This window comes from Dipodomys merriami, unplaced genomic scaffold, assembly GCF_024711535.1.
Source record: "Dipodomys merriami isolate MVZ:Mamm:240054 unplaced genomic scaffold, mDipMer1.0.p SCAF_158, whole genome shotgun sequence".
In the NCBI taxonomy this organism is placed as follows: domain Eukaryota; kingdom Metazoa; phylum Chordata; class Mammalia; order Rodentia; family Heteromyidae; genus Dipodomys; species Dipodomys merriami.
The window spans coordinates 2858839-3003017 of record NW_027202915.1 but is presented as its reverse complement, the minus strand read 5'-3'; the positions used below and the strand labels follow the sequence as shown (position 1 = coordinate 3003017).

At 44.7% G+C, this 144179-nt stretch overlaps 3 protein-coding genes and 1 pseudogene across 8 annotated transcripts; 2 read left to right on the top strand and 2 right to left on the bottom strand.

Annotated features, from left to right (window-relative positions):
- Positions 1-17501: 17501 nt before the first annotated feature.
- On the bottom strand, positions 17502-64145 carry Nvl (nuclear VCP like). 3 transcript variants are annotated; one of them, XM_070023268.1, is made up of 23 exons: positions 63676-64145; positions 60845-60918; positions 58066-58118; positions 57885-57984; positions 56322-56379; positions 55346-55615; positions 48427-48556; positions 46157-46233; positions 44775-44909; positions 43532-43633; positions 41407-41524; positions 38302-38446; positions 37149-37401; positions 34390-34608; positions 33424-33528; positions 31467-31529; positions 30705-30824; positions 29810-29909; positions 28158-28264; positions 26369-26445; positions 23274-23362; positions 20234-20304; positions 17502-17777 (listed from the first exon to the last, which is right to left on the bottom strand). In XM_070023268.1, exons 2-23 carry the CDS (start codon positions 60850-60852, stop codon positions 17733-17735), a joined length of 2445 nt encoding a protein of 814 aa, XP_069879369.1. In that variant the 5' UTR covers positions 60853-60918; positions 63676-64145; the 3' UTR covers positions 17502-17732. The 3 variants fall into 3 exon arrangements, with proteins under 3 accessions (XP_069879369.1, XP_069879368.1, XP_069879370.1); XM_070023267.1 differs by having other exon boundaries at positions 63650-63842; XM_070023269.1 differs by lacking the exon at positions 34390-34608 and having other exon boundaries at positions 63650-63843.
- On the top strand, positions 59407-59715 carry LOC138827613 (10 kDa heat shock protein, mitochondrial pseudogene; annotated as a pseudogene).
- Positions 64146-65359: 1214 nt separating the features above from the next.
- Positions 65360-81634, top strand: Cnih4 (cornichon family member 4). The gene is made up of 5 exons (XM_070023266.1): positions 65360-65523; positions 69548-69616; positions 71830-71942; positions 78387-78527; positions 79285-81634. Exons 1-5 carry the CDS (start codon positions 65455-65457, stop codon positions 79310-79312), a joined length of 420 nt encoding a protein of 139 aa, XP_069879367.1. The 5' UTR covers positions 65360-65454; the 3' UTR covers positions 79313-81634.
- A 1787-nt stretch (positions 81635-83421) lies between these two features.
- Positions 83422-129851, bottom strand: Wdr26 (WD repeat domain 26). 4 transcript variants are annotated; one of them, XM_070023262.1, is made up of 14 exons: positions 129514-129851; positions 128557-128656; positions 128284-128388; positions 122510-122646; positions 113558-113655; positions 112306-112462; positions 109627-109765; positions 103019-103159; positions 99271-99390; positions 96453-96598; positions 96109-96187; positions 95611-95740; positions 92363-92548; positions 83422-84755 (listed from the first exon to the last, which is right to left on the bottom strand). In XM_070023262.1, the coding sequence occupies exons 1-14, from the start codon at positions 129834-129836 to the stop codon at positions 84679-84681; spliced, it is 1938 nt and encodes a 645-aa protein (XP_069879363.1). In that variant the 5' UTR covers positions 129837-129851; the 3' UTR covers positions 83422-84678. The 4 variants fall into 4 exon arrangements, with proteins under 4 accessions (XP_069879363.1, XP_069879364.1, XP_069879365.1 ...); XM_070023263.1 differs by having other exon boundaries at positions 128332-128388; XM_070023264.1 differs by lacking the exon at positions 83422-84755 and adding an exon at positions 87208-87942.
- Between the last annotated feature and the right edge of the window lie 14328 nt (positions 129852-144179).

Below are 144179 nucleotides of genomic sequence, written 5' to 3'. Positions count from 1 at the left end.
ATGCACTCTAAACCTTACAAGCACTCTAACATGTCCCTTAACATACTCCAACGCACATCCTAACACATGCCCTAACATTAACTCAAATCCTAAACCTAACATATTCTATACACATACTCTAACATGTACTCTAAATCCTAACACGTTAGGTAAAAAGTATGCTAACACATACTCCAAACCATATGGGTACCCTTACATGCATCTTAACCTAAATCCCAACCCCACCCACACCCTGATACTTACCAGACTTACCTGCATCCTTGGACGTAGATGGCCATCTTTCATCAAACCTGCTTAAGCTGGGTCCAATTTCCACAGAGATACATAGCACACAATACCCACCCATATCCTCACATGTGCATACATGACAGGTGTGTAAACAGAGTGAAAGCAACTCTGAGTAAAACCCCATGACTGCTGAAGACCAATGGACTGACTGGACACACACTGTAAATCTACAGGTCTGGAATCATGAACATCAACAAGTACTTCAAACATGCCTAACTCTAAACCAAATCATAACCCTAAGAGATACCCTAACACGTGTGCTAATCTAACACATACCTTACCAGTAACATATGCCCTACTATGTACTCAAACCCTAACAACTACCTGAACAAGTACTGTAAACCACACAAGTATCCTTACATGCACACTAACATGTACCCCTAAATGTACTCCAACACATACTCTAATATGTACTCTAACAGACAGCTTAAACCTAAAACATACCTAATGTGTACTTTAACACAGAACCCTAACATCTATACTAGCAAACATCCTAATCATTAAGACATATAGTAACAATTACCCGACCACATGCTCTAAACCATACAGGTACCTTTACATGCACCTTAATATATACCACGGATGTACCTTAATACATACCCTAACACACACTCTCATCCAAAGCCTAACATACATACCCTACCACAAACCTTACCACATACTCTAACATGTAACCTAACAAGTAACATAACCCTAACACGTACCCTAAACATGTACTCTAATCATTAACAATTATCCCAACTGGTACCCCAACATGAACTGTAACTCTGCAAGGATCCTTACATGTTTCCTAACTTGTGCCCTAATAGAAGTCCCTAACATGTACTCTTATCATACATATACCTTCATATACCCTAACAGGTATGCTAACCTTAACCAAAACAATAACTCTAACCCACACCCTACCATACAGTCTAATCTGAACCCAAACACATACTCAAAGTATTAACAGCCTAACAAGAACACTAACAGGTACTTTTAAACATACATGTACCCTAATATGAACCCTAGCATGTACTCTAACACTAATGCACCCTAGCAAGTACCCAAACAAGTACTCTAAACCATGCAAGTACTCTTACATGTACCCCAAATCCTCATGCCCTAATACATGCCTACCCTAATGCATATCCTAACATGTTCCAAACACTCAATATACCATAGCAAGTACCCTCATATATACTCTGAACAGGCACATTACCCTAACATATACCCTAAGCCAAAGCCTAACCATATACCCAAACCATAATGTGTGTCCTAATCTGTACCCTAACACTACCATGTGCTCCAAACTTTACATGCACCCTAACAAGTACCCAAACATATACATTAACATATACTCTAACCCTAAGGCAAACTCTAACAAATATCCCAAGACATATCCTAACCACAACACATATCTTGACCACTACCACGTACTGTACCTCACATGCGCCCTATCAAGTACCTCATATTTACAGAACCATACCAAACACACAGCTTAATCCTAAACTGTACCCTCATACATGCCCTAACCCCAACACGTAACTTAACCCTAACACATAGCCTCACTCTTCACATATTGAACAAGTACTCTAAACCTAACATGCACTCTAACATGCCCCCTAATGTACCCCAATGCATATCCGAACACGTGCCTTAACCTTAACTCAAATCCTATCATATTCTCTAACACATACCCTAACCCTAACACGTATTCTAACACATATCCTAACATGTACTCTAAATCCTAACATATAAGGTAAAAAGTATGCTAACACATCCTCTAAACCATACAGTACTCTAACATGTACCCTAACACATACCATAACACATTCATGTCCTAACCCTAACATGTACTCTAACCACTAACATGTATGATAACAAGTACTCTAACATAGTCAGTACCCTAACATGAACCCTAAATATACACATAACATCAAAAACCCTACAATTGAAATCTAACCTCAATCATACCAACCGTAAAAACAGTAGCCCTAACAAACCTAAACATTAACATCACCCCTGACTACTGACAATCCTATTCCTATACCCTATTTCTCAACAACCCAAGTGCTTAACCCTATTCCTCCTCTAGCTCTGGGGGATGTGGTTAGGGCTGCTGAATGTATTAGGTACACCATTATTGTATGCATTTGAGTTGGCAAATGGCTTCGGGTTAGGCCTAAGATTGGTGAGAGGCTTAGTGTATATGTTAAGGGTACAGGTACCCTAAGCAAAACTTGAACCGACCATTAACATAAACAAACAACTCTATACTTGAACCCAAACCCAAACCAGACCAATCCTAACAACAGGAACCCTAGTAACACTAGCCCCTATTGCAACCACCCCAGACTCCTGGCAACCCAAGTTTCTTAACCTAATCCCAACCCCACCCACACCCTGATACTTAACAGACTTACCTGCATCCTTGGAGAAAGATGGCCTTCTTTCATCAAACCTGCTTAAGCTGGGTCCAATTTTCACACAGAGATACATAGCACTCAATCCCCACCCATACCCTCACATGTGTACACATGACAGGTGTGTGAACAGAGTGAAAGCACAGCTGACTGCTCATTCCAGTCTCCAGTCTCCCCCAAAGTTGGGCATAGCAGAGCCCAAACCATTGAATAGGGTAGGGCAAGGACTCTGAGCAAACCAACCCCACAAGGGCTGAAGCCATGGGAGTGGCCTAACATACACTCTAAGCCATACAGGTTTGGAATTCTGAACACTAACATGTGCCTCAAACATGCCCTAACTCCAATCATAGCCCTAAGAAATACCCTAACATGTGCACTAACCCTTACATGTACCTGAACCCTAACATGTACCCAAACCCTAACACACACCTGAACACGTGCAGTAAACCACACATGTACCCTAAGATGTACCCCCCAATATACTCTAACATGGTCCCTAACACATAACTTAACCCTAACATGTATCCTAACACATACTCTAACCCTAACATGTACCCTAATTACTAACGTACAGTAACAATTACCCTAACGCAGTCTAAACCATACACGCACCCTTACATACATCCGAACAACAATGTGTCTTAACAATACCCTAACATGTGGTCTTAATATATACCATAATCCTACCAAACATACCTAAAACCTAAACCATGACATACCTAAACCCTAACACATACCCGACCTCTAACACAAACCTGCTACATACTAAAATTTTACCCTAACCCTAACACATACTATATCATATACTCAAGATACTAACATGTATGGTAACAATTATTCTTACATGAACTTTGAACAAAACAGTTACTCTTACATGTACCCTAGAATGTACCCCAAACACTCTAATGTATACCCTAAGATAGAAATTAAAAGATACTCAAACATGTAACCTAAACATAACATGTACCTTAACCACTGTCATGTACTGTAAACCTTACATATACCCTAAGAAGTACCCTAAATTTATGCCAACACACATCCTAACATGTTGCCTAACCCAAACCATAACTGTAACCCCAACATACTCAAACATGTAATCAAACACACACTCTAAACATGTGCACATATCTTACAACGTAATCTCATGTGTACTTCAAGTCATAAGTGTACTCTAACAGGTGCACAACACATACCGTTTCCTAACATATACTCCAAATGATAACTCATATCCTAACAAGCACCCTTCAAAACCATGCAAGTACTCAAACTCACTCAAACGTGTACCCCAAAGTAACATAATATACACCCTAATATGTGCCCTAACTTTACCAAGTATTTTAACCCTAACAGATTTCCCAATAGTACTCTAACACATTCAACATACTCTAGACACTAACATAAATGGTAACAAGTACCCTAACATGCACTCTATAAAGCATACAGGTAACCTTACATGTACACTGAAATCACCTAATATACTCTAACCCTGACTCTAACTTGTATTCTATCAAGTACCTTGACATGTACTGTAAAATATACAAGTATCCATACATGTACCCTAACATGACTCAAACATAAGCTAGCATGTACCCTAACATGTACCCTCACATACCCTAATAAGTACTGTAAACCACACAAGTATCATTTTATGCACCCTAACATGTATCCCCAATGGTCCATAACACAGCCTAACATGTGCCCTAACCCTAAAAGATCCCCTAACACATACCATAGTATCTGCCCTAAGACACACTCTAACAAGTGCCCTAACATGTACCGTAATCCTAAAAAATCCCCTATCAAGTACCCTAATTCTAAAACATACCCAACATGGACCCAAACACATAGCCTAATGTGTGCCATTACTTTACCATGTATATTAAACCTAACAGATTTCCCAATAGCATTGTGATGCACTAAACATGCTCTGGACCCTAACCCATATGGTAACAAGTACTGAAACATGTACTCTATAAACCACAAGTATACCCTGAATGTACCCCAACAAAATATAATCCATACTCTACTAATAAATATGGTAACAAGGACCCTAACATGTACTCTAACCCATAGTTACCCTTACATATACCCTAACTCACACCTTCACACAGAAACTAACCCAAACCTTAATATCCTTACACATACTCTAATCCTAACATGTGTATTAACATGTGCCCCAACCACTAACACACACAGTAACAAGTACCCTGACACATACAAGTACACTTACAAACACCTTAACATGTACCCCAAATGTACCCTAACACTAACCTTAAGCAATACCCTAACACACGTCGTAAACCTAACACAATATTGACATGTGCCCTGAAACATCATAGCCTGCATAGTTCCCTAACATGTGCTCTTAAGCCTAGGTACCCTTACAAGCACCCTAACATGTACTCAAAATGTAACCCAACACATACCCTAACACATGCCCGAAAAATAACCAAAACCATAACCTTAACCAATACCCTAACATATGTCCTAACCCATGTCCTAACCCAAACACATACTCTAACACATATCCTAATAAATACCCTAACCACTAATACATGGTCTAAACCATACAGGTAACCTTCATGTACCACAAATGTATAACCTGACACACGACCTAGTGCTGGCTCTAGTCCTAACATGTACCTTAACCCTAACATGTACCCAAAATGTTCCCTAACATATACTCCATCATACACCCTAACTCTGGCCCATACTCATAACCTAACATATACCCTAACCTAAATCCATATACAAATATGTACCCTAACACCTTATGTACCTTAAAGTGTGGCTCAATCATAAAATGTATGGTAAACATTAACATGTATCCTAACAAGTACCCTAACACGTACTCCAAGTGATTCTTACATGCACTATAACATGTACCCAACATGCATCCTAACATGTACCCTTACACATACCTAACACGTACCTAACAAGTACCCTAACACATACTCCAAGTAATCCTTACATGTACCCTAACATGTATCCTTACATACACCCTAACATGTACCCTTACACATACCTAACACTAACACATAGCTTAACCCTAACAATCCCAAACACTTACCATAACTGTATCATGTACCCTAACCACTAATGTGTACAGAATCAAGCACCCTAACATGTACCACAAACCTACCCTAAATGCATGCCCTAACATGTACCTTAAACCCAAACACTATCTTAACATGTTCCCTAACATGTACCCCACGATACACCATAACTCTGAACCCATACTCACATCTTAACATGTGCCTTAGCACACACTCATACTCATACCCTAAGACATACCCTAAGCCACTCAGCAATCTTATGCTTCACCCTAAACCAGCTAATCCAAATCCATAACTGTATGACTAACACTTTCTACAACTCCCCAAACCTACATTAACCCTTTACTAATTACCTAATCCTCAATTGTTCCATAACCACTCTGAAGACCACTCCATAACATATCCATCATCCTAACCCATCCCACAAAGTTCTTCCTCGCACGTTCCCAAACTAACTCTGAACCTAACTTTAACATGTATTTTAACACTAACAGATTTCACAATAACACTCTAATACATTACACATACTCTAGACACTAACACATATGGTTATAAATAGCCTAAAACATACTCTATAAACCATACACGTAACCTTACATGTACCCGGAATGTACCCTAGCATACTCTTACCCTGAACTTAACATATACCCTAACGTGTACTCTAACAAGCACCCTGACACATACTCTAAAAAATTGTAACCCTAAAACACATCTAAGCATATACTCTAATACAAGCTCTAAACACTTACATGTATCCTACAAGTACTCTAACATGTACTTCGAGTATTACATGTACCCTAAAGTGTGCACAACACAGGTAACCTTACATATGCCCCAAATGTAAAAGTACCCAAAAATGTTCTCTAAAAACCTAACCTTAGCCTGACCCATTCCATAATCCAAATGCTAATCCCTTCCATAACTCCTAACTTCACCAGATCCCTAACCCATTCTCTAACCAATCCATTATCATACGGTAACATTGACCCTAACACTAACTTAGCTCTTCATACAAACCTGCTCTGTTTGGCTAATCAAAAACCCAGCACCTGATCTAACCTATTTCTGATCCATAACAAAAAATTTAATTCTAACTTCCACCCTGAGTAGCCCTAAAACACCCAAACTTAACCCTGCCCTTAGCATCAACAACACTATACCTACAACCAATTCCTCAACAATTCTTCCATAACCTTATGCCTCTCATAGCTTTGGGAAGTTGGTCAAAGCTCCTGAATGTGTTAGGTACACACCTAGTGAATGGATTTGAGTTAGCTCACAGCTCAGGATAGAGGGCAGGGTTGGGGCCTAGAGTCATCAAAGTTGTTCTGACAAGTAACAACTTACCAAGCAGAAAGGAAGAGGCCTCCCTTCCTCACAAATGCCTTCACCCAAAAAATAAAAATAACAAAAAACAAAAAACAAATGCCTTCACCCCTTCTCCAGGTACCATAAGCACAGATGAAAGCATGGTAGAGATGAGGATGGAAGCCTAAGTTGGGACTCAGTCTGCCAAAGCATACACTGAGTTGTAGAGCAAGATTCTACATGCATAATTCAAAGTGTGCGAACTCTCCCCAGTTTCTCCTGACACTCAGTACATTTTCTCCTCAAAGTGCCTACAGGCAGAGGCAGGCAACCGGCAACAAAGGCTAGGCATCCAGGAGCCCTGTCACAGACAAGTGGGACCTGGTATGTCTGACAGGGAAAAGAAAAGGCTAGGTTATGCCTTCTGCTTCCCTCAAAAGATCCTTATCAAAATATTGACATGATTTCAGTCTACAGGAATTGATTGGCTTCAAAGGCATAAAATGGAGAGCTTAGTGTTGAGGTGTTGCCCTAGCCTGTGAAGAGCCCTGAACATAGTATCACCAGAATTCAACAAAGAAAATTGAAATACCTTGAAATGCCTGACAAAATGTCTGTAAGGTGTATGTAATGAAAACAAACGTGTCACACATCCTCTCACCCCCTAACCACCATACCTTATGCAGGACATAGCTGAAAGCTCAGTAAAGACTTGGTGACATGGATACAGGCCTGGGATGAGCCCAATGTGGTCAAATTTGTTCTGACAGGTATCAACTTACCAAGCAGGAAGGGAGAGGCTTCACCTCGTTCTCCAGGCCCAAGTGAAAACATGGAAGTATAGATGAAAACTTGATGCAGACTCGGAGAAACGCCAGTGGCAAGAGCAAGTTCTGATGGGATCCGATCCGTCCAGACCATCCCACATTGGTCTATACACCATGAACCTATATTCACGATTCCAAGCTTCCAGGCTCTCCCCATTTTATCCTGACACTCTGCATGTTTTCTTCTCAAAATGCCTATAGTCAGAGGAAGACAACATGTATCAAAAGCTGGAAATCATGGAAAACAAAGGCTAGAGAGAAAGAACCAGGGCCAAGAGCTGAGGCACTTGCCTAGCTTGTGGGAGGCCTTCGAACACAATACCACTGGAATTCAGCGACAGTAAAGTGAAACACCTTTGTGTACCTAGTAACGTGTAAAAGAGGGCTAGGAACATGGCTTAATGGCAGAGTGCTTGCCTAGCATGCATGAAGCCCTGGGTTAAAATCCTAAATACCATATACACAGAAAAATCTGTAGGTGGTGCTGTGGCTCAAGTGGTAGAGTGCTAGCCATGAGTGAAAGAGCTCAGGGACATTGCCCAGGCCCTGAATTCAAGCCCCATGACAGGCCAAAAAAATGTATTAAATATTTATGTTATGAAAAGAAAAATCTCTTTGTGCTGGTCCTGGGGCTTGAAGTAGGGGCCTCGGTGCTCTCCCTGAGTTGTTTTTGTTCAGTGCCACTTGAGCCACAGTTCCACTTCTAGATGAGCCAGAATAGGAATTGGACATCCTTTAGAACAGGCCTAGTCAGAGCTGGCCGAAACTGGAGCTGTTGCCGACAAGGGAAAGGCCCGGACATGGAGAAAGCCCAAACCAGGAGCTCAGGGAAGGCCCAGACCCAGGGAAGGCCGAGACCCAAGGAAGGCTGAGACCCAAGGAAAGCCTGCATGCTGTTGGGCCTGCCTAGTGGTGTGGGGCCTGCTGTAGGGCCTGGTGTGGGACCTGCCTGGTGTGGGGCCTGGTATGGGGCCTGACTGTGGGGCCTGGCGTGGGGCCTGGCGTGGAGCCTGGTAAGGGTCTGGCGTGAGGCCTGGTGTGGGGCCTGCCTGGTGTGGGGCTGCCTGGTGTGGGGCTGCCTGATGTGTGGCCTGGTATAGGGCCTGCTTGCTGTGGGGCCTGCTTGGTATGGGGCCTGGTGTGGGGCCTGGTGTGGGACCTGCCAGGTGTGGAGCCTGGTAAGGGGTCTGGTGTGCGGCCTGCCTGGTGTGGAGCCAAGTATGGTGTCTGGCCTGGGGCCTGGTGTGGGGCCTGCCTGGTATGGGGCCTGGCATGGGGCCTGGTTTGGGGCATGGTGTGGGACCTGCCTGGTGTGGGGCCTTGTGTGGGGCCTGCTTGGTGTGGGGCCTGGTGTGAGGCATGGTGTGGGACCTGCCAGGTGTGGAGCCTGGTATGGGGTGTGGCGTGGGGCCTGGCGTGGGGCCTTGTGTGGGACCTGCTTGGTGTGGGGCCTGGTGTGAGACATGGTGTGGGCCCTGCCTGGTGTGGGGACTGCCTGGTGTGAGGACTGCCTGGTGTGTGGCCTGGTATGGGGCCTGGTATAGGGCCTGGCGTGAGGCCTGGTGTGAGACCTGCCTGGTGTGGGGCCTGCCTGGTTTAGGGACCTGCCTGGTGTGGGGCCTGGTATGAGGCCTGCCTGGTGTGGGGCCTACCTGGTGTGGGGCCTGCCCGGTGTGGGGCCTGTTGTGGAGCCTGGTGTGGGTCCTGCCTGCTGTGGGGCCTGGTGTGGGGCCTGACTTCATCGAAGCCACCTCAGGAAGGGCACAAATGACACACAGGGAGAGGCAGGCCGCACTGCTCCACACCCTTCCACAGACACCCGCACCCTGGCCTGGGCCTAGACAGCTCCGGACGCCTGGCTCAGGGCCTAAACGCACCGAAGTCACCTCAGGAAGGACACAAATGACACACCGGGAGAGGCAGGCCGCACTTCACACCCTTCCACAGACACCCGCACCCAGGCCTGGGCCTAGACAGCTCCGGACGCCTGGCTCAGGGCCTAAACGCACCGAAGTCACCTCAGGAAGGACACAAATGACACACCGGGAGAGGCAGGCCGCACTGGCCTGGGCCTACACAGCTCCGGACGCCTGGCTCAGGGCCTGGGCCTACCATAGTCACCTCAGGAAGGACACAAATGACACCCCGGGAGAGGCAGGCCGCACTGCTCCACCCTGTGCCCCACCAGCACCACCCCAGGCCCCGTCCGCACCTGGCCGGAGGCCGCTCCTCGTCTTCCACGGTCGCCTCAGGGTCTGCTCAGGGCGCCGCGTCCCGCCTCCTCCACAAACAAGCTGAATGTGCCGAGCGCTTCCCCCCGAGAAAAGCCGCTGGCGCCGGGCAGGACCCGCTCGGCGCGCTCTCAGAGGACGGAGCTGCTGGTTGGCTCGCCTCAGACAGCACCACAGAACCGACCAGAACCAGTCCAGCCCGCCGCCCCACCCCCGCACCCTCACGTCCTCTCTCCTGCCCCGCCCCTCCCGTGCTCTGCCCCACAAGCCCCGCCCCTAGACCCCTCACGTCCTCTCTCCTGCCCCGCCCCTCCCGTGCTCTGCCCCGCAAGCCCCGCCCCTAGACCCCTCACTTCCTCTCTCCTGCCCCGCCCCTCCCGTGCTCTGCCCCACAAGCCCCGCCCCTAGACCCCTCACGTCCTCTCTCCTGCCCCGCCCCTCCCGTGCTCTGCCCCACAAGCCCCGCCCCTAGACCCCTCACGTCCTCTCTCCTGCCCCGCCCTTCCCGTGCTCTTCCCCGCAAGCCCCGCCCCTAGACCCCTCACTTCCTCTCTCCTGCCCCGCCCCTCCCGTGCTCTGCCCCACAAGCCCCGCCCATACACTGCTCACTCCCTCTCTAGCTCCACCCTTCCATGTTCTGCCGCCAGAAGCCCCACCCTTGGACCACTCACTTCCCCTCTCTAGCCCCGCCCCTCTCCCGCGTTCCCGCACAAACCCCGCCCAGGGCTGGGGTCACCTTGGGCGGCTCCCTTCCCGGCTGGGCTGACAGTGGGCACTGAAGGCGAGGCTCAGTGGCCTCGGGGCGTGCGGGCTCCACCCAGTAGGCCTGGAAGCAGGGAATCGCCTGCAGGCTTCAGCACAGAGGCCGAGGCGCCTGTCCCCTCTGTGGCTGGCCGGGACCCGCCTCTGTGTCAGCACAGCCCGGCTGGGGGACAGGGAGGAGGGGGCGGGGAGGGGGGGGATGGTGGGGAAGGAGAGGTGGGGGCGGGGTCACCAGCGTGGGGCCCGGCCCGACTCTGCGTGTCCGTGTCTGGAACCCCTCAGTAACCGGATGGAAAGCCAGTTCCGCCGAGCCCCGCAGGCCTGGCCCTGCTTCCTGGCCCCGCCCTGCTCCCCGCCAGCCTGCCCTGGGCGTGCACAGCCAAAAGGCCCCGCCCCACCCCGCAGGCCCCGCCCTGGTCCCGCGGAGGCCCCGCCCAGCAGCAGACAGCCGACCATCTATGGCTGTGTGGCTGGCGGGCTAGCGCCGCTGGTGATGGTCAGGAGAGACCGCAGCCGCGAGGCCCAGGGCCGATCTCTGGCGAGGAGTGGCAGGGGGGGAGGAGGGGGATTAAGGCGAGCCCCCTTGGGCTGCGGAGCGGGGCCAGGATTTCCCGCCAAGTGGTGGTGCTGCGTGAGGCTCAGAGGCGCAGGGTGTGGCACGCTGGGCGGGGCCTGGATTTCCTGTGGGGCGGGGCCCTGGAGAGAGGAGGGGCCTTGAGCGGGGCGGAGCTTCTGGGAGGGGAGGGGCGGGGCTAGGATATCCCGCAGGACGCACCTCCTGGGTTCGAGAAAAGAGAAAAGGACAAAAAAGTCCCGAACCCGTGTAACCGAGGCCTGCACCGGAACTCAGCATACCTTGGGGGGGGCGGGGGAAAGAGGGGGGGTAGAGTCCGAGTCTGTGCAGGGGTGAGGGGAGGGGTACTGGGATCAGGAGGAGAGGTCAGGTGGAGGAGAGGTCAGGTAGAGGACTGGTCAGGTGGAGAAAGTATCAGGAGGACGGGTCGGTGGAGAGGTTCAGGAAGAGGGGTTGGGTGGGGGGATCAGTAGGAGGGGTCAGGAAGTGGGATCAGGAGGAAGGGTCAGGTAGAGGAGGGATCAAGTGGAGGAGAAGCTCAGGTGGAGGAGAGATCAGGTAGAAGAGGGTTCTGGTGGAGGGGGTCAGGAGCAAGGGTCAGGAGATGGGGTTCAGATGGACAGGGGAAGGTAGATGGGGGCAGGGTACCCTCCTGTGAGCCCAGGGGTGTTTGGGGACAGGGACGAGTTGGCCATGGCGTGGTCAGAACTTGAGGACAAGGGACCGGACAGGGACCGAGATCAAAGGTGGCGAGAGAGATGCCTCCTAGACCTAGGGACAGGGTCTCCTGAGTGTCAGGATCTCCTGGGGGTCAGGGACTCCTGGGGGTCAGGGTCTCAAACCTGGGGACAGGGTCTCCTGGGGGCCAGAGTCTCCTAGACCTGGGTTCAGGGTCTCCTAGGGGATGTGGTCTCCTAGACCTGGAGTCAGGGTCTCTTGGGGTCAAGGTCACCTAAACTTGCGGTAAAGGATCTCATGGGAGTCAGGGTCTCCTAGACCTGGGGACAGGGTCTTGGGAGTCATGGTCTCCTGGGGGGTCAGGATCTCCTAGACCTGGGGGTCAGGGTCTCCTAGACCTGGGGACAGGGTCTCCTGGGGGACAGGGTCTTCTAGACCTGGGGGACAGTGTCTACTAGCCCTGAGGACAGGGTCTCCTAGATGTAGGGTCAGGGTCTCCTGGGGGTTAGAGTCTGTCTGGGATTTCATTAATGTCCCCAGGTCCTCTTCAGGGGCTTGTGCCTGAGGTCTGGAGTTGGTGTCCACACAAAGGCCAACAGAGAGTGAGGGTGGGGACGGTGGGGGGCTGGCAAGTGGCACATTCTGGGGCCCAGCCCTGTGCATCAGGTCGCCTGGGATTCCTCCTGGGTGACGGGAGCAGAAGCAGCCAATGGGTGTAGCATGGGGGTGCTGAGTGTCCCCGCAGTGGCTGAGTGCTTGCTGAGTGTCCCCAAGGTGACTAAGTGCTGAATGTCCCCACGCAGGCCTGAGTGCTGAGTGTCCCCACGGTGACTGAGTGCTGAGTGTCCCCACAGTGGCTGAGTGCTGAGTGTCCCCACGTTGACTGAGTGCTGAGTATCCCCACGGTGGCTGAGTGCTGAGTGTCCCCACGGTGGCTGAGTGCTGAGTGTCCCCATGGTGACTGAGTGCTGAATGTCCCCACACAGGCCTGAGTGCTGACTGTCCCCACGGTGGCTGAGTGCTGAGTGTCCCCACGGTGGCTGAGTGCTGAGTGTCCCCACGTTGACTGAGGCTGAGTGTCCCCACAGTGGCTGAGTGCTGAGTGTCCCCACGTTGACTGAGTGCTGAATGTCCCCACAGTGGCTGAGTGCTGAGTGTCCCCACGGTGACTGAGTGCTGAGTGTCCCCACAGTGGCTGAGTGCTGAGTGTCCCCATGGTGACTGAGTGTTGAATGTCCCCATGGTGGCTGAGTGCTTAGTGTCCCCATGGTGGCTGAGTGCTAAATGTCCCCACGGTGGCTGAGTGCTGAGTGTCCAAACGCAGGCCTGAGTGCTGAGTGTCCCCATGGTGACTGAGTGTTGAGTGTCCCCACGGTGGCTGAGTGCTAAGTGTCCCCACACAGGCATGAATGCTGAGTGTCCCCACGGTGGCTGAGTGCTGAATGTCCCCACGGTGGCTGAGTGCTGAGTGTCCCCATGGTGACTGAGTGTTGAGTGTCCCCACGGTGGCTGAGTGCTGAGTGTCCCCATGGTGACTGAGTGCTGAGTGTCCCCACACAGGCCTGAATGCTGAGTGTCCCCACACAGGCCTGAATGCTGAGTGTCCCCACGGTGACTGAGTGCTGAGTGTCCCCATGGTGACTGAGTGCTGAATGTCCTCACGGTGACTGAGCATTGAGTGTCCCCACGGTGACTGAGTGCTGAGTGTCCCCATGGTGGCTGAGTGCTGAGTGTCCCCACACAGGCCTGAGTGCTGAGTGTCCCCACAGTGACTGAGTGCTGAGTGTCCCCACGGTGACTGAGTGCTGAGTGTCCCCACGGTGACTGAGTGCTGAGTGTCCCCATGCCGGGCCTGACTGCAGAATGTGCCCATGATGACTGAGTGCTGAGTGTCCCCACGGTGACTGAGTGCTGAGTGTCCCCACGGTGACTGAGTGCTGAGTGTCCTCATGGTGGCCTGAGTGCTGAGTGTCCCCACGGTGGCTGAGTGCTGAGTGTCCCCATGCTGGGCCTGACTGCTGAGTGTGCCCAAGGTGGCTGAGTGCTGAGTGTCCCCACGGTGACTGAATGCTGAGTGTCCCCACACCGGGCCTGACTGCAGAGTGTGCCCATGGTGACTGAGTGCTGAGTGTCCCCATGGTGGCTGAGTGCTGAGTGTCCCCACGGCGAGCCTGAGTGCTGAGTTTGCCACAGTGGCTGAGTGAGTTTTTCTTCCTACCAAAGGGTGCTCTTGGCTTGCATACTGTCCTCATCAGGCCCAAGGATCTAGTAAGGGTTGCTTCCCACCAGAGGGTGCACTGGGCATGAGCACCATCCTCATCAGGACAAGGGGTGCCATGAAGGCTTCTACCCACCAGAGGGTGCTCTAGGCACATGAGCACCATGCTTCTCTCCTCAGGAACCGGGGTGCAGTGAGGGCTTTGGGGTGTAGTCAGGGCTTCTTACTACCACAGGGTGCTCTAAGCCAGCACATCAACCTCATCAGAACCAAGGGTGCAGTGAGGGCTTCTTCCCACCAGAGGATGCTCTAGAGGTTCACACCGTCCTCATCAGGACCAGGGGTGCAGTGAGGGCTGCTTCCCACCAGAGGGTGCTCTAGAGATGCACACCGTCCTCATCAGGACCAGGGGTGCAGTGAGAGCTGCTTCCCACCAGAGGGCATGCTAGGCATACATACAGTCCTCATCAGGACCAGGATGCCATGAAGGCTTTTACCCACCAGAGGGAGCTCTAGGCATGTGAACATCATGCTCCTCTCCTTAGGAGCCATGGTGCCATGAAGGCCTCTATCCACCAGAGGGCGCTGTAGGAACACACACCGTCCTCAGTACCAAGGGTGCAATGAGGGCTTCTTCCCACCACAGGGTGCTCAAAGCTGGTGCACCAACCTCATCAGAACCAGGGGTGCAGTAAGGGCTACTTTACATCACAGGTCCTCTAGGAGATCACCCCGTACTCATCAGGACTAGGGGTGTAGTGAGGGTTGCTTCCCACCAGAGGGCGTGCTAGGCACATGAGCACCATGTTACTCTCCTCAGGACCCTGGGTGCAGTGAGGGCTGATGCCCACCAGAGGGCGCTGTAGGCATGCACACTGTCCTTGTCAGGACCAGGGGTACAGTGGGAGCTGCTTCCCACCAGGGGGCGCACCCCTCCCCTGCTCAATCCTTCAACTTTGCCCCGCCTCTCGTGCCTGGCCCCGCCCTCCAGCTTCCGCCACATGGGCTCCAGTTGCCTTTCTCCGCAGCTGTGCTCCCGGCCGCTGCCCTTTTAGCCCCGGTGTCGGACTCTGCCCTTTCCCACCTGGAGGGAGTCCTCCGGCCCAGTGTCCGCTGACTTCTGCCCCGGGAAGCGTGGGGTCCCGAGCGGTGAGCGCCCGGCAGGGAGAACTGGCCGGGCCACAGCTGCCCGTCAAATGTCCGGCACCCGGCAGCCCTCCGGACGCCTGGAGGCCCGGGCGCGGGGCTGAGGACGAGCAGCGCCGCCGAGGACTGCCCTCCCCGCCGAGGCCGAGGCCTGCCCGCCGCTGGGGCCGAGGCCTTCCCTCCCCGCCGGGGTCTGCCCTGCCCGAGGAGGCCTGCCCTCCCCGACGCCGAGGCCTGCTCTTCCCCGACTCCGGGGCCTGCCCTCCCCGCCGAGGCCGGGGCCTGCCCGCCGCCGGAGCCGAGGCCTTCCCTCCCTGCCGGGGCCTGCCCTCCCCGCCGAGGCCGAGGCCTGCCATCCCCGCCACCGGGGCCTGCCCTCCCCGACGCCCCGGCCGGCCAGAACTCCACACCGCTCCACACACCAGCTTGCCCAGATCCGAGAGAATGGAATTCGTGCTGGAAAACACACACACACACACACACACACACACACACACACACACTTTGGACCAAATGGAGCCACGGGAAGGGCTGTGGCTCCGTGGTGCAGCACAAACCCCAGTGAAAAGGCCAAGGAGCAGCGCCCAAGCCCAATGCAACGGCCACGAGCGGACCACACAGAAGCCAGGAACCCATCACCGAGCAAGCACAGTGGGAGGGCAAGTCCGGCTCTGAGGTCAGAGGGGCGCTGGTTCTTAGAGAATCTAGAAATGATCATCGGGAAGGTAATCCACCACTTGGGGCTGTCCTAGGTACTCTGGAGGCTGAGATCTGAGGATCTCGGTTCACAGCCAGCCTGAGCAGGAAAAATCCCATGAGACTGTATCTCCAATTAGCCACCAGAAAAGCAGAAGTGCTAGCCTTGAGCAATCGCTCAAGGACAGAGATTGGGACCTGAGATCAAGCACAACAAAAAACCCAAGTATGATCCTGTGCTTGGATGCGCCTCTGATATGATCAAAAAGTTCATATGAATCATATATGAATCTTGTACAACTCATTCTAAAAATCGAAGAAAAAACAAAAGGTCATCCTATCTTGTCCCATTGTTATTAAAATAATAGGAACTGTTGGGCAGCTGGCAGCTCAAGCCTGTAATCCTACTCAGGAGGCTGAGATCTGACAATTCCAGTTGAAAGCCAGCCTGGGCTGGAAACTGTGAGACTCATCTCCAATAAAGTACCAGAAGACCGGAAGTGGTGCTGTGGTTCACAGTGGTAGAGGGCCAGCCCTTGAGCAAAAGAGCTCAAGAAGCAAACAAGCACAGGGACAGCACCCAGGCCCTGAGTTCAAGTCCCATGCTGCACCTAAATGTTCATAGCTCATGCCTAAAATCCTAGGAACTCAGTATATAGAGATGTGAGAATCAAGGTTCAAAGCCAGGGCTGGGAAGATGGCTCAGTGGTAGAGCGCTTGCCTTGCATGCATGAGGCCCTGGGTTTGATTCCTCAGCACCACATAAGCAGAAAGAAAAAGGCCGGAAGTGGCACTGTGGCTCAAGTGGTAGAGCTAGCCTTGAGCTGAAGAGATGAGGGACAGCGCTGAGGCCCAGAGTTCAGGCCCCATGACCGGACCCAAAAAAAACCAAAAAAGGTTCAAAGCCAGCCCAGAGAGGCAAATATGTAACACTCTTACCTCTAACTGACTATCAGAAAGCTAAAGAGGAGGAATGGGTAGAGTGAGGGTAAAGCTGAACAAGAACAAAAGGCTCTGATGTGAGTTCAAGACCCAGGATGGGAGTTAAGAGTTGATCCTAATGACAATACCAGAGAAATACACCTAATTAGCCTGAGGCCTTTGAAAGACTCAGAAGTCATCAGAGAAACTCTTCCAGACTAAAGGGAGACTAAAATTCAAGGGAATGACTAATTCTGACCTGGATCTTTTGGTTGTCAAGGATATTATGAGATAGTTCCAGAAACTTGGTCAGGGCCTGATAACATCATGTGACAACTTCAGAAGATTAGGCACAAAGTTCTTTCTAACTTTTTTTTATGCATGGTACGACTGTTCAAATAACAACTTTATTTGAAAATAGCTAAATTTAAGCAGTTCCTTTTATCCCCTTTAATGAGGACTTGGGACAGTGTTGACCCAATGCTGGTCAGTAAGGAAGAAATCTTCAGCTCCGGCTTGGCTCTGTTAAGATAAAATGAACAGACCCCATCTGTGTGGGGCTGCAGAGAGTGTGCCATTGCTGCCTCCTCCGTGCTCTGGACTTCTGCTTCTGGAAATGTCACCGGCTTAGGGACTGCTGCAGAGTCTTGTACATCATTTGATCCTAAGGAAGGGAAAAGACACATGTAGAGGTGTTAACAATTGATTACAGGCTGAATGGTATACCCAAGTATATATATTATAACCCCTTACCAGCTCAGAATCTGGTTGTAAGATAGAGTCTTTAAGGAAAATATTAAGTTAAAACAAAGTCATATAAATTGTGTCCTTATAAAGCATAAAATTTAAAAAAAAAAAAAAAAAAAACTGCTGGGTGCTGGTGGTCCATGCCTGTAATCTTAGCTACTCAAGAGGGTGAAATGTCAGGATGGTAGTTTGAAGCTACCCTTGGCAGAAAAGTCCACAAAACTACCTCAAATTGACTAGTAAAAAAGCTGGACTAGAGTCGGGGCTGCTCAAGTAGTAGAATGCCAACCAAGAGAGGAAAAGCCAAAGAAAAGAATAGGAACATGGAAAAAATAAACTAAAACCCCTTACACCTCATACCATATACCAAAGTACACTAGGCTCCTTTTTCAAGGGTTTCTTATCAGATCCAACCAGGTGTCTATAAAACCATTCTTGAGGGGCTGGGAAGGTGGCTCAGTGGTAGAGTGTTTGTCTTGCATGCCTGAGGCCCTGGGTTTGATTCCTCAGCACCACATAAGCAAAAAGAAAAAAGCCGGAAGTGGCGCTATGGCTCAAGTGGTAGAGTGCTAGCCTTGATCTGAAGAGCTGAGGGACAGCGCCCAGGCCTAGAGTTCAGGCCCCACGACCAGACCCAAAAAAAAAAAAAAAAAGAAAGAAAGAAAACAGAGATCATACACAAACACAATGGAATTTAACATGGCCATTAGAAAGAATAGTATGTCATTTGCAGGGAAATGGATGGACCTATGACAAATCATGTTGTCAGAGACAAAGAGAACATGTTTTCTCTTATACACGGAAACAAGAGTTGATCCACTGGGACATGATAAATTATACAGGTCTCTAGGCATTCACACACAGTGAGATCAAAGGAGGGTACTCATAGGACTGGAACAAAGGCACAATGCATAGATATGTGCCTCTGATCATCTAAAATAATATTTATCAAAATGAACTATATAGGAAAGGAAAAGGAGGTTTTTCTTGTCACTATTTTTCTTTTCCCTTCTTCTTGTTTGTTCAATTACCTGTCTTTGGGAGGATGAGAGAGGGCACAGAAACAGGGGGGACAGGTGAACAAATGCAGCTGTGGTACCCAATACACTATGTAGAAAATGAACTACAGAAGTTACGGGTGGAGACGGGAAGGAAAAACTCAGAGAGAGGAAGGGAAAGATAAATACTATCCAAAAAGAAATGTTCTCTTTACTTATGTAATTGTAATCTCTCTGTGTATATTACTTTTATAATGGCAATAAAAATTTAAAATTAAAACATAGATTTGAAGCTGGGAAGGTGGCTCAGTGGTAGAGCGCTTGCATTGCATACATGAGGCTCTGAGTTCGATTCCTCAGCACCACATAAGCAGATATGCTGAGGGGCAGCAGCTAGGCCAAGGGTTCAGGCCCCACGACCGACAAAAAGAATGAGAAAAAAATAGATCATCTGTAAGAAAGGGTTATATCAAATAATATTTGAATGACAAGAATTCCAAGATTGGGAGGGTTTAAGGTGACTCAGTGGTAGAGTGCTTGCCTTGCATGCATGAGGCCCTGGGTTTGATTCCTCAGTACCACATAAGCAGAAAAAGCCAGAAGTGGTGCTATGATTCAAAAAGTAGAACGCTAGCCTTGCATTTAAGAGCTGAGGGACAGTACCCAGGCCCAGGCCCAGAGTTCAGCCCCCACGACTGACAAAAAAAAAAAAAGGAATTCCGAGATCGGGCATAGTATAGTAGGCTGCATGACTGTAATACCAGCAGAGGCTAGAGGATCAAGTGTTATAAGCTAGCACTAGCAAAGTTAGCAAAGTCACGTCTCAAAAATAAAGAAAGTGCAGTGGCTGATGCATTTCATCATCATGGTCATCCCAGTTATGTATGAAGTGTACACAGAAGACCACAGTCCAGGTCAGCCCTGTTATACATGTGAAAAAATATTTGAAAAATAACAGGTTTTTTTCCCAAGAGGCACAGCACCAACCTTAGCAAACCCAAGGCCCTAAGTTCAACCTCCAGTACTGTGTAAATAAAGAAATAACACACATGTAAATACATACAAAATAAAGAGCTGGAGGGCCAGGCATTGGATTTAAAACTCCAGTACTAGAGATAAAAAAACATCAGAAACTAAAGCAATAGACACAAATGGCCATTGTTCTCTCTACACAAATAGAAGTTGAAAAATCTAGTGAGAACTGTAATCTAAACATTTGAAAACATTGAGTATTTATTTCAAGAATACAAAGTAGCATAATTGTTATTCATGAAGGAGAATTGGGACAAATCACAAAACAGTGTTAGGATTTATGATTTCCGGTCCACTGATAATACTTCTAGCCTCTTTCTACACACTGAAGAAAATTTCTTACCTTTGCTGAGATAGATGGTTTCACTTTCTTGAAAGCTTCTTCAAAGTGCATATGGCTAATCTTGAGCTCACCTGGGAAGCAAATGTGTGCATAAATATACACATCTCATGGGCTGGGAAGGTGGCTCAATGGTAGAGCGCTTGCCTTGCATGCATGAGGCCCTGGGTTCGATTCCTCAGCACCACATAAGCAGAAAAAAAAAGCCAGAAGTGGTGCTGTGGCTCAAGTGGTAGAGCGCTAGCCTTGAGCTGAAGAGCTGAGGGACAGCGCCCAGGCCCAGAGTTCAGGCACCACGACCGGACCCCAAAAAAAAAAAAAAAAAAAATACACATCTCAGTACAGTCCTGTGCGTTGCAATGTAGTTTCTCTCAAGACCCAAGCCAGGCTCTAATGGTTCACAGCCTGTCATCCTAGCAACTCAGCAGGCTGAGATCTGAGGATCGAGATTCAATGCCAGCCCAGGCCAGAAAGTCCACGAGACTCTTACCTCCAATTAACTATCAGAAAACCAGAAGTGGAGCTGTGGCTCAAAGTGGTAAAGTGCTAGACTTGAGCCAAAAATGCTCAGGGATAGTGTCCAGGCCCTGAGTTCAAATACCATGAATGACTAAAAAAAGAAACAATAAATAAAAAGATCTAGGCCTTCAAGGGAAAATGAGTGACCAGTGATCGCAGTCAAGGGCATTTTTACATGTGCCTCACCACCCTGTCCCAGATACTACTCCCACTTACTCAGCGAGACAGGAGTGCTGGCCAGCACATGGCATGTCTCTCAGAAACACTGAAGACATGAACAGAGAATCACTGCCCAGATGTGAAAGCATGCATCAAACCCTGTGTTGCATCTTGACTATGCACCTCAAAATCATCGGCGTAGAAATGTGAGAATCCTCATTCAGACTAGAAGTACCTACATTACTGCTAAAGGATATGTATGCTCTTGGATACAAGTTTACATTCTAAGTAACAGATCCTGAAACCCTCAAATAAAAAGACTGAAGGACATGTATCAGAGCACTGCGTTACATGGGGCTCAATTGGCTAGTTATTGTATATGTGAGTGAAATGGCTACTGTCAGGGTCCAGCCTTGTGCAGTGTTAATAGGATAACTTAGGATGACACTCTATACTTAAAATAAATAATAAGCTTTCTACACAGATGCTGGGATAGTGTATTCTACTAAAAATAAAGTACACTGCTGAACATATATCACATGAAGCTGTATGGCATTACTGATTCTGGTTCTGGTAAGAGTTGTCTAAACACCAGAGAGCTAGACATGAAAGCTGTACCAAAGGAGGAATGTCAGAAGTCTTATTTTTGTATTATACAAAAAACCTCAAAATAAATAGCAGCTCCAGTAAATATACAGGGAACTGTTAATTTTTAGAAACATAATATACCCTGACTGTTACCAAATTTAGCACAGGCAGCGTTCTGATTTTGCCTTGTTTTTCTTTTGATACCAAATTTTAACAAGCAACCATGCCAGCTCATTTGTTATACAGCCCAGACTGGCCTTGAACTTGCAAGCCTGCTTCCTCCATGGACCTACAAGCACGAACCAGCACACACTTTTTATAAGATACACTAATTTTTGTCTATTTATATGGCACTTCCTTCCAAAAGAAACTGAATACAGCTTATAATAAAAGAATTTCAGATAACTGAATCATAAGGTTACCAACAAGAAGCATGGAGATGTTCTAAATGTAGGTATGTATGCTGACAAATCTAAAGTTAAGCATAAGCTGCTGAAATTGTAATCCTTATTTAGCTGAGATTCATGGAACCCAAAAGAAAAAGGGAACACTAATAAAAGTTTAAAAAGGGCTGGGAAGGTGGCTCAGTGGTAGAGCGCTTGCCTTGCATGCATGAGGCCCTGGGTTCGATTCCTCAGCACCACATAAGCAGAAAAAGCCGGAAGTGGTGCTGTGGCTCAAGTGGTAGAGCACTAGCCTTGAGGTGAAGAGCTGAGGGACAGCGCCCAGGCCAGAGTTCAGGCCCCAGGACCGACAAAAAAATAAATAAATGAATAAAAGTTTAAAATCTAACACAAACGTCCATAGGTGCACATCCAAAGCTCCCATGAGGGCATAGAGAGCAGAGCACAGCTTGTCAGGAGGGGCTTCTGCTATTCCACACAGATGCCCATAAGCCAGGAGGCAAGCAAGTAAAGAGTACTTCTGTGAGGGGCTGCACACATCCAAACAGGAAGGAAAAAGGCACTGTTAAAATGGCACTGGTGGCTCACACCTGTAATCCTAGTCATTCAGGAGGCTGAGATCTGAGGATTGCTGTTCAAAGCCTGTCCAGACTCTTATTGTGAGACTTTCCAAATAATCACCAAAAAGCCAGAAGGGGAGCTGTGGTTCAAGAGGTAGAGCACTGGCTTAGAGCAAAAGAGGTCAGGAACAGCATCTAGGCCCTGAGTTGAAGCCCCATGACTGACAAAAAGAAAAGTACTCATAACCTGACTATGAAACTGTAACACCTTTACAACAACAATTTAAAAAAAAGAATGGGGGCTTCCAAAACTACTGCTAAGTTGATCTTGTTACTGGTTGGAGGGCTTACACCCAGGACCTGGGTGCTGTTCCTGACCTCTTTTACTCAAGGCCAGTGCTCCACCACTATGAGCCACAGCTCTACTTTCAGTTTTTAAGTGGTTAGTTGGAGACAAGAGTCTCACAGGAACTTTTCTGACTGACTTCAAACCACAATACTCAGATCTCAGCTTCCCAGGTAGCTAGAATTACAGGCATGAGCCACCAGTATCTGGCTTAGATCAAACTCTCTTGATGAAGACACCAAATCATCTTTACCTAAACATTTGTGTGCAATACAATTTAATGCTGTTTATTAAAAAAGCAGGAACTCTACCATCATAATTATCAGCAACAGAGATTACATAATTCAAAAAAGCTCCAAAATGTTTCATCAAAAAAAAACTATTACAAAACAAGAAAAAAAAAGATGTTAGAAAAGATTCATTTTAGAGGGAAACAGTGCTTTTGAGTTCCCAGAATGAAACATTACCTGTTCCATTTCCACTCTTCTGTCTTGCCATTTCCTGTCTCAAGGCACACAGAGCAGCTTCTCGTACCAAGGCAGAGAGGTCTGCACCCCTACAATAAAAAAAGGTGTTCTTTTGTTCTTAAGATACTGTAAACGCTCAGAGAGAAGGCAGATAGCATTTTTTAATTACAATATTAAACGATAAAAAAGGACAGTAATCAGTAAAGGTGAGACAAACTGATTAAAGTAGAAGAAAAGTTTTGACCTTTTACTTGAAATAGTTTTAACATAATATGAAATACCCAATCATCAAAAAGAAATTTGAAAATATTTTTACTAATATGGCTAATTTAAGTGCAGACTAGTACATTTCTTTATTATATGTTGTCTAAATCAGGATTATAAAGAAAGATCATTTGTGACTCCAAGTTCAGAAACAGAAAAAAAACAAAGCCCAGAAAGTCTTGGATGCACTAGACACATTCAAACTGAGTACAGACATCACAACAAGCCTTCATGTACCAAAACTATTCAACCAGTAACGAGCCGAGTCAGAGGCCAGTCCTATGCTGTCAGGCTAGCTAACTAAAACAATGGTCCTGATTAGGGTTTTACTAAATTACAGTTTTACCCGAATTCTAATTTTTTAAGTTTGATTTTCAGAACTAAAAACCTAATTTCCAGAAACTAAAATTATTTTAGGGAGAAAACAATGTTCAACAAGAATTGTACTTATCCCATTATTTATGTAACTATAACAAATCTGTACATCACCTTTATAATACATATAAATTAATTTTAAAATTACATGGAAATATGATCCCAATATCACATAAAACTAAACAAGGACAGAGCTTAAATTAACCTAGACCAATGTTTATATAAGCTAAGTATGGGAGTTTCCACATTATTTAATCTAACATTTGTTATGGGCACTATTATAACTGATACAGGTAGCTGAAGATTCAGTACTGTTTGTCTCTCAGTGGTATTATAATCCCAAACATTTATCCACTGTGACCCTTGTTGTGTAAGTACACACTACTTGGTAGTCCACAAGCCTTGGCGCAGAATGGTTTCTGCCATCATAACTGCCTCTTTCAGAAGCGGCGCTGTGGCTCCAGTGGCAGAACGCTAGCGTTGTGCACCAGGAGGTTCAAGGACAGTGCCCAGGACCTGAGTTCAAGCCCACAACCGCCAAAAAAAAAAAGGTACAAAACTGCCTCTATCATTCCTAGGAAATCTTTAAAGTTCCTAAAATAAATGCTATTAAGTAACTCACTCATGATCCATACCTGTAATCCTAGCTACTCAGGAGACAGAGATCGGGGTTGCAATTCAAAACCAGCCATGGAAGGAAAGCCATGAGACTTTTTTTGGGCCAGACCTGAGTCTTGAACTCAGGGCCTAGGCACTGTCCCTGAGCTTCTTTTGCACAAGGCTAGCATTCTATCACTCGAGCCACAGCACCACTTCCTGATTTTTCTTTGGTACTGAGGAATCAAACCCAGGGCTTCATGCTTGCTAGGTAAGCACTATACCACTAAGCAACATCCCCAGCCCCATGAGGCTCTTATCTCCAATTCTCCAGAAGAAAACAGGAAGTAGTGCTGTGGCTCAAAGTGGTAGAGTGCTAGCCTAGAGCAAGAGTTTAGGGACCAGACTGGGAAGGTGGCTCAGTGGTAAGAGTACCTGCCTTGGGGCTGGGAAGGTGGCTCAGTGATAGAGCGCTTGCCTTGCATGCCTGAGGCCCTGGGTTCGATTCCTCAGCACCACATAAGCAAATAGAAAAAAGCCGGAAGTGGCGCTGTGCTCAAATAGTAGAGCACTAGCCTTGAGCTGAAGAGCTGAAGGACAGCGCCCAGATCCAGAGTTCAGGCCCCACGACCGGACTCAAAAAAAAAGAGTACCTGCCTTACATGCATGAGGCCCTGGGTTCAATTCCTTAGCACCACATAAGCAGAAAAAACCGGAAGTGGTGCTGTGGCTCAAGTGGTAGAGTGTTAGCGAGCTGAAGAGCTGAGGGACAGTACACAGGCCCAGAGTTCAAGCCCCATGACTGGCAAAAAGAAAAGAAAAAAGAGTTTAGGAACCAGTGACCAGGCCCCAAGTTCAAGCTCCATGATCGACCAAAAAAATTAATTAATTAATTAAAATAAATACCTAAAAGCTCATTTAATCAAAGAGTGGTAGGGATCAGTTCCCTTCCTTCCAAGGGAGACATCTACATAGGCCCTGCCTCAGAGGCTAACCATTGCCTCTCATTCAAGAGTGTCACTGCTCTACTGCTCTATTGGCGCAAGCATGCACCATATCCACGGAACAAGGGGTAGAACACCACAGACTCAATGAGCTGGATGTCTGCATGTGAAAGCAATGGAGACCAAAGCCAACATACTAGGCATGCTCCCATATTATCAGTGTGAAGATGGTTATACTAAATTTATCTATCAGAACCAAGAGTAATTGAGTACCTTGTATTACTGCCTAAGAATATGTTCTTACATGTAAATTTACACTGTCTTGAAAACACTGACTTATTTGAGTTATATGGCTGTGAAATACATGGCTGTGGAAAGACCCGCATTATTTGGGTTTGCTTTAGAGGTACTGTGAGCACCGAGGATAAACAATAACATGTATGAGTTAAACCTGAGTTTCTTTCCCTCCTTGTGTCCCAAAATTGGTAATGTTAACCAATAAATTTACATAAAACAGATGAAACAAAAAACCCAGAAAACAATCAAAAAACCCTACAACCACAAACATGAAAGCATAAAGACAGATCAATCTCTGTCACAGAGATGAATCAGGACAATGTGGCAGCCAGCCATGACACATCTGTTCAGATATTGTGAAAGAAGCAATCTGTGAAGAGCAGCAATAGGTCAGGGCAGGTTGAGCTGGCAACACACGACTGGACAACCTACTCCTAGAACTCCTTCAGAGCGTCCATGGCAGACCCTTCTCTGAAAAGGAACAAGTACAAGACAAGACAGATGCCATGTAAGACATTTTATTTAACCTTTCTAGCTTTCGGGAAAATGGGTATCATTCCCGTTCCTTCTAGACATTATGCCCCAGAAGGTTAACAGATCTGAGACATGAATACTCACGAATAGCAACCACAGCGAGGATCACCAGCAATAGCTTGCAAGTTTACGTTTTGACCCAGTGGAGGTTTGGTGCCATCCTAAATGAGAGATGAAAAATACTTTCACTGGGGCTTTAAAAACATGAGCATGAGCTGCAGGTGTGATCCAAGTGGTAGAGAACTTGTATACCAAGTGCAAGGCTTGAATTCAAAACCCAGTACCAGTAAAAAAAAAAAAAAAAAAAAAAAGACCTAAGCTTACCTACATTTTTCCCCACAGAACTGGGGCTTGAACAGCCTGGGCACTATCTCTTAGCTTTTTGCATAAGGATTTTTTTGGTTGTTAAGTGGAGATAAAAAAATCTCAGACTTTCTTGCCCAGCTGGCTCTGAATTTTGATCCAAGATCTTAGCCAATTGCAGGAATGAGTCATCAGCACTTGGCTTGTTATTTAAGTAGTTGAAATCTGATTTCTCCTCCATAAGAATAAACGAATGTTTGTTGTTTAGTAACATTCATATTTTCTTTTCATCTAAACCAAGCCCCTTCACAGTTAGGGGCTATGATATTATCATTGTCTTCTCTCCTCTCCCCTTCCTCCTCCTGTTTGTGTAGTACTGAAGACTGAATTCTTTTTTCTAAGGACCATGTTTCTTTTTGTTTTTCCTTGTGTCAGTCCTAGGGCTTGAACTCAGGGTTTGGGTGCTGTCTCTGGACAGCTGCTCACGGCTAGCATCTGAGCCACTGTTCCAGTTTGATAATTTATTGGATATACGCCGAACTTAGAAGCTAGGTTACAGGTGTGAGCCACCAGTGCCTGGCTGGGGCCATGTTTCGTGTCTCTTAGTGTCTTCACGGCATTTATCAGGGATAAATTTTGTTACCATAAATATTTGTATACTACACTTCACTTTTGGTTAATCTTCTATTACCCTTTCTTTTTTCTTCTAGTTTTATCTTTCAAAGAGGGTTACCAAGTATTCACCCATTGGTCTAAACTCTAACATTTTGTCTAGTACCACTGAAATTTCAAATGAAGGAAATATGTTATGACAAAGGTCAGAAGACATAAAAAATATAATTACAGTGCTATTTCAAATATATTAGCTGACTAACTTCAGCTATCCCTCACGTAGTTTACCTTTATTCTAAGCAGATGAAGATGAAAATGGACAGTCTGTTCAGTGATCAAAAACAGATTACTTTCTTCCATCTTTGGGAGACATATACCTGACAAAAAACTTAAAGCTACAGAAAGGAAGTAATTAACATTCTAAATTATGACCTGCTGAACTATCTATTTAAAAACAAGAACATAGCCAGGCACTGGTAACTCACAGTTGTGAGACATGCAGTTCAAACCAAGCCTGGACAAAAAAAGTCCGGTAAGACTCTTTTGTTTTTTGTTTTGTTGGTCATGGGCCCTAAACTCTGGGTCTGGGCGCTGTCCCTCAGCTCTTCAGCTCAAGTCTAGCGCTCTACGACTTCAGCCACATCACTACTCCTGGCCTTTTCTGCTTATGTGGTGCTGAGGAATTGAACCTAGGCAAGGCAAACACTCTACCACTGAGCCACCTTCCCAGCCCCCCCCCCCCCAAAGAACCCCAGACTCTTATCTCCAATAAACTACTCAGAAAAAAACAGAAGTGGCACTGTGGCTCAAGTAGTGGAGTCCTAGCCTTGGGCACAAAGAGGCTCAGGGATAGCACCAAGATCCTGAGTTCATGCTTTAGGCTGGCAAAAAAATAAATAAATAAAAAATAAAAACAAGAAATGTATATACATAGAAAACTGTCATTTCATTTACTCACTTTTGTAATAGTTTTTAAAATGGCAAGCCGATCTGCTGGGGATGGCAAACCCACAAAGAGTGTTTTATCCAAGCGGCCTGGGCGCAGAATTGCAGGATCAATGATATCTAAAGAAAAGAACTGAGTCTTAAGTGAACTACAACAGCTTTACAGTCTATGGAGTAAATAAAACCAATCATACTATTCAGTATACACTATGTGGAAAAATGACCTGTACAACTTGTGGGCAAGGATGGGAGGGTAGAACTGGGTAACAAGAAGGAAGGGGTACTACTGCCCAAAAAAAGAACTGTACTCATTACTTAACTGATGAATACAGCCCCCTCAGCACAACATGTTCATAATAACAATAACATTATATTTTAAATAAATAAAATGTACTTAACAAAAAAAAAATAAAAGGAGGAGTGTTTTAGGAAAAATAAAAGCTGGTAATTCAACTACTGATGTTTCACACCTAAGAGGCTGAGATCTGAGGATCCTGATTCAAGCCAGACTGAGCAAGAAAGTCTAAGCACACAAAAAAAATCTGGAAATGGAGTGGTGGCTCAAATGGTAGAGCACTAACCTTGAGCAAAAAGCTCAGTAACAGCACCCAGGCCCTGAGTTCAAGCTTTAGGACCTGTACACATAAACAAAAAAGAAGGCAAATTGGAAACTACTGGAATGAAAAGCCTTCTGCTCACTAAAATACATCCATATAAAAATGAAATTTACAGCCAAGCACTTGTGGCTCACTCTTGTAATCCTAGCTACTCAAGAGGCTGAGATCTGAGGATTGTGGTTCAAAGCCAGCCTGGGCAGGAAAGTCCGTGAAACACTTTTTTTGGGGGGGTCTGGTTGTGGGTCCTGAACTCTGGGCTGAGCACTGTCCCTCAGCTCTTCAGCTAAGGCTAGCATGCTACCACATGAGCCATAGCACCACTTCCGGCTTTTTCTTTTTTTTCTGCTTATGTGGTGCTGAGGAATGGAACTCAGGGCCTCATGCACACAAGGCAAGCACTGTACCACTGAGCCACCTTCCCAGCCCCTAGAAACTGGAAGTGGTGCTGTGCCTCAAGTGGTAGAGCTAAAGAGCTGAGGGATAGTGCCCCGGGTGAAGAGTCCAAGTCCCACGACCAACCAAAAAAAAAAAAAAAAAAGAGAGAGAGAGAGAAAAAGAAAATCGAATCAATGATGTGCCCAAATCAGCACAGAGAAGCACTTACACACTAAAAGACTTTTACTGTGTAAAAGACTCATAACAATTTAACAATGATGAGTGACTAAACACAAATTCTAATAAAACTATAGCTCATGCTTGTTATCCTAGCTACTCAGGAGGCTGAGATCTGAAGATCGTGGTTCGAAGCCAGCCCAGGCAGGAAAGTTCAAGAGACTCTTATCTCTAATTAACCACCAGAAAACTGGATGTGGCACTGTGGCTCAAGTGGTAGAAAGCTCACTTTGAGCTGAAAGGCTCAGGGACAGCATTCGGGACCAACCAAAAGAAAACAAAAAACAAAAAAATAAACAACTTTACCGATCTATAAGCAAATAGGTTATCAAATGAGCCTAAATTTAGCTTTCTTTTACTAGGATAAAAGGTAAATTATACCATAACAAGGTTCTAACTTTTTTGGGGGCTTATTTATAACATTTTTCTTTCTTACCTGGTCTATTAGTAGCTGCCATAATAAAAACTTGTTGGCGAGATTCTAAACCATCCATCTCTGTAAGCAGCTGATTTACCACTCGGACACTTGCACCTGTCTATAAAAGAAATAAATGTAATTCCCTCAGCTCACAACACAAACTCCAAGAAAAGAACTAAATAGGATAAAAAAATTATTTTCTCTCTATACTTAAGCTTTTTGACAAGCATGTACATACATTTACCTCCAAAATATAGTTATTGCCGGGTACTTGTGGCTCACGCCTGTGATCCTAGCTATTCAAGAGGCTGAGATCTAAGGATCATATCAAAGCCAGTCCAGGAAGGAAAGTCCGTGAGACTCGGTTTATTGGAGATAAAGAGTTTAATGGACTTTCCTGCCCGGGCTGGCTTAGAACCACGATCCTCAGATCTCAGACTGAGTAACTGGGATTACAGATGTGAGCCACCGGCCCGGCTCCAGCTTCATGTGACTCTTATCTCCAATTAAGCAACAGAAAACCAGAAGGACCCATGTGGCTCAAAGTGGTAGAGCACTTAGCTGTGAGCTGAAGAGCTCAGGGACAGCACCAAGGCCCAGAGCTCAAGCCCTACAACCAATCACAAAACACACACGCACGCACGCACGTATATATAATACATAACAAAGTAATTGACATTTCTATTAGTTACCTGTTCATTTATGTGCGGGGATTGAAGTAAGCTCAGAACCTAGCCTTTGTCCCTGAGCTTTTCCATTTGATGCTAGCACTCTACCATTTGCCACAGCTCCAATAGTCTTCAGTACTCTCAAGGAACACGCAAATACGAAGTACCTGAATTGTAACTTATAAGTCTTATAGTATGTAAAAATAAAATCTGAAAATTCCAAGCTATCAGTCTATACTACTTACCTCTCGGTCTGATCTACGGGGACATAAAGCATCCACTTCATCAAAGAATATCACACAGGGTGCTGAGTTCTTGGCCCGTTGAAAAACCTGTCGGACGGCACGTTCACTCTCACCAACATACTGAACATATAGAAAGAAAAGAAAATACAAACAGTTCAATCTGAGGTTAGGGTCAAATGATAGTAAATCTACTTTTCAATAATATGTAGGCCATGTCTAAGGCTCATGTATGTAATTACTCAGGTAGAAAAGTCTGTTGAGTTGGCTGGGATGTAGCTCAGTGGCAAAGCGCTTGCCTAGCAAGTGCTACGTCCTGGGTTCAATCCCCAGTACCAAAAAAGAAAAGACAAAAAAAAAAAAAATACAGTTAGAAAAGTCTGTGAGTAAGCCACACACCTGTGGCTCATGCCTATCATCCTAGCTACTCAGAAGGCTGAGATCTGAGGATTACGATTCAAAGCCAGACCAGGTAGGAAAGTCCATGAGACTATCTCCAATAAACCACTAGAAAACCGGAAGTGGTACTGTGGCTCAAATGGTACAGTGCTTGCCTTGAGCTGAAGAGCACAGGAACAAAGCCCAAGCCCAGAGCTCAGGCCCCATGACCAACCAAAAAAAAAAAGAAAAAGAAAAAGAAAAAAAAGTCTGTGAATAGATGCCAAGGAAACAGCAAAATGCCAGATCAGAGACATGCTTCAAGTGGTACACATTAGCAAGTAGCTAACTGTAACCCCTCCGTATATCTTCATTATAATAACTTACCATATTTAGCAATTCAGGACCCTTGACAGATATAAAATTTAGTCCAGACTCATTTGCCACAGCCTATCAATAGCAAAAAAAGATGAAAATAAGACAAATTATACTAAAGTACTAATAACGCAGTTCTGATAGTATTTTGTATTAAATAGTTATATAAAGAGGTTTCAATTCCAGAAGAAAGGTGATAAGCAAAATGCATCTTGACCAATGTCATTCCTTCTACTGTTCTCCCCATCTCTCCTTATACCATCTATGAAGACTATTAGTTCCAATTAGTCACCCAAAATTCCAGAAGTGGAGTTGTGGCTCAAAGCAGCCTTGAGCAAAAGAGCTCAGGAACAGTACCAAGGCTCTGAGTTCAAACCCCACAAACAACAAAACAAAAACAACAAAAACCTTGAAGCTGTAAATAGATGTACATATTGTTGCTATTGTTTGGCTATGAAATATCCCCGAAAAGGCTGTGTTATGGCTTAGTGGGAAGGTGATGGGCTTTTGGTGGACCTTGCCGAATGCAACCCAATCAGATTAATCTGCTCATGAGTTCAGAAGTGGATAGCATTTATGGAGAGGTGGTGGAAAGTAGAAGGTGAAGTCTAGTTGGAGAAAGCATGCCCTGGGAAAATCAATCTTGTCTCAGCTCCTTCCTCTCTTTCTTCTCTCTTCCTTCCTCTCTCCTTCCTCTTCCTATCTCTCTCCAACTCCTCCCTGGCTACCATGAAATAAGAGGCTTTTCTCCACTTCCTGCCTCACCCCAGCCCCAGAAACATTAAACACTCGAAATCATCTGGAAGGACTAAAAAATTAAACAAAGGCAGTAGTAGGGGGACTGGGAAGGTGGCTCAGTGGTAGAGCGTTTGCCTTGCATGCATGAGGCCCCGGGTTCAATTCCTTAGCACAACATAAGCAAAAAGAAAAAAGCTGAAGTGGCGCTGTGGCTCAAGTGGTAGAGTGCTAGCCTTGAGCTGAAGAGCTGAGGGACAGCACCCAGGCACAGAGTTCAGGCCCCACGACCGGACCCAAAAAAAAAAAAAAAAAGCAGTAGTAAGTAGTAGAAAGAAGATTATAAATAATACTTTATCCTTTTGTTTATATTTTCCACTATGGAAAAAAGTTTTTAAAGTAATTGTAAAGCTTTTTAAGGGAAGGAACCAAAGGCATAAATCCTCTGAAAATTTAAAATAGTTGCTATATATCAAATTAATACCAGGAAATATTTTTGGTGGTGTTATTATGTTTTTGCTTTTGAATTTTTTTTTTGTTTCTGGTATGTGTCTGTTTAGGAGGGGCAAAGAGGGGATGCAAAAATGTAGGGAGAAAAGGTGAACAAATGCAGTTCTAGTATTTAGTATACACAACGTAGGAAATGAACTATGCAACTTGTGGGCAAAGGACAGGAAAGCCAAGGAAGGGATGACCTTATCCAAAAAGAATTGTAGTCATTACCTGACTTATAAAATGGTAACCACTCTGTGAAACAACTTAATAATAACAGTAAAATTATATTTTATATTAAAAAATTAAATAAAATTATATTTTAAAAAAGTAATAATCAAGAAGGACATAAGGGAGAAAATGTAAAAGTAACTATACCAAAAAAGGGAAATAAGATTAGCCACAAATGGTTTAATTATTTAATACTTATTTAAAAAACAGAATACACAGCCGGGTGCCAGTAGCTCATGCCTGTAATCCTAGCTACTCAGGAGGCTGAGATCTGAGGACCGTGGTTCAAAGCCAGCCCAGGCAGGAAAGTCTGTGAGACTCTTATCTGCAATAAACCACTAGAAAACTGGAAGTGGTGTTGTGGCTCAAGTGGTAGAGCACTCGCCTTGAGATGAAGAGAGCAGGGACAGCACCCAGGCCAAGAGTTCAAGTCCCACAACCGACAAGATGTGTTAGAATTGATAAGCCTATAATTGATCTGAACATGAGCATGGCTAAACTTGTATTATACCTTAGCCAGCAAAGTTTTCCCACAGCCAGGAGGACCTGCCAGGAGGACTCCAGCTGGAGTCACCAATCCAAGAGCTCTGAACTGATCTGGGTTCCGTACTGGTGCCTGGAAAAAAAAATACCATCAGTGACCCATTAGAGGTGTCCACTTGACACTGCATACTAAAATTTATCTCACAGTATACGAGCATTCTTATTTTCACTGTTGACAGTAAGGCCTGATGAGGTGAACAATATCTCATTTACTTGTATTCCAGATGAGATACAGAGTGATAAACAGACGTTTCCACTCTTGAGGAACTTAAGCTTTTTTGTTTGGTAGTGGGGCTTGAAGTCAGGGCTTAGGCACTGTTCCCTGAGCTTTTGTGCTCTACCCTAGAGCTCCATTTCTGGTTTTCTTGTGGTTAGCTGGAGAGTCTCATAGACTTTCCTGGCCAGGCTGGCTTTGAGCCCCAGATCTCAGCCTTATCAGTAGCTAGGATTACAGGTGTGAACCAACAGAGCCCAACAGGAACTTACACTTGAATGTAAGTTCTAAGGACATTGTAGAAATAAAGATGAAGGGGGCTGGGAAGATGGCTCAGTGGTAGAGTGCTTGCCTTGTATGCATAAGGCCCTGGGTTCGATTCCTCAGCACCACATAGCAAAAAGAAAAACGCCGGGAGTGGTGCTATGGCTCAAGTGGTAGAGCGTTAGCTTTGAGCTGAAGAGCTGAGGGACAGTGCCCAGGCCCAGAGTTCAGGCCCCATGACTGGACCCAAAAAAAAAATAAAAAAAAAAAAAGGAAGAAAGATGAAGTATTTCAATACTGTACCTCCACCACTTGAGCCACTTCCAGCCTTTTCTGCTTATGTGGTGCTGAGGAATCAAACCCAGGCCTCATGATGCAAGGCAAAGCCACCTTCCCAGCCCACTTCTAGCCCTTAAACCACATTTCCCAATGACATTTTGCAGCTGACACACCTACCAATATTGCCATGCTGAGCTCTTCTCTAATATCTTCCAGGGCACCAATATCAGCCCATGTCACGTTAGGGACGGTAACAAAACCTTCTCTTTTAGCAGAGGGCTGGACCATGGCTAGAGCAACAATGAAGTCATTCAGTTCAACGCACAGTCCTTGCATCTGCTCCTCTGAGAGGAAATCTTGCTCTTTTAGCAACACCAGCAGCCTGTGCAACTCATCCTTATAAGGAATAATTGAGGGAAAATTTTTAAGTCAATTTGTTGAAATAAGTACTTTTAAATTTTAATACCTGAGTTCAATTCCCAGTACCGATATATATTACACACACACACACAAATGAATGTGCACATATACACGTGCATTTGTGTGTGTATATATGTATATATAAAATATATATATAGGAAATTTTTACTTTATTTTAGATCTATAGTTTCTGTTTCATGGTCTAATTCCAGCCATTATTGACTCTTCTTTTTATTTTATCCTATGGTTGAATGTTTACTATTAAACATTATAAACCAATCTTCCCCAGCTTTTTTTTTTTTTTTTTTTTTTGCCGGTTGTAGGGCCTGAACTCTGGGCCTAGGCGCTGTCCCTCAGCTCTTCAGCTCAAGGCTGGCACTCTACCACTTGAGCCACAGTGCCACTTCCAGCTTTTTCTGCTTATGTGGTACTGAGGAATCGAACCCATGGGCCTCATGTATGTTCCCCAGCTTTTTATTTTCAAAATTTTCTGACCTTTTCTTACAAAGTCACTCTTCTTAATGAATGAGTTTCATGCTTACGTGTACTCATAACAAAATCATTGATATTGTGATAAAAATTAAATGAAGCTTCTAAGTTAATTTGGGATGAATAAGGGTATTTGTGGTTAACAAATTAACGGGTTTTTTTCTGGTCCAGAATCATGAAATACCCATCTATTCATAGCTTACCATTCATTTTAATAATATTAAAGGGACATTATCAGTTAAAAGAATTATTACTCTAATAACTTATGTTATAAGTAAATTCTACATTTTTTTACAGTCAGTCATGGGGCTTGGGTAGCTATCCCTGAGCTTTGAAATGTGTCCTCAAATCTCAGCCTCCTGACTAGGATTTTCTTTCTCTCTGAAACAGGACTCATCTGTGTGTGTGTGTGTGTGTGTGTGCGCACGCGCACGTGTGCACACGCAAACACACACACATGCATGTTTCACTGGAGACTTTCCTGCCCAGGTGGGCTTCAAATTGTGATCCTCAGAATCTCAGCCTCCTGAGTAGCCATGATTACAGGCATGAGCCACTGGCACCTGGCAAGTTTATTATTTTTAACAGAAATGTTATTCTCAAATATGTAAGGAAAATTCAAATGATGTATAAATAAAGGACCTAGTAAGTACCTGCACTGTAAACTTAAGGTTATATATAGCCCTTGGCAAGTTACAATCTTTTCAACTTACTTATCTTTGATAATAAAGATGAAAACACATGCTAGGCACTGGAGGCTCACAGCTGTAATGCTAGCTACTTAGGAGGCTGAGATATAAGGATGGTGGTTCAAAGCCAGCCCAAATAAAAACATTTCTGTGAGACTCTTATCTCCAATTAACCAATGGAAAACTGGAAGTAGAGCTGTGGCTCAAACTACCCTGAAGCAAAAGAGCCCAGGGAAGCAAGGCAGTGGTGGTTCCTGCTAATAATCCTAGTTACTCAGGAGGCTGAGATATGAGGATTGCGGTTCAAAACCAGTTGGGCAAGAAAGTCTGTGAGACGCTTATCTCCAATAAACCACCAGGAAACTGGAAGTGGCACAGTGGTTCAAGTGGGAGAGCGCTAGCTTTGAGCTGAAGAGCTCAAGGACAGTGCCCAGGCTCAGAGTTCAAGCCCCATGACCGCCCCATGAACATCCAAAAAAAAAAAAAAAAGGGGGGGGGGGTAGGGTGGCTAAGAAAGTCTAATATAGATAAAATTAATGATCAATGTTTACTATATGCATGTTGTAAAAGTCACATGGAAACCCTTTACACAATTAAGTTATGCTAATGAAACATTTTAACTAAATGTTTTTAAAAGACAACCAAAAGAAGCTGGGCACTGGTGGCTCATGCCTATAATCCTAGGTCTCAGGAGGCTGAAATCCGAGGATGGCAGATGGAAGCCAGCCTGAGCAAAAAAGTCCCTATGAGACTCTTATCACCAATAAACTACTCAAAAAAGCAGAAATAGCACTATGGCTCAAGTGGTAGAGTGCAAACCTGGAGCATAAAGAGGCTACAGAACAGCACCCAGGCCCTGAGTTCAAGCCCCAAGACGGGCACAAATAAAATAAAAGACAATCAAAACAAATGGTACAATCATAACTAAAAAATAAGGTGGGCATACCTGTAATGTAAGTTACACAGAAAGAGGAGGATCACAGTCTGAAGCTGGAATGAAAAACCAATGCAAAAAGAGCCAGGAGAGCGCGTGCCTCAAGTGGTAAACTTGTGGCAAGCGCAAGACCTTGAGTTCAAACCCCTGCACTTTAAAAAGAAAAAAAAATCTCCAACAAGGATCTTAAAATGAAAAATGTCCCTCTTCATTCTCACATGACCAGAACTGACTTTAGCTAGAGGCAAGACGGTTGTATCTGCAAACTTGCAGTTTACTTAACCAAGAAGTATAGCTAGTTGTCAATACCATAATAGAAGTGAAAGTTTTTCAGAAAAGGATAGATCTCAACTATAGTGACCGTTTCTTAAATTTCAAAGAACACAAAGAACATTTAAAAGCACCTGTGCGTCAGAATTAGACTCTGTTCTGACTCGTCTTTCCTCCTGGCCTCCTTCAGATGACAAACCTTCAATCTCAAGATCTTTCTTCTGCTGCTCTTGTAGCTTCAGCAAGACCCTACTGACTGCACACATGGCTGCTTCTCGGCACAGTGCCATCAAATCTGCTCCAACAAAGCCCGGTGTTAAGTGGGCTAAGTGACTGAAACTGAACGTTTCTGGAAGTCTCATTTTTCGGCATAAAGTTTGAAGTATTCTGAAAAAAGTGAAAATAAAAATCTGATTTCTAGTTTGATGGTAAAAACAAACCCCTCAATATGTTTACTTGGAATCCCTCTCAATGGATCAAATAAAGGGTTGGAAGTACAATTCAATGGCATAATGGTTCCCTAGCATGTTCAAGGCCCTGGGTTTTATCCCCAGCATTTCAAGAAAACCCAAAACAAAACTTTCAACAGGTGCCATAGCATATAACTCACTTGTAATCCCAGCAATTGGGATACAAAGACAGGAAGACTGTGAATTTGAGGCCAGCCTAGATTACATTAAGTTCAAGGCCAGCCAGGGCTAGTAAAACCCTCTCTCAAACAAACCAACAAATAGAAATAAAATAATTCATCTACTAAATGCTAAATGGCTATAACATATCCAACCTTTTTCCTCAAAGAATTATGGTAAATACCTGCTTAATAAGATCTATGCTAGGCTGGGCTGGGCACTGGTGGCTCATGCCTGTAATCCTAGCTACTCAGGAGGCTGAGATCTGAGGGTCACAGTTCCAAGCCAGCCAAGGCAGGAAAGTCTGTGAGACTCTTATCTCCAATATACCACTCAGAAAACTGGAAGTGGCACTTCGGCTCAAGTGGTAGAGAGAGAGCCTTGAGCTAAAGAACTGAGGGAGACCGTCCAGGCCCAGAGTTCAATCCCCACAACCGACGGGAGAAAAAAAAAGCCCCCAAGAAAGAAAAATGAAAATAAAACTTAACTAAGTAACTTAAGGGTAGAGATGGGAGTGAAAGAAAATAGGGAAGAATGATGGCAGGGGTGAAATTAATTAAGATGGACTGATCTTATAACCAAACCTAACTTAGGAAATTGTAACCTCTGTGTACAACTACTTAATAATGAGAGATAGATAGATACAGATAGAATATACCTTTCTCTGGACGTTTCATCTGGGATACCCAAGCATATTTCTCGGTCAAACCTTCCTGCACGTCTCAAAGCAGGGTCTAATGAGTCTGGCCGGTTAGTAGCTCCAATGACTAGAACACGAACTGTAGGTGCCATATTATTCAGATCTAGTAAGATTTAATTGTTACAGAGAAAATATTATGCATTTTAAAAGATTGATATATAATGTATGTTGAATTTTTTATATAATGCAAACATTTAGGGCTGGGAAGGTGGCTCAGTGGTAGAGTGCTTGCCTTGCATGCCTGAGGCCCTGGGTTCGATTCCTCCGCACCACATAAGCAAAAATAAAAAAGCCGGAAGTGGCGCTGTGGCTCAAGTGGTAGAGCGCTAGCCTTGAGCTGAAGAGCTGAGGGACAGTGCCCAGGCCCAGTGCCCAGGCCCCACGACCGGACCCCAAAAAAAAAAAAAAAATTTATTAAATGTCTAATATGTAAAAACTGTGAAGATAAAGGATTAACCTTTGTTTCACTAATTCAAAATTTGTTGGATTTAAGGAATTAAGAAAAAAGTGTGTAATACAAGTTTTATAAAGCTTAATTATAGATAGGATAAACAAAAAGCACTACGATAAGGCAAAGGAAAGTGATAGGCAAGAAAAGCTAACATGGCACATGAACAAGGATAAAAACCAAAGTGTAACTATTCTCACCTAAGCTGTTCTGACTCACACTACAGCTGAGGCAATTACCAGCTTGAAAGCATGAAGAACAAGACTGAACTTTAGACGCTTCACACTTGTGCTTCCATTATATTTTAAGGGAAATTGAGAATATCCCGTAAATTACAGTGGGCACATAAGATTCCTGCCAATAATAACCTTTGTTTCATTCTCATAGTGAAACATACAACCCTGTGTGAAGATTTAAAATGCTTATGAGCTAGGGGCATAGTTCAAAAAGTAGCATGCTTGCCTAGCAAGAGTAAGGACAGATTCAAACCACAGTACCACTACAATAGAAAGAAAAATTGCTAGTAAGAATGTAATATATGAGCCGGGCGCTGGTGGCTCACGCCTGGAATCCTAGCTACTCAGGAGGCTGAGATCTGAGGATTGCTGTTCAAAGCCAGCCCGGGCAGGAAAGACCGTGAGACTCCTATCTCCCAATAAACCACCAGAAAACCGGAAGTGGCGCTGTAGCTCAAGTGGTAGAGCGCTCGCGTAGAGCGCTCGCCTTGAGCTGAAGAGCTGAGGGACAGCACTCAGGCCCAGAGTTCAAGCCCCAGGACCGACAAAAAAAAAAAAAAAAAGAATGTAATATATGAAGAAGCATAGTAAGCAACTGTACATATCTGGCCTCTAGAGGGCAAACCTGGAAGGGGATATAAGCCCCAGAACACCTGCTCCAGGGACTATTTTACCTTTAGGGTAACCTGTTACTATTGTCTTCTGGTATTTAACAGACTGCTCTGTGGTCAGGAACTACTTGTCCAATAACAATATTATGGGTTTCAAATGAGGAATAAGGGAAAGTTCAATAATATTTCAGCAAAGTATAAAGGTTAAATATAATTTTAATACAGCGGCAGAAATTAGAGAGGTTTTTACACAGAGATAGCACATCTAGAGAAGGTGAGCAGTCCAAGAACAATGTCTGGGAACAAGAGCAATGTTGTTTCAGAAAGATAGTGAAAAAGTCTGAGATGAGGTACAAAAGTGTCAAAGCTGCTCTAGCTTAATCTAGAGGTAAGACTTAGGAATGGACAGAAGACAGGGCTTAAAGTTATTTTTCCTAAGTATTATTTCTCTCAACTGAATCAGAACTGAACAGTAGGAGTCTGAGATTATGCAACTCACAGAAATTAAGAATGTACTAAGATGCTGAATAAATCATAAAGACTTTATATAGAATATTCTTTAGCTAGCAAGCAGTCATAAAAGGATTTCACGTTTTAGTTAAAAAACAGCATCATGAAGTGGCACTGTGGCTCAGTGGTAGTCTTCAGTGAAAAAGCTCAGGGACAGCAACCAGGCCCTGAGTAAAATGCCCACACCTGAGGGGAGGAGGGGAGAGGAGGAGGAGGGAAGGGGAGATGGGGAGGGGGGAGACAGCAGAGTACCAGTGGCTCACATCTGTCATCCTAGCTACTCAGGAGGCTAAGTTCTGAAGATAGCAGTTTGAAGCCAGCCAAGACAGGAAAGCCCATCAGACTCTTATCTCCAATTAAATCACAGATAAAGCCAAGTGGCAGCTCAAGTGGTAAGACTGCTAGCCTTGAGCAAAAGGTCAGAGATAGCTCACATATAGCATTTCATGCCTGTAATTCCAAGAATATGGAAAACAGAAATAGTAGCATCACAGTTAAGAGGCCAACACATAAAGAAATAAGTCAATAGTACTATGATCAGAAAACAAACCAGATGTGGTGGCTAGCACCTATAAATAATCTCAGGTGCTCAGGATGTAGATGTAGTTGAGAACTGACAAGGGCAGGAAACGTTACCTACAAAACAAAAACAGCAAAAGAGGATCTCCTGGGGGGAAGGTTGAACTGGTGGAGGACTAGCCTAGTGAGCTCAAGACCCTGAGCTTATACATACATAGATACATAATTTGGAAAACGGGGGAGAATGATGGGAGGGGTGAAATTAATTAAGATGCATAACCAAACCTAACTTATGAAATTGTAACCTCTGTGTACAACTACTTTATAATGGAAGATAGATAGATATGAGATCAAGAAGCATTATACTCACAACCAGACTTAGAGATTTTTTTTTTTTTTGCCAGTGCTAGGGCTTGAACTAAGAGTCGAAACACTGTCCCTGAGCTTCTTTTTTTTTTTTTTTTGGGTCGGCTAGTGCTCTACCACTTGAGCCACAGCTCCACTTCCGGCTTTTTTTTTCTGCTTATGTGGTGCTGAGGAATCGAACTCAGGGCCTCATGCATGCAAGGCAAGCGCTCTGAGCCACCTTCCCAGCCCCAAGATACATTCTTAATACTAAGTTAATGGTGAAATTCTATTAAAAAAAATGAGATTCACTTTTTGAAGATTATATATTTATAATAACTTACACTATTTTAAGAAATACACCCTTAAAATGAATTCATCATCTTAAACTAACCATCCATGCAGGTTAGAAGCTGGGCTACAATTCTGCGTTCCATATCTTTTGAAGCAACTTCTCTTTTGGGGGTAATAGCATCAATTTCATCAAAGAAAACAATACAGGGTGCGTTTGACTAGGGAAAAAAAAACAGTAACAACTATAAACACATTCTCTGAATCAATGCATAGCTAAGTGTCTGTGTGTGTGTGTATATGTATGGACACACACACACACACACACACACACACACACACACACACACACACACACACACACACACACACACACACACACACACACACACACACACACACACACACACACACACACACACACACACAAAATTTTAAACTTCAAGGACCATTTACCAAAATATAACCATGAGGAAGGCAGTTCACATTATGTTACTTCTGACTGTTATGTCTTAAGAGAACCTAGAGATAGGAGCTGGGTGCCAATAGATGGCACCTGTTATCCAAACTACTCTAGAGGATTGCAGCTCAAAGTCTATGAGAATAAAAATTCTATGAGAATTTTTATCTCCAATTAAACACCAAAAAAAGCTGAAGTGGAGCTGTGGCTCAAGTGATAGCCTTGAGCAAAAAAGGTGAGGGACAGCACCTAGGCCTTGAGTTCAAGACCCAGGATCAGCATACACATACACAAAAAGCAATAGGGGATGGGAAGGTGGCTCAGTGGTAGAGTGCCTGCCTTGCAGGCATGAGGCCCTGGGTTTGATTCCTTAGCACTGCATAAACAGAAAAAAACAGAAGTGGCGCTGTGGCTTGAGTGGTAGAGTGCTTGCCTTGAGCTGAAGGGCTGGGGAACAGCACCCAGGCCCAAAGTTCAGGCCCAAAGTTCAGGCCCCATGACCTACAAAAAAAAAAGGTATAGTTGGGATAGCACATTTGCACTGATGTTTTCACATGCTTTTAAAATTAAATTGTACATTAAACATATTCCATATGTTAGGAATATAAGTAATAAGTTTAAAATCTTAAATTTGAACATTTAAGTTTACACAAATGTTGAATGTTTCTAACCAACATAAAAATACTCAAGCTTTTTTTTTTTCGGTTGGTCATGGGGCTTGAACTCTGGGCTTGGGCGCTGTCCCTCAACCTCTTCAAGCAAGTGCTCTACCACTTTGAGCCACAGTGCCACTTCCAGTTTTCTGGTGGTTAACTGGAGATTAGTCTCACAGACTTTGCTGCCTGGGCTGGTTTTGAACTGTGATCCTCAGAGCTCAGCCTCCTCAGTAGCTAGGAATCACTGTCCTAATTAGGCATGAGTCACTGGCCAGCTTATTTGTGGATTTCTTTTGGTAGTACTAGGCTTTGCACTTGGTAGACAGGAGCTCAACCACTGAGCCACAGTTCCATTTCTCCACAGCTCCACTTTTTAGTGGTTATTTGGGGATAAGAGTCTTACATGGACTTTCTTGCCTGTGCTGGCTTTGAAATGTGATCCTCAGATCTCAGCCTTGGAATAGCTAGGATTAGAGGATGGGGCACCCATGCCAACTAGAATCTTAACTTGAATCATCTTCCAGATTTTAATAACACAAACTATAATTTGCATAAAATTAAATCTATAACTGATCTGAAAATTTTTTCTCAGGTTCAATTATACAAACAGAATTTATCCTGGTATTTTCTTGGTTGCATTCATAAACAAATAATAATAAATGCATCATTTTTCATATTGCTAAATTGTTTAAACAAACCTAAGTTAAAGAACGTAAAAATGAATAAAGCATCATGAGGTACTATATTTTTAAACATATAACCATTGGGTATGACAGCCTGAACTTCTCATTATCTTTCCTTTTTTTTTTTTTTGGCTGGGGCTTGAACTCAAAGCCTGGGTACTGTCCCTGAGCCTCTCTGTGTTCAAGGCTAGAATTGTACCACTTGAGCCACAGCACAACTTCCTCATTATCTTGTATGTTTGATTTCTTATATATTACATCCAATATGCATCACTAAATGTGTTTTAATATCTATTACAATACATAGAAAATTGCCAAGTTTACAAGACTAGACAATGAATGAGGTAATAAACACTTGCATGAAAAAATAACATCTTAAATACAGGGCTTTAAAATGTGAAAACTGACATTAGCCATTAGTTGACTCACCACAGCTTGTTCAAATAAGTCTCTGAGCTTTTGTTCAGATTCTCCAGAAACTCCTGACACAATCTCTGGAGCAGCCACTTTTAAAATTGGGAGGTCAAGTTCCTGGGCAAATACATAAAAGAATGATCAAATTTTCAATTTTAAACCTCTCACTCATCTTCTTATCCAAACTTCCCCAAATAATTACACTTTTAAATGATTGATCTCACTGGGCACCACTGACTCACACCTCTAGTCCTGACTATTCCAGAGGCTGAGATCTGAGGGTGAGGGACTGGAAGAGAGTCCAGGCAGGAAAGCTCATGAGACTCTCATCTCTAAATTAACCATCAAAAGCAAGAAGCAGAGCTGCATCTCAAAAGATAGAGCACTAGCCTTGAGCAAAAGCAGCTCAGGAACAGTACCCAGGCCCTGAGTTCAAGCCCTAGGACTGGGGGGGAGGGGAAACTATTGCTCCCACCAATACAAAGGTCAAAAAAGAGTATAGGGACAGTGCCCAGGCCCAGAGTTCAAGTCCCAGGCCCAGCAAAAATTTTAAAAAATAGTAATAAAAGAACATGGGTAGAGGGGAGGAGACTAAAATACAATCTCTATGTTTAAAAAGGGTGGTTTATTTTCCTTCCCACCCAACCTTGTCGTATGTGTAATAACTGTATTCTCTGGGGGGGAAAAAATCACACAAATAACATGTGAAAGAGGAAAAGAAGAATGGGCCAGGGGCCTGGTGGAAAATACCTGCAATCCTAGTTTAGGAGGCTGAGATTCGAGCATCATGGTTCAAAGCCAGACTGGGCCAGGAATGTGTGTAAGACTTTGTCTCTAATTAACCACCAGAAAACCAGAAGAGGTGCTGTGGCTCCAAATGGTAGAGCACTGGTCTTGGGTGGAAAAGCTCAGACACGTCACCCAGGCCCTGAGTTCAAGCTCCACAACTGACCAAAAAAAGAAAGAAAAAAAAAAAAGAAAAGAAACCTGAGTGTAGTGGTACAAACCTCTAATCCTGAACTTGGAAGGCTAAGGATTAGAAGCAAGTTAAAGGCCATTCTGGGCTACATAGTGAGTCTGGGCCATCAGAGCTACAAAGACCCTGTGTAAATAATAATAAGAGAGAGTCTCATTTCCCACTGACTATATTCTCTTCCTAAAAGATTCTAGGTTTGGTTTAAATTGACTTAAGAGAAAAAACAAAAACAAAAACAAAACCAAAAGCAATCGCAACAGAAAAAGTGTCAGAAAGCCTCACCCCAGCAATGGCATGTGCAAGTAATGTCTTCCCACAGCCGGGTGGCCCATGAAGGAGAACTCCACGAGGAGGCACAACACCCAGGTAGTGGTACACTTCCGGGTGACACATATGGGTAAGTATCTTGCAGATTTCCTAGCAGGATATAAGCATAAGAGATGTTTCCTCACCCTGAGAGAACCAAGAATGGAACACCAAACCAAGAGTAGATAATAGGCTTTAGGCTAGACTTGAGTTTGAATCCTGGCTCTGGTTCTTTTTTTTGTCAGTCATGGGACTTGAACTCTGTCCCTCAACTCTTCAGCTCAAGGCCAGCTCTCTACCACTTGGGCCACAGCCCCATTTCCAGTTTTCTGAGTGGTTTATTAGAGATAAGAGTCTCACAGTGGGGCTGGGAAGGTGGCTCAGTGGTAGAGCGCTTGCCTTGCGTGCATGAGGCCCTGGGTTTGATTCCTCAGCACCACATAAGCAAAAAGAAAAAAATCCGGAAGTGGCACTGTGACTCAAGTGGTAGAGCATTGAGCTGAAGAGCTGAGGGACAGCGCCCAGGCCTAGAGTTCAGGCCCCACGACCGGACCCCTCAAAAAAAAAAAAAAAAAAGTTTCACAGACTTTCTTGCCTGGGCTGGCTTTGAACTGTGACCCTCAGATCTCAGCCTCCTGAGTAACTAGGATTACAGGCATGAGGCACCAGCCCAGCCTGGCTCTGGTTCTTTACTGTAGAGCTTTATGAATAACAATTGTACTTCTCACTGGGTGTCAGTGGCAGGAAAGTCCCTGAGACTCTTATCTCCAATAAACCACTCAGAAAACTGGAAGTGGCTTGTGGCTCAAGTGGTAGAGCACTCGCCTTGAGCTGAAGAGCTGAGGGATAGCGCCCAAGCCCAGAGTTCAAGCCCCACAACCAACAAAAAAACGAAACAAAACAATTGTACTTCTCCTTACCAAACTATAAATATCTACTTTATAATAATGAAAAATACCTACTTTATCATGATGAAAAGCAACTAAAATAGAGTAGACACTAAAAATAAAGTGAACATTATTAGTAGTATTACTATAATGTAACATAAAGCATGTTCCTATGGACCCTGTAATTCTTAAGACAAAAACAGTAAGAAAAATACTACTTTATCTCTCAATACCATGAATAGGTCAGATTTTCTCAGTCTCTTTCTATATCCAATTCATATAAGAAACAAACAGATAAGCTTTGTCTATATAGGTGATTAGCAATATGTCCATTAAAGCATGAACATGAACTTTTTTTTTTTCCCCTTCGTTCATGGGCTTGAACTCTGGGCCTGGGCGCTGTCCTTCAGCTCTTCAGCTCAAGGCGAGCGCTCTACCACTTGAGCCACAGTGCCACTTCAATGAACTAACTTTTAATGTTGAATCATTGCCTCCAACATCTTCAAACTTCACATTGGAGCTCTGTAATTCCAGTCCCCTGACTTTAGCTGGTAGAAAGAGAGAGAGATAAAAACATTAGCAATACAGTATAAGCTCACAATTAAAAGTCCCTTAGATATTAAAGTATTTCCAGTACATATTTTTGCACACTGAAGACCTGAGCAGAACCACTATAAATAGAACCCTCTAAAGGAAGCACAATCTCTGCTACCCATGAGTATCTCAAATGGGCAAAGGAACTGAAAAAAAGACTTCTCAAAAGAAGAGGTATGCCACTCCTAGGCATCTACCCTGAGCAACAGGAACCAAGATACAATGACACATGCACCTCCATGTTCATTAACGCACTGTTATAGCCAAGATATGGAAACAACCCAGATGCCCCACTACATATGAATGGATCCAAAAATTGTGGTACCTATATACAATGGAATAGTTTGCAGCCATTAGAAAGGACAAAATAATGGCATTTACAGGGAAATGGATGGAACTAGAAAAAAATCATGTTAAGTGAAGTAAGCCAAGAGCAAAGAGACAAATGGCACATGGTCTCACTGATATGTGGATATTAAATCCAAAACATAAGGAGATATGATAAAATAAACAAGACTCAAGAAATAAAGGACCTCCACTCATCTGGTGGTATCATTACTAAATGACCCCACAATGCTGATCACATATATGGTATGTATGTGCTCATCTGAGGGAAACTAGGAGGAGGACACAGAAACAGAGGGAAACAGGGGAAAACATACAACAGCAGGACCCATCAGCTGCACTGGTCATTGATCAAAATGAACTAAGCAACTCAATGGCAGCAATGGGAGGGAGGGAATGAGCGGGAAAGAGAGAACAGCTGACACTAAGCAAAAGGAAAGAAATGTACAGATCACCCGATGTGGAAGAAATAACTGTACTGTCAAAGCTCATAGAATTCATAAATTTCATAGACCCCAATAAAGACAATTTGCCCCATGAAGGTTAGAAAGTGTTTGTAACTTTAAGTATTACTATCTCACAATACTGTGAAATTTATGTAATCACTTAATCACAATAAAAAAAAAATTGCTATATAAAAAAGAGGTAAGAATGGCAAAGAACGGCTGGGAAGGTGGCTTAGTGGCTTACCTTGCATACAAGCCCTGGGTTTAATTCCTCAGTTCCACACACACAGAAAAAGCTGGAAATGGCACTGTGGCTCAAATGGTAGAGTGCTAGCCTTGAGCAAAAGAAGCCCAGGACTGCCCCCCCACCCCAAAAAAGGCAAAGAAACCTGAGGAAATGGCCAGTACTTCTAGCTATTAAGGAAATGCAAATAAAAACTCTGAGATTCCATCTCATCCAAGTTAGATTGGCTAACATTGTGATTTTGTATAGCAACCAATGTTGGTAGGACTGTGGGGAAAAAGGAACCTTGTTGCACTGTTGGTGGAATGTAACTAATACAACTACTTTGGACACAGATCTTCTAGATGACCCAACCATCCACTCCTAGGCACACATCCAGAACATCACGAGCCAGGATACTGTAAAGACACTTTGCACATCCACATTCACTGGCGTACTGACTATTCACAATAGCGAAGTTATGGAAACAGCCTAAATGCCTTACAATAAATGAGTGGATCCAAAAAAATGTGGTACTTATACATAATGGAATTTTACACAGCCATTAGAAAGAATAATATTATGTCATTACCAGGGAAATGGATGGACCTAGAACAAATCATATTAAGTGAGGTAAGCCAAAATCAGAGACAAAAGGCACATGTTTTCTCTCATATGCAGAAGCTAGATATAAAATACAAAATAAATTATACAAGACTCTAGGCATTCATTCACACACAGTGAGTCTAGAGGAGGGTACTCCTTTGAGGAACACAAACATGCAATGCCTATGCACCTCTGATCATATAAAATAGTACTTATTGAAATGAAACAAGAGGTTGTTTTTTTCCTTCTTTTTGTCGTTTGTTCTTTTATCTGTATTTGGGAGGGTGAGGAGTGCACAGAAATAGAGACAAAGGGTGAATAAATGCAGCAGTGATACTCAGTAGACACTACGTGGAAAATGAACTATACAACTTGTGGGAGGAGACAAGAGGGAAAAACTCAGAGACAGCGACAGAAAGGGAGACATTGTCCAAAAAGAGATGTACTTATTACCTGACTTATGAGCTAGTAACACCTCTGAACATCACCTTTACAGTGAAAATTTAAAAAAAAGAACAGTATCTCACCTTTCTTTTGTAAGACAGCTATTATTTCTTCATCTACTTCTTGAAGATCCTCTTTCTTTCTTTTGATTCCTTTGACCTTTAGCCTACTTTTTTTTTTATCAGCCTCCAAGATAGAAGAATATTTTGAAGCCTGAAAATAAAATAAATTTAAACATATCATACATAAAATTACAATATCAACAGGTATTTTATAAAGACAGACATTATCTAAAAAAGAAAAAAACAAAAACAAAAACAAAAACACTCTAGCCGGGCGCTGGTGGCTCACGCCTGTAATCCTAGCTACTCAGGAGGCTGAGATCTGAGGATCGCGGTTCAAAGCCAGCCCGGGAAGGAGAAACCGTGAGACTCCTATCTCCAATAAACCACCAGAAAACCAGAAGTGGCGCTGTAGCTCAAGTGGTAGAGCACTCGCCTTGAGCTTGAGGAGCTGAGGGACAGCGCCCAGGCCCAGAGTTCAAGCCCCACGACCGACCAAAAAAAAAAAAAAAAAAAAAAAAAAAAACACTCCTCTGTAGCACTTTCACGTGTTAACTTTTCCCAACCTCTTTGTTCAAAAAGCTATCTGCTAGAGATAATTCTTCTTTCATAAATCCTTAAAGCTAGGTTTAAAATCTAACATTTGATGGGGACTGGGAAGGTGGCTCAGTGGTAGAGTGCTTGCCTTGCATGCATGAGGCCTGGGTTCGATTCCTCAGCACCACATAAGCAGAAAAAGCCAGAAGTGGGGCTGAGGCTCAAGTGAAGAGCAGAGGGACAGTGCCGAGGCCCAGAGTTCAGGCCCCAACACACACACACACACACACACACACACACACACACACACACACACACACACACACTCACACACACACTCACTCACACACACACACACACACACACACACACACACTCACACACACACACTCTCTAACATTTGAAAACTTTCTTTGCAGGCTTTTCCAGTTAAGTTTTACTACCTTCCTCACATTCCAAAAATCAGTATCTTCAACGATGATACATATTACTAAAACCAGTTCTGCTTCTGAGTGTTTCATTTGTCTATGTCTCTTTCCAGAACTTATAGTTCCTCAATTTAAGACACCAATACCACCTTCTATTTCTAACTGTCTTCTCATAAATGGTGCTTCACACAGTGCTTATTTGGTATGTGATGATTAATAAAATATGACTACATACATGTTTGGCTTTTTTTTTGTTTTGCTGGTACTGAAGCTTGAACTCAGGCCTGGGCACTGTCCTTGAGTCTCTCTGTGCTCTACCACTTGAGCCACAGCGCCGCTTCCAGTTTTTCTGTTTATGACGTACTGAGGAACTATTTGTTTGTTTTTTTTTTTTTGGTCTGGTTGTGGGGCCTGAACACTGTCCCTCAGCTCTTCAGCTCAAGGCTAGTGCTCTACCATTTGAGCCACAGCGCCACTTCTAGCTTTTTTTTTTTCTTTTTGCTTATGTGGTGCTGAGGAATCGAACCCAGGGCCTCAGGCATGCAAGGCAAGCGCGTTCTACCACTGAGCCACCTTCCCAGCCCCCCCCCTTTTTTTTTTTGTATCTCTGATCACTACTAGCTTGTGTGTGTGTATGTGGGCGTACTGAGGAACTAAACCCAGGGCTTTATGCATGGTAGACAAGCACTGTACCACTATTCCCAGCCCTCCATGAGATCTTAACTACAACAAATAAAATTAGGCTGGGCACTGGTTGACACCTGTAATCCTAGCTACTCAGGAGGCTGGGATCTGAGGATCGCAGTTCAAATCCAGCCCAGGCAGGAAAGTCCATGGGACACTTATCTCTAATTAACGACCAGAAAAACACAAGTAGTGCAGTAGCTCAAAGTAGTATAGCATTAGCCTTGAGCAAAAAAGAGTTCAGTGAGAGCATCCAGGCCCCCAGGTTCAAGCCTCATGACCCCCCCCCCAAAAAAAAAGTTAGTAAGAGCTGTGGCTCATGTGAATAAAGCACTGCTAGCTTTCAGGCAAAAAAGCTAAAGGATCCGAGTGCAAACTCCAACACCAGCACAAAAAAACAGGACTGGAGGTGTGGCTCAAGTAATAGAATGCCATCTGAGCAAGCAAACAAGCCATATGTACTCAAGACCCTGATTTTAACCCCAGTATCACAAAAGGAAAAAACAAATAGATTCACATGCTTAACTTGTTTCAAACATATGTAGTGGTATTTTAAATACTTTAAAGTAACATTTACAATCAACATTAAAAACACAGTTCTTCCTATTGCACCATTGGTAGGAAAGTAAATTAGTATAGTCACTCTGGATGACAGGTTGTGGAGACTCCTCAAAAAACTAAACATAGAACAGCCAGGCACCAGGCTTGCACCTGTAGTTCTAGCTACTCAGGAAGCTGAGATCTGAAGATTGCAGCAGCTCAAAGCCAGCCCAAGCAGGAAAGTCCATGAGACTCCCATCTCCAATAAACCACCAGAAAACCAGAAATGGTGCTGTGGCTCACAAGTGGAAGAATGCTAACCTGGAGCAAAAAAGCTCAGGCACAGTACCGAGACTGAGTTCAAGCCCCATTACCAAACAAAAAACAACACAGAAACATAGAACCACCCTAACACCCAGCCATACCACTTTTAGACATCTAACCAATACATTACAAGTCAAGATATCTATGTTCATTAGTGCACTAATTACTATTTACAATAGTCAGATGCTCAGATGCCCTACAGTAGATGAGTAGATAAAGAAATGTAGTACACACCAGGCACTGGTGGCTCAAGCCTGTAATCCTAGCTACTCAGAAGGCTGAGATCTGAGGATTGCGTTCAAAAGGAGCCAGGCAAGAAACCCCCAAAGACTCTTATCTCCAATAAACTATTCAAAACAGCTGGAATGTGGCTCAAGTGGAGAGCACTCATCTTGAGCAAAGGCTCAAGGACAACTCCCAGACCCAAAGTTCAAGCCCCAGACCAGCAAAGAAAAAGAAAAAAGAAATGTGGCACATAACACATAACATCCATTAGAAATAATATGTCAGGGCTGTGAAGGTGGCTCAGTAGTAGAGTGCTTGCATTGTAAGCATGAGGCCCTGGGTTGAATTCCTCAGTACCACATAAGAGCAGAAAAAGGCAGAAGTGGCACTGTGGCTCAAGTGGTAGAGCACTAGCCTTGAGCTGAAGAGCTAAGGAACAGCACCCAAGCCCAGAGTTTGATTATTTCTTTGTTGCTTTGTATGTCCCTCCCCCACAGTATAACCCCTGCTTTCACTGTATTTGATGTCGGTATAATTTGTGGAGGGGAAGGGGAAAAACAAATCGTTTAAATAGGGATACAGGTGGACCCAGTGCAACAACGAGATGTACAAGTTGTCATGTCGAAAATGAACTTTACAACTTTGGTGCTGGAGGGAAGTGGGGAGGATTGGGTAGGGGTGGGGGGGAGGATGGGAAGGGATGAGAAGGGGAAACAAAGGAGGAGGCTACGATGCTTGATAAGAAATGTACTCATTATCTTGCCTATGTAATTGTAACCCCTCTGTATAGTATTTTCACAATAAAAAAATTTTAAAAAAAACTATTTAACTGAAAAAAGTCATTTGCAGAGAAATGGACCCAGAACAAATCATGTTAACTGAGGTAAGCCAAACTCACAAAGAAAAGTGGCAAATGTTTTCTCTCGTAAGTGAAAGCTAGAGCTAATACAATTGGATATAACATATATAACGTACATTCACAAATTGACTAAAAGAGGATATATGTAGGGGAAGAATTCAAAGGGATAACTCTTTTTCATCAAAAAGAATTACAGAATTTTTTTTTTTCCCTAGCAAGGGCAAAAGGAGCACAGAAGGGGCTGGGAAGGTGGCTCAGTGGTAGAGCGCTTGCCTTGCATGCCTGAGGCCCTGGGTTTGATTCCTCAGCACCACATAAGCAAAAAGAAAAAAGCCGGAAGTGGAGCTGTGGTTTAAGTGGTAGAGTGCTAGCCTTGAGCTGAAGAGCTGAGGGACAGCGCCCAGGCCCAGAGTTCAGGCCCCATGACCCCCCCACCACCAAAAAAAAAAAGAGCACAGAAATAGATGGAGGGATGAACATGAACAAATGCAGCCATGGTATTCAATATACACTACGTAAAAACTTGTGGATAGGAACAGGAAGGGAGAAAATGGGAAAAAGTGAAGGAAGGGGTATACTAAATAACCGACTCATGGAATTGTAATCCCTTTGTACAACTCCTTAACATTAACAATAAAAATAAAATAAACTGCCAGGCATTGGTGGCTCACGCCACCTAGCTACTCAGAGGCTGAGATCTGAGGATTGTAGTTCAAAGCCAGCCTGGGCAGGAAAGTCCGTGAGACTCTTATTTCCAATAAACCACCAGAAAACCGGAAGTGGCTCTGTGGCTCAAGCAGTAGAGCGCTCACCTTGAACTGAAGAGCTGAGGGACAGAGCCCAAGCCCAGAGTTCAAGCCCCATGATCAACAAGATAGATAAATAAATAAATAAAATAAAATAAACTGGGAGAGACTGAAGGACAGCATGACAGTACCCAAGAAATGTAATTATCTGACTTGAAATGGTAACCCCTCTGTACATCATTTTAATTTTTAAAAAAATTAAAATAGATAAATATTACTAGCACAAAAAAAAATTCAGTTCCTTAGTTACAATAGCCACATTTCAAGTGCCCAAAAGTCACAAGCTGCTAGCACTAATCATGCTGGGCAGTAGGCCCTAGAAGATATCTTTACCATAACACAATGAGATAAGATGACTTCAAACCTCTCTCACTCTACCATGTATTACACCTCAACAGTTAAGGCTAAACATAGGTGGTTCACACCAACAATCTGAGCTACTCAGGAGGCTGAGATCTGAGAATTGTGGACAAGACTCCTATCTCCAATTAACCAGTTAAAAAGCTGGATGTGAGGCATGGCTCAAGTGATAAAGCACCACCCGAGATAAAAAAGTTGAATGAGAATATCTATAAATTCAAGATCCAATACTACCCCAACCCCGCAAAAAAAAAAAAAAAAAATCAGTTAAGGAAGCCACTCAATGTGTGGTCACTTTGTGACTTTTCATCAAGTTATAATTTCTTAAGTGTATGGCACATCTCAAATTTAAAGGTTTTCTTTTAAAAAGGTTTATCTTTCTAAGCCAGGTATTGGTGGGTCACATCTGTAATTCTACCTATTCAGGAGGCTGAGATCTGAGGATTATTATTCAAAGCCAGAACAAGAAGGAAAGTCTGTCATACTCTTATCTCCAACTAACCACCAGAAAACAGGAATGGAGATATGACTCAAAGTGGTAGAGCATTAACCTTGAGCAAAAGAGTTCAAAGACAGTGCCTAGGCCCCAAGTTCAAGTGTTACAACTGACCAAAAAGAAAAAGGTATCTCTGGCTGGGAGCTGATGGTTCTTACGTGTAATCCTAACTACTTAAGAGGCTGAGAACTGAGGATCACAGTTCAAAGCCAGACTGAGCAGGAAAGACTGTAAGATTCCTATCTCCAATTAATTGCCAAAAAAGCCAGAAGCTGAGCTGTGACTCACGCCAGGACTGGCACAAAGAAAAAAAATCTGTCTGTTCCACATTTTCATAGCATACTGATTTATGTAGTTTTTCAACCCTGAACTGAACAGCAACCACAATGTTGTTTCAACAACAATCTCTACTCCTTCCTAAAACTATGAACTTATACACATACCCAAGGCAGTTAATTTTCTGCTAGTAAACTTATTTCAGGAAGTTCATTTGGCACTAATTCAACAAACTGACTTCCTATGTAATAGACATAATTTAAGTCATGTAAACATTATTAAACTAAGTTGCTGCTCTCCTGGAATGAAACAAAAGAAACCAGGCTGAGGGGGCTGGGAAGGTGGCTCAGTGGTAGAGCACTTGCCTTGCATGCATGAGGCCCTGGATTCGATTCCTCAGCACCACATAAGCAAAAAGAAAAAAGCCAGAAGTGGCGCTGTGGCTCAAGTGGTAGAGCACTAGCCTTGAGCTGAAGAGCTGAGGGACAGCGCACAGGCCCAGAGTTCAGGCCCCATGACTGGACCCAAAAACAAAACAAAACAAAACAAAAGAAACCAGGCTCGGGAATGTGGTTTAGTGGTAGAGTGCTTGCCAAAAATGCATGAAGCCCTGGGATTCCTCAATACCACATAAACAGAAAAAGCCCGAAGTGGCACTGTGGCTCAAGTGGTAACCTTGAACAAAAAAGTAGCTCGGGGACAGTGCCTGAGTTCAAGCCCCTGGACTGGCAAAAAGTAATAAAAATACAATAAAATAAGGAACCAGTCACAGTGACATGTCTTGGTCCCCAGCTCATAGTACAATTAAGAGGTGATGGGTGCTAACTTCATCAATGGATTAATTGACTGATGAGTTCCTGGCTGAACGGGCTATTAGCAGAAGGAGCAAATTTATAGGAAGTGCATCACTGGTAAGAAGGGGCATACTCTCAAAGAGGATTTGGGGAGTCTGGTCCTTTCCTGGCACTCTGCTCCTTAACTCCATAACTCTGCTTTATTATGCCATTCTGCCAAGATGCTCAGCCTCAGTACAGGCCAAGACTCAGTGGAACCAATCGGCTACGAAACCCTTTCTGCTTTACAATATTGTTTCTCAAAGGAATGTGCCACAGCAATGAAAAGTCTAAACAAATGCCAATGACTTAACTGATAAAAAAAAAAAAAAAAAACTTCTATATAATTAGCTAAAGGTAACAAAAATGAACAGACTCTAATTGGAAGGGCATTTCAATGGTTAAAGCAAGAAAGGACAGAGGTTTGAATGAGGATTATGGTAACAGCAGTAATAGAAAGTGATCAAATTCTCCATCTATTTCAAACCTCCAATAGTTTTTATAAAATCCAAGTATTTGGTTAATATATACTTAAAAAGGCTGTAATGTCTTCTGATTGGGGATAAAAATACCTGTATATCAGACACTGGCTTCTTATGAATATTTTTCTCATCTGATGCATGCAAGAAAAACTCTTTCTTTCCATCTGGAACTTTGTCAATAAACCATCCTTTCTCAGATTCTCTGGCAGGAGTCTTCAAAGAAACGGAATCAGTTTTAGAGGCTATTCGTGGTGTTGAAGTGGTGGTCTCCTTGTGCTCCAACTCCAGAGTATTTGAAACAGAATTGAGATTTCCTTTCCGATATAAAGACAGCAAGGAACTGTTCATGTGATTGGCTGACTGAGAGAAAAACAATTTTAGTATGAATTAAAACTGAACCAATAGTCTGAGTCATTAGTAAACCATCAATTCAAAGCCAGATCAAATGTAAGTATCATTGCTTTGTTAAATTCAAAACCTGTTTTTCTGAAGGGGTAAAATGGACTATAAGTTATATATGCAACTTGGAATATATTTTTATATACACACACATGAACACATATGTATATGTATATATATTATTGCCACAGCTCATTAATCAAGCCTACTCATCAACAATGACAATTCCATGGCAGAAAATACATCCTTTTCTCCATTTTTAGTAGTAGTTCCTTTCTATTCCTCTCTGCCTTTTTGACTGTTTTTTCCTTTTCTTTTCCCTGTAGAACTAAACACAAAACAATAAAGTTATCTACAGTGTACATAGAAGCATTCAATTATTTATTGATAAACAGGGCCAATGTTTCTCACTCTATTCATTACTTTTTCCTAAGTTAAGGTCATAATGATTTTTTTTTTTTTTGGCCAGTCCTGTGGCTTGAACTCGGAGTCTGGGGATTGTCCCTGAGCTTCTTTTACTCAAGGCTAGCACTCTCCAACTTGTGCCACAGCTCCACATATGGCTTTTTCTGTTTATGTGGCACTGAGGAATGGAACCCAGGACAATGTGGCTAGGCAAGCGCGCCACATTCACAGCTCACAATGACTTTATTAAATATTACCTTACCTGTGGATCCAGGTGATCTTCCACATTTGAACTATCATCAGAATAGCTTTCAGAATACCTCAGTAAAAAGAAGAAAAACATTTTAAATACTTTTTGTCCTATGTCTAAAAAATTACGACCACAAACAAATAAATACACTAAAGTAAAAGTCCACAGTGGTTAACCAGTTGGAAGGGTGTACTTAGAGTCTTTTGCCTGTTGTATGCTTGCCAGATATTTGGCTTCTCCAGAAGTAAACTTTGCCTTGCTTGGGGAAGGGGGGGGGGGGGGGGGGGGAGGAGAGAAGAGGGAAGAACAGATTGCAGTTATGTAACTGAACTGAGCAACAGGGAGAAGTACAAATTCCCATTAGATCAAGGGTTAAGGTAAAAATAATTCTCATATAATATGGCATTAAAGCCTAACAAAAAACTATTCAAACTAAGACTTTTTTTTTTTTTTTGGTCTGGTCGTGGGGCCTGAACTCTGGGCCTGAGTGCTATCCCTCAGCTCTTCAGCTCAAGGCTAGCACTCTACCACTTGAGCCACAGCGCCACTTCCAGCTTTTTTTCTTATGTGGTGCTGAGGAATCGAACCCAGGGCCTAAGGCATGCAAGGCAAGTGCTCTACCACTGAGCCACCTTCCCAGCCCCACTAAGACTTTTTTTTGAGTGTGTGCTGGTACTGGAACTTGAACTAAGGCCAGGGCACTCTTCTTTAGGCTTTCTGACTCAAAGCTGGTACTCTACCACCACTTGGGCCAGGACTCCACTTCTAGATTTTTGCTGATCAACTATAGACAAGAGTCTCATAAACTTTCCTTCCCAGGCTGGCTCCAAATTGCAACCCTCAGATCTCAGACTTCTGAGTACCCAGAATTATAGGCATAAGAAATTGGCACCCAGATTCACATTGAAACTACTTTCTGAATTCATTATACCTCAAACTTGATACCTAATAGTTTACATAGTTTACTATGTAAAGATGTCTTTAAAAGTTGTTTAAATGAGCCGGGTGCAGGTGGCTCATGCCTGAAATCCTATCTATTCAGCAGGCTGAGATTTGAGGATTGTGGTTCAAAGCCAGCCTGGGCAGGAAAGTCCATGAAACTCTTTTTTTTTTTTTTTTGTCAGTCATGGGGCTTGAATTCTGGGCCTGAACACTGTCCCTCAGCTCTTCAGCACAAGGGGAGCGAGCCACAGTGCCACTTTTCTGCTTATGTGGTGCTGAGGAATCAAACCCAGGGCCTCATGCATGCGAGGCAAGCACTCTACCACTGAGCTACCTTCCCAGCCTCCCATGAAACTCTTAACTCTAAATAGCCACCAGAAAACTGGACGTGAAGCTTTAGCTCAAAGTGTTAGAGTGTTAACCTAGAGCAGAAAAGCTCAGGGACAGTGCCCAGGCCCTGAGTTTAAGTCCCATGACCAAAAAACAAACAAAAAGGCCACTATGACAGGAAGAAAAGGTGTGGACACAGGGTAGGTAATACTCAGGTTCTTGCTAATGATGAACAGCCACTGAAAGTATTACAAGTATGAATATAACATCTTAGGGAAAAAACAACACTCTTGTATTACTTACTCATTATCCTCTTCACCTTGTCTTGATCTTTTTGCCAAGTGTTCATCTTCTAATTCTGTTAGATTCTTAAGTTCTTTCTCACTATTAATTATACTGAACACTGAAACAAAAAACATGTAATCTACTAAATTCGTTCTTTCTATAATTACTAATCATTCAACTCTAACATTAAAAGACTCACCTTTTTCTACCTGAATCCTAAAAGCATTTCTTTTTCTACGGCCATAGTCTATACTGAAAAAAATAACAAGAATTTTAGAATACTGGCATCCACCAGTGGTTTTCCATTAAGTTCTATTTAAAGACTACATCAATTAGCATAAATACACAATTATGTTACTGTTCACATTGGCCTATCTTGGGGCTGGGAAAGTGGCTCAGTGGTAGAGCGCTTGTCTTGCATGCCTGAGGCCCTGGGTTCAATTCCTCAGCACCACATAAGCAAAAAGAAAAAAGCTCGAAGTGGCGCTATGGCTCAAGTGGTAGAGCACTAGCCTTGAGCTGAAGAGCTGAGGACAGCGCCCAGACCGAGTTCAGGCCCTACGACCAGACCCAAAAAAACAAAACAAAACAAAAAAAAAAAACACATTGGCCTATCTTTAAGCAACTCCTGAATTTATTTATTTCTTTTGCCAGTCCTGGGGCCTATGCACTGTTCCTGAGCTTCGTTTTTTGCTCTAGGTTAGCACTCTAACACTGGAGCTTCAGTACCATTTCTGGCTTTTTCTGTTTATGTGTTACTGAGTAATCAAACCCACGGCTTTATGCATGCTAGGCAAGCAATCTACCACGAAGCCATATTCCCAACTCTGAATTTACATTCTGTGACTTTTTTCAATTTTATTTTTCAAATTATTTTTCTTTTTTATCTAACGCTTATTTTCTTATTTTTTGTTAGTTGCAGGGTTTGAATTTAGGGCTTGGGCAGTATCTCTGAGCAATTTTACTCAAGGCAAGGGCTCTACCACTTGAGTCACAGCACCACTTCCAGTTTTTTGATGGTTACTTGGAGATAAGAATCTCATGGACTTTTCTGCCCAGTCTGGCTTGGAACTCCAGGCTAGCTGTGAAACAGATCCTCCTGAGTAGCTAGGATTACAGGCCTCATTTTCTTTTTTTGTCTGTCCTGGGACTTGAACTCTGGGCCTGGGCTCTGTCCCTGAGCTCTACAGCTCAATGCAAGAGCTCTACCACTTGAGCCACAGAGCCACTTCTGTTTTTTCTGGTAGTTAAATGGAGATAAGAGTCTCCTGAGCAGGGGCTGGGAAGGTGGCTCAGTGGTAGAGTGCTTGCCTTGCATGCCTGAGGCCCTGGGTTCGATTCTTCAGCACCACATAAGCAAAAAGAAAAAAGCCGGAAGTGGCGCTGTGGCTCAAGTGGTAGAGCCTTGAGCTGAAGAGCTGAGGGACAGCGCCCAGGCCCAGAGTTCAGGCCCCACGACCGGACCCAAAAAAAAAAAAAAAAAAAAAAAAAAAAGTCTCATAAGCAGAGTCTGAGTAGCAACAGGGAAGAGTCAAGAGTCATGGCTAGACAAGCATTTAGGAAGTTCCTTCCTGTTTGACCAAGTGTTGGTTGAAAGGAGTGCAGCGGAAACTGTAACCAAAGGAGGCATTATGCTTCCAGAAGAGTTTCAAGGAAAAGTATTGCAAGCTACAGTCGTGGCCGTGGGATCGGGCTCTAAAGGAAAGGGTGGAGAGATTCAGCCAGTTAGTGTGAAAGTGGGTGATAAAGTTCTTCTCCCAGAATATCTGGAGGTACCAAAGTAGTTCTAGATGACAAGGCTTATTTCTTACTTAGGGATGGTGACATTCTTGGGAAGTATGTAGAGTGAACACATCACTAAAATGGCATCCTGTGAAGCTGCCCATTCCATGGAAGTTCTGAGATCTTTCATCAGGCAAATAACTTCCATATCACCCTTTTATAATAAACTAATGGTAACTAAACTAAACTAAAAAAAAAAAGAAAAAGTCTCATGGACTTTCTTGTTTGGGGCTGGCTTTGAACCATGATCTTCAGATCTCAGCCTCCTGGTTAGCTAAGATTACAGGCGTGAGCCACCAGTATCCAGCAAATGTGGCTTTTTTCTTTTTTTTTTTTTTTTTTTTTTGGGGGGGGGGGAGGGAGGCAGTTGTGGTTCTTGAACTCAGGGCTGAATGCTGTCCCTAAGCCTCTCTGTACTCAAGGTTAGCACTCAACTTTTTTGAGCCACAGCACCACTTCTCCGGCCTAATTGTTTTTCTTTGAATGTGTTTCTCTTGAAATTTACCAAAATGCTTTAACAAATGCAATAAATACACATAAGAAAACTATACAATAAATACATTGTTTACCTATGTTCTCAAATTGTTAACATTGTGCCATATTAACTTTACTTTTCTTTGGAGATCAATTTTCAGCAAAATCACTTGAAAATTAATAGTGAAGATTTCAACAAAAAAAGTCATCATGGCCAGGCACGAGTATCTCAGGCCCATAATCTTAGCTACTCAGGAATCTAAGATTTGAGAATTGTAGTTTGAAACCAGCCTGGACAGAAAAGAGACTCTTATCTCAAATAAACTACTCAGAAAAAGCCAGAAGTGGTGCTGGCTTCTAACCATAATCCTCAAATCTCAGCTTCCTAAGTAGCTAAGATTACTACTGCCCAGCTTCATATTTCTTTCCTTCCTTTTCTTTTTGTCAATTGTAGGGTTTCAACTCAGAACCTGAGCTTTGTCCTTGAGCCTCTCAAGTGGTAGGCTACCACTCTACCACTTAAGCCACAGCCACTCCTAGTTTTTGATTAGTTAACTGGGGATAAGATTCTCACAAAGAGTCAGGGAATGTGGTTCATGGCAGCAGCCATTAGTCACCACTACTTTAAACAAGAATGGCAGTTTTAAATAGTAGGGAACTGAAAGGAAAATAAAAAATAAAAAATAAAAAAAAGCAAAGATCCACAAGCTACATTTCTTTACCTGTACATTCTCTGCAAATCGGATGCTAAGATTCCGGTGTCCACATATTTGCCACATCTATTACTGGTGAGGTACTAAAAAAGAAAATATGACAAATATAAAACACTCAATATTTCAAACTCAGTGACTTTAGTTAACAAACAAGATAGAGAGTTATTCTAATACACAGTACTTTTTCATAGCAATACAAGGTTTGCACTCAGACACTTGATCTTGTAGGCAGGCACATGATCCACAATCTTTCCATCTCTAGCTCAGGGGTAGCTGCAATTACAGCCATGAGCTACCATACCTGGCTTTTCTTTGTTTTTGAGATAAAAATCTCACTGTACAGTGCAGACTAGCCTTAATCTGATCTTCTTGCTTTGAGCCACAGAGCCACTTCTGTTTTTCTGCTGGTTATTTGGAGATAGGAGTCTCACAAGTCAGGCAACAATAACTCACACCTATAATCCTAGCTATCTAGGCTGAGATCTGAGGATCATAGTTCCAAGCCAGCCCAGGCAGAAAAGTCTCCGTGAGAGTCTTTTCATTAGCCACTCAAAAACCAGAAGTGGAGCTGTAGCTCAAAATAGTAGATAGTGCCCCAGACCCTGAGCTGAAGCCTCATGACTGACCAAAAAAATAAAGTCTCACAAACTTTCCTGCCTGAGCTGGCTTTGAACCACAATCCTCAGACCTCAGCTTCCTGAGTAGCTAGGATATGAGCCACTGGTACCCGGCTCATGGAAAGTCTTAACTAATGAAATATATCCAAAGCAAAAAGGTCACCAAATAATTATCAAATCTGGAATCAGAGAATGAAGATTATCATGTCATGACAACACAGTAAAAATAAAAATAACTATACTAACTTTCAGGTAATCAGTGAAGGATTAGTCTATGTTCTCAAACACACCAGAATATAGCAGTAAACTAGCCAGACAGCTTAAGACGCTATTTTTTTTTTTTTTTTTGGATCAGTTGTGGGGCCTGAACTCTGGGCCTGGGCGCTGTCCCTCAGCTCTTCAGCTCAAGGCTAGCGCTCCACCACTTGGGCCTCAGGACCACTTCCGGCTTTCTGGTGGTTAACTGGAGATAAGAGTCTCCTGGACTTTCCTGCCTGGGTTGGCTTTGGGGCTGGCTTTGAACCATGATCCTCAGATCTTAGCCTCCTGAGTACCTAGGATTACAGGCGTGAGCCACCAGCACCCAGCTAACACAAGACATTTTAAGTGTGGGAACACAGTGATGTTAGGGCTTGAGGCAACTCAGTTTCAACATTAAATAACCTTTTTTTTTTTTTTTTTGAGACAGGGTCTTGTTGACCCAGACTGATCTTGAACTCCTAAACTCTCCCCTCAATTTCCTGAATACTAGTACTACAAGAGCTGGCCACCATGCATGCCCACCCTTACATCATCTTTTATACCTTACTTTCTAAAGACAGTGAATACAAAGACTCTAAATATTAATGTGGAATGGAAATGAGTGGCAGGGTCAATCTTATTTTAAAGTATGAGATTCTGTGCAATGTCCAATGGGTGCATAAAACTCTGACTAATAATTACTGTTATTGAAAACTCAAGTACAAATACTTTCCTAGCCAGGCATCGGTGGTGGCTCATCTGTAATCCTAGCTACACAGAAGGCTGAGATTTGAAGATTACCGTGCAAGCCCAGGCAGGAAGTCTGAGCCTCTTACTTTCAATTACTTTCACAGAAAAAGCTTACTTTCACAGAAAAAGCTAGAATTGGACCGATGGCTCAAATGGTTGAGTAAAAGGAGCTCAGAGACAGGGCCCAGGCCTTGAATTTAAGCCCCAGGACCTGCTCCTTCCTCCGCCTCTTATTTTTACATGTAATTTTTCAAACATATAGGTTATACTGGACCTAATAGTACTATGAGAAAAATAAACAAAAGATCCTGTGAACTTTAAGAAACTCTTACGTAGGAACCTTTAACATAGTCTCTTAGTATGTTTTTTTGTTTGTTTGTTTGGGTTGGTTGTGGGTCTTGAACTCAGCTTGGGCGCTGTCCCTCAGCTCTTCAGCTCAAGGCAGTGCTCTACCACCTGAGCCACAGCACCACTTCTGGTTTTCTGGTGGTTTATTGGAGATAGAGATCTCATGGACTTTCCTGCCTAAGCTGGCTTTCTATGGTGATCCTCAGATCTCATTCTCCTGATCACAGGCGTGAGCCACCGGTTCCAATAGTTGCTATTCTGTCCAGCTCCAACACAATTTCTTCTCAAGAAACCCTAGCACATGACAACAGCAGGGTATTCAAAGCCCGACCAATCGAGTCCGACACTTCTTGTATCCGTGCTCCTCCTACAACATGGTAGTTATTTTAAGTTCCTCTTAGTGGTGTATATCTCAATTTGTTGAGGTACTTTTCCTTTTATTGAATCTGCCAAGCCTGTCCCTGGTGCTCACGCCGGTCACCCTAGCTGCTCAGGCGGCTGAGGTCTGAGGAACGCGGTTCAAAGCCAGCGCGGGCAGGAAAGTCCGTGAGACTCTCATCCCCAGCCAACCACCCGAAAACCGGAAGTGGCGCTGCGGCTCAGCGGGAGCGCGGGCCCGGGCTGAGGAGCGGAGGGCAGCGCCCCGGCCAGCGTTCCGGCCACTGCGGGCAGAAAAGAGAGGAGGGAGGAAATGGGCCCGGGCTCGAGGGTCAGAGTAAGAAGAGGCGGGCGGCCGCGAGCAGGCCCCGCCCGAGGCCGGCCTCAGCTCCCGGGACGGCATCGCCCTGCGGGACCCAGCTGGGCGCGGAGACCTGACAGCTGCCCCGGAAGCCGCGGAGCCGACGGGGGACCCACGTACCTGGACCACACGCTGCTTGAGCTTACCGTCCACGAACGCCGCAGAGCGGGGCCGCATCGTGTCAAGCCGCGGCCGCGGGCCCGCGGCGGCTCTGCGGCGGCTCTGCGGCGGGCCTTCGCGGGGCTGTCTGCGGCGACGCCGGACAAGCTGCGGCGGGCCTTCGCGGGGCTGTCTGCGGCGACGCCGGACAAACTGCGGCGGGCCTTCGCGGGGCTGTCTGCGGCGACGCCGGACAAGCTGCGGCGGGCCTTCGCGGGGCTGTCTGCGGCGACGCCGGACAACTGCGGCGGGTCTTCGCGGGGCTGTCTGCGGCGACGCCGGACAACTGCGGCGGGTCTTCGCGGGGCTGTCTGCGGCGACGCCGGACAACTGCGGCGGGTCTTCGCGGGGCTGTCTATGGTGATGCCGGACAAGCTGCGGCGGGCCTTCGCGGGGCTGTCTGCGGCGATGCCGGACAAGCGGCTGCGCAGAGGCGCCCGGCGGTGCAGCCCGTGCTCTTCTCCCCTCACAGAAGCACTGCGAGCGAGAAAAACACGCCGCCTGAAGAAGGGGAAGCCCTAGAAATACCCGGAGGCTCTGGCAGTTTTGTTTTCAGGCTGGCCCAGGAGGCCCCGGATGGCTAGGCCCCTTTGAACACGCTCCACTTCCGGGTCACCAGCTGGGGGACACGGCCCGGCTGGCTTGCGCCCGGCCTGGCGCCTCAGCAGACCAGCGAAGAGCACACGCGTTTCTTTTCTTTCTTTCTTTTTTCCTTTTAATTTGATTTATTTTTCTTCCGGTCCTGGGACTTGAACTCAGGGCTTGGGCTCTGTATCTGAGCTTTTGTGTTAGGAAGTGTAAGGCCCTGAGTTGTCTTTAGCACAGAGAGAGAAAAAAGAAACTGGGAAAGGACAGAGAAAGAACGAAAGAAAGCCAGTTGCCTGTGGCTCATGCCTCATCCTAGCTGCACAGGAGGCTGAGATCTGAGGATCGAGGTTCAAAGCCAGCCCGGGCAGGAACATCCGTGAGACTCATGTCCAATAAACCACTAGAACACCGGAAGTGGCGCTGTGGCTCAGCGGTAGAGCGCTAGCCCTGAGCTGAAGAGCTGAGGGACAGCGCCCAAGCCCAGAGTTCAGGTCCCACAACTGACCAAAAACACAAAAAGCAAAAACCTTTTTTTTTTTGGGGGGGGGGGGGAGTCCGTTCGCGGGGCCTGGGCGCTGCCCCGGTGCTCTTCAGCTCAAGGCCAGCGCTCTACGGCTGAGCCATCTTCCCAGCCCCAGAAGAAAACTTTTTACCAGTCCCAAGTTTGGTAGATTAAACACTAGAGCAATTATTTATTTGCCAGTCCTGGGTTCTGTCCCTGAGCTTCTGTGTCGAGGCGAGCGCTCTACCACTTGAGCCACAGCGCCACTTCTGGCTTTTACTGTGGATGTGGTGCTGAGGAATCGAACCCAAGGCTTCACGCATGCAAGGCAGGCGCTCTACCACTGAGCCACCTTCCCAGCCAAGGAACTGTTTATAAAAGGCAGCAAGCAACAGCAACAAAACACCCTGACAGTAAGGACAAACAACAAACGTCTCGTAGGACGGAAGCAGAACTGCCCACAGAGAGTAGGTCGGAGGCCCCGCCCCGTGGGTGGGCAGAGCCGCAGCACTTCCCAGCGAGGACCCGGGGCGGCTGCCTTCCCGACGGACTACAACTCCCAGCATGCCGCGGGGCTGCCCCCCCACGCCCCGCAGGCCGGGAGCGGGACGGACGCCGGCCTATCAGGCCGTGCGGACCCGCGCAGGTTTGACGGGAGGAGCGGCGGCGGCGGAGGATGGAGGCGGTCGTGTTCGTCTTCTCTCTCCTAGATTGCTGCGCGCTCATCTTCCTCTCCGTCTACTTCGTATCCTTTCCTTGAGCGTGGTGGGGCCCAGATGGCCCGGGGCATACAGTGGGCGTGGGAGCGCGGCAGGCCGCCCGGCAGGCCCTGCACGGTCCTTGCTCCCGGCGCGCCCGAGCCGGGCCTGCGGCGCTCGCTCCCGGGACTCCGGAGCCGGACCTGCCGCGCGCGGTACCAGAGCTCCAGAGCCGGACCTGCCGCGCGCGGTCCCGGGGCTCCGGAGCCGGACCTGCCGCGCGCGGTCCCAGAGCTCCAGAGCCGGACCTGCCGCGCGCTCCCGGGGCTCCGGAGCCGGACCTGCCGCGCGCGGTCCCGGGGCTCCGGAGCCGGACCTGCCGCGCGCGGTCCCAGAGCTCCAGAGCCGGACCTGCCGCGCGCTCCCGGGGCTCCGGAGCCGGACCTGCCGCGCGCGGTGCCGGGGCTCCAGAGCCGGACCTGCCGCGCGCGGTCCCGGGGCCCCGGACCCTGTCCAGCTGCGCGGTCCCGGGGCCCCGGAGCTGGGCCTGCCCCCCTCGGGCCCGGGGCTGCCGCGCTCGGTCCCGGAGCCGGCCCCGCCCCGCCCGGCCCTGCGGCCGCCCTGGAGCTGCCTCTGGAGACAAAGGCGGGGTTCCCCGCGTGGGTGGCGGGGCTGTGGGCGCTGGCGGTGCGGGCCCGGGGCGGCGGGGCGATTACCGCGGAGGAGACGGGCGGGCCGGGCGCCCCTGACCGCGGCGCGAGGCGCTCGCGCTGCCGGAGGCTCGTCAGTGCACGGCACCCCGGGTGTTCCGTGGCCGCCCCTCGGCTTCCTGCCGTGCGGCCGTGTAGTCACCATGCGTTCGGGGTTGGGTGCGAATCGTGCGGTGCTGTTTTCAGCCGAGCCCGCTGCCGCCCGGGCGCCCCTCAGGCTTCTGCCTGGGCTGGTCTTGAGCTGTGGCTCTGCCATCCCAGCCACCCGGGTAGCTGGGGTCACAGGCCCGGCTGCAATCTAGTTTTAAATCACTGTAATTTCAGGCAGGAAAAATGAGTGAGGAACTCTGATTTTCCTAGACGTGTACGGTGAGAATGTGCGACAGACACCTGCCGCGGCGCATGCTCCGTGGCCGGGGTGTAATAGCGCTCTTCGGTCCGCTTCCACCTCTGCCTGAGCAGCAGCTTTCACCGCGATGGTTTCTCGTGAGAAGTGCCTTAGTTAGGTTAGGGAGGTAATTGCCTGTTTCCTTCTCCACTTCCCCTTTGCCTAAGTTCTAATGATCTTTTGTGCCTCTTGTGATACGGAACTGGATCTGTAATACACTCAGCAATGAAACTTGGAGCTGGTGGCTCACACAGGAGACTCAGACCTGAGGACCTCTGTTGGAAGCCTGTGTGGGCAAGAAAAGTCTGTGAGACTTTTTTTTGGTGGGGGGAGGGGTCCGTTCGTAGGGCTTGAACTCTGGGCTCAAGGCTAGCGCTCTACTACTTGAGCCACAGCACCACTTCCGGCTTTTTTTCTTTTTATGTGGTGCTGGGGAATCGAACCCAGGGCCTCATGCATGCAAGGCATGCACTCTGCCACTGAGCCACCTTCCCAGCCCTCTGTGAGACTTTAATCTCCAATTAACCACCAGAAAACCAGAAGTAGAGTTGTGGCTCAGGTGGTAGAGCGCTAGCAAAAGAAGCCCACAGACAGCACTCATGGCCAGAGTTCATACACCAAGACTGGCAGAAAGCAACAAAAATAAAGCTAAGAACCCCAATTTTTCGTAGTTTGGAATTTTATTTTTTTCGATTGGTCGTGGGGCTTGAACTCGGCCTGGGCTCTGTCCCTCAGCTCTTCAACTCAACGTGAACACTCTACTGCTTGAGCCACAGCACCACTTCTGGTTTTCTAGTGATTTATTGGAAATAAGACTTTCATGGTCTTTCCTGCCTGGGCTGGCTTTGAACCGTGATCCTCAGCCTCCTGAGTAGCTAGAATTACAGGCATGAGCAGACACCCGGCTGGTTTCAAAATTTTAAAATGTAAAATAGCCAGGTGTAAAGGAGATTGAGATCTGACAATGGCGGTTTGAACCCAACCTAGGCAGGGAAGTCTGAGAATCTTATCTCCCATCAAATACCTCAAATAACTGAAGTGGCCTAGCTTCCCAGGAGGCTGAGATCTGAGGATCATGGTTCGAAGTAAGCTGGGCAGGAAAGTCCATGAAATTATAATCTGCAATAAACATCAAAAGCTGAAAATGGAACTGTGGTTCAAAGTGGTCAAATGCTAGCCTTGAGCACAAAAGCTCAGAGACAGTGCCCGGGTCCTGAGTTCAAGCCCAAGGAGTGGCAGAACAAAACTTGGAAATGGAGCAGTAGCTCTAATGGTAGAGTGCCAGCGTTGTGCCTAAACAAACAAAAATACTTAAAATAGCTTACACCATAGGAAAATGCTAAGTGGAAAATTCAACATTGGTAGACTGGTAGACAGTAAGGTTATCTTTGAGGTTTGTTTTGTTTTAATATATCTGCCCCAGCTAGCTTTGAACCAAGACCCTGAGACCTCAGTCTCCTGAATAGCTAGGATTATAGGCATGAAACACCAGGGCCCAGCTTTAGGGTGTGTTTGGATAAAATTGGACATATTATGGTATTTGTAGGAAACTTGGGCTGTCCCTCAGCTCTTCAGCTCAAGGCAAGCACTCTACCACTTGAACCACAGTGCCACTTCCAGTTTTCTAGTGGTTAATTGGAGATAGAGTCTCATGAACTTTCTTGCCCCAACTGACTTTGAACCATGATCTCAGATTTCAGCCTTCTTAGTCGCTAGGATTACAAGCATGAGCCACTGGCTCCCCACTTAATTTTAGAGTAGATTGCCACCCTCCCCCCATGAGGCTTAAACTCTAGACCTGGGTGCTATCTCTGAGCTCTTGCTCAAGGGCTAGCACTGTACCTAACACTTTGAGTCCTAGCCCCCTTTATGGTTTTCTGGTGGTTAATTAGCGGTGAGTCTTATGGGCTTTCCTGCCTGGGCTGGTGGTCCTCAGATCTCAGCCTCCCAAGTAGCTAGGATTACTGGCGTGAACCACTAGTATATGCTTTTTGTTAAGAGTTTAGAATCATCTGTGATTTTTTTTTTTGGGGGGGTCCGGTCATGGGACCTGAACTCGGCCTAGGCGCTGTCCCTCAGCACTTCAGCTCAAGGCTAGCGCTCTACCAGTTGAGCCACAGCACCACTTCCGGCTTTTTTCTTTTTCATTATGTGGTGCTGGGAAATCGAACCCAGGGCCTCATGCATGCAAGGCAAGTACTTTACCACTGAGCCACCTTCCAAACCCCTCATCTGTGATGTGTGTGTGTGTGTGTGTGTGTGTGTGTGTGTGTGTGTGTGTGTGTGTGTGTGTGTGTGTGTGTGTGTGTGTGTGTGTGTGTGTGTGTGTGTACACGTATGTATGTGTGTGCCAGTGCTGGGGCTTGAACTCAAGGATTGGGTACTGTCCCTTAGCTTTTTCTGCTCAAGGCTGGCACCCTACCATTTTGGGCTTGTGCATGTGTTTGATTAGATATTAGAGTCTCTTAGACTTTCTTGCCATATCTCAGTCTCCTAAATATGCCACTGGCATAAGCCACCAGTGCCCAGTTTTGTTTTTTTCTTTCTTTTTACAGAGATTAGGACTGAACTGAAGGCTCCAACCTTATTCATATTTTTAAGATTTTAAGAGGTTTTTTTTGTATATATCTAATCCACATTTAAAATTTTTTTTCTTGGACTGCTCCCCAGAGCTTCATAGAGATCAACCAGTAAAGTATGTTCCAAGTCCCCAGATTTTTATCTGCTCCACATTTAGGATCTCATGGGTAAATGATCTGGTATGTGTTAGATTAGACTTGAGTGTAAAATGTTTACTTTGTGAAAATAGTTTGTTGTAAGAACATGAGTGAGAATGACTTGACTAATGAGCATACTTTAAGGAAATAACTAAAAATTTCACCTCAGATTTAATTTTGACTTGCAGCTAGAATTACTTTCTGAAACTTAAGTACTTGTCATATGAGAAGTACAGTTCCTTAACTTGATTACCAGATAATTACATTGTCTGATTTAGAATGTGATTATATTAATGCTAGATCATGTTGCTCAAAATTAAACAAGGTAAGATGTTTCTTTGCTTATTTTTTGGCATTGAAGTCAGCTCTTCATTTTCTACATTAAAGATTATTATAAATAACGAGTATATGTACTTTTGGTGCCAGTCCCTAGGGTTGAGGTCAGGGCCTGAGTGCTGTCCCTGAACTCTTGCCCAAAGCTAGCTCTTTACCACTTGGGTCACACCACCACTTCTGGCTTTTTGGTGTTTTAATTGGAGATGAGAGTCTCATGTATTTGTCTGCTAGGCATGCTGTTGGACTGGATCTTAAGATCTCAGCCTCCTGAATAGCTAGGATTATAGGAGTGAGCTACCAGCACCCAGCTTTTTAGAAGACTTAAGCTTCATTTTCAGCTCTGCATGATGCTTCCTGGTTCTGTTGTCATAATAGACAATATCATTACTCACACAAAGTAAAGATTGTTTACGAAGGACATTGTTGTAGTTTTTTATTTGGTCAGTCCTGGGCCTGAACTCTGGGCCTTGGTGCTGCTGTCCCTCAGTTCTTCAAGGCTAGTGCTCTACCACTTGAGCCATAGCACCACTTCTGGCTTTTTCTGCTTATGTGGTGCTGAGGAATCAAATCCAGGGCCTCATGCATGCAAGGCAAGCACTCTACCACTGAGCCACCTTCCCAGCACCCAGAGCATTGTTTTTTGGTTTTTTGTTTGTTTGTTTTTTTGTTGTTGGTCATGGGGCTTGAACTCTGGGCCTGGTCGCTGTCCCTCAGCTCTTCACCTCAAGGCAAGCGCTCTACCACTTGAGCTACAGCGCCACTTCCGGTTTTCTGGTGGTTTATTGGAGATAGGAGTCTCACGGTCTCTCCTGCCCGGGCTGGCTTTGAACCGTGATCCTTAGATCTCAGCCTCCTGAGTAGCTAGGATTACAGGCGTGAGACACCAGCGCCCGGCCGTTTTGTTTTGGTTTTTTTTTTTGGTCAGTTGTTGGGCTTGAACTCTGGACCTGGGTGCTGTCCCTCATCTCTTCAGCTCAAGCCAAGTGCTCTGCCGCTTGAGCCACAGTGCCACTTCCTGTTTTTGAGTGGTTCATTGGAGATAAGAGTCTCCTGGACTTTCCTGCCTGGGCTGGCTTTGAACCGCGATCCTCAGATCTCAGCCTCCTCAGTAGCTAGGATTATAGGCGTTGGCATTGTTTTTGTTTTATGTGTTCAGACCTCCTTTTTCCTCTTGGAAAAATGCTTATTGGTCTTTTTGTTGAGTGAAAGTCCTTTCTTGTATGGTTGTGGAAAAATGGATTGGTTAGTTGATATGTCTCAGGGCCATTTTACCATTAGTCAAGGTTTCATTTTGGCATGAGTACTCTGCAGAGCTTGTCTAGATACAAGGAAGCCATTTGTTCTTGATTTGTTTTGAGGTAAGCAGACAGGTTTTCTGGATGAAAGTACATTAAGCGTGACCTAAAAAACATTCCTCTGTGTCTTCACATTTTCAGTCTAGTTTTTCTAGCTTATGTGGAAAATAAAATTATATTTCATTTGGAAAACTATATCAAGCCAGGCACTGGTGGTTCATGCCTATAATCCTAGTTACTCAGGAGGTGGAGATCTGAGGGTCTCGGTTCAAATACATCCCAAGGGCTGGGCACCAGTGGCTCACGCCAGTAATCCTAGCTACTTAGGAGGCTGAGATCTGAGGATCGAGATTCAAAGCCAGCCCAGGCAGAAAAGTCCATGAGACTCTTATCTCCAATTAACCACTCAGAAAATTGGAAGTGGTGCTATGACTCAAGTAGTAGAGCGCTAGCCTTGAGTTGAAGAGCTGAGGGACAGCGCCCAGGCCCAGAGTGCTCTGCTTCTAGATTATTGATATGAGATAAGAGTCTCAGGGACTTTCCTGCCCCAGCTGGCTTCAGATCTTGATCCTCTTCATTTCAGCCTCTTGAGTTGCTAGGATTATAGTTGTCAACCACCAGCACACACCTCCTACGTGTTTTATTTTTAAGCTGTATCTTGATGTATTTGCATGGAATAAGCAGTTACTGCAGGAGTGTCTGAGTCTAATCATCTTGAAACGCTAGCTTGTAAGTTCTCTGTGTGTTTATTAAGTTAGCTTCGAATAACATGTCAGGTAAGATCTATAATACTGTGTTCTTCCATTGCAGTGGTAGCTCCAGAGTTGAGTTGTATAACGCTGTGTTCCTCCATTGCAGTGGGTAGCTCCAGAGTTGAGATGTATAACACTGTGTTCCTCCATTGCAGTGGGTAGCTCCAGAGTTGATTGGCCACACCATTGTCACTGTGTTAATGCTTGTTTCACTGCACTGGTTCATCTTCCTTCTCAATCTACCTGTTGCCACTTGGAATGTTTATCGGTAAGTCAGGTTTGTTATTTGTTTAGTATTGGAGTAACTAAATAAGCAAGCAGGCTGCTCTCTACAGAATTATATGCCAGTAAGGAATAGTAAAGATGTTTTTTGAAATCAGAATAAATCTTTGGTACACTGGGCAAATGGCAGTTTTCATGGCTTGGTCTTGTACAGTACACATATACTATAAATTTGTAAAATATGTAATGCTTAGTTGTAATGTCTAAATACTCACGAAATGTGTTTTCATGGACTTGAATTTAGAAAAATAGTCAAAAGTGCTGGGAAGGTAGCTCAGTGGTAGTGTGCTTGGCTAGCATGCATGAAGCCCTGGGTTCAATTCCTCAGCACCACATAAACAGTAAAAGCTGGAAGTGCCGCTGTGGCTCAGTGGAAGAGTGCTATCCTTGAGCAAAAGAAGCCCAGGGACAGTGTCCAGGCCCTGAGTTCAAGCCCAAGGACTGACAAAAAAAAAAAACACAAAGAACAGTCAAAAGCCTAAGAACATAATGCCTTTTTCATTATTAATTTTAGTTATTTAAATTTATTATTATTAATTTTAATTATTGTTTTTTCTTTTGCTAGTTCTGGGGCTTAAACTCAGGGCCTAGGTACTGTTCCTGGACTTCTCTTGCTCACTCTACCCCTTGAGACACAGCACTACTTCCAGCCTTTTCTGTATATGTGGTACTGAGGAATTGAACCCAGGGCTTCATGCATGCAAGACAAGCACTGTACCACTGAGCCACCTTCCCAGTCCCTCAAATTAAGTTTTTATGCCTATAACTTATTAGGTAACTCCACTGCTTTTTGTACAACTAAGGCAAATTAACGAAGTATTTTTACTTAATCAGTTTGGAAGTTTGTTCAAAAATAGTTTAGTGGAAGCCAGAGACTGGTGGTTCACACCTGTAATCCTAGCTACTCAGGAGGCTGAGATCTGAGGATTGCAGTTCAATGCCAGCCTGGGCAGGAAACTCCTTGACTCTTATCTCCACTTAAACACCAGAAAAATGGAAGTGGCGCTGTGGCTCAAGTGGTAGAGCACTCACCTTGAGCTGAAGAGTTGAGGGACAGCGCCCAGCCCAGAGTTCATGCCCCATGACCACCACTGATAACAACTAAGCTTACAAATCTAGAGTTTATTTTAATTCAGTTAATTAATTTATTTAATTAATTAGGTACTTGATGTTTAGAAGGCTGAGATCTGATGACCATGGTTTGAAGCCAGCCTAGGCAGGAAAGTCCATAAGACTTTTTTTTTGGGGGGGGGGTCCGGTCATGGGGCCTGAACTCTGGGCCTGGGCGCTGTCCCTCAGCTCTTCAGCTCAAGGCTAGCACCCTACCATTTGAGCCACAGCGCCACTTCCGGCTTTTTTCTTTTTGCTTATGTGGTGCTGAGGAATCGAACCCAGGGCCTCAGGCATGCAAGGCAAGCGCTCTACCACTGAGCCACCTTCCCAGCCTGTCCATAAGACTTTTACTTCCAGCACAAAGCCAGAATTTTCAGGGGCAGTGCTCAGGCCTGCAGTTCAAATCCCAGGACCAGTACAAAATAGAAATTGAATAATTTTTGCAGCACTGACAGTTGGCGTTAGGGTCTTTTACTTAGCAGTTGAGTGTTCTGCCCCTCGAGCCCTCCCCCATGGGTTCTTTCTCTCGGGGTGTTGTATTTTTGGCCTGAATTGAGATTCTTCCACCTGTCAGTAGGAGCATATACATCATCACAGTGCCTAGCTTGTTAGTCAAGATGGGGATTCCACTAATCCTTTGCTAAGCTTGCCTTAAACTGTAATTTTCCAGTCTTTACCCCCCAAGTAGCTGGGATTTAGGTGTTTACTGGAATGATCAGTTTTAGTGTTTGTTGTTTTGTCTTCTTTTGCTTACTGAGTCAGTCTCACTGTTCCAGTCTTCCTGTTTTATCCTTCCCTGAGTGCTGGGATTATAGGCATGTACTGTACTACATTACTACATGCTGGATTTATTTGTGTGTTAGTGGTTTGGTTTTCTATCTAGATTTTTGGGAAAAGCCATTTTTCATTAGCTGATTCTTTTGTGTGTGTGTGTGGTGGGGAGGGGGAGGTCGTGGGGCTTGAACTCTGGGCCTGGGCACTTGCAGTTTTCTGTGTCTCACAGACTTTCCTGCCCGGGCTGGCTGTGAACTGCAATCCTCAGATCTCAAGCTCCTGAGTAGCTAGGATTACAGGCATGAGCCACTGACGCCTGGCTTTCCCTGGCTGATTCTTAAACATGATATTGTAAAGTACAGTTAAAATAAAAAGGACTAAAGCATTAGAGGGCATTAGGACAGACAAAAGGACACACACAGGATGTATTAGAGATGAGGAAAGGAGTGGATTTTGACTAAGGAACTTTCCAAGATCAAGGGACTGGAATCTGAGCTGCATACCTCATTTCAGTATGTTGGTATCCTGGGGAAGGATCTTACTATTTTTTTTTTCAGGTTTTTTATTGGTATTACATGACCAGTTCCATACATCCATACTCTAAATATGAGCATATGCTTCTTGCCCTACTCAGCCTCCTGAGTAGCTAGGATTACAGGCGTAAGCCACCAGTGCCCTGCTGGTGGTGGTGTTTTGAGGCAGAGTCTTGCTATGTAACCCATGCTCATACTCTTCCTGCCCTGGCCTCCTGAGTGGTGGAATTACAGATACTTGTCACCCACTAGGCCTGGTCCCATGCAGGTATTTTTTTTAGCATATATCTGTAACCCTATGATTTCTTTTAAGTAAAGTGTACATTTGAGAATGAGAATGGATACTGGAATCTGAGACCATGGGTCTTGGTATTTCTCAGACCACACTATAAATGTGCTAGAAGAGTTTTGGCTTGAATTCTTTGTGTAGAATACATATAGAGTATTGTAAAAGGCTCTATGAAGTCAATTATAAAAATTTCTTTTCCTGTTAATAATAAAAACAAAGATCATGTGTGCTTACTATCCTCACAATTGCAGTAACAGGTTGCCTGTCAGTTTTGCTGGTCACAAGTTTACCTCCTATTTTTTAAAAGGTTAAAAAAATGGGTGCTAGTGCCTCATACCTGGAACTCTAGCTACTCAGAGGCTAGGATCTGAGAACTGGGTTTGAAGCCAGCCCAGGCAGAAAACCCTGAGAGATTCCACCTCCAGTTAACCAACAAAATGCCAACTGGAGGCATCACTCAAGTAGTGGAGCACCAGCTGTGAGCAAAAAAAACTAAAATCAAGTAATCCTAGCTACCCAGGAGGCTGAGATCTGAGGATCACCTTTGAAAGCCAGCCCAGAAAGGAAAGTCCATGAGACTCTTATCTCTAATTACCCAGCAAAAAGCTGGAAATGGAGCTGTGCCTCAAGTGGTAGAATGCTAGCCTTGAGCACAAACATTCAGAGACAACTCCCAAACCCTAAGTTCAATCCCCAGGACTGGCACCAAAATGAAGAAAGAAGGAGAGAAAAAAAGAGGAAAGAAGGAAGGGAGGGAAGGAGGGAGAAAAAAGAGAAGGAAAAGAAAAGAATGAGGAAGGGACGGACGGAAAGAATGGCATAAGAGTGACATAAGGGATGACTTTAATCAGGATACATTGTGTACATGTGTGGAAATGTTACAGTAAGGCTAGGGGCTAGTGGGTCACCAACCAAGACAGGGGAAACCTGAGACTCTTCTCTCCAATTAACTACTAGAAAACTCTAAAACGTGACACTGTGGTTCACAGTGGTAGAGCACTACCCTTGAGCAAAAGAACTCAGGGACAAGGCCCAGGCCCAGAGTTCAGGCTCCACAACTAACCAAAGAAAACCTCCAGAAAGGGTACAGAGAAATCTATTAATATACAACGAATGCATACTAATAAAAACAAACTAGAAAAGGGTGACATTGAGTTATATTGTAGTCAAAGACTGCTTTGTTAAATGACAACTCCTCTGTACACCTACTTAATGATTAAAAAAAAAAAAAAAATTAGTTAAAAAAAATGCAGGTCACAGAGCCAGACTGCTTGGGTTTAGATTTTAACCTTATAGTTAATTATGTGGACTCCGGCAAGTTACTAACCTCTATGCAACTCAGTTTCTTTGGCTATAAAATGGGGACGAGAGCACATAAATACCTCCAAATGAATGCATGATTGAATAAATAAGTAATAAATGCCCTGAGGCAGTATAAGAAAAGTTGTTTTTTTTTTTTTTTTTTTTTTTTTTTCTGGAAGTATTGATTGGATACAGAAGAGCTAAAGGGAGAAGAGCTAAAGGGAGAGAAACAAATTTGGGAAATGGGATAAGAAACAGGAACAAGCCTGGCCCAGCCAGTGGCTCTCGCCTGTCAGCTACTCAGGTGGCTGAGAGGATCGCGGTTCAAAGCCAGCCTACGCAGGAAACTCCATGAGACTCTTATCTCCAAGTAAACATCAAAAAAAGCCATAAATAGAACTAAGGCTCAATTAGTAGAGCTCTAGTCTTGAGCACAAAAGCTAAAGGACAGCACTAGGACCTGAGTTCAAGCCCCAGGGTGAGCACAAAATAAAGAATAATAATAATAAACCAGAAACAAAAAACCTTGGAACAACAAAAACAAAAAAGACACAGGGTAATGTTAGTGGAAATGAAATGAACAATTACATATATGGTAGTAGGAAGAAAGAATGAAAAAGACTTTAATGGGGCTAGGAAGGTGGCTCAGTGGTAGAGCGCTTGCCTTGCATGCCTTAGGCCCTGGGTTCAATTCCTTAGCACCACATAAGCAGGGGGAAAAAAAGGCGGAAGTGGCGCTGTGGCTCAAATGGTAGAGCGCTAATGTTGAGCTGAAGAACTGAGGGACAGCGCCCAGGCCCAGAGTTCAGGCCCCACGACCGGACCCAAAAAATAAATAGATAGATAAAATGAAAAATAAAAAAAAAAGAGACTTTAATGGACTGGCTATGAAAGATAATAGAAAAATCCAGTAAGTTTTTAAGGACCACAAAGAAAATAGTAACATTTTTAAGAATTATTTCTTATGTAGGTCCTTTTTGCTTTTGCTGAATTCTACCACTTTGAGCCACAGTACCACTTCTAGTTTTCTGGTGGGCTGGCTTTGATCCTCAAATCTCAGCCTCCTGAGTAGCCACGATTGCCTTCGAGAGCCAGCACCTGGCTAATAGTAACATTCATGTCTTTCCTTCTTTTTGTAGGGGGTGTGTCGTTGTGGAGCTTTAATGCGGTCCCTGGGCTCTCTTGCGCAAGACTAGTGCTCTACCACTTTGAGCCACGACTCCCCTTCCATCGTTTTGGTGGTTAATTGGAAAAAAGAGTCTCATGGATTTTACTGCCTGCACAGGCTTCAAACATAGATCTTCAGATTAGGATTACAAGCATGAGCCACTGGTTTAATAGTAACAATCTTTTTTGTTTGTTTTGTTGGTCGTGTGGCTTGAACTCTGGCACTGTCCCTCAGCTCTTCAGCTCAAGGCAAGCACTCTACCACTTGAGCCACAGCACCACTTCCGGTTTTCTAGTGGTTAATATATTGGAGATCAGAGTCTCACAGACTTTCCTGCCTGGGCTGGGTTTGAACCATGATCCTCAGATCTCAGCCTCCTGAGTAGCTTGGATTACATGCTGAGCCACTGGCACCCAGCAATAGTAACATTTTTTAACCTAGAAGTGAGAGAATGGTAAGGCTGAGACTGAAGATATTACATGAGCACTTAAGTGACAACATCCTCTCGACCAAAATAAGGGCATTCTAGTATTTGAGGGAAAATTTTAGATTGATGAAACTTGAGAGGTCATCATCTCATAGATGTGTGGGTGGGAAAGGAAGCCACAAGCCACATGGTGCCATGAGCTGTGGTAACAGGAAGGGTCATAAACACTACTGAGGACATGTTACAGAGATAGCAAGCACTTTTTCTCTTGAAATAACCCAATTTCCATAAGAAGGTTTCTGAAAGCTTGATAAAATTGAGAAATAACTGTAGGAATAACAGAAGATGGGTCAAAAGGTCTCAGTGCATTTAAAAATCCTCATCTAAGCTTGGGTGCCGGTGGCTCAGGCCTGTAATCTTAGATACTCAGGAGGCTGAGGTCTGAGGATCACGGTTCAAAGCCAGACCGGGCAGGAAAGGTCTGTGAGACTCTTATCTCCAGTGAACCACTCAGAAAACCGAAGTGGCACTGTAGCTCAAGTGGTAGAGCCAAGGTCCAGAGTTCAAGCCCCATGACTGACAAAAAATATATATATATATCATCAGAATGTTACTATATTTGCTTCCATTAGCAGTGAGTTGAAACAAAAATCAACAGAAGAAAACTAATTAGTAGCCTAAAACATTGTAATATCACTCCATCTTTGGCTGGCAGTTGCATGCTTTATGTCTTGCTCACCTTTAAGGTTGATCACTGTTAGTCACCTGTTTTTCAGTGTCTGTGCTGACTGAATTCCCCATCTAAAATGTGTGTCCTTCTTCAGGTTCATTATGGTGCCAAGTGGTAACATGGGAGTGTTTGACCCAACAGAGATACACAACCGAGGGCAGCTAAAGTCACATATGAAAGAGGCAATGATCAAGCTCGGTTTCCACTTGCTCTGCTTCTTCATGTATCTTTACAGGTGAGTATAAAGTTCCCTGACATCTTCCCAGATGCTATGTCGTCTGTCCACTAGTATGTATATACTGGGTGACGGCTGATGTCAGGACACTGAAAGGTACTTTAGGTGACACAAAGGAGCTAGCTGTGAAGAACCCTTTATACAGAAAGCCTGCAGCTTGCCAATTTCAGCTCTGAAGTGTTACAAAGAACATGAAAGTGGAGGTGCCTGAGCCGGGCACCAGTGGCTCCTGCCTGTCATCCTTGCCACTCAGAGGCTAAGATCGAAGCATCGCACTACAAAGCCAGCCCCGGCAGCAAAGGCCCTGAAACTTTCTTTTTGGACAGCGTCACCTCTTCCCTCATTTTTCCCCAGTTTTTCCCTCCTGTCCCTGATCCAAAGTTAATTTTCAGCATAGTCAGCTTAGTGTCTAGTGAGTACAGGTCTGATCATCTTCTACTCAAAGGAATATTCGTGTGGCTCAAGGATGCAAGTCTGACACACCAGACTCTGAGGGACAAATTTTATTGTAGATGTTGAAGGCTTACAGTTACATAAGTAATTAGTACATTTATTTTGAACAGGGTCACCCATTCCCTCATTTTCTCCCAGTTTTTCTCCTCCTGGCATCTCCCCCTCCCCATGTTGTACAGTTCATTTCCAACACAGTGTCTAGTGAGTACCACTGCTGAATTGGTTCATCCTTTGCCCACTGTTTCTACGCTTCCCTTTCCCCTGGGGTGCTTCTAACATCTGTACCGTTGGTTTCTTTCCACAGCATGATTTTAGCTTTGATAAATGACTGAGGGTGCAGAGGCTACGGCTGAAGTCAACCCACACTACACAACATCTTTAGAACTGTAACCATACCAGTATATATTTTCGTCTTTGAACAAAATAGCTATTTTTGCTGTATTTTTACCATATAAAGTATTTGAAAAACATGAATTGAGTTTTTATAAATTTCTGGTTCTCAACTTTAATCTGAACCCCAGCATATGAAGGTATTTCTGTATCACAAACTGTATAGTGAAAATGGTAGTGTGTGTAGTATTAGGCACATGTGCCAACCTTGCTTGCCAAAGAAAGAATACATCTGAAAGGGACACTTAGTAGATGAGACGGGCTGTCTTGAAGTCAGACCACGGAACAATGTATTAATGTGCACAAAAGAAAGACAATTGAGCCGGGTACTGGTGGCTCACACCTGTGATCCTTAGCTACTCAGGAGGCTGAGATCTGAGGATAGCTGTTCAAAGCCAGCTCCAGAGCCAGCCCAGGAAGAAAAGTCTGTGAGCCTCTTACCTCCAAAGAAACACCAGAAAACCAGAAGTGGTGCTGTGGCTCATGTGGTAAAGCACTTGCCTTGAGCTGAAGGGCTCAGGGACAGCGCCCAGGCCCAGAGTTCAAGCCCCATGACTGACAAAAAGAAGAGAAAATTACCCTTTTTGCCAATGTTGCGGCAACTTTGTGTTACTGTGGTTTAAGGATTTATGGAAATGTTAGCTAAGTCTTAACACAAGAAGGTTATGCAAAAAAATGACCCCCCCCCCACACACACACATACACACATATATATAATTCATTGCAGTCTTTGTGAATCTTTTCAAGCCATTTGCCCAGATACAATGTAATTCCTGCTTATAGAAAGGAAAATAAAATTTAAAAACAAGATTTTTATCATGAGCTTTCATTTAAAACACATCCACAATCACCTCTAAGGCTAATACTATCCTGGCTCTGGCTAGGTCTTAGTTTTGTACTTTTAAAAGTCTCTGGGACTTTGCTGCCTGGGGTAGCTTAGAACCATCATCCTCAGATCTCAGTCTCGTGAGTAGCTAGGATTGCAGATGGGAGCCACCAGTACTCAGCTGATGTTTTAATAGGTTTAGAGATTTGGTACAGATGATACCAATTGGAATCATGATGTGCCTCAGTTAAGTGTCCATTTAAAAAAGCGCATTAGGGGGCTAGAAGGGTGGCTCGGTGGTAGAGTGCTTGCCTTGCACGCATGAGGCCTTGGGTTCGATTCCTCAGCACCACATAAGCAGAAAAAGCTGGAAGCTGTGCTATGGCTCAAGTGGTAGAGCACTATCCTTGAGCTGAAGAGCTGAGGGACAGTGCCCAGGCCCAGAGTTCAGGCCCCACAACTGACAAAAACCAAAAAAATGTGTTAGTAATGCTCTGCTTAATGCTGAGATTAACCCTTCTGCATTGACTAGTGACTTGTGAGAACCAATACAAGCCATTTCATATGCACAGCAGAGCCTAACCCTCAGTTCCTCAGAGCTGTATTTGTAAACCTGCCCTTGATGAAAACACTGAATTTCTTCAGCTATGTTTTCTGGTTCTTCCAGTGTGAAGGTGAACGTCAAAAATCATTCCAAGTCCTGATTCGTGTCTTTAGTGTTATCTTCAGCTTTGGTATTTAGGCAAAGGATCACTTTGACAGCATCCGAAGGGGTAGAATTAGGTGGCTAATCAAAGTGTGAGGTCCCTCTAAAGGTTAAATACTGATAATGACCTTTGGGGCCTGGATTGGCTCTAGCCTCAGGTAGAAGGGAGCTATTACGCTAAACTGCACATACAAATAGGCCATATTTTGTATGGAAGTATTGCCCTGGCCACACAAAGAAAATGTTAGCCAAAACTAGCTTTATTCTCTCTCTTGGCCTCTTTGGAGTCACAGAAATTATTGGGGGGGAGGGTAGTTTTGTATTGCCAGGAAAAGGGTCAAGAGGCCGCAATGAAGTTACTTCACCTGCATGGCTAAGGCTTAAAAAACAATCCCCTTAAGAGTATTTGCTGCTAGGCGCTGGTTGCTCACACCTGAACTCCTAGCTACTCAGGAGGCTGAGATCTGAGAATCACGGTTCAAAACCAGCTCAGACAGGAAAGTTCGTGAAGACTTACCTCCAATTAACCAACCAGAAAATAGGAAGTGGTATTGTGGCTCAAGTGGTAGAGTCCTAGCTTTGAGCTGAAGAGCTGTCTCAGCACCCAGGCCCAGAGTTCAAACCCCACGACGGACAAAAAAAAAAAAAAAATTGTTTTCCCAGCAAACTAGCTCCAGATCCCAGTAGTGTATTTATGGTTCTCACTATTCAATAAAATTTTCCTTCAATGGCTTTGGTGTCTGACAAATCTCACTAAAAAAAGAGACTTTACATTCCTACACCTACACATAGGGATATAAGTAAAATAAATGTCCCCTTCCCCCAACATTGAGGTGTACTTACTAGGGAAAAGTTCAGATATATTTTTCTTAAGAACGAAGGGTTTTTTTCCCCCTATCAGAAGTAAGTTTTTAACTTTCAGAGGCTTTTTGTTGTTGATATAAAATCGTCAGACCACTGTTTTTTAGCTTAGAAAAAGATAACTTGTTAAGTCAACACATAGATTTATTTGGCCAGTTGTGAGGCTCACTGAACTTAGGCCCTGGCACTGTCCATGTTTCTCACTCAAGGGTAATTACCACTTTGAGCCACAGCATTTTCTGAGTTTACTGGAGATGTCTCATAAAACTGGCTGGGTTGGCTTTGAACCATAATCCTCAGATCTCAACCTCCTGAGTAGGAGCACAGGTGTGAGCCACCCCATCACGTGGCTCCATTTGCTTAAGTTCTGTGTTTTTGTGCCATTAATGGGACTTGAGGTTAGGCCTTGGGTGATGTCCATTTGCTCTTTAACTCAAGGCTAATGCTGTACCTCTTGGGCCACAGCTGCACTCCAGCTTTCTACTGGTTAATGGAAGGTTAAGTCTTAAACTTTCCTACCTAGAATGGCTTTGAACCATTCATGATCCTCAGATCTTAGCCTCCTGAGCAGCTAGGATTACAGGCAGCCACCAGCATTGAGCTTGATTTTAAAATTTTTATTTCCGTCTATGGCCATATCATCCTGAATGTGCTCAATCTCATCTGATCTCGGAAATTAAAATTGTATTTCTATCACTACGGATTGAACCCACATCCTGCACATTCCAAGCATGTACTGTTACCAGAGGTGAACTTGTAACCCTATTCAAATCAGGTAGATGCAGACCCCAGAGTGATGCTGGATGGAACTTAGCCAACCTTCCAATAGCTGCTATCTTGGAAGCAAGATCTATAAAAACCTGTCCCCTTCTTGGGTAGTGGCCAGAGGAAGCTGTAAACCTCCAGTCAGTAGTATGAAGAAGAGGCTGCTCAAGGCGTATTAAGATAATCTGGTGCCCCTATTTCATTTGATGCCTTCCACCGTTTACATTTGAACTTCCTGCTGTAATAATTCAGATGGGGAAAATGTTTCTTTTCCTTTTTTCTTACAAGCGTACTATAAGAACTTATTGAATTCAAATGTTTTTTGTGTCGGTTGTGGGGGCTGAACTCTGGGCCTGGGCGCTGTCCCTTAGCTCTTAGCTCAAGGCTAGCACTCTACCACTTGAGCCACAGCACCACTTCCAGCATTTTCTGTATATGTGGTGCTAAGGAATCAAACCCAGGGCGTCAGGCATGCAAGGCTAGCACTCTACCACTGAGCCACCTTCCCAGCCTCAAATGAGTTTTTAAAGAACTGCTAACACCCTCTAAGGAAATCTTTAGAAAAGTACAAATTCTATTGATGAAAGATTTCCAAATTGGAACTACATTTTCTCTACTAGTCAACATATCTATCCAGTGCCTAAATGTACAAGTCGGATGCAGTAATATCTTGGAACAAAAAAGGGCAACTATCTTCTCCTTTTAAGGGGCAAGACTCCTAAAATTTTGCTAAACTTATCCACACTTGCTCAATGGCCTTGTAGACATCCAAGCAGGTTAGGCATTGCTTCTTGGGATTCCATTCCATAAACCATGGACAAATACATGGAAGTCAGGCCCAGCACACCAGTTCTTCATGGTAGATGTACAGAATGGATACTAGGGAGATGTAATACACCAATAATAGCTTGTTCATTATGTTTATTGGATTGAAAGAAAGGGGATACAAATGACTGGGTAAGTGTTGTGCACTGACATGGAAAAGGTATAATTTTAAAAAAGTAGCAGTAGAGCAAATCAATGTTAATGTACTTCAAAACGAAAGCTTTAAAAACATTTATTATACCACACATTTGTAAAAGTCAACAAAAAGTGTCTTGTAAATAATTAGTAGGGCAAGTGAAAATAAATATGAGACCTGAAGTTTTTATACTTAAATGAGATAAAGCAAAGAAACAAACTAAATATAATCTGAGCCAGTTAAAAAAACAGAACCTCAAAATTTAAGAACACAATCCTCTGAAACATTTCATCAGTCCATAGCAAATAGTTTTTACATACCAAAAGCTCTAAGCACTAGTTCCACCACGATGCCATGTAAATCTTGACAATTTAGAAATCTTGGGAGATCAACACTGACTCCTTGATCTCTGCTTGGTTTCTAAATACATACATGCTTTTGTGGATCTATATTCCCCTCACCACACACGTTTAAGGAGTCAATTATTTTTCCCATCTGTGCCTAAGAATGTTATGACTCAGTTCTAGCACACTGACATGAAAATGACTTTAAGATGGGGATGAAATTTCAATCTTATAAAAATATACGAGTATTAACCAAGCCTTAACAGAGGGCACTTCGCTTGTGCACAAGACTTTTAGTAAAATCAACCAAACCTAGAACAGCCATTTCCAGGGCTTAGGTATTAAATACTCTCTCCCACACTTTATACCACACACACACACACACACACAATACTCTCTCCCACACTTTATACCACACACACACACACACACACACACACAGTTTTTACACTATTAGTTTCATTAAATCCAGTGTATCTGGATTAAGTAGGTAGGGACTGGGTTTTATAGTTTTCATTTGCAACTATAGGGTAGCTACTATAATAATAGCTTAACACTGAAAATTTTCAATTAAGTTCACCCTGTTCTTAGAAAGTGTCTAAGTGTGAATGAAAATTCTTTAAAGTCTGCAAATTGTGTTAAATACGGTTCTGAGATGGATATGTTTTGGGCAGCAACCAAAAAGGAGAGTTGAAGTCTGAGAGATACAAGTAAAACTAAGTAAAAATATTTATACATTTTAGAGATGGGACAAAAAAAGGATACTAAGACAAACATCTTCTGTTCTCCCACTGAAGGGCAGCCATTCTTCTTCTGTGAAAAAACTGACATGGATATGCTCCCTTTCAAGAGATATAAGATGCATTTGCCCACTGTGAGACAGAGGTGATAGGGCCAGTTCTTGTTTGCAGGAACAAACACCCTAAAAAAGAAAATTTCAAGATGGGGAGGAGGGGTGGGGAAAAAAGGGTTTTCTATTAATGCCATTCTAGAGGCAGAACACTAATAAAACTCACTGTACCACTATTTGATTTTATTAAGAGTAAGAAAATATTGACAATATTGGTTTCTTTTCAACTTGGAATCCCTTTTTACTCTCCCACCTGATGAACCAGGCTCATTTGTGGACGTCTGCAAATAAAACCTTCTGTGTCCAAACTACTTACCTGGGTTAATATAACTCATTTATCTGGCCAAGAGGAACAGAAATGTAGTTGGCATAAATACATAACCAAAACTAGGTAAAAGTCATTATCCCTTCCAATTCCCACTTATTCTTTACCATCCACACACCAACCTCTGTAATAACCAATCCCAAAATTTTACCATTAATAACCACTTATTTAACAGGAAGAAGACATTTAATTTCATTCTTGCTGTAGCCCTTAATCATTGCATAACAACAACAAAAAAACATTTTAAATACATGGAAATAAACCTACTAACCTGAATTTTGGAGCCAAAAATTCTCCACTCTATTTTGATCTATGTGCAAAAAGTATTAGTACTTTTCAATTTATGCATTTGTATCTTGTGGATGGCTTGATAGAAACCCTCTTAAGTCTACTATATAATCTAAAAGCATTTTCAGACGATTTCAACTAATAGCTATGGACTAGAAAACCCTGCCACGGGGTTTCTCCAATCATATTTTTTCCTTTTTTTTTTTTTTTTTTGCCCCACCTCCCTATCACAACCACAGCAAATGTATAAAACAGACCTCAACAGCAAATTGGCACATCAACATGCCAATATACACAGGAGGCTGCCAGTTATGACAGACCTAGGGAGCAAACTCACCTAGCTGCTATGGAAACCTTTGCATAATTGTTACTCCATTTAGTAGGAGCTATGTTCTTTTCTCCCCCTTTTTTATACTGCACCTCAAAAGACCTCTGAAAACACAGGCCGAAGGGTATCTGGCTGCAGTAGAATCTGACAAATCTCAGCAAATGTTACACGTGCAGGGTAGCACACTGTAACCAAGTTTGTAAACAGCCGTGGAGATTCTATGCCCACATTTTGTTAAGGGTGTTACTATAGAGATGGGTGCATTAATGGCTTCAGGGTTTATACAAATTACTTAAAATATGGTTCTAACTGTACTGAGGTAAAGAGAAGTTGCCACTTAATTATATACAGTTGTCAATGAAGATTTTTATTCAAGCTTGAAGTAAAAAGTAATTTTTAGTCAAGAAAAATGAAGTACCAGATAAACGGTAACATAGTTATTTTAACTCAGGAGTATCAAAACAGGAATTCTTTGATTATAGGAGGTGGTGGTCTCTGCAAAATGAATCTTAATGAAATCATGTACACACCAATTTGATAAAATAAATCTATGACCTGTCTTTTGTTACCAGGGGTCTTGAGAGAATACGTGCTATTTTAAGGCCAAATGTGTTTTCATTCTTCTCCCCTTCCCTGACATTCCTGCCCCTGCTGCCACCCCTCCCTTCCACCCCACAAGGGAAGAATTCCTGAATCCAAGCCTTTTTCTTCTTTGTGGGTACTGAAGGGTGTTGTCATGGTGATGTATACCAGACTGGGAAAGGCCTAAAGAGGAACTTGGTATGAGATTTTTCTCCACCGGGATCTTAGCTTTGGGGTTACTCCCACTCCTTTTTCCAGTACAACAGCGATGTCCCCCTACTTTCCTCTGCTTAAAAAACAATTTCAAGGGAGGCCAAGTGTGCTTTACTCCGCTGTTAGGGTTTAAAAGCACAATGTGCACATCAGGTTTTTGGTTTATCTTAAATGTGAAATTCTCAAAATTAAAACTTTTTTCCCATGGAAGAACCTTTCCTAAAAGGGGAGGAGAGACTGTCCACAGCACCAGTTTGAATGAGGTTTAGTATGGCAACATCAGAAAAGCTGAGAAGGAACCTATTAATTTATGTCCCTAACACGTCAAGATACCGAGGGCAGTTAGGAGAAGTAGCTATGAGGTTTTAGTCCCAGTTTATTTGTAACCTGCTGACTTCAAGTTTCAACTGTGTTGTGAGTCTCCAAAGTGGTTTAACCTGCTGATCTCTACTCCTGCTGTACCCTACCAGTATGGGTTCCCAAGTGAACATCCTGGAACAAATGTGGAAAGCCTGCACGGATGACTGGCTACCTCATGTTGGCAGATTTAAAACTAGTTTTTGAATCTTGAGTTTCTTCAGCGTCAGATACCAATGTTCCTTCATGATAAAGCAAAGTGTGTGAATGGGTACCCTCAAAGTGTTACTGACTTTACTGTACATGTCCTTCAAGCACTGATGTGACGGTCTGTCACGTGGTACACAGAAGAGCCATCAGCTTTGCTGTGTAAGTCAAAGAGGAAACTTTTTAAGCTGGTTTAGATTCCAAATGTATACAAATGAAGTCACTTTAATCCTATAAATACTTCTTAATTTATTTTTAAAAAATTGTGCTGTTAACCCTTTTTATGGGCAACAAGCTATGTGAAAAGTACAAAACTTTTTGTCAAATGTCATATTGAGAGTGCTTTTGACATAGTTCACTGGTTTGTCATCTGGATCAGTATATACTGTGCAACGGGCAAGGCTAAAATCCATGAACCAAGCTGCAAAGATCTCAAGCTAAATAAGGCGGAGAGATTTGGAGAAACAAAAGAAGGAAATTCTTTCCTATCCAATGTATACTCTTCAGACTAATGCACTCTTTCTATCAAGCCTTCTAAACTGTTAAATAAAGTTTTCCAAACAAGCATTTAAACTTCATTACACAGAAGAGCAACAAGAATGGTATCCTGCCAGACAAAAGGCAGGAGGGAAAAAATATATATATATATACTGAGTTCAATGGGTAAGCCTGGATGTAGCATAGTTCTTCACAACCGATGGGGGGAGAATTCAACATGGCGTCCAACAACGTTCTAACGACGTGCTTCATTTCAACTGGTTACTATGAAGCAAGGTGTACGTGTTTGGCCCCAATCGGGCTTCAGAAATGGTTCTGTTTTCATGACGAGCATGTCTGTCCAGCTATCAATCATGTTTGTTTGCACCAAATCCCAAGCCATTAAAATACGACTAATTTTAAGTTAAACAGAAGTCGTCTGCTCCAAATTTGCCATCAACTATCCATGCTACTGCATTCCTCTGAATGGAGATAAGATGAAATGTTCATAAGGGGAAAGAGGAAGAAGGAAAGAAAAAAAAGGAACCAGTTAGAAAGTCAAAATCAGTGTCAAAACATCACAAAATACACTGGCAACAATCATTAAAATACCTGGTTTCTTAGGTTACTTATTACATAATATATTAATGTTACATATTACTCATGATTATGTTGAATAAGAGAAAAATCAAATCAAGTGAGTAATTATTTTAGAATTTCCTAATTTTTAAATCAACCTGCTTCTTTCAGTTGCTCAGCTTCAAAATATGCAGGATTTCTTTTGTGTGTGTCTGTACATAAATGTCTAACTCAATGGTGTTTAGTGCATTCACAGAATTGTACAACCATTGACACAGTTCCAGATCACTTTCATTATCCATGAGTCATACTCTGTGTATAGAACTACTTTAGGTCTCTTCTTCAAGTGGTACTGCAGCATTAGACCTTTTGTATCTGGCATCTCTCACTGTTTTAGAAGTTCATCTACATTGTGTAGCTTGTAAAAACAATTCTATTTCATCTACCATTATAAGTCCCTTATATACTCTCTTTTAAAGTTGTCAAATGAAATATTTAAATGATTATAGCATCTTATAGATTTTTAATGTTATTTAACTTTCCAAAATTTCTATAAACAGGTATAACTTTTAATTAGAAGTCAAAGTTTTCACAGTATGTAAAGATTCTAGAGGATACAAATGATGTACAGCTGAAGGACTGGTTACATAGACTTCTTTTTGGATAAAGTGGTAGAACATAACCTAACATGAGCCAGTCTCTGAGTTCAAACTGTAGTAACACCAAAACAATTTTTATAGTTTAAAGTTCATATGAAAGCATCATTTTCTTAGGACCATGACTATGTTGGTGTGGCGTAAGCCAAAGAAAGTGAAACTGGCCGGCCCACCAGAGGCATCTACATCAAAGTCACTAAGTGTAAGGGTGAATAATTCAGTGCACATCAATGGAGGCATAAATGTTCTTCTATGGGTAAATCTGTAATTATAAAGAGGGCATTTTCCTGCTTGCTCAATCAGTTCTTCATACTTCAAGAATGAACTTCAGAATGACTAATTAGAAAAGCACAAATACAGTTGTAGATCTATGACTCAGAGAGTAGGACCTGAAATCTAAACAGGACAATAAAAAGAAAGTAGAGGGCTGGGAAGGTGGCTCAGTGGTAGAGCGCCTGCCTTGCATGCCTGAAGCCCTGGGTTCAATTCCTCAGCACCACATAAGCAAAAAGAAAGAAGCTGGAAGTGGCGCTGTGGCTCAAGTGGTAGAGCGCTAGCTTTGAGCTGAAAAGCTGAGGGACAGCGCCCAGGCCCAGAGTTCAGGCCCTATGACCGCACCCAAAAAAAGAAAGAAAAAAAAATAGGCTTTGCATGCTTGTAATCCTAGCTACTCAAGAGGTTAAGATCTCAAGGACTGAGATCTGAAGACAGAATAGATACAAAGTCTGTGGGGATCCCATCTCTAAAATAATTAGCAAAAAAAAAAAAAGCTGAACTGAAGGTATGCTGAATTGGTAGTGTACAAGCTGAGCAAGTAAATGGCTGTGAGCTCACCGCAGGGGGGGGGGGGCGGGGGCGCGCGGAAGCCTGGCACCAATGGCTCATGCCTCTAATCTTATCAACTCAAGAGGCTGAGCAAAAAAGCCCAGAACAGTACACCAGGCCCTGCTTTCAAACCTGTAATCGTAGTTACTCAAGAGCCTGAGATCTGAGGATTAGGGGTCAAAGCCAGCCCAAGCAGGGAAGTCTGAGGCTCTTATCTCCAATTAATCACAGGAAAAGCAGCAAGTAGTGCTGTGTCTCAAGTAGTACAGTGCTAGCTTTGAGCAAAAGGAGTTTAGGAACAGCACCTAGGCCCTGAGTTCAAGCCCTAGGATGAACAAAGAACAACAACAACAAAAAAAAAATTTACCTTCCTCTCTCCTTTGTACCAGTACTGGGGCTTGAAGTCAGGGACTGGAGCTCTACCCTTTGAGCCACAGCCCTACTTGCAAATTTTGATGGTTAATTGGAGATGAATTTCATGGACTTTCCTACCCAGGCTGACTTTGAACCACAATTCTCAGATCTTAGCCTCCCAAGTAGCTAGGATTACTGGTGTGAGCCACTGGCTCTTCCAGTGGTAGATTTAGTTGTAGGGTAATCTACAAATATAAAAAGACTCTTCAAACTTCAGAATCCTTCAACAGCGGCTCCCTCTCCTTTTTTTGTTGGTGCTGGAGGGGTCTGAACTCTGGGTCGTGTGGCTTTTGATAGCTCCCTTGTCCAGCTGAGCCCTACCTCCAGGCCCCGCTTTTTGCTAGTTAAATGAAGAGTGGAGACTAAAACAGATGCCTCTGCCTGGGCTGGCCCTGAACCAAGACCCTGGCTTCAGCCCCTGAATAGCTAAATTCACAGGCTTCTCAAGCTTTTTGTCTGTCTCTCGCCACACACCCTCCCCACCTGTCAATACAATCTGGCCAAGCCCTACACAAGATGGGCCACCAAGACCCAAGGAGGGGAAAAAAACAGGAGAACCATAAATGTTACTTGGATGAATTCCTTTCCACCTAGAGTTTAACTTGGGAATAACCTTTTTTCTTACAAAAATATTTAAGCAGGGTGCCAGTGGTTGACCCCTGTAATAATCCTAGCTACTCAGGAGGCTGAGATAATGATAATTAAGTGGGACACAATGGCCAAAATGATTCACTTACCTGTTTTTCTAGGTACATGTTATTCTATGTGAAAGAGTAAGTCATTTACATAGAATTCTCACGACCGCTACTCTCCGGTGCGGGTGCCTTGTCCTTACGTACCACTTTGCAACCTCAGGCCTTAGCCGTGGAGACCCTGCCGTGCTCACTACGCCTTGCCATGCATGTGTTACTTCTCCACCTATGTGAATGAGGGTGAAAATGCCACTCTGGGTGGGTGTGGGACAAACACCTACCAGCCCAGCCCTGGGCAGTCTTGAGAAAGGAGGATGGCAGTTTGAGGCAGACTGGGCTGCACAGTGAGACCTTTCTCAAAAAAGGGGAAAATATCTTCTCTGTGAAGATTTTGAGACATGAAGGGCTTAGCTGCCTGGCTAAGGGTAACATAGAGAATCTCTGTTCCTTTCTCTTTTCCTGACTGGCCAGTAATGTGCTATGTGTGCAATACTAACCATCTAAAGTTCACCAGACTATATACTGGTGTTTTTCTGGTATATAAAAGATTTTGTGGGTCTGGGAAGGTGGCTCAGTGGTAGAGTGCTTGCCTTGCATGCCTAAGGCCCTGGGTTCGATTCCTCAGCACCACATAAGCAAAAAGAAAAAAGCTGGAAGTGGCGCTGTGGCTCAAGTAATAGAGTGCTAGCCTTGAGCTGAAGAGCTGAGGGACAGCGCCCAGGCCCAGAGTTCAGGCCCCATGACCAGACCCAAAAAAAAACCAAAAAAACATTTTGTGCAATATGAGATTCAAGGCTGGGATAGTGGTCAAGTGTTTGCTAGTGGGCATGAAGCCCTGGGTTCAATTCCTCAGTACCACATAAACAGAAAAGGCCAGAAGTGGCGCTGTAGCTCAAGTGGTAGAGTGCTGGCCTTGGGCAAAAGAAGCTCAGGAACAGTGTCTAGGCCCTGCGTTCAAGACCTAGGACTGGCAAAAGCAAAAACAAAAACCAGACATTTTGGTATGGTAAAGATTTTCAGCAAGATTTTTTTGTGTGTATGCCGGTCCTGGAGTTTTAATTCAGGGCTTGGATGCTATCCCTGAGCTGGTTTTTGTTCCACACTAACGCTCTGCCACTTGACCCACAGATCCACTTTAGGCTTTTTTTTGGCCTGGGCGCTGTCCCTCAGCTCTTCAGCTCAAGACTAGCGCTCTACCACTTGAGCCACAATGGCACTTCCAGCTTTTTCTGTGTACGTGGTGCTGAGGAATTGAACCCAGGGCCTCATGCATGTGAGGCAAGCACTCTACCACTGAACCACCTTCCCAGCTCTTTAGGCTTTTTTTCAAGAGGCTTAATGGAGATAAGAGTTTCATGGACTTTCCTGCCCTGCCCTGACTCCTCGGTACCTCAATGCTCAGATCTCAGCCTTCTGAGTAGCTACGATTATAGATGTGGGACACCAGCATCCAGCTGCAGTAAGATTTTTTGTTTTTTTTCAGTAACAGTACTGTTGCTAAATAGATGTAAACGAGGTAGACATTCCAGTTTATTCTTTTCACTGACTTCCTTCTCAAGGCAATAGATACTTGACAGACCTTAGGTTGGTCTTCAAACTTTTCACTGAGTGACAAAGAGTAAGAATAAAAAAGAAAATGAATCACACTTCAAACTTCGTTAGAAAGTCCTGTAACTTCACAGTAAGCAAAGCCCTGTTTCACTGGGAGGAAGCACAGGACACTGCACAGGCCTTACCTTCGATATTCTGGTGGTCTACAAAAGGTGCTGGTCCCCATATTCTCACAGTGCCGTCATCGGAGGCACTAGCCATCATGGACGGGACCTGTGGGTTCCAGCTCACGCAGTTGACTGTGCGAGTGTGCCCAGTCAGCTCTGCGATGGGCAGCTCGCTTCGCCGGTGCCAGATGTAGACCTTGTGATCTGACAACACAGTAATTCGGAGAGGAGTGAAGAGCAGCTTTCCATAAAAAAGGTCAATCTCAAATTACCGTTTGCAGAACAGAAAGAAACGTTTTTAATGACTAGAACTTAAGGGAGAACAGCTTAAAAAACTAATGCTATATGAAAAGCCATGAATACACATGGTGACCATGTTTCAATACTGCCAAAATGTGACTCATGTACCCAGTGCCCTTAACTTAACTGAGGACATCACCTTGAGGTGGGTGCCACACCAATCTATGCTGAATGGATAGTACTGAAGTGACATATTCCTGGTTGTCAGTTCAGTTCTAGGCAGTTATCATCTCCTACTGACGTCCCTACTACAGCTTTCTAGATTAAAATTTCATGTAGCTTAGTTTGTGATAAGCTAAATTTTTGTGTGTGTGTGTGTGGGGGCAGTCCTGAGGCTAAAACTCAGGGCCTGGGCACTGTCCCTGGGCTTCTTTTGCTCAAGGCTAGTGCTCTACTATTTGAGCCACAATGCCACTTCCCTTCTGTTTATGTGGTGCTGAGGAATTGAATCCAGGGCTTCATAAATGCTCAGCAAGTACTCGACCACTGAGCCATACCCCCAGCCCAGTAATAAACTAATCTCTTTTTTTCTGGCCATGCAGATGTGGAGCTTGAATTCAGGGCCTAGGCTCTTCAGCTCAAGGCTAGCACTCTACCACCTGAGCCACAGAGCCAATTCCAGTTTTCTAGTGGTTAATTGCAGATCAGAGTCTCATGAATGTTCTGGCCGGGCTGGCTTTGAATCACAATCCTCAGATCTTAGCCTCCTGAGTAGCTAGAATTACAGGTATGTGCCACCAGCACCTGGCTGATAAGCTAATCTGACCACACAGTGCAGAGCTCAAATTCAAAGCATGTGCTGCAGAACTAGAATATCTCTAAGACCCTACGGAAATGCATGGTGGATGTGCTGCTGAGGGCATTAGAGATTGTGTCCTCGGTAAGCCTGACGAAGTTCAGTAGTCAACAGTTTATGTGATGGGGGGGGGGGGGGGGGGGGCAGGGAGATGGTGGTAAAAGCTAAATGATAGTAAATTTGTCTTTCTTAGAATCTGTCTGTCAAAGAAAGACAAATTTACTATCTTTTAGGTCCAATTTCTTGGTATGTCATGGGGCTTGAACTCAGGGCCTGGGTTCTGTCCCTGAGGTTTTGGGTTTTTTTTTTTTTTTGCTCAAGGTCAGTCAGTTCTCAACCACTGAGCCACAGCACCACTTCTAGTTTTCTGGTGGTTAATTGGAAATAAAGAGTCTCATGGACTTTCCAGTGAAGGTTGGTCTCAAACCATGATCCATAGATCTCAGCCTCCTGAGTAGTTAAGCATGAGCCATTGGCACCCAACAGGTTCAGTTTTTCTATGTATTCCCAGTAAAAAAGCCTATTTATACATATTGGGGGAAGAGAGGAGGTTTCCTAGTTACTGTTATGCATTTGCAGATTTGGTAGACTCTTTAACAATGGCATCTTGGGAAGGATATACCCCGGACCAGAGCTCTTCCATGTCATGTAAGTGCTTACAGCAGTCTCACCTTCAGCCCTACACAGAATGCACAGTTTGGTCTTATTATTCATCAAGGTTATTTCTTACTTTGGGCTTAGAAGATGTTTGGGGTCCCTAGAGACACTGACAGCCATTTATATTATTTTGTTTTGGTGCCGGTAGTGACTTGAACTCAGGACATTGAGCTCTCCACTGCCTTTTCCCCTCAAGGGTAATGTGCCAGCACTTGAGCCACAGCTTCACTTTCAGATTTTTGGTAGCTAATTGGCAACAAGACATTCTCTGCTTGGTATACTCGGGCTGGCTTTGAATTGGGATCTCAGATCTCAGCCTCCAGAGTAGATAGGGTTACAGGCGTGAGCCACTGATGCTCAGATGGCACTTAATATTACCTTGGAATATTTATATAACACGACTAAAAGGTAAGAAAAAATCTGTATCTGTTACACTGACTTTAAGCAAGTATCTCCCAAGAGGACAGGTGCTTTTAGGCCAGAGAATAAATTTGTTTAAAAGGTTACTTTAGTGGGGACAATTCAGTTAATTTCAAGTTTTCTGAAACTATTAGAATTATCAAATTGAATCATTCTAAACAGTTAATTGTTTAGGTTCAGATAAAACAAATATTACAATTAACTTTGTTTATAGAAATTTCCAACAGCTAAGAATTACAAATACTATGAAAAAGCAAACATATGAAAGCACAATGATTTAACTACCTCCTGATTGATTCATGGTCAGAACAGGCACTACGGTCCCCATCAAGGTTAAGGACAGTTCAGTGGTGAGGCCCTTTACCAGGAACCTCTGGGCCTCGGGCTCAATCCACAACATTGAAAACTAAACACGCCAGGCACCAGTAGCTCACACCTGTCATCCTACCTACTCAGGAGGCTGAGATCTGAGGATGACGGTTCAAAAACAGCCCAGGAAGGAAAGTCTGCAATAAACCACCAGAAAGCCGGAAGTGGTACTATGGCTTCAGTGGTAGAGCACTGGCCTTGAGCTGAAGAGCTGAGGGACAGTGCCCAGGCCCATGACCAATCCGAAAGAAAGAAAGGAAGGAAGGAAGAAAGGAAAAAAGAAAGAAAGAAAGAAAGAAAGAAAGAAAGAAAGAAAGAAAGAAAGAAAGAAAGAAAGAAAGAAAGAAAGAAAGAAAGAAAATAAAAACATAAGCAGCATTCAAGCCTCAAAAAAAGGAGGGAGAGGGGCTGGGGAGGTGGCTCAGTGGTAGAGCGCTTGCCTTGCATGCCTGAGGCCCTGGGTTCAATTCCTCAGCACCACATAAGCAAAAAGAAAAAAGCTGGAAGTGGCGCTGTGGCTCAAGTGGTAACACGCTAGCCTTGAGCTGAAGAGCTGAGGGACAGCGACCCGGCGGAGAGTTCAAGCCCCACGACCGGGAAACTCCCCCCCCCCCAAAAAAAAGGAGGAAGAAAATTAAACATATTGGGTAAATTAATAGAAAACAATACACTTGCTTAAAGAGTAACTTTAAACACATTAATATGTGAACTTAGAGTCATTTACCTTCACTGCCACTAGCGATGAAGTCTTCATTATGGCCTCCAAAACATGAATGAATCGTATAAAACCCTTGAGTGACACCTTGATACTTCCTTACTAAAACTCTGTCTTGCAAGTCCCATAAATGAACTCCCTGCAGGCAGAAGAGAATATAGGCATTTATAATTTGGTTTTTTATTCTGGGACAGGGAATGAGTACAGGATCTCACTATACAATCCTGATGGGCCTCTGCCTCCCATATGCTGGGATTATAGATGTACGCCACCACACCTGGCATAAAAAACTTCCAAAGCAACCTGGGAATATCCATCCCTTTACTCAATGGAGCATTTTCACTGGGATCGATTTAAGGCTGGTCCTATGTACATTTAAGGATCAGATATGCAATAAAACTTAAAAGATTAAGTAGAAATATTTTAAATGTACACACACGCAAAATCATAAAATATAATTTTCCTTTAAAAAATTTAAAGAATTAAAAAAAATTTTAATATACATACCTGAGTAGCTACATTTAACAAAGCTAATCGGCCATTTTTTGAAATTGTAAAAGACATAATAGGATGATCTTCTTGTACTCTGTAATCAGAAAAAATAATCCGTCAAAACAAAATTAAAAATCAAGATATTCACCTTATGAGAATATGAAGTGGTCTGGCTTACACACGACAATTTTGTGTGAATCATTCTTATATATTTCAATTACTAAAAATGTGAATTAAGGATTCACCAACAATCCAAATCACCAACCAAAGAAAAACAATTGTTCTGAAAAGGTCATACTACATACACATTTTAGCCTAAGTCAGATAACTTCAGTTTAATGGGAACAGAAAATAGTTACATGTTCCTATCTGTGAGGTCCTCGAAGTTATACCCCCGAATCCGCTGGTGTGTATCTGATGCCAGGACAGTCTTCCCGTCACTCAAACACCAAAGGCATTGCACTCTCACCCCCTCCCAGGAGTCCAGGAGATTTCCATCCAGATCCTACATAGAAGAAAGCCACTATTACTTCTGTTACTGAGTAATGAGCAGAAAGCAAAGAACCAGGCTTGTTTTTTTTGTTTTTTGTTCGGTCGGTCATGGGGCTTGAACTCTGGGCCTGGGTGCTGTCCCTCAGCATTTCAGCTCAAGGCTAGCGCTCTACTGCTTGAGCTACAGCATCACTTCCAGTTTTCTGGTGGTTTATTGGAGACAAGAGTCTCACAGTCTTTCCTGCCCGGGCTGGCTTTGAACCGCGATCCTCAGATCTCAGCCTCCTGAGTAGCTAGGATTACAGGTGTGAGCCACCAGCGCCCGGCTTCCAGGCTGTTTTTTAATCTAATTTTTCTTTTTTTTTTTTTTTGGTCGGTCATGGGTATTGAACGGTGGACTTGGGCGCTGTCCCTGGGCTGAGGCTCTAGGCAAGTGCTCTACCGCTTGAGCCACAATGCCACTTCCACTTTTCTAGTGCTTTATTAGAGGTAAGTCTCACGACTTTCCTGCCCGGGCTGGCTTTGAACCTCGATCCTCAGATCTCAGCCTCCTGAGTATCTAAGCATTACAGGTGTGAGCCACAGGCGCCCAGCTATCAATCTAATTTTTCTTAAAGAGATTTTCTTTGGTGCTGGTCCTGGGGCTTGAACTCAGGTCCTGGGGTGCTGTCCCTGACCTTTTGTGCTAAAGACGAGTACTCTATCACTCAAGCCACAACTCTATTTTTTGGCTTTGTGGTAGTTAACTAGAGCTAAAAGCCTCATAGACTTTCCTGCCCAGGCTGGATTTGAACTGTGATCCTCAGGTCTCAGCCTACTCAGTAAGTAGAAGTGAGCCACCAGTGTACAGCTAAAAGGGTTTTTAATCATTAGAAATTAGATTCACAAGAAATGTCATTATAACTATGTATAATAGGACATAAGTAGGAGTTTTAAATCTGCCCTTCAATAGCGTAATTTATAACATAAGTTACCGGGGTTGGGAAGGTGGCTCAGTGATAGAGCTCTTGCTTTGCATGCTCGAGGCCCTGGGTTCGATTCCTCAGCACCACATAAGCAAAAAGAAAAAAAGCCGGAAGTGGCGCTGTAGCTCAAGTGGTAGAGTGCTAGCCTTGAACTGAAGAGCAGAGGGACAGTGCCCAGGACCAGAGTTCAGGCCCCATGACCGGACCCAAAAAAATACAAAAAACAAAAACAAAAACAAAAATAAGTTACCAAAGTTATCATACATAAGTTACCAAAGTAAGCATAAGCTAAGAAACAACCTAAATCCTATGCAAAATTTCAATTTTATGAGGAATCTTTACCATCACCATGGGTTTGTATCCATTGGTTCAACCAACCAAAATGAAGTTTTGTTGGTACTAAATATATACACATTTTTGTCATTTTGTCACGTTGAACTTACATAGTATTAGCAATTACACACAATCTATAGGAGACTTACAAGTATATGGAGGATACATATACATTATAAAGCAAATGTTAGGTCCTGTTACATGAGACCTGAGTACCCCTGACTGTATGATATATTGTCCTATAATATGAGGAGAGAAGTTAGAAAAATGTTTGATAACCTTAAAAGGTAATGGACAATTTTCAAACTTCACATGCACTGTGCTGCTCTACAGATCAACACTTTGCAGCCATTATCTCACTGAATCTTCAGAGTTCTCAGAGACCTTACCACGTTCACTTTACAGACTAGAAAACTGCCACGTGCTACATCCTGAAGGCTTAACTGTCTTCACAAAAACATACCTAGTAATGCTGTGCACACAATACACTGAGGTAAATACTGCACTCCACCGACTCTCAAGCCCATTCTAGGTGTGAACTTGGCTTGTACAAAAGTATCTTGTGCATTAGCCTATGCTGGCCTTCAACTACAATCTCTCTACTTGTATTGCCCACATAGCTGGGATTACAGATATGAGCCACCACATTCAATTTATTCTGTTGAGATGGCTTTTGCTAGAGTTGGGATTAAACTGTGATTTTCCAACTGTAATTTGCCTACCAAGTAGCTAGGATTGCAGGAATGTAACGCTGGGCCTACTCCTAAAGCCATCTTAAAAGACAGTGATAATGTGTTAGGGCTCATTTAATTTTAGTCTTAAAATCTGGAAGCAATGATGACACATGTAATTGAGATAGAATACTGCGTTTGTAGCAAAATTTAACTCCTTACAAGACTTCTTATTGCTGCTCTACCATGTAAGCCCACAGCTCTGCTTTTGGTTTTCTGCTGGGTAACTGTGGAGATGAGTCTCAAGCTTAGGATGGTTTTAAACAGTCATCCCCAGATCTCAGCCTCCCGAGTGAACAGACACCAGCTTGATTTCTTTCTTTCTGGTCCTGGGGGCCTGGGTGCTGCCCCTGAGCTTCTTTTGCTCAAGGCTAGCACTTTACACCACTTGAGCCACAGCTCCAGTTCTGCTTTGTTGGCAATTTACTGGAGGATCAGCATCTCACAGACATTCTTGCCTGGGTTGGCTTCAAAACATCCTCACATCTCAGCCTCCTGAGTGGCTAGAATTACAGGCATGAGCTATTGATGCTTGTACATTTTTTAAATAGTTCCTACAACAGAAGATTAACAGGGTAGCTACTAGCCAAAAAGAGACCTCAAATGAAGAGGAAAACATTGTCTAGCAGGACTAATCAGGAAGGAGGCCCACTCACACACTGGTAGAACTGCCCACGCTGGCCTCCAGTCACAAAGCGCTTGCCGTCTGGATTCCAAGCCACACTTGTCAAACTGTCTTCATGAGACTGGCTCATCTTTGTTCTCAGTTCTCCCGTCTATAAGAAATACAATGAGGTGAGACCTTCCAAGCTTCTAAAGGGATTATACAAGAAAGAGAATACAACACAAAGGGGGGTAGAGGCTGGTAGCATCGCTGAAGGAGAAGTCAGCACAGGATGAGGGGGTAGGGGGGACGGGGCAGAGAAGAGTAACCTGGATAGCTGGTTAGCTTGGTATTCCTTATAAAAGAAATGGTTTTAACTGGCATCAGCAAAGGGGTGTGGGGTGGGAGTGGGAATGGGGGTGGGTTTTAGCTCTCAGAAGACAAGTTTAGAATAGCTATGCGAGAAAAACGTTAATAAACTTCTAATCTTAAATCAATTATATTCATAAACTAAAACGTTAATTTTTTCAAGCAAGACAACGTATCTTATCCTCTGATCTTTCTACTCTTATTCGAAAATCCTTTATGAATTTTATTCTATAACTAAATATAATACAACTAGCAGTTTGTTAAGAGCATGACTGTAAGTAGTAAACTATGCCCTTCAATTGGGCCAAAGGTCTAAATTACATTTCATATTTAAATGCTCACAATGGAGCAGAGATTGGAAAAGAAAATCTGCTATTTTTCTAATATGTAACCTTATCTCACTTAAAGTAGCAGAAAGAAAGGAATCTCTGTACTGCTTAGCAAAGCCATTCTACATTGTTTCCAACTAAGTAAGTATAGTAAATGGTTATAACCCTCAGAGATCCTCCTGTTACATTTTCTAAGTTATTCAACTTAGAGAGTATGCACATACCATTTAACTAGTCCTGGTTCCTTGTGCTCAGGGATTAGAAACAGGATCTGAGAGATAATAGCTGCCCTTGGTATAATAAAAAGGACATGGGCATAATTTTCCTGTGAGAAATGGGTAATCAAAAGTAAAAATAAAAGAGTGAAAACAAAGGCTATGATTAGGAACTGGGGCCGAGAATAAAGGCACAGGATACAAATTAGGTAACTAGATGTCTCCCTTACACTGGGAAGCTGCTAAAGGGAAAGTTTAGAGTACAAACAGACAAACAGCAGGTAAACTCTCAATGTTAACATCTGGCTGAGAGCTGAGGATGGCGGTTCAAAGCCAGCCCGGGCAGGAAAGTCCGTGAGACACTTAACTGCAATAACTAACCACCAGAAGACTGGAAGTGGCGCTGTGGCTCAAGTGGTAGACCACTTGCCTTAAGCTGAAGGGCTCAGGGACAGTGCCCAGGCACAGAGTTCAAGACCCACAAACAACCCCCCCCCAAAAAAAAAAGAACAGTGATAGTTGTGTATTACACCAGTCTTTTTTGTTGTTGTTGTTGGTCATAGGGCTTGAACTCTGGGATTGGCCACTGTCCCTGCACTCTTCAGCTCAAGGTAAGTGCTCTACCACTTGAGCCACAGCACCACTTCCGGTTTTCTAATGGTTTATTGGAGCTAAGAGTCTCATGGAGTTTCCTGCCCAGGCTGGCTTTGAACTGTGACCCTCAGGTCTCAGCCTCCTGAATATCTAGGATTACAGGCATGAGCCACCGGCACCGGGCACAACAGTCTTTAATAGACAGAAATTCAGACCTGCCACAAATAAAGCCTATCTATACAAGCTATAAAGATTACATGCTTATTATAGGATTAAGGGTATGTACTCCTCCCATTGAAAATGGAATTTGGGGGGGGAGGGGGGATGGAGAGGAGTTGGACACGGGGCCTGAACTCTGGGCCTAGGCACTATCTCTTAGCTCTTCAGCTTAAGGCTAGTGCTCTACCTCTTGAGCCAAAGCACCACTTCTGGCCTTTTCTGTTTATGTAGTGCTGAGGAATCGAACCCAGGGCCTCATGCATCCAAGGCAAGCACTCTACCACTGAACCCTCTTCCCAGCCCAAAAATGGAAAAAAAAAAAAATTTTAATCTATTTTTTTGTTTTCTTTAAGTCAGATTCACTTTAAGCATTTTGAGAAAACCATCTTATATTCTGTGACTTCACACCCCATTGAACCTAGTTATAAATACATTTATTTATTAACTGCTAGATCCATACAAACAACATAAAAGATACTTTGGGGACAACTGGAGGTTTTGATTATGAAACAAATATTAGTATACAACACAATTATAATTCTTAGCTATAATATTCTTAAGTATAAAAGTGTAAGATAGTTATTTCTTAGATGATATAGAGTAGCTGTAAACATCTGTAACTTACTTTCAAATGTTGTAGACATAGATATCTATGTAAATATATATACTCATGCATATATACTAATGCATAAACACACCCTATGCAGAAAGAAAATCTTACTACTATAATAACAGAATTAGAATCACCTGTTTTATCTGCAGGTACATCTTACTATTATTCATTCTGTTCATTATACCAGTCTTATTACTTGAGGTGTTTTTTTTGGTCAGTTGTGGGGCTTGAACTGTGGGCCTGGAAGCTGTCCCTGAGCTCTTCACCTCAAAGCTAATGCTCTATCACCTGAGCCACTTCTGGTTTTCTGGTGGTTAACTGGAGATAAGAAGAGTCTCACAGACTTTCCTGCCCAGGCTGGCTTTGAACCGTGATCCTCAGATCTCAGCCTCCTGAGTTAGGATTACAGGTGTGAGCTACCGATGCCTAGCCTTTGAGTCATTTCTCTTTTTAGAGACTTTAGATGCAAAATTCTATTTTAGCCAGTGCTACGTTTATGCAAAATAAACCACAGCCTGGGCCATTCATCTGCTGATAAGATAAAAAATATGTAATTCGCCAGACACCGGTGGCTCAGGCCTGTCAGCCCAGCTGCTCAGGAGGTTGATATCTAAGGATCGCAATTCAAAGCCAGCCCCCGCAGGACCTCCAGTAAAACACCAGAAAACCAAAAGTGGTGCTGTGGCTCAAGTAGCAGAGTGTTAGCCTTGAGCTGAAGAGCTCAGGGACAGCACCCAGGTCCAGAGTTCAAGCCCCAAGACCCACAGAAAAAAAAATAATAATAAAAATAAAAGTAAAAAAGTAATTATATATAAATTCTATATTATGTAGTCAGTCAGCTTACATAGAGAAGTTTAAAATAAGCCACATGTCAGCAACTCACACCTGTAACCCCAGTTACTTGGGTTGAAGGCCAGACTAAGCCTTCTCAAACCACAGCTGGCTGTGTACCATGGTGCACCTCATGATACCATCTCAAAAATAACCAGCACAAAACAGGACTGGAAGCATGGCTCCAGCGGTAGAGCACCCAAAAAGTATATTTTTGTTGTTGTTGTTGATTTGGGGCTTGAAGTCAGTCTTGGCTCTGGCCCTGAGCTTCTTTTGCTCACAGTTAGCACTCTACCACTTGAGCCACAGCACCAGATCTGGCTTTTTCTGTTTATGTGGTACTGAGGAATTGAACCCAGGGCTTTATGCAGGATAGGCAAGCATTCTACCACTGAGCCACATTCCCAGCCAAAATTAAAAATATAGATAGATAGATAGATATAGATAGATGCCACAAGGAGAAGCAAACATGCTAGAAATACGTATTGACCCTTCTTTGAAAAATTCTGTTACTCATCACAGTAAACTAGTAATTTGGCTGAGTGTGGCTCTGTCAATGGAGAGTCACCACACACGTGTGTGAGAATGCTGTGTGTAAAGCCAAACAAACCAAAGATGGAGCTCGCTCACTTGTACATTCCAAAGCCAGAGCTCAGAGCAGTCATCGGGGCCACAAGCAACAAGATAGTTGTCATCTGGACTCCATGCAATGTATGAAACACCATAAGCATGTCCTTCTAATGTCTTTAGAAGTTTCAACAGGTGTGTATCCTAGAAGAGAAACAGACAACTCAATGCCAACCCCAACAGAAATGGTTTTCTAGAGTAAGAACTTGAGGATGCACCTGATATAAACAATTTTTTATAATTCAATTAGAACTTACACAGTTTATTTCATTAAAACCTGTTCACATTTCGTTTTTGTTGTTGTTGTTGCCAGTCATAGGGCTTCAACTCTGGGCCTGGGTGCTGTCCCTGAGCTCTTTAGTTCAAGGTTAGCTCTCTACCACTGGAGCCACAGCACTTCTGGTTTTCTGGTGGTTAACTGGAGATAAGAATCTCATGGACGGGCTGGGAAGGTGGCTCAGTGGTAGAGTGCTTGCCTTGCATGCACGAGGCCCTGGGTTCGATTCCTCAGCACCACATAAACAAAAAAGGCTGGAAGTGGTGCTGTGGCTCAAGTGGTAGAGCGCTAGCCTTGAGCTAAAGAGCTGAAGGACAGTGCCCAGGCCCAGAGTTCAGGCACCATGACTGCAAAAAAAAAAAAAAAAAAAGAATCTCATGGACTTTCCTGCCCAGGCTGCCTTTCAACCTCAATCCTCAGAGCTCAGCCTCCTGAGTAGCTGGGATTATAGGTGTGAGCCACCGGTACCCAGCTAAAACCTGGTCAGATTTCTATATCTACTAACTTACGCAAGGCTAGCACTCTATCATTTGAACCACAGCACCACTTCCAGCTTTTCCCAAGTAGTTTATTGGAGATAAAGAGCCTTAAGGACTTTCTTGCTCAGGCTGACTTCAAACCACGATCCTCAGATTTTCATACCCATTAGCAATGTCTCTCTATGGCTCCTGCTTTTATACTTTCTGGTTTTATGGATTTGCTTATTGTGGATACTATATAAATGGAATTATACAGTCTCTAGTAACTGGCTTCTGTCATTTAGTGTAACATCCTAGGGGCTCATCCATGTTGTACAATGTTGCTGATGAATATTATTCCAGTTTATAGACATACTATATTTTGTTTGGTTTCTACTTTGTTTTTTTCTTTGGTCATGGGGCTTGAACTCTGAGCCTAGGCACTGTCCCTCAGCTCTTAGCTCAAGGCAAGCATTCTACCACTTGAGCCACAGCACTACTTCATGTTTTCTGGTGTTTTATTGGAGATCAGTCTCTCACAGACTTTCCTGCACAGGCTGGCTTTGAACTATGATCCTCAGATCTCAGCCTCCTGAGTAGCTAGCCACAGAGAGCCCAGCTTTCTATTTTGAATGAGGCTATATGAATATGTATTTTGTATAAATGTTATTTTTTTAGAAATACATGTACTCTACATATGTAGAGTGGAATTCCTTAGTTGTAAGCTAACTCTACATTCAATATATTTTTGTGCCAGTCAGGGCCTGGGCATTGTCCCTGAGGTTTTGTGTTCAAGGATAGTGCTTTACCACTCGAGCCACATGCCCCACTTCTGACTTTTTTGGTGGTTAATTGAAATGGAAGTCTCACAAACTTTCTTGCCAGGGCTTCAAACCACGATCCTCAGATCTCAGCTTTCTCAGTAATCCTCAGTTTTACTGGCGTGAGCCACTGGCTCAAGGTTTATACCCAGTACCATGAGTAAATGCTAAACTTTCCTAAGACACTGTATCCTTGTATCCTTCATACTGCATTCCAACCAACAAAGTTACCACTATTTTTTGCTAATCAGTATCAGCACTTCTCACAAAAATACTTAACCCTCAAGTCTATTATACTGCTAATTACACACACACACACACACACACACACACACACACACAATTTGCTTGTTTACAACACAGTGAGACCAACTCTTGAGGCCCACACCAAGTTCTTCTGCAGGCTGACCATCCAGTGAGAGGGTTACTTCAAGATAATGGGCTCCAGGCAAAAATGTGTCAAAACAGGACCAAAATACATTGGGAACTACTCTAACTACTTGAAAATCATCAGATCATCGTGGTTCAAGGCAAGCATAAGCAAAAAGTTCAGTGTGACATAACCCCCTCCCACCAACCAACAAGCTAGGCGTAGTGAGTGGTACATTTCTGTTACCTTGGCTAAAGGGGAGGCCTTTTGTGGAAGGGTTGAGGGTAGAAGGTAAGCAACCCTGAGAAAAATTCAAGACCCTATCCACAAAAAACCACCAATAACCCAAGGCAAAGGTGCTGGAGTACAAGGCTGCATAATAGCCCCAGTACCACCAAAAACTCACAATGTCAAACCTGGTAATTGACGTTAGGGAGAAGAATAGGACAATGTAGATGGGGATCCAAACAAAGAAACAAGGTAAGAAAACCTGCAACAAACCAATCCAACAGTCATAATTTCCAGGAAACGAGGCTCTATCTGGGCGGTAAACCTTGTTTTCTGACCAGATCCATTAGAATATTTATAATATCACCTAAGCCTCAAAAAAACTATCCATATGGGCAGATCTGGCCATGGGCCACCAACAAAAAGCAGCAAAGGTCTGTCCCCAAAGGATTCTGCAGACCTGACAACTTTCTTTCTTTTCTTTTCTTTTGATGACCCCAGGGCTTGAACTTTAGCCCAACTGCTGTCCCTGAATTTTTTATGCTCAAGGCCAGCACTCTTAACTCTTACTTCAGCCACAGAGCCACTTCCAGCTTTTACTGAGAGAAGTCTCACGAACTTTCCAACCCAGTCTGACTTAGAACTGTGATCCTCAGATGTCAGCCTCCAGAGTAGCTAGGACCTCAGGCAAGAGCCACCAGCGCCCAGCCCTTAGGCTTTCCCTACAACTAGGTTTGTCAGGACTAAGAGTTCAAATGAAGATAATGAGATTTGAGTAAGGGTGTGGACAGGGAACAGAGAAAGAAAGAATCTGTTCAGAGGTTGCAAAAACCAATTTCAGGCTTTAGTCTGAAAAGCTTATTGAGCCTTGTTCTAAGCCAAGGGTAAATTATTCCAAAATGACTGTACGTAGTTACAACCTATTAGCAATAAGGAACAGGCGTGGAACTAGCTGGATAAAAATTAGTAGAGGTTCCCCATTGCCTAGAAACTGTTCCTTCACTGGGTCTGAAGTTTACGATTCATAAATTCTCTAGTCCAAATTTCCACTATTTAAAAAAAAATAAAATTAGGGTTAACAATGCAACTACAAAGTGTTCTTTGGGAAGGAGGTAAGAAGCATAGAGAGTATTTGCAGTAGATCAAAATGTTCTGTAAAAATTAAGATTAAGTCAGGGGCTGGGAAGGTGGCTCAGTGGTAGAGCGCTTGCCTTGCAGGCTGAGGCCCTGGGTTCTATTCCTCAGCACCACATAAGCAAACAGAAAAAAGCAGGAAGTGGCGCTGAGGTTCAAGTGGTAGAGCGCTAGCCTTGAGCTGAAGAGCTGAGGGACAGTGCCCAGGCCCAGAGTTCAGGCCCCATGACCAGACCCAAAAATAAAAAATTAAGAAAGTCTTTCTGACTAACAATATCTGCCAAGAATAAATTTTTATTCAAAGTACTCCAGTAATCTCTTAGAAATACTTAGTAAGTTTTGTACACTTTAACAAAAAACTGTAGTCCTAAAAAAATAAAAGTTAAATACAAGGTAAGAACATTAAGACTATTAGTTCAAAGTGGAACAGTGGCTGAAGTGATAGTGCTAGCATGAGCAAAAGTTCAGGGACAGTGCCCAGGCCCTGAGTTCAACCCCCAGAATCAGTGCACATGCGCTCGCGCACACACACACACAGAGTACAGTGCCTTGGTCTGGAGGACCCTGAAAAACCTAAACATAGAATTTCCCTATGACCCAGCCACCCCACTCTTGGCCATCTACCCAGAACACTACAGGCTAGGATACGGTAAAGACACCTGCACATCCATGCTTACTGCTGCACTGTTCATAATAACTAAGCTGTTAGAACAGGCTAAATATTCTACAGTGAGTAGATTTAAAAAAAAAAAAACCACGTGGTACCTATATACATGAAAAACATGGCCATTAGAAAGAACAGTATTATTATATCATTTACAAGGAAATGGATGTGAAGTGAGGTAAGCCAAGATCAGAGACAGAAGTTTTCTCTCATATGCAGAAGCTAGATATAAAATACAAAATAAATTATACAAGACTCTAGGCATTCACACACAGTGAGTCTAGAGGAGGGTACTCCTTTGAGGAACACAAACATGCAATGCCTATGCACCTCTGATCATATAAAATAGTATTTCTTGAAATGAAACAAGAGGGTTTTTTTCCTTCTTTTTGCCGTTTGTTTTTATCTGTATTTGGGAGGGTGAGGAGGGCACAGAAATAGAGACAAAGGGTGAATAAATGCAGCAGTGATACTCAGTAGACACTACGTGGAAAATGAACTATACAACTGTGTGGGAGGAGACGAGGGAAAAACTCAGAGACAGCGACAGAAGGGGAGACATTGTTCAAAAAGAGATGTACTTATTGTGGAACGGCTATCATTTCCACTAGTTTGGACTAAATCGTCTTTTTGTCCTTCCTCATCTAAGATCTACTTTTGTTATTCTCCTAGCATTCCAGTCCAACCATGGTCTCTTCCATGAGCTACCACAGTATCCATTACAGAACAATTAGGGTTATCTTTTTTTTTTTTTTTTTTTGGTCAGTCATGGGGCTTGAACTTTAGGCCTGAGCACTATCCCTCAGATCTTCAGCTCAAGGCAAGTACTCTACCACTTGAGCCACAAGTGCCACGTCCAGGTTTCTGATAGTTAACTAGAGATAAGCGTCTCACAGACTTTCCTACCCAGGCTGGCTTTGAACCACGATCCTCTGATATCAGCCTCCTGAGTAACTAGAACCACAGGCATGAGCCAATAGTGCCCAGCTAGGGTTTATTATCTTGTGTGCAATCTTTCTGTAGGAAAAGACCTGGCACAAAAATAGGTACTTTATACTGGCCAAATGAACAAGGGACTCTGGTAGCTGTTACAAGAAAATAAAATAAAGCACCCTTTTATACTGTTGCTTGCACTTTTATATATGTATATAATACCACTTAAATATTGAGATACTGTTTATGTATTTACACACCTTGCATATAACTTAATAAAAGTAGAACCCTTACTTAGGATAGAATGCAAGGTCATGTTTTAATCCCAAACTCTTTCTAGACTTATCTTCTATTCTTTGTCATTATTAAATCAAACTATACTTTTTTTTTTTTTTGGTCAGTTGTGGGGCTTGAACTCTGGGCTTGGGTGCTATCCTTGCGCTCTTCATCTCAAGGTGAGCACTCTACCACTTGAGCCACAGCAACACTTCTGGTTTTCTAGTGGTTTATTAGAGATCAGAGTCTCAGGGACTCTTCCTGCCACGGCTGACTTTGAACCACGATTCTCAGATATCAGCCTCTGGAGTAGCTAGAATTAGAGGTGTGAGCCACCGACGCCTGGCAAACTGTACTATTTTTAAATATTCTAGTATATTCTCCTTTCTTATCTTGTTTGTATAATTCACAGAAAGGTGCAAATGAAGTATTCTAACCTGTGAAACTGCTTTATGCTTTTGATAGTATAGTGTATACTAATTTAATTGCACCTTATTTCCATTTATAAGTTATACAATTCTTTTACTGGAGTTCTTAACACAGTATCTCCAAAAAGTGCTCTAGGGATATAGAATCAGGGATCATTAAACATAAATGAGAAGAAAAAAGGTTCACCTCTAGTTTCATTAACCAATGCCCCAAATTCAGTATTTTCTCCCATCTGTATCACAGCAATTTCGCAAAGTAGTATTAAGTACATTTATATTATTAGGTAGTAATTAGGAATTACAATAAACTAGCTATTATTTGGCTCTTAATACACAAATCTCTCAAAAAGTTTTTGTTACATTTGCTGCAACATCTTGCAGTACTGTTAGTGCTAATCCTTAATTCAGTGTTCTAGTTCTTAATTAATTTTTTTAATAAAATGGTAACAACAAAGTACAATTAAGATATACTGTATTTTTTTACTATGCTAATAACTTTTAATACTAGGGTTCCTAAGTAATATGTATCATACTTATATTTGGGCACACTATGTTTTGATGGAAAGTCTGAGACTTACATAAAATTAACAAAAACTGGAGCGGAGCAGTGACTCAAGTAGTAGAGTACTAGCCTTGAGGGGGAAAACAAAAACAGAAACTACCTCAGGGAGCCAGGTGCTGGTGCTCACACCTGCAATTTTAACTACTCAGAAGGCTGAGGGCTGTGGCTCACAGCCAGAGGGGGCAGGCAAGTCCATGAGACTCTAACCTCCAATAAAACTACTTGGGAAAAGCCTAAAGTGGTGCTGGACTTCAAGTGGTAGAGCGCTTGCCTTGAGCAGGAAAGCTCAAGGACAGTGCACAGGCCCTGAGGTCAAGCCCTGACTGGCACAAAGTAAGAAAACACATCAGGGACACGGCCTAGGTCTCAAGTTCAATCCTCAGAATAGGCACAAACAGTAATAAGTTACATTCAAAATTACTCCCCTTTGCAATTTTAACACTCATATCGCAGTACATACCGAATCAACTTGCCATATGATAACAGTTGTATCTTTTGATCCTGTTGCTAGTTTAGTGCCATCATTAGAGAATTTACAAAACCACACTTCATTACAATGCTCCGTAAGTATTTGCTGAGTATAACAGGGAAACTGTCTCCTAAAACAAAGAATTCACACATAAGTATCTTTCAGAATACATTTTAGTAATAATACAAAAGATAAACTCATACAATTTCTCTGAAAGCCACACCATAAAAATAAAGTATGAATATATTTATAGATCTTAAAGAATGTTTAGAAGCTGGTGCTGGTGGCTCACACCTGTAATCCTAGCTACTCAGGAAGCTGATGTCTGAGGATCACAGTTCAAAGCCAGCCCGGGCTTTGATAAGAGTAAGACTCTTATCTCCAATAAACCAGAAAACCGAAGTGGTGCTGTGGCTCAAGTGGTAGAACTCTAGCCTTGAACTAAAGAGCTCAGGGACAGTGCCCAGACCCAGAGTTCAAGCTCCATGGCTGAAAAAAAAAAAAGAATGTTTAGAGCCTGGCACTAAGGACTCATGTCTGTAATCCTAGCTAATAAGGAGGCTAAGATCTAAGAATCATAGTTTAAACCAAGCTTGGACAGGACAGTCCATGAGATGTTTATCTGACTACTGAAACGCTGGAGATATAGCTATGGCTTAATTCTAGTCTTGAACACAAAAAATACTCAGGGACAGCATTAGGCAGAGTTCAATGCCCAGGACAGGTGGGTGCACACACATGCATGCATGTGTACACACAATGTTAATAATGGTATGTTGAAAAAGAAAATACTATAATATTATTTTTTGGTCAAAGTAACTCAAGAAGAAATAATCTACAATGTTTCCATTTAAATTTTTCCCTTTTTAAAGATTAATAATAATGAGATGACAGCATTTTGCTCTTAAAGAAACAGGAATAACGTACTATTTTTAATTACATTACTATCTAGTTAAACTTTAATTGGAAAGACAACTTGACACGAAAAAAAAAAAAAGAGAAACAGCATTGCTATCTGACAATCAGTTTGGATCCCTTCTCAAAGGCTAGTAATATCATCAAGTTTTTGACATGTCATTCCATTCATTCCTCGAACCCTCAGTTCTAAAGCTAGACTAAATATCTGTCATCTATTACTCTCAGTGATAAAGAAATTAAAGCACCTAGGAAACATGTGTATCATATTCCCATCAGTTCATTTCCAAAAAGGGAAGCAAACTTGTAATACCTTCTGAGATTTCTTGAACTATAAATTCTAGTCATCACTTTTTTTTTTTTTTGGCCAGTCCTGGGGCCTGGGAACTGTGTCGTCCCTGAGCTGCTTTTTGCTTAAGGCTAACACTCTACCACTTGAGCCACAGCACCCTTTTTGTTCTGTTTTTTTGTCTATGTGGTACGGAGGCATCGAACCCAGGGCTTCCTACATGTTAGGAAGCACTCTGCCACTAAGCCACATTCCTAGCCCAAATCATCACCTTTTAATGTATCCCAACAATAAATTCATGAACCCAAAAGATTTGGGTTCACCACTGACATAAACCCATTAAAAGAGCCATGACATTATCTAGCCTTTTAATATATTACACTATTGCCTCTTTTTTCCAATTTAAGTGAAAATATTTAAAATCCTCATAAACAAGTCATAGTAAAAGACAAAGTAAAAAACAAGTCAAGAGTAAAATAGGGCAAGGGAGGAAGACCAATAAATACTTCTGATACAACACCTGAAGTCACATACCAGGTATTAATTTAATATTTTAAGATAAACAGTTTATGTTTTTATTAAAAATGGGAAGAGTCAAAAACAGACTACGGTGATGAAGGTATAGCTCGGTGGTAGAGCCCTTGCCCAGTATACATGAGGCTCTTGGTTCAGTTACCAGCAAAAAAGGAGAGGGAAAAAAAAAAAAAAAAGCACACGCACCCTCCCCCGACACACACACACACACACACACACACACACACACACACACACACACACACACACACACACACACACACACACACACACACACACACACACACACACACACACACACACACACACACACACACACACACACACACACACACACACACCCTATGGATACTTAAGCATTATCAGGCCAGGTGCTGGTGGCTCAGGCAGGGTTCAAAACCAGCCAGGGCAGGAAACTGTGTGACTCTTATCTCCAATAAACCACTAGAAAACTAGACTTGGTGCTATGGCTCAAGCGGCAGAGCACTCGCCTTGAGCGCCCAGGCTCAGAGTTCAAGCCCCACAACCAACAAAAACAAACAAAAAACAAAACCAAAGCCTTCTCATAGGTACTTGTAGGTCTGCTATTCCTCACTTTCACGAGTTCTTTGACCGTTTGGTACTGCAGCCACCCCTCCTGTTCAGGCAACAGAACCAACTGCTGATCTCTGGAAAGGTTTGAAAGGTCACAGAAATTGTTTGTTGGTACTTGAAAATTACAGTTTGAATGTTGGAGCTTTAATTTTGGAGTTCATTCTCTTTAATTTTCAGAGTTGACAATCCTAGCTTTTCACTTGTGACAATATCTTCAAACAAATCCTTATCGCTTCCATTGTTACACAGCTATAGAATAAACTCTAGAAAACATTCTAATAAAAGTTCAGAATTGTAAAATGCTAACGTATCTCACAATATCAAAGTTTTCCTCTTACCTACTACAAACATGATCTATAAGTAGAGACACAGAATCCAGATTACTATCAAGTTTGGTGTTGTGGTATAGGCACCGATCCCTTTGTAGTTCCACTGCCTGCCGCAGGAGGGTCTGTAAACGCCGTGGGGGAAGCATCACTGATGGTGGTAAATAGGCTTTAATAGAAGATATTTTAAAAAGAGAAGTAAAAACAATAAACTGTAAACTTTTATTTAAGACATATATTCCTCTTAACTATATTTAACCTTACCCTCAATAAAACCATGTTACTTAATAGACAAGTCCTAGGGAGATAACATAACATGAATTTAAAGTCTATCTGTCAAAACCTACAGTGGCTGAGTGCCAGTGGCTCACGCCTGTAATCCTAGCGACTCAGAAGGCTGAGATCTGAGGATTGCGGTTCAAAGGCAGCCCTGGCAAATAAGGCCCATGAGGCCTTATCTCCAATTCTCACTCAGAAATCAGAACTGCAGCTGTGACTCAAAAGTGGTAGAGTGCTAGTCTTGAGCAAAGGAGCTCAGGGACAGTGCCCAGGCCATGCATTCAAGTCCATGACCAACCAAAAACAAACAAACAAAAAACCCTAGAACAATGTTGCCACTACAGAGATGTGCATGGCCAGGAGGACTTTATAAGTGTTATCACAAAACAAGGTAGAATGTAATGAAAAGAAAATCTAATAATTATTTATCAGTGATGATCAGGCATAAGAAAAAGCTCCACAAGAACAAGTAAAAATCCTGAACAGGCCAGCTACAAGTCCCTGTCAAATAGCTCAGACTGCTGAAGTAACGAAGATTGGAGTACCAATCTTTCAGTACTTCATGCTTCTACCAAAGTACATGGGGTGTGTTTTTTATTATTTGGATTTCTACACCTACCTCAACTTTACTGAAGAGTAAGATCTGAACAGAAAGGTCTTTTATGTAGAGACATTGCAAAAAATGAACTTTTTAAAATTTGGAAGAATAAAACCGTATGTAAAGAAATCTGGAACTCATTATTTAAAAACCAACAAAAATTATAAAATGCTTTCAGCTTAAAGCTATGGTTTCAATGTTATCCCTTTAATCACAGCACTATTTCACCCCAAAAGAAAGAATTCAACAGCACCACAGACCAGTTCTGTAACCGGTGCTCTCACTGACTCCTCAATAAAAGTAGGTCTAGATAAAGTCTTCCTAATTGATTCATAGTATCTACTTCCAAACTACGAAAAAAACAAACATAAAAGTCATGGTTCTCACTCTGAAGTTTATCCAGCAGTTTTGATCGGGAAGCTGTTCCTTTGCCTTCCCATTCTGCTTTTGCTCTTAGGTCTTCTGCATGGCTACACATCAGATACCTAAAACAACAGAGAAAGTAAATACCAAACTTTTTCTTTGAAATGTAATTGAAAAGTACTGAACACACACACACAAAACTTTAACTGGAGGTAAGAAAGGTCTCATGGACATTCCTGTCCAGGCTGGACTAGAACCTTGATCCTTAGATCTGCCTCCTGAGTAGTCAGGACTATGTATGAGTCACTGGTCCCAGCAACAATTTAGTTCTTACTAACACAAATCAAGAAGAGATTTTTCTTTTTAATTTTTGGTGGCACTGGAGTTTCACTCAGAGCCACAGGCCTGCCAAGCACTGTGCTACCTGAGATCCACCCAGACCTCTTTTTGCTTATTTTTCAGGTAAGGTCTTCAGTTTCACAAGGTCTCTCTCTGACTGTGACCCTCCTAACCCATGTCTTTGGTATAGCTGGGATTATTGGAGCACATCACCACACCTGGCTTAATTTGAGGTGGGAGGCGGTATCTCACTACCATAACTTTCCCAAGAAGCTAGGATTGTAAACAGGAGCCACTCTGCCCAGCTTTTGAGAAGAGATTTCTGTAGTGACCCAATTCATTACTACAGTATGGTACCTTCATAAAACTACTAAAATGTGATGACAGTAATAACTGAATACACAATACTATTATTATCTATTAACACAGTAGCACAAGCTTGAACTCTCAATCCTTTTGCCTCTGCCTGAGCACTTATGTCTGGTGTGTGTATATTTGTGTGTGTGTGCCAGAACTGGGAGCTTGAACCCAGGGCCCGTGTGTGTGTGTGTGTGTGTGTGTATGTGTGTGTGTGTGTGTGTGTGTGTGTGTGTGTGTGTGTACCTAGGGTCTGTGTGTGTGTGTGTGTGTGTGTGTGTGTATACCTTGAACCCAGGGCCCGGGTGTGTGTGTGTGTGTGTACCTAGGGTCCGGGTGTGTGTGTGCCAGAACTGGGAGCTTGAAACCAGGGTCCGGGTGTGTGTGTGTGTGTATTTGTATGTGTGAACCCAGGGTCCGGGTGTGTGTGTGTATTTGTATGTGTGTGTGCCAGAACTGGTCTGGGTGTGTGTGTGGATTTGTATGTGTGAACCCAGGGTCCAGGTGTGTGTGTGTGTGTGTGTGTGTGTGTATTTGTATGTGTGTGTGCCAGAACTGGTCTGGGTGTGTGTGTGTGTATTTGTATGTGTGAACCCAGGGTCCAGGTGTGTGTGTGTGTGTGTGTGTGTGTGTATTTGTATGTGTGTGTGCCAGAACTGGGAGCTTGAACCCGGGGTCTGGGTGTGTGTGTGTGTGTGTGTGTGTATTTATATGTGTGTGTGTATTTGTATGTGTGTGTGCCAGAACTGGGAGCTTGAACCCGGGGTCTGGGTGTGTGTGTGTGTGTATTTATATGTGTGTGTGTATTTGTATGTGTGTGTGCCAGAACTGGGAGCTTGAACCCGGGGTCTGGGTGTGTGTGTGTGTGTGTGTGTGTATTTATATGTGTGTGTGTATTTGTATGTGTGTGTGCCAGAACTGGGAGCTTGAACCCAGGGTCTGGGTGTGTGTATTTGTGTGTGTGTGTGTGTGTGTGTGTGTATTTATATGTATGTGTGTATTTGTATGTGTGTGTGCCAGAACTGGGAGCTTGAACCCGGGGTCCGGGTGCTAACACCAGGCTTTGTTATGTTCAAGGATAGCTCTAGCACTCTTAGCACATGAGCCACAGCTCCCCTTTGCATTAACTGGAGATAACTAGAGACTCTAGGCTTCTCCTGCCAGGGTTGGCTTCAAACTGGGATCCCCAGATCTCAATCTCCCAAGTAGCTAGTATTACTGTACAAGAGTGGGCCACTGGCACCCAGCTAATGTTCCTAACAATCCTATTAGGAAGTATTATTATTCTTCCATTTCTAAAATGAGGAAACCAAGGCACAGAATACCTTCAATAGGCTTGGGGAGCTAAGGGGCAGTGGGAGGAGGCAAAGCAAAAAAATATAGGAACCCAGGCATTCTGGCTGTGGATCTTGCTCTCATCCACTGAATTAACTTCACAGCTTCTCAACAATAAATCAAAGCTCGAAAAACCTTACTGTTAGCCAGGCACCACCGGTGGCTCATAATGTAATTCTAGCTACTCAGGAGGCTGAGATCTGGGGATCACATTTCAAAGCCAGCCCAGGCAGGAAAGTCTGTGAGACTCTTATCTCCAATGAACCACCAGAAAACCAAGTGGCTCAAGTGGTAGAATGCCTGGACTGTGCCTGGGCCCAGAATTCAAGCCCCACAACCAACCAAAAAAAAAAAAAAAAAAAAGCTTACTGCTTTTATTGAGTTACTTAACAACATAACCTTAAGAGTTTACATAAATATCACTCAAGAAAGTGTCATTAGGTAACATTCTCGCATCACTCTGTAAAAGGCATTGAAGTTTTTGAGCAGACTCTGGAAACTTTTATTCCTTATTGTATGTGCAGACAGTGGCATAAATACTCAAAGTCATGGTCTCTAGAGAACACATAAGACACCGGAGCTTCTGCACACTATGCAACCCTAACCTGGTTCTGAGTCTTCTCAGAAGAATTGGATTTGAGTAGCAGCAGCAAAGGTATTATTAGTCCAACATGAATCCTTGCTCTGCTATTGCTACAAAGGTAAAGCTCAACTGGGGCTACTATAAGTATCAGAAACTTCTCAGTTAACATAATTACTGTCCCCTTCTTTCCTTAACTGCAAAAAGCAAACAGTCAACTAACCTCTTATCCAACAGCAGAATTACTTGTTCTCTTGGTACTTAATTTATAAATAGTAACTTAGCAATAAAAAAAAAACACACACATAAGGGCTGGGAAGGTGGCTCAGTGGTAGAGCACTTGCCTTGCATGCATGAGGCCCTGGGTTCAATTCCTCAGCACCAAAGCAAAAAGAAAAAAGCCGGAAGTGGCGCTGTGGCTCAAGTGGTAGAGCGCTAGCCTTGAGCTGAAGAGCTGAGGGACAGCGCCCAGGCCCAGAGTTCAGGCCCCACGACGGGTCCCAAAAAAAAAAAAAAAAACACATACATATAGTGCATATAATTATACTCAAAAAGCCCCAAAGGAAGCTGGAAATGGAAGGTGTTTTCCTAAAAATAACTTCTAAAAGAATTAAATGCAAATATGAGCAAAGTCTTCTAAAATTATGCAAAAGTACCCTGTGGTTGATTCTTTACCCTTTTGAAAATTTACACTAACCCTAAGGGGTGTGTGTGTGTGTCAGTTCTGGAACTAAAGGTTTAGTGTATGTGTGTGTCTGTTGGTCCTGGGGCTTAACTACACACTAACTCTAAGGGATGTGTGCATGTGTATGCCGGTCCTGGGTTTGACTACACACTAATCCTGGTGTATATGTGCATGTATATACCAGCCTGGGCTTACACATGAACCCTAAGAGATATATATATGTGTGTGTGCACGCGTGCACATGCACACGCATATGTGCCAGTCCTGGAGTTTAATCTTGGGAGTCTAGGGGCTGTCCTTAAACTTTTTTGCTCAAAGCAAGAGCTCTACCACTTGATCCATAGCTCCAGTTGACTTTTCTACCTGGTGTAGCTTCAAAACCACAATCCTCAGATCTCCTGATTACAGGTGTGAGCTACTGGTACTCGGCTAATCCTCAGTTTTTAAATGAATGTCTATGTGTGGACAGTCACTTGGAATAATTGAAAGGCAGTGCTGGCAAGAAGCAATGGGTTCTGACCTTAGTTTTGTACATCGTTAACCTTTGGGCTATTTCCTTGTGTGAAAATTCAAGAGATAAATCTGATCACTTTAGAATAAAAACTACATTAAAACAAAAGAAAAGCTCAGGGATAGCTCCTGGGTCCTGAGTCAAAGCAACAGGACTGGCATCTCCCCCACCCCCCACAACAGTAATTAGAACCAAGTGATAAATCAAGGTTTGAGACTTGTCCTTTTGATTTGCTTTATCTGGTGCTGGTTACTTAAGTTTCTGAGACTTAGCTCTCTTATCTGAAAAGTGAACCTTTTATCACCTTTAGGCCCATAAATGCATTACGTCTTAAGATATTATTTTAGACAGCAAGTTCACATTACATAGTAAAAAATACTATTAAGAACAAATAAAATAGAGCTAGGAAATGTCCAATATACAGTCTCAAGAGAGGGTATATACCTCAAGAGAGGGTATTTGGACTTGGGACCTGAACAACTAGTAGCAAAATATTAGAGGAAGTGCATTTTACACAAGTACTCACGTGGCTTAAGGCAACAAGCCACGGATCAGAAAAAATTTGTACCACTAGAGAATAATGAGTAAAGGGGAAAGAAACAGGGTTTGAGGATCTTGTGGACTTGAAAACAGATTTGGGATTTTAAGTGTGCTAGATGACATAGGAAAAAGTTTTAAGCAAGAGTGAAATGACTTAATCTATGTTGGGTCCCCTAACCCCTTTTTTTTTCTTTCCTTTTTTTGCCAGTCCTGGAGCTTGAATTCAGGACACTGTCCCTGAGCTTCGTTTGCTCAAGGTAAGCACTATACCACTTGGTCTACAGTGCCACTTCTGGCTTTTTCTGTTTATGTGGCACTGAGGAATCGAACCCAGGGCTTCCTTCAGGCTAGGCAAGCACCCTACCACTAAGCCACATTCCCAACTCTTAATTTATGGTTATATTATAGACTTCTCCAGTTGTTGTTAGAAATATGCGTTGCTACCAGAGTTTGAAGGCATTTCAGTAAGGTATGTAGGGGAATGGATGGAAACACACCTTAAGTTTACTTTAGACGTAATCACCTTTGAGGTCAGTCCAGGCAAAAGGTTATCAATAAAAAGGCTAAGCATTTTGATATGCACATCATCCCAGCTATGCAAAAGTAGGAGGACCATAGTCCAGGAAAAAAAAACATGAAACACGATCTGAAAAATAATTTTAAAATAAAGCTCATGGGCTTCAGGGCAAGGCTTGGCTTGTTCAACTGGTGGAGTCCCTGCCTAGCAAGCATGATGCCATGTTTAAACACCTGCACCACAAAAACCAGAATCACCGCCCATCTGTTCATTCAAGCAGAGACTGTGAACTATTAGACATGCTATTAAATATACAAAGTAGCACTTCTCATGTGAGGGTGAGCTTAAAGATCTACCAGCCTACAGACAGAACATGAAGGTATGAGGCCTAGGACCAGCCTGCAGACAGAATGTGGAAGCACGAGGCCTAGGACCAGCCTATAGCAAGAACGTGAAGGCACGAGGCCTAGGACCAGCCTAGAGAGAGAACGTGAAGGCACGAAGCCTAGGACCAGCCTACAGAAAGAATGTGAAGCATGAGGCCTAGGACCAGCCTACAGACAGAATGTGAAGCACGAGGCCTAGGACCAGCCTGCAGACAGAATGTGAAGCACGAGGCCTAGGACCAGCCTACAGACAGAATGTGAAGCACGAGGCCTAGGACCAGCCTAGAGAGAGAACGTGAAGGCACGAAGCCTAGGACCAGCCTGCAGACAGAATGTGAAGGCACAAGGCCTAGGACCAGTCTACAGACAGAATGTGAAGCACGAGGCCTAGGACCAGCCTGCAGACAGAATGTGAAGCACGAGGCCTAGGACCAGCCTGCAGACAGAATGTGAAGCACGAGGCCTAGGACCAGCCTAGAGAGAGAACATGAAGGCACGAAGCCTAGAACCAGCCTGCAGACAGAATGTGAAGCACGAGGCCTAGGACCAGCCTGCAGACAGAATGTGAAGCACGAGGCCTAGGACCAGCCTAGAGACAGAACGTGAAGGCACGAGGCCTAGGACCAGCCTACAGACAGAATGTGAAGGCACAAGGCCTAGGACCAGCCTGCAGACAGAATGTGAAGCATGAGGCCTAGGACCAGCCTGTAGACAGAATGTGAAGCACGAGGCCTAGTACCAGCCTAGAGAGAGAACATGAAGGCACAAGGCCTAGGACCAGCCTGCAGACAGAATGTGAAGCACGAGGCCTAGGACCAGCCTACAGACAGAATGTGAAGGCACAAGGCCTAGGACCAGCCTACAGACAGAATGTGAAGCACGAGGCCTAGGACCAGCCTAGAGACAGAACGTGAAGGCACGAGGCCTAGGACCAGCCTGCAGACAGAATGTGAAGCATGAAGCCTAGGACCAGCCTACAGACAGAATGTGAAGCATGAGGCCTAGGACCAGCCTGCAGACAGAATGTGAAGCACGAGGCCTAGGACCAGCCTAGAGAGAGAACATGAAGGCACGAGGCCTAGGACCAGCCTGCAGACAGAATGTGAAGCACGAGGCCTAGGACCAGCCTAGAGAGAGAACATGAAGGCACAAGGCCTAGGACCAGCCTGCAGACAGAATGTGAAGCACAAGGCCTAGGACCAGCCTAGAGACAGAACGTGAAGGCACGAGGCCTAGGACCAGCCTGCAGACAGAATGTGAAGCACGAAGCCTAGGACCAGCCTACAGACAGAATGTGAAGCACGAGGCCTAGGACCAGCCTAGAGAGAGAACATGAAGGCACGAGGCCTAGGACCAGCCTGCAGACAGAATGTGAAGCACGAGGCCTAGGACCAGCCTAGAGAGAGAACATGAAGGCACGAGGCCTAGGACCAGCCTGCAGACAGAATGTGAAGCACAAGGCCTAGGACCAGCCTAGAGACAGAACGTGAAGGCACGAGGCCTAGGACCAGCCTGCAGACAGAATGTGAAGCACGAGGCCTAGGACCAGCCTGCAGACAGAATGTGAAGCACGAGGCCTAGGACCAGCCTGCAGACAGAATGTAAAGCACGAGGCCTAGGACCAGCCTAGAGAGAGAACATGAAGGCACGAAGCATAGGACCAGCCTGCAGACAGAATGTGAAGGCACAAGGCCTAGGACCAGCCTAGAGAGAGAACGTGAAGGCACGAGGCCTAGGACCAGCCTGCAGACAGAATGTGAAGCACGAGGCCTAGGACCAGCCTAGAGACAGAATGTGAAGCACGAGGCCTAGGACCAGCCTAGAGACAGAATGTGAAGCATGAAGCCTAGGACCAGCCTAGAGACAGAATGTGAAGCACGAGGCCTAGGACCAGCCTGCAGACAGAATGTGAAGGCACAAGGCCTAGGACCAGCCTGCAGACAGAATGTGAAGGCACAAGGCCTAGGACCAGCCTACAGACAGAATGTGAAGCACGAGGCCTAGGACCAGCCTAGAGACAGAATGTGAAGCATGAAGCCTAGGACCAGCCTAGAGACAGAATGTGAAGCACGAGGCCTAGGACCAGCCTGCAGACAGAATGTGAAGGCACAAGGCCTAGGACCAGCCTGCAGACAGAATGTGAAGCACGAGGCCTAGGACCAGCCTAGAGACAGAATGTGAAGCATGAAGCCTAGGACCAGCCTAGAGACAGAATGTGAAGCACGAGGCCTAGGACCAGCCTGCAGACAGAATGTGAAGGCACAAGGCCTAGGACCAGCCTGCAGACAGAATGTGAAGGCACAAGGCCTAGGACCAGCCTACAGACAGAATGTGAAGCACGAGGCCTAGGACCAGCCTAGAGAGAGAACGTGAAGGCACAAGGCCTAGGACCAGCCTACAGACAGAATGTGAAGGCACGAGGCCTAGGACCAGCCTAGAGAGAGAACATGAAGGCACGAGGCCTAGTACCAGCCTGCAGACAGAATGTGAAGCACGAGGCCTAGGACCAGGCTCAAGGAACCTCAAACACATAAATAAGATTTTGAATGCAAGATTCTTTTTTTTTTTTTTGTCAGTCATGGGACTTGAACTGTTGGCCTGGGCGCTGTTCCAGCGCTCTTCAGCTCAAGGCAAGTGCTCTACCACTTGAGCCACAGCACCACTTCCGGTTTTCTAGTGGTTTATTGGACATAAGAGTCTCACGGATGTTCCTGCCCAGGCTAGCTTTGAACCGCGATCCTCAGATCTCAGCCTCCTGAGCAGCTAGGATTACAGGCATGAGCCACTGGCGCCCGGCTTTCAATGCAAGATTCTTAGCAAGGACTTGGACCTGGATGTGGGGCAAATAGGTGTAGTCCCAACTACTTGGAAAGCAGGAACATCATGAGCTTGTGGTCAGTTCCAGACAAGGTTAGGAGAACTGTGAGCTCAAGAACAACCCACTGGTGCTAACCAAAGCCCAACCTCAAAAGAACAAAAACAGAAGGGCTGGGTTGTATCTCGGTGATAGTGTGGCTATAAAGTGAGGCACCCCAGTGCCACCACAGCAAATCAGCAAAACTCTGGTACATGAGGCCATTTTTCCCCCTTAAGAAGTCTGTATAAATTTAACTGCTTACTGGGATCTAAACCACCAGCTTTTTATAAATTTTGAAACAGGGTTGGGAAGGTGGCTCAGTGGTAGAGCGCTTGCCTTGCATGCTTGAGGCCCTGGGTTCGATTCTTCAGCACCACATAAGCAAAAAGAAAAAAAAGCCGGAGTGGCGCTGTGGCTCAGGTGGTGGAGTGCTAGCCTTGAGCTGAAGAGCTGAAGGACAGCACCCAGGCCCAGAGCTCAGGACCCACGACCGGACCCAAAAAAAAAAAAAAAAAATTTTTGAAACAGCACTTCAGCTGGGTATGCTGGTCTACACCTAGCACGCAGGCAGCTGCAGCCAGACTATGAACTCAAGGCCACCATGGGCTTCATAGCAAGACCCCAGCTTAAAAACAAACCAAAAACCCCAACCAAACTATATAAAAAAGAAATAGCATTTCATGGACTACACATATTACTGCTTTAAATATTTTCCTGTTCCCATACTGATAGCTTCCTAGGATGACAAAACGGCACCTGTGAATTTGCCCAGGGAAGTCTGATCTAAGAGTTTAGCAATATTCTAGTAATTATATCCCAGAACAGAAACAGCCTCTTCCACCTGGAGCCTGAGCACGTGGCACCCTTACCCACTGAGAACGTGAATGCGCTCTGTGTTGTATTTCAGGGGCGTCAGCTCGCAGCGCAGAACCTGAAGTGCCTCCAGCACCTTGCCGTCCTCCAGATATTCCAGGTACTTCTGCTGCAGCAGCAGAAACTTCATCCTCTGACATGACAGAAAGTAGCAGTCAGGGGAAAAAGTTGATGGAAGTTTCAGAAAATGTTTGTGCCTAAACAGAACAGTAGAAACCATTCTACTATACCCTTTGAAAATAATTATATAAAGCTTCAAAATATTCTGGTTTAAGTCATAGTAGGCAAAATGATTCTGCTCAATTCTATACCTTAATAAAAAAAACAACAACAAACAAACCCTGCTTTGAATGAATAATCAGTCTCAGACAGGATCATTAGTGATGGAAGCATCAGCATGACATTTGCCAGAATTTTGTTTCTTGTATGAAATCACAAGTATTTTAAATGTGCTTTAAACATCTGACTTATTAGGGCATTGAGTGGATTTACGCAACAAGTTTTTAAAAGATTGGAGAAAAATCAGTGAATGGGTAGATTATTTAAAAACTACCACATATATGCTATGAGTATATGGGAAAGTCCTTGCCTAGCATGTGTGGCTCTGAGTTTGATCCCCACACTGCAAAAATTATCATCACCAAAAAAAAACAAAAAGCCACACACAAAAGATGGACTAAACCCAGGTGTTGGTGGCTTGCTCCTGTAACCTAGCTACTAAGGAGGCTAAAAATCTAAGGATCGAGGTTTGAAGCTAGCCTGGGAAGGAAAAGCTGACACGTCCTGGAAGTGGAACTGTGGCTCAAAGTGGCAGAGTGCTAGCCTTGAGTTAAAGAGCTCAGAGACAACACCCAAGCCCTGAGTTCATGCCCCATGACTGACCAAAAAAAAAAAAAAAAAAAAAAAACCCACAAAATTAGAAACACTGGGTAAAAAAATAAATGCAGATTTCGCCTATCAAAATTAAGAGTTCTGTAACAATACTAGAAGCACGATCTCATTCTCTTCTAGTAAGAGACTAAGTGATGTCTACAGGAGAAGGATGAATGTAAAGGTCTTTAAGAAAATTCAGTATTTGTGTATTTATAATAATGTGATCACTGATGCATTTAACAATGAAGCACAATTATTATAAGCTTTTTCCCCTAAAGGATAAATCACTTTTTCAGCTAACAATGAGGCACTGTCCCATTTAATATTTTTCTGAAATCACTTTTATTTCTATTATTTTTAATATTATTTCACCATTTTACTTTTAACTTGTAAGTGATCATTACAATTTTAGCAGCTTTTTAACTAGATGAGAGACATTTATGTAAAGCCACCTCTGGAATTTCTTTTAAACTTTAAACTTAAGGACCACCGCCCTGAAATAACTCTTTCATTGTATGTACTACTTGTGGTGCTTGAGGAAACCAAATGACAGTAGAAAACAGACAGTAAAGACTCCAAGAGATACAGTAAAAACCTAAATGACAACCCTTTCTGGTGCTGCCACAAAATGGTATAGAGAGAACTAAGAGAACAATGGGTGTCAGCTAAGCAGAAGCCAGAAGGCATAAAATACACGCTTATAAAAATTAGACCTAGGCAAAGTAAATATAAGCCCTCACAGACAAACATCCAAATATATCATTTCTTTATAAAATACACTGCTTAGGCTTAATAACTTTAAAATTATAGAAAAAAAAACCATAACAGGCAAGCTTCTATAGCTCTAGTATAATTACGCAGTTAGACTGATCAATGTTTCACAAAGACTAAACACTGAGATGCTTTAAAAAATGTTGTATAGGTTCCTAAAATTCATGTGCCAAATTAAAAAATATATTTTAAGGCTCATCAGATGACAAAAATGAAAAAAAAAGGAGAAATTTATATTTGAAGTTCTCTCTGATATCACCTTTTATTTTTACTTTTTATGCTGGTCCTGGGGCTTGAACTCAAAGCCTGGACACTGTCGTTGAGATTTTGTGCTCAAGGCTAGTGCTTTACCACTTGAGTCACAGCTCCACTTTGGCTGAAGATAAGTTATAGTCTCAAAGACTTCCTGCCTGAACTGCCAGATCTTAGCCTCCTGAGTAGCTAGTATTATAGGCATGAGCCAGATATTCTTAATATTTTGCTTTCTTTATAAACTCTTTATAAACCAAGGAGCTCAATCAAATAAATTCCCATACTGCTGAAAGTTTTAACTTAGGTCTCTATCTGTGATTTAAACTTGAGAATCACATGTAGTTATAGAATCTTATTGCCAACATGTGGTTTAATTTCTAACCATCTGGGAATTGGGAGGGAGTTCTTAACAACTGAGAAACTTTTTGCTTTAAATTCAGTATTTCTTGTTCATTTATTACCGAGCATGAAGATCTGAGTCCACTCTCCCCTCTAATCCAGTGTATGGGCATGGTACAACTGCTATTTCTCCCTTATTTTCCCATCAAGATCTTGACCACACATACTATTCTCATTCTACGGGGAAGAGGTGGGGCCAGAGAGAGGAGGAAGACTGAACTTTGAGAGAAGCCAATATAAACCATGTATTCCTGTATTTACACAGAGAATGCTGTAAAAAGCAGTGCAAGAGGCTTTCTCTATGAGCCATTTTATCCAGATGAAGACAAAGAACACCCTCAAGTAAATATCAAGTCTTGGTTCGCTGCATGGCAACTAACATGCTCCAGTGACCAGTGCAAGAAATCTGCTTCAGAGAAAAATGTGTATTCTCTTAAAAACCAGTCGAACCCAAGTAATTTGATTCATATATGAGAAGTAAAACTGTTTTTACCTCCTCAAATTTAGAGCACAAAAACGTAAATACACTCTCAAGAAAAGAAAGACCTTTTATAATTTACAAATGATGTTAATAAAGTTCTTTAGAATCAGGTAAGACTGAAGTTTGCTCATACAAAGTCTGGGCTCTAAATATTATTTTCTATAAAAGATCATGGACTTGGGGCTGGGAAGGTAGCTCAGTGGTAGAGCGCTTGCCTTGCATGCATGAGGTCCTGGGTTCGATTCCTCAACACCACATAAGCAAAAAGAAAAAAGCCAGAAGTGGCACTGTGGCTCAAGTGGTAGAGCCTTGAGCTGAAGAGCTGGGAGACAGCGCCCAGGCCCAGAGTTCAGGCCCCATGACTGGACCCAAAAAAAATAAAATAAAATAAGATCATGGACTTCTAAAAGGAAGGAGAAAATAAAGGAAAGAAAATAAAACTATATTCTTTCAATTTCTAATTAAGACTTCTACAAGGTTATTTCTGGTCTGATGACTTGGGCTCAGTACCATTTCTTTCTTTTAACATCTAATAAAAACCTACCATTGGAGCCGGGCGCAGGTAGCTCACACCTTTAATCCTAGCTACTCAGGAGGCTGAGATCGGAGAATCTCGGTTCAAAGCCAGCTCCGGCAGGAAAGTCCGTGAGATTCTTATCTCCAATAAGAACCACTAGAAAACCGGAAGTGGTGCTATGGCTCAAGCAATAGGGCGCTCTCTTTGAGCTGAAGAGTACAGGGACAGGGTCCAAGCTCAGAGTTCAAGCCCCAGGACCGACCAAAAAAAAAACAAAAACAAAAAACAAAAATAAAAAACCTACAATTGGGTAGAAAGGTGGCTCAGTGGTAGAGTGTTTGCCTAGCATGCATGAGGCCCTGGGTTCGATTATTCAGCACCACATAAGCAAATAAAGCCGAAAATGGTGTTGTGACTCAAGTGGTAGAGCTTAAGCTGAGAGCTAAGGGACAGTGCCCAGGTCCAGAGTTCAGGCCCCATGACCACCACCAACAACAACATCAACAAAAACCTACAATTGTGGGGCACCAGTGGTTCATGCCAGTAATCCTAGCTACTCAGGAGGCGGAGATCTGAGGATCATGGTTCAAAGACAGCCTAGGCAGAAAAGTCGGTTGAGACTCCTATCTCCAATCAATCACCAGAAAACCAGAAGTGGCCCTATGGCTGAAAGTGGGTGAGTTAGCCATGAGCAAAAGAAGCTCAGGGACAGTGCCCCAGGCCCCGAGTTCAAACCCCAGGACGGGAGGGAAAAAAAAATGAGGAGCAATTTCAAAAATGCCGAATGGAATCTTTAAAGAACAATTCTTAAAGTGGGAAAACAGCTGGAAGCCCTTTCTTAGTATAAATACCTAAACAGTTTGATGGTATGAGGATCAGAGATTTACTCTTCATCTTATTAGATCCTCTAATGTCCTATGGTACTGAACAGGCTTAAAAAAGAAAGTATTCCTCCTCATTGTCTACAGCTATCTCTTCGCCAGTTTACTTGCTGTTCCTACAGGTTTCTAATGAGTCACAATCCAAATCCAACACAGAAATCTTAAATTACTCTTAAGAATAGAAAACAAATGTATTAAAATTTTTTTACTACTAAGTTATAGACATAATTTGGGTACAGCATAAAAAAGAAAACAACTTCTAAGACACCATATATACACTTACTAAAAAAAGAGAAAAAAACCTAACTCCACAGACAAGTCCTTTGTAGTCACTGTATAGTACTGTAACTGGTCCACTGGAAGAGTCTCCTGTTTTATAGTCTGTATTTTCAATCATTCAGTCAGAACCAAAGATTTGTGAAAAACTGCCCAACTAAAATCTACTATGTACTTAGGTTTTAAACTCCAAACACCTTTACTGGGAAAAAAGGAAAAAAAAAAAAAAAAGGAATCCTCCAAATACAGATGTTTAGCTACTTCAATTCGTTTTGTTGTTAAATTCCACTATGAATTTAATAATCTCACAAGTTAATTTAAATAAATGAATCTATGTTCATAGTTGTTTAAACCTTTTATGTTATGTTACTGTACAAATTGTACTAAGAATTTGAAAACTTTTTTTTTTACAAATAATGAAATTAAAAAACAAAAAAAACCCTGCAGACTCTAATGTTTATGGACAAAGACAGAAAGGTTTAATGTCTGACCCAATTTTAAAAAATTGTTCAGTCATTTACTAATATTTAACAAACAGCAGGCTTCCCTACTTCACTTCCTATTTGCCTTCTTTCCCTCCCCCACTGACAGGAAACTGCTTTTGACAACAAATGAATCAGCTAGAAGTTTAAAGGCCAGCAGCCACCAGTGAGCAGATGATTCTTCCCAGTTTCCAACCCCCAGCACTTAAAATATCTCCCCCCTTCCTTTTCCTCACCAATATTTACTGAAGAATTAAAAATCCATCTGTATAAGAGATGTGTTAAGGTTTATGCAAAAGACTAGCAGGTTAAACTATACAAAACTGATCTTGTCTCGGGAATGAGGCCAGCCAAGGAGGCCTAGTGGTGGAATCTGCACGCAGTCTGCCTGACACTCAGTTTACCCAACTTGGAAAAGTAGTGAGCACACCAATAGTATTGTTTTAAATCAACTATAATTCCCATAGTGCTGTCTTAAATTGACAATAGCTCCCAAAGACTTCCTCAAAGCAATATCTAATAGCTTCTTAAAGCTGTGCCGTATATACATCCATTTTCTCTTTTATCATCAGTATATTCCGTATTTAAAATATGCCCTTGACTATCAAGCGCCTATCAGCCCTTTCATGAAAAGCATGGTGAGCTTTCAATAGAAATTCTATGGGCTTATTTGATAAGTATGAGCTAAAACATACAAAACACATTTTCAAACACAAGGCAATACATCCTAGTTTACAGATCAGATAGGAGACTTAGTCATTTTAAAAGTCTGCTCTCAGTTACTAACAGCCTACTAAAATAGACATAAATGTGAAACTAAGAACAAAAGTGTATTTACCACAATTATTCCCAACAACGTTTGAGAGATTTCAAGCGCGCCTCTTACCACAATCGCATGAGGAGAATGCACTAAAGGCTTTAGCTCATTCAGGTCATTTTCTGCCTGCAGAAATCGTGTGGAAGAAAAACAGACACGTCACCAGGCGCCGGTCCGCGCCGGTCGGGCCGGGCGGGACGGGCGGCGGGCGGCGGGCGGGACGGGCGGCGGGCGGGACGGGCGGCGGGCGGGACGGGCGGCGGGCGGGACGGGCGGCCGGCGCCCCTCCTTTACCTTATCCCAGTCTCCTTCCATGACATGATTGCGGAATTTGGTGGCAGAGGGATGTTCTAAGCGACATCCTGACTCTTGCATGAGGAGGTCCACAGTCTGGCTGCGGGAGAGACACAGTGTGAACGGCCCGGCCGGGCCTCCGCCAGCTGGGGCCTGGCGGCCGAGTCGCGGCCCGCCCGCCCGCTTTCCTCAGTCCGCTCGGCTCGGCCTCCAGCGTGAGCCGAGGCTGAGAGGCCTACGGGCCGGGGCCGGGGACAGAGCCGGAGCCGGCGTCCCGGGGCCCCGCGGTGGCAGCGGCTCCGAAGAGCAGGTGACGAGGCCGGCGCCGGACGGACGGACGGACGGCCGCGGGAGCTCCCCGGGGTCCGACTTCCAATACCAGACACCCCGAACGCCGCACCCGCTTCCTTCCTCCGCACTAAAACCAGCTCGTTTACCACGGCGGGTGCGGTTCCCCGTGCCCCCTTCCCGGGCCGGGCCGGGCCGGGCCCACCGCGCGGCCCGACGTCTACGGAGCCTCGCCCGCCGCCCGCCGCCGCCGCCCGCCGCCGCGCGTCCGCCTCAGGACGCCGCTTCCTTCCCGGCGCAGTGTCATCCGGCCGAGCCGCCCCGCGCCCCGCGCCCCGCGGCCCGGCTTCGAGGCCGGGAACTGTTGCACGTTCGGCCGGTCCGGGCCCGGCTCCCGGGCCTTCCCTCCCCGCGTGTGCGCGCGTGTGCGTGCGCGTGGAAGGCTCCGGGGCCGCGTCCACCCTCGCCCAGACAGGCGTTCAAGGTTACCCGAGTCCCTGTGGGCGCGGGGCCCGGGGCCGGGCGTCCCCTCCCGGAGCCCGCGGTCTCGGTTCCGATTTCACCCGGGCCGGGCCGGGCCGGGCCCGGCGGGCGGGCGGGCGGGGGTGGAGGTGCGGGCCCGGCCCGGCCCGCGCGCCCTCCGCGCGCCCCCCGCGCGCCCCCGCTTACTTCAGGCCCAGGCCGTTCAGGTGCTGGCCGATCAGCCGGATGACGTCCTCGTCCGACTGCGAGAGCCGCTTCTTCTTCTTGAGGCTGCTGCCCGGCTCGGGGGCGGCCAGGGCGGCGGCGGCGCCGGGGACCCCGTTGTTGACACTCGGGCCGGTGCCATTGTTGCCGGCGGCGGGCGGCGGCAGCCCGTTGGCGTGCGCCAGGTCCCCCGCGGCCGCCGGGGACGCCTCCCCGTTCTGCGCCGCCAGGCAGGCGAGCTCCGGGGTGGCGCCCGCGCCGCCGCCGCCGCCGCCGCCGCCTCCTCCCGCCCCGTTGGCCTGCATGGCGCCGCCGCCGCTGGCCGGGCTGGGCCCGCTGGCTCGGGGGCCGGCGGGGGCGGCCGCGGGGAGCCCCACCACCAGCACCACGGAGGCGGCGGCGGCGGGCGCGGGCGGCGCGGGCGCGGGCGCGGGCGGGGGGGAGCGGCCTGCGCGGCCCGCCGAGGCCCCGGGCTCTCCTGCTCCCTCCGCCGCCGAGGCTCGGGGCTTCTTCCGCGGGGGCGGGGAGGCTCCGCCGGCGTCCGAGTCGGAGGAGGAAGCGGAGGCCAGAGTTTCCTCGCCGAGAGAGGCCGTGGTGGGGCCGGCGGGGCGCGGGTCGGGTCGCCGGGCGGCGGAGGGGGAAGGAGGACCGGCCCTTCCCCCCCCCTCCGGGCGCGCGGGGGGCGGCGGGGCTCGGCCCCGCGGCTGGGCCCGGCGGGCGGCGGCGGCGGGGCGGCGGCGGGCGGCGGGGCGGCGGCCGCCTGGAGCTGTGCGCGCCGCGGCGCTCCGAGTGTTGATTCTTCCCCGGCTGCTGCCTAATGGAGTCCGGGCCGCGCGTCACAGGAAATGCCTATACTGCCCCGCGCTCACTTCCGGCGGCAGGTATGGAGCCTATAGGGGCTGTCATCGGCACGTGCGCCCGGCGGCGCGGCGGGGCGGAGGAACGCCCGGCGGCGCGGCGGCGGGGCGGGGCGGCGCGGCGGCGGGGCGGGGCGGAGGGCGCGGGGCGGAGGGGCGCGGGGCGGAAGGGCGAAGGGGCGCGGGGCGGAGCGGAGGGGCTGGCGGGGCGGAGCGGAGGGGCGGAGCGGAGGGGCTGGCGGGGCGGAAGGGCGAAGGGGCGAAGAAGCGGAGGGCCGCGGGGCGGAGGGCCGCGGGGCGGAAGGGCGAAGGGGCGGAGAGGCGCGGGGTGGAAGGGCGAAGGGGCAGAGGGGCGCGGGGCGAAGGGGCGGAGGGGCGGAGGGGCTGGCGGGGCCGAAGGGCGAAGGGGCGGAGGGGCGCGGGGCGGAAGGGCGGAGGGGCGCGGGGCGGAGAGGCTGGGGGGGCGGGTGGAGGGGCAGAGGGGCTGGGGGGCGGGTGGAGGGGCGGAGGGGCTGGGGGGGCCGGGTGGAGGGGCTGGCGGGGCGGAGGGGCTGGGGGGGCCGGGTGGAGGGGCGCGGGGAAGGGCTGGGAGGCGGAGGGGCTGGGGGGGCGGGGCGGGGGGGAGGGGCTGGGGGGCCGGGTGGGGGGGCGGGTGGAGGGGCGGAGGGGCTGGGGGGGCGGGTGGAGGGGCGTGGGGGCTAGGGGAGCGGAGGGGCTGGGGAGGTCGAGGGGCTGGGAGGCGGAGGGGCTGGGGGGGCCGGGTGGAGGGGCGCGGGGAAGGGCTAGGGGGCGGAGGGGCTGGGGGGGCCGGGTGGAGGGGCGCTGGGAAGGGCTGGGAGGCGGAGGGGCTGGGGGCCGGGTGGAGGGGCTGGGGGGGCGGGTGGAGGGGCGTGGGGGCTAGGGGAGCGGAGGGGCTGGGGAGGTCGAGGGGCTGGGGGGCGGAGGGGCTGGGGGGGCCGGGTGGAGGGGCGCGGGGAAGGGCTGGGGGCCGGGTGGAGGGGCTGGGGGGGCCGGGTGGAGGGGCGCGGGGAAGGGCTGGGGGCCGGGTGGAGGGGCTGGGGGGGCCGGGTGGAGGGGCGCTGGGAAGGGCTGGGAGGCGGAGGGGCTGGGGGGCCGGGCTAGCCCGGCGCGCGTCCCGCTCGGGGCGGGGCGGGGCCCGGCGGGCGGCCTCGCGGTGACCCGGCCCGACCCCGGGCAGAGGCGTCGCCGTCCCGCCGCACGCCCTCTGGTGCCCGGGCGGGGCGCAGGCCTCCGCCGCCGGCCTGCAGACCCGGGGACCGCGGGGTCCCGGGCCGGGCTTCCTGCGCAGTCGGCCCCGAGGCCGAGGTCCGGGCCGGCGTCCCCGCGTCCCGCCCGCACCGGCGGTTTGGCGACTCCGAGGCCGTGGAGAGGCTTCTCCGCCCGCCACGAAGGCGAGGTCGGTGGGAAACGGCGCCCGCGCCGACCCCCGCCCCGAAGCAGGGGCGGCCGAGCTCCCTCCGCCTCTGTGCTCTGAGGGGCGGCGCGCCCAGACCGGGTGCGTGTGCGTGCGTGTGCACCGAACGGCCACCGGACTGTGTGCGTGTATGTGTGCGTGTGCACCGAACGGCCACCGGACTCTGCGTGTGTGTGTGTGTGCACCGAACGGCCACCGGACTCTGCGTGTGTGTGCGTGTGCACTGAACGGCCACCGGACTCTGCGTGTGTGTGTGTGCACCGAACGGCCACCGGACTCTGTGTGTGTGTGTGTGTGTGCACCAAACGGCCACCGGACTCTGCGTGTGTGTGTGCACTGAACGGCCACCGGACTCTGCGTGTGTGTGTGTATGTGTGCACTGAACGGCCACCGGACTGTGTGTGTGCGCTGAACGGCCACCGGACTGTGTGCATGTGTGCACTGAACGGCCACCGGACTGTGTGCATGTGTGCACTGAACGGCCACCGGACTGTGTGCATGTGTGCACTGAACGGCCACCGGACTGTGTGTGTGCACTGAACGGCCACCGGACTGTGTGTGCACTGAACGGCCACCGGACTGTGTGTGTGCACTGAACGGCCACCAGACTGTGTGTGTGCACTGAAGGGCCACCGGACTGTGTGTGTGCACTGAACGGCCACCGGACTGTGTGTGCACTGAACGGCCACCGGACTGTGTGTGTGTGTGCACTGAACGGCCACCGGAACTGTGTGCATGTGTGCACTGAACGGCCACCGGACTGTGTGCATGTGTGCACTGAACGGCCACCAGACTGTGTGTGTGTGCACTGAACGGCCACCGGACTGTGTGTGCACTGAACGGCCACCGGACTGTGTGTGTGCACTGAACGGCCACCGGACTGTGTGTGCACTGAACGGCCACCGGACTGTGTGTGTGCACTGAATGGCCACCGGACTGTGTGTGTGCACTGAACGGCCACCGGACTGTGTGTGTGCACTGAACGGCCACCGGACTGTGTGTGTGCACTGAACGGCCACCGGACTGTGTGTGCACTGAACGGCCACCGGACTGTGTGTGTGTGTGCACTGAAGGGCCACCGGACTGTGTGTGTGCACTGAACAGCCACCGGACTGTGTGTGTGTGTGCACTGAACGGCCACCGGACTGTGTGTGTGCACTGAACGGCCACCGGACTGTGTGTGCACTGAACAGCCACCGGACTGTGTGTGTGCACTGAACAGCCACCGGACTGTGTGTGTGTGCACTGAACGGCCACCGGAACTGTGTGTGTGCACTGAACGGCCACCGGACTGTGTGTGTGCACTGAACGGCCACCGGACTGTGTGTGTGCACTGAACGGCCACCGGACTGTGTGTGCACTGAAGGGCCACCGGACTGCGTGTGTGCACTGAACGGCCACCGGACTGTGTGCGTGTTCACTGAACGGCCACCGGAACTGTGTGTGTGCACTGAACGGCCACCGGACTGTGTGTGTGCACTGAACGGCCACCGGACTGTGTGTGTGCACTGAACGGCCACCGGACTGTGTGTGTGCACTGAACGGCCACCGGACTGTGTGTGTGCACTGAAGGGCGGTGTGCCCAGCAGTTTGCGGAGACCCTCCTGGCTAACTGTGACTAGTTTAGCACAGCTTGATGTCTACACTGGGCAGTAGCCAGAGCTGGAAAGTCTGGGTGACACTATCACTGATTAACCAGTAATAAACCACAAGTGGAGCTGTGATTGAGCACAAATCTCAGGGACTGGCCAGGCTGAGTTCAAACCCCAGAACCAGCACATCCACATGCACATACACAAAATGAACGAAAGAAAATAAGTAGGATTCCCGAGAAGAAATAATTGTTCAAGCTCAATATGCCTATCCCATTTTCTCTAACTTTCAGGTAAACAAGACTGCTTTGATAGTTGTTTTTTTTTTTTAATTTCTAGAGTCCAGTACTCAGACATTTAATTAGGTCACTTGATTCTTATTTTAAGAATTTTTGTGGGTATATGTGTTGGTACTGCTGTCCCTTACCTCCTTTTCCACTCAAGGCTACTGTTCTACTGCTGGAGCCACAGCTTTACTTGTGGCATTTTGCTTGTTAATTTGCTGGTTAATTGGAGATTGGAGTGGCATGGATTGCCTGCCCCAGCTGGCTTCAAACTGTGATCCTTAGATCTCAGCTTCCTGTGTAGCTAGGATTACAGGCGTGAGCCATCAGCATCTGTTTTAATGACATACAAGTCTGTTCTACAAAGTAAATGAATTTCTTCTGTAGGTTATTCACAAGAAGGGTTGAAAAGCAGCCATCTACAGTCAGTCCTGATTGAGTGGAATACAACTAAAGAAATAGGCATTGGATTATATAAACGGCAGGTCATGGGTGTTGTCCAGGGAAGTGTATTCGTTGTAAAAATTAAGCTACAGTATTAAGTTTAAGAAAGTTGCTGGACACTGGTGGCTCACGCCTGTAATCCTAGCTACTCAGGAGGCTGAGATCTGAGGGTTTTGATTTGAAGGCAGCCCAAGCAGAAAAGTCTATGAGACTTATCTCCAGAAAACTGGAAGTAGTGCTGTGGCTCAAAGTGGTAGAGTGTGCTATCCTTGAGCAAAAAAAGCTCAGGACAATGCCCAGGCCCTGAGTTAAGTAGTACAGATACTTATAATAAAATATAAAATTAAATCTTTCCTAGGTGTGTGTGTGTGTGTGTGCTGGGAATTGACCCCAGGACATGGCACTTGCTAGACAAGTACTTTGCCACACAGCTACATTCCAGCCCTGCTTTTTTTTTTTTTTAAGGTCTGAGACCAGGACTCAAACTCAGTACCGGCTGCCACTTTCATTCTAACAAACTAGTAGAGATATTTTTCTGTTAGGATTTAATTTTAAGGGCTAGGGTTGAAGAAGTGGTAGGAGCCACTTGCAGATGTAAGGTCCCAGATAGGATCTTTAGCACCTAAATAGGTGGTAAATAAAATATTTATGTTTGGTGTCAATACTTAACATAGTAATCAATAAAATATTTAAGTTTGGTGAATTTCTGTTACGAACTAACAGTTTTCAGGAACTCAGGTGCCCCAGAGGAAGGTTATATATTTACATAATTAGCTTCATTATTAACTTTTATGTTTTTATTTCATTTTGTGTGCATGCGTGTGCCAGTACTAGGGCTTGAACTCAGGATCTGGGCACTGTCCCTGAGCTCTTCAGCTCAAGGCAAGTTCTCTACTGCTTAAGCCACAGCACCACTTCTGGTTTTCTGGTGGCTTATTGGAGATAACAGTCTCATGGACTTTCCTGCCCTGGCTGGCTTTGAACCTCAATCCTCAGATCTCAGCCTCCTGAGTAGCTAGGATTACAGGCATGAGCCACCAGTGCCAGGCTAATTTTGCTTTCTTTTTGTATTAATATTACTCTTTTAAGGCACTCATGCTTTATATACATATATATAGGTATATATATATATATATATATATATACATATATAGGTATATATATATGTGTGTGTGTGTGTGTGTGTGTGTAGTTTATGTGGTGCTGAGGAATTAAACCCAGGGCCTCATTCATGCTAGACAAGTGCTCTACCACTGAGCCACCTTCCCATCCCCCACTCACATTTGGTTTTTTTTTTTTTGGTCGGGTCGTGGGGCCTCAACTCTGGGCCTGGGCGCTGTCCCTCAGCTCTTCAGCTCAAGGCTAGCACTCTACCACTTGAGCCACAGCGCCACTTCCTGTTTTTTTTCTTTTTTGCTTATGTGGTGCTGAGGAATTGAACCCAGGGCCTCATGCATGCAAGGCAAGTGCTCTACCACTGAGCCACCTTCCCAGCCCCGTGCTTTTTAACATACTAAAAAAAAATATCAAAATATTTATGAGAATTTAGTCATAATGAAAACAAGCCAATAAAGTAGTACTATGAATAATGCCACTGACATTAAGTGTATTTGGTTTTTTGGGGTTTTTTTTTGGGGGGGGGTCCAGTCATGGGGCCTGAACTCTGGGCCTGGGCGCTGTCCCTCAGCTCTTCAGCTCAAGGCTAGCACCCTACCATTTGAGCCACAGCGCCACTTCTGGCTTTTTTCTTTTTGCTTATGTGGTGCTGAGGAATCGAACCCAGGGCCTCATGCATGCAAGGCAAGCGCTCTACCACTGAGCCACTTTCCCAGCCCTGTGTATTTGTTTTTTAAGAAACTTCATTACCTGTGCTTTCTATATTCTCAGACTGTACTTCACACTCGATTCTTTCATTTGGTTAAATTCATCTGAGGAATAAAGGGCAAAGGACATTCCTATTTGAAAAGTGGTAAATCATGGTACTAGGAGTCCCTGCATGGACTATAGATTGCAGGCTCTTTAGGCAGTCTTCCTTATTCTGTTTCAAATATATTGTTCATCTCTCTAACATGATACTCATAAATAATACTTAGCAAAATACTATTATGATGATTAACAAACTATAATTATTGAGAAAATGTGTGTACACAGTCCCCATAAAGGTAATAAAACCAATGCTGAGACACTTTAATCTGAAAAAAACACTATAGTAAATAGTTTTTAGTAGAGTTTTAAAAATTATTGAAAGGATACCTGAACTTCTTCTAATCATTTAAATTTTAAAATTGTTGGTGGCATAGCTCAGGGTTCAGAGTGTGCTTAGGCTGTAACCTTCAGGAGCAAGATAGATAGTGCATGCATGTGTGTGTGTGTGTGTGTGTGCGTGCGTGTGTGCATGTGCGCGCACATGCCCTGATCCTGGAGATTGAACTCAGGGCCTGGCTCTGTCCCTGAGCTTTTGATCAGGTTAGTGCTCTATCACTTGAGCTACAACACCACTTCCAGTTTTCTGGTGGTTTTTTGTTTTGTTTTTTTTGGGGGGGGGGAGGGGAGTTTGTTTGGTCTGGTCGTGGGGCCTGAACTCTGGGCCTGTGCGCTGTCCCTCAGCTCTTCAGCTCAAGGCTAGCACTCTACCACTTGAGCCACAGCGCCACTTCCAGCTTTTTTCTTTTTGCTTATGTGGTGCTGAGGAATCCAACCCAGGGCCTCATGCATGCAAGGCAAGTACTCTACCACTGAGCCACCTTCCCAGCCCCTTGCTGGTGGTTTATTGGAGATAAGAGTCTCACAGCCTTTGCTGCCCAGGCTGGCTTTGAACCATGATCTTCAGATCTCAGCCCCCTGATTAGCTAGGATGACAGGCGTGAGCCACCAGCACTAGGTTAATTTTTAATATAAGTTTATTGTTATTAAGCTATTGTACATTAGGGTTACCACTTCATAAGTCAGATAATAAGTACATTTTTTTTTCAGACAATGTCATCCTCTCTTAACTTTTCCTGTCCCGTCCCTGCTCCTAGGTTTCATAGTCCATTCTCCACATAGCATTTACTGAATTCCATGATAAAATGTTGTGTTGTGCAAGATTTTGAGAGGTCACAAGGGTTGAGAAATTACTAGGGCAATTTTCATGTCCCACCATTAGCTACTGGTTTTGTCTGTCCTTCCTTATTTGAATATATTTTTAAATCTTTATTGTACAGGTGATGAATGGGGGTTACAGTTACACAAGTAAGGTAATGAGTCCATTCTTTTTTTTTTTTTTTTTTTTGGGTCCGGTCGTGGGGCTTGAACTCTGGGCCTGGGCGCTGTCCCTCAGCTCTTCAGCTCAAGGTTAGCACTCTACCCCTTGAGCCACAGCACCACTTTCGGTACTGAGGAATCGAACCCAGGGCCTCATGCATGCAAGGCAAGCACTCTACCACTAAGCCACCTTCCCAGCCCCTCTTGAATATTTTGAATGCAAACCTATCATGACAACCAAAACATTAATCCCTGCATTATCATCAAATATGCAGTTAGTGTTCAAGTTTGCCAGACTGTCATATTTTTTTTTAACTGTTGGCTTATTTGAAGCAGAATCTAAACAAGGCTCATATATTTGTATTTAGTTGAAGTATTGTCTCTTTCCTTCTTAGTAATGACTCTAATAAAGGTACCATATAGCGAGGAGCATATAAATCCTTAAAACTTGAATGTACAACTTTTTTCAAGTGGACAGATCTGTGAAATTACCTCCCTACTATTGGTAGATAAGGGGTATGGGGTGTGGAGAACTTTTCTGCCCTGGCTAGCCTTGAAACTTGATCCTCCTGATCTCAGCCTCCCAAGTAGCTAGGATTACAGGTAGTCAACCAGACCCTGGCTCAGGGTAGTTTCAATTAGCATAGAATTATCATTTCTCAGACAACTATTGAGGTTGAGCCTGTGTACACATAAATAAATATATATATAAACATATCCTTTCCCAGATGGCTATTAATTATTTGAATTATTAATTATTAAGCTTGTACACATATATAATTTTTTCTTACTTGCACATTCTCTTTTATGAAGTCTCCTGTTAATCCTTTTACCATTATGTTGCCTTTTTATTGATTTGTGGGCATAAAAATATTCCCAGGATATGAATCCTTTGTTGAATGATTTGTTTTCCCTGTTAATGGTATTTTGAATTGCAGAAGTTCTTAATAAAATCCAATTCATCAGTTGTTCCTTTTATGATTTGTGCTTTTTCATGTCCTACGTTAGCCTTTATCCCCTGTCCTCAAGGGTGTGACGCTGCTCTGTTATCCTCCGGATGCTTTGCCTTCTACTTTCATTTCTGCAGACCTGGGTTTTATGGCAGGTGTAAGATAGGGCTCCATTTCATTGTCTTTTCATGAGGGTATCTGGTTGTTACACACTGTAAATTTTTTTGAACACAGCCTTTCTGTCTGTCCTCCACTGATGTTTTGTCATAGATTACAGAACAGTACACATGTGGGTTTGTTTCTAAGCTCTGCTTTATTCCACAGGTTTACTTATATATTTTTTGCATTAGTTGACAAAGTCTGCGCTAATACTGTACTGTGCTAATACTGTTGTAATTTCATAAGTTTTGCCATCTGTGTAAGTCTTTCAAGTTTATTTTTCTTTAAGATCATCTTGGTTATTCTTTGCCCATTATGTTTCATATGAAATGGAAATCACTTTAATTTTCACAAAAAATCTTAATATTTTTATTGGAATTGCAAAAAGGTGTAGAAATCAGTTTGGGGCTACAGACATTCTTTCTAATATTGGGTGTGTTTAGGAATGTATAATATTTCTCTACTTCTATAGGTTTTACAGTTTTCTATTTTTTATTTTTTGCCAGATTTGAACTCAGGGGCTTTTATGTCTGATCTATTTGCTTGTTTGGCTGGTGGTCTACCACATGAGCCATACTTCCAGCCCTACAAGAGCTTATTTATTATTATTATTATTAGTTTTTGACATAGGAGCTTAGTATGTAACCAGGCTGGCCTCAAAACTGAGATCCTCTGCCTCAAGTGATGGTATTATAGCTGTGGCCACCATGCCTGGCTCTATAGGTCTTCTTTAATATCATCTTCATTTTTCTTAGTAACAGTTCATGGTTTTCTGTACAGAGAACTATCACACATCTTTTATTACATTTATTCTTAGGTGTTGGATATTTTTGTGATGCTAATACTAGTAATACTATGTTTTACAGTTCACACTTTTCTTCCTGTTCTACTTCTGAGATTGTAGGCAGGCACTTCATCATCACAGATCAATTAAAAGCCCATACTGGGACTGTTCTTTAGTCTTGGATTTAGTACATTTTGACAGCTTATAATTGTTTTCCACTTTCAATAACAATATGACTACTGTTTCATTCTTTTCAAAGTCTCAGCCTTAAACTCTCCCTTTGGCAGAGAGAGGAGAGTTGATCCACCAGCCCTTAGGCAGGGCTGTTCCTCAGGGTAGGAGCCTGACTAGGCCGCCTTAACCTTTCGGTACCTGTCACTCATTTGTCTTCTAGCCTGGGTGCCCATGGACTCCTGTCATAACTCTTTGGAGGCTGGTGTTAGGTAAAGGGAGAGCCACAAGTGAAAGAATGTCCCGGTGGCCATTTCTGATGGGCATAGTTGTGCCTCTTTATTATCTCTTTTGTATGGAACCCGAGAAGAAGGAGGGCCTGGACTCTTGCCTGCCACGAGGCTCAGGCAGCTTTGGCGTCCCATGGAGCCCCTGTCAGGCATCCCCAGGCCCGGTGGGAACTGTGGCCACAGGATGGGTCGTAGTTCACATTGACTGGGTGCTTGCTGCCCTACCTATAACTAGTAACTAATCACCGCTCTGTGAGGTAGGATTTTTATTTGTATGTTTGTTTTAGACGGGTCTCACTGTGTGACCTAGGTGAGCATAGCTTCAGCTGACCTGAGACTGCCATCTTGGCATCTCAGACTCCCAAGTGCTGGAATTACACCTCCTATTCTTTTTTTTTTTTTTTTTTTTTTTTGGTCGTGGGGCTGGAACTCTGGGCCTCGGTGCTGCCCCTCAGCTCTTCGGCTCGAGGCTTGAGCCACAGCTCAACTTGAGCCACAAAGCCACTTCCAGCTTGTTTCTGCTTATGTGGTACTGAGGAATTGAGCCCAGGGCCTCATGCATGTAAGCCAAGCACTCATTTTTAAAAACTGAATGTTATTCATTTTAAAATAAGGCTCTGATGCCAGGTGCCAGTGGCTCCTGCCTGTCATCCTAGCTACTCAGGAGACTGAGATCTGAGGATTGTGCTTCAAAGCCACCCCAGGCAGGAAAGCCTGTGAGACTCTTCAATAAACCACTCAGAAAACTGGAAGTGGTGCTGTGGCTAAAGTGGAAGAGTATTACCCTTGAGCTGAAGAGCTGAGAGACAGTGCCCAGGCCCAGAGTTCAAGCCCCATGACTTACAAAAAAAAATAAAAAATAAAAAATTAAGGCTCCAAGAAGCTGAATAGCTTTCCCAAACTAAGTGACTTTGGCAATAAATGGCAAAGCCAGGAATCAAACCAAGATGGCACCCCTAGAGCTTTCACACTATAATTCTTTAGGTGGTGGCTGCAGATGAGGCCCCAGGGAAGAAGAAAGGGTTGGGATGTGGACCCTGGCTTGGATGTTGTACTTGCTCTGAAGTCAGCATCAGGGAGCAATCCTTGAGAACTTCAGAAATACCTTGGGTTTGAATGGGGTCTCTTAGAAATGGCTGGAGGCCAAACCAGGGACAGGTAGCTTAGCCTAAGGTCAGGTCTACAGACACACATTAATTCAGTTTTCAATACTCTCCCCTTAAGATTTCCTGGAAGTGCGTGGAACCGCGACTTTGGGCCCATTATTGCTCTGAGATGACGGGTGTGTCCGTGGTGAGGCGCAGCCCTGCCCCTGCCGTGGTGGGGCTCCCGCAGAGGCCGTGCGCTGAGCAGCAGTGTGCCCTGTGAACCCACGGCCAGCAGCTCTTCAGAGGTGAAGTGCGCAGACCGCTGGGACTCCTCCACAGACTTGCCTCAGCGGACAACCTGGCCCTTGTGCTAGGGACATCGGTGGCCCCGTGAACCCGCTGGTGTCTGGGCCGCAGGCTCAGTGTGCGCTCTGTCACCAACAATTGATTTAAAGTTTCAGATCAGCAGCACTGAGAACTTTCATCTTGATTATGAATATCAAATGTTCTCCCACTGACAGAAACTGAACACTTGGATTTTCTTCAACGCCTTTGTTTCTTTTGCCTTCTACATCTATGTGTCACCAGGCTCTCTTGGTCGCACCCTCTTAATAGCCTTCAAATGTCTCTTCTTTTCCATCTCCATTACCTCCAGTGGTTTGCACCCTTTTCTTTTTTGTCAGTTTAGATTAGGAAACAGCCTCCTAAATGCTTTGTTCTTTTCTGTAGCTTCTTTCATTGCCACCAATCTTTATCAGGAATAAAACTATGAAAGTTTTGCTTCTGGAAACGGTTTCAAATGACCTCATTGCTTAGAGGTTACAAGCTGAGGCCCAGAGAGGATGAACTGGCTTGTCTTCTCTCTGGCTACCGGCACCCACAGGACGTTTCCAGGCTTGGTGCCTCTGTTGTCACGGTCCTCTCTGCTTTGCCTGTACCCACTACTCACTCTTGAGCATTGAAGATTGTCCCCATACTCATCCTGAGGAGCCGATACAGAGACATGCTCCCCCTGGGCACTGTGTAACTGTCTGTGGGGCCTCTGATGGATACCGGAGGCACTGGTAATTTCCAGGGCCGCAGATAGGCTTAGCTCCATCACATGCTCAGCTTACCATACTTTGCATGTGTTTGCCAAATAGATTTTCCCATCTACCTAACCCTCATCCGTTCTTTCAGCTGCTATGTTAGATCATTTGCTGTATCCAATGTATATATATATTATTGTAGGTGTAGAGCTAGGCAGCGAATGAGATACCAAGTCTGTTCCCATAAACTCTATATCTGTGTGTGTGTGTGTGTGTGTTTGTGTGTGTGTGTAAACACACACATGTGGACATGTGCAATACTGGGGTTTGAACTGAACTCAAAGCTTCACACTTTCTAAGCAGATGTGTTGACATCTGAGCCATTTTCCCAGCTGTTTTCCCCTTTACTTTCTTGGGGAAGTTCTTGTGTTTTGCCCAGGCTGGCCTGAGTGTTGATCTCATATCCAGAATTACACCATGCTCAGCTCATTGGTTGAGATAGGGTCTTGATGGCTTCTCTCTGGCTGGCCTCAAAACTTGATCCAAGTATGAGGCTGTACTCAGCCTTCATGGTGTTTATATTCTTAAAAGTTCATGGAAGTTAAATCTCAATTTGTATCTTGTCTTTTAGAGAAGACATGCAATAAGAAAAAAAAGAAACAGGAAATGTATCTGGTAGTGTGGGATATTAGGCAGAGAAAGAAAGTAGGGTCATGTGATAGTGCATGGAAGGTACTGTATGTTGGTTGGTCAGGGAGAACCTGGCTGATGATACCGGTGAGAACAGAATGAGAACCCCATGACTTAAAAGCCAGGGCTCCACAAAAACAGAACAAAGCCTCTAGGGGAGAGAACTGAACAGATAGTTTACAGCCGGTTTGGAGGCCAGAAATGATTCATTCTTGAAACAACACTAGATACTTACCGGCAGGTGCTAACAGCAAAATAAAAAGGCGGTGTTGTTTACAACTGACTCACAAAAGCACTTGGGAATGTAGGAGCCGGACACCCTTTCTCAGCCGGGTGGAGCTGCGCTGTCACCAAGGAGCCCATGAAGAAGCTGCTGGCTCTGGTTCACCTGGTTCACGCCTACTAAGCCACAAGGTTAATAACTGGGAGTGCGGCACTTCAGTGTGCTCAGAAATGTGCCAATTTAGCTTTTACTGTGGGAAAACCCTTCAACTTACCCATCTTCCATTATTTTCTGTCTTAATGTTTGTACTTACTTCATTTTCTCTGAAAACACAGCATGGTGTTGTGTCTGGCATCCAGTAAACGTGTACAGGACAAGCCATGTGTTCTGCCCACCCCACACCCTGGACCCTAACCCAGGGTCACATCACAAGAGCTGATCCTGGTGCAGCGGCCTTGTAGAAGCCCATGCTGGGCTGTGTGAACTGAAATGAGAGCTCTCCCTTCGGACAGCCTGTTAACCAGCTTTGTTGCGAATCAAAATGCTCCCCTTAAGCTCTGGAGTTGGGTACAAATAACCCAACCAAGAGCAAAAAGAAACCGTAACCCCTCCACATCACCTTTATCATAACAGTAACACTGCTGATATAAAAGAACCAGCAGAGCTCTGTCCCTGGCGGTGCCTGCTGCCACAGCAAGGAGGTGTTTTCAGTTTCCCGTTGGGTAAATGGGAAGCATGCAGGACATGTGGTCCAGCAAACCCTTTGTATTTTTTGTTGTTGTTGTTGATCGTGGGGCCTGAACTCTGGGCCTGGGCGCTAGCGCTCTACCACTTGAGCCACAGCGCCACTTCCAGTTTTCTGGTGGTTTATTGAAGATAAGAGTCTTATGGAGTTTCCTGCCCCGGCTGGCTTTGAACCTCAATCCTCAGATCTCAGTCTCCTGAGTAGCTAGGATGACAGATGTGAGCCACCGACACCTGGCCAACAATGATCTACTTGAACTCTGGGCCTGGGCGCTGTCCCTCAGCTCTTCAGCTCAAGGCGAGCGCTCTACCACTTGAGCTACAGCACCACTTCCGGTTTTCTGGTAGTTTATTGGAGATAGGAGTCTCATGGTCTTTCTTGCCCGGGCTGGCTTTGAACCGCGATCCTCAGATCTCAGCCTCCTGAGTAGCTAGAATTACAGGCGTGAGCCACCAGCGCCCGGCTTTGATCTACTTTTTGTTTTAGTTTTCTTTTGTCATTGATTGTACGCCTGGTTATTCTTGTGGGAATTAACCATTGAGAACAATAAGTCATATACAATAGTAATTTAGGTTTTTTTTTCATTCAGCTTTTCAGACAAGGCAGCCGAGTCTCAGCACACTGAGTGTCTTGCTTAGGGGAAGTGTGGGCTGGCGTCAGAGCCG

What these genes read in the sequence shown, in the direction of transcription:
- Wdr26 (XM_070023262.1), bottom strand. Translation starts at nt 129,836, where the DNA reads ATGCAGGCCAACGGGGCGGGAGGAGGCGGCGGCGGCGGCGGCGGCGGC. An exon ending in TCATATGGCAAGTTGATTCG is followed by an intron (nt 103,160 to 109,626) that starts GTATGTACTGCG and finishes TTTCTCTTCTAG; the next exon opens with GATACACACCTGTTGAAACT. An exon ending in CATCGCTAGTGGCAGTGAAG is followed by an intron (nt 92,549 to 95,610) that starts GTAAATGACTCT and finishes CTGTGTTGTCAG; the next exon opens with ATCACAAGGTCTACATCTGG.
- Cnih4 (XM_070023266.1), top strand. Translation starts at nt 65,455, where the DNA reads ATGGAGGCGGTCGTGTTCGTCTTCTCTCTCCTAGATTGCTGCGCGCTC. An exon ending in GTTGCTCAAAATTAAACAAG is followed by an intron (nt 69,617 to 71,829) that starts GTAAGATGTTTC and finishes CCTCCATTGCAG; the next exon opens with TGGGTAGCTCCAGAGTTGAT. An exon ending in TTCTTCATGTATCTTTACAG is followed by an intron (nt 78,528 to 79,284) that starts GTGAGTATAAAG and finishes TTCTTTCCACAG; the next exon opens with CATGATTTTAGCTTTGATAA.
- Nvl (XM_070023267.1), bottom strand. Translation starts at nt 63,706, where the DNA reads ATGCGGCCCCGCTCTGCGGCGTTCGTGGACGGTAAGCTCAAGCAGCGT. An exon ending in GATTTGCAGAGAATGTACAG is followed by an intron (nt 58,119 to 60,844) that starts GTAAAGAAATGT and finishes TATTTTTTTCAG; the next exon opens with TATAGACTATGGCCGTAGAA. An exon ending in GAAGAGTGGAAATGGAACAG is followed by an intron (nt 20,305 to 23,273) that starts GTAATGTTTCAT and finishes TTTGCTTCCCAG; the next exon opens with GTGAGCTCAAGATTAGCCAT.